At 35.9% G+C, this 142846-nt stretch overlaps 12 protein-coding genes and 2 non-coding genes across 20 annotated transcripts; 4 read left to right on the top strand and 10 right to left on the bottom strand.

The window, feature by feature from the left end:
• Positions 1–12655: 12655 nt before the first annotated feature.
• On the bottom strand, positions 12656–19531 carry LOC147537066 (protein MLN51 homolog). The gene is made up of 12 exons (XM_086644141.1): positions 18259–19531; positions 17475–17607; positions 17152–17354; positions 16299–17062; positions 15597–15711; positions 14753–14875; positions 14278–14330; positions 14133–14178; positions 13971–14042; positions 13701–13780; positions 13100–13187; positions 12656–13002 (listed from the first exon to the last, which is right to left on the bottom strand). The coding sequence occupies exons 1-9, from the start codon at positions 18798–18800 to the stop codon at positions 14015–14017; spliced, it is 2007 nt and encodes a 668-aa protein (XP_086500267.1). The 5' UTR covers positions 18801–19531; the 3' UTR covers positions 12656–13002; positions 13100–13187; positions 13701–13780; positions 13971–14014.
• An 8939-nt stretch (positions 19532–28470) lies between these two features.
• On the bottom strand, positions 28471–31696 carry LOC147537065 (leucine-rich repeat extensin-like protein 5). Its single transcript, XM_086644132.1, has one exon. The coding sequence runs from the start codon at positions 31192–31194 to the stop codon at positions 28876–28878; it is 2319 nt and encodes a 772-aa protein (XP_086500258.1). The 5' UTR covers positions 31195–31696; the 3' UTR covers positions 28471–28875.
• A 9212-nt stretch (positions 31697–40908) lies between these two features.
• On the bottom strand, positions 40909–44724 carry LOC147537064 (structural molecules protein). 2 transcript variants are annotated; one of them, XM_086642541.1, is made up of 4 exons: positions 44031–44724; positions 42738–42964; positions 41846–41924; positions 40909–41384 (listed from the first exon to the last, which is right to left on the bottom strand). In XM_086642541.1, coding segments are annotated over exons 1-4 (531 nt in total). In that variant the 5' UTR covers positions 44255–44724; the 3' UTR covers positions 40909–41383. The 2 variants fall into 2 exon arrangements, with proteins under 2 accessions (XP_086498667.1, XP_086498668.1); XM_086642542.1 differs by lacking the exon at positions 41846–41924 and having other exon boundaries at positions 44031–44710.
• Positions 44725–45393: 669 nt separating this feature from the next.
• TRNAR-UCG (transfer RNA arginine (anticodon UCG)) lies at positions 45394–45467 on the top strand. The gene has a single exon. It is a non-coding gene; the product is annotated as a tRNA-Arg (tRNA).
• A 6452-nt stretch (positions 45468–51919) lies between these two features.
• LOC147537062 (FCS-Like Zinc finger 8-like) lies at positions 51920–54966 on the top strand. Of its 2 annotated transcripts, XM_086644133.1 has the most exons (3): positions 51920–52314; positions 52815–53854; positions 54501–54966. In XM_086644133.1, exons 2-3 carry the CDS (start codon positions 52869–52871, stop codon positions 54643–54645), a joined length of 1131 nt encoding a protein of 376 aa, XP_086500259.1. In that variant the 5' UTR covers positions 51920–52314; positions 52815–52868; the 3' UTR covers positions 54646–54966. The 2 variants fall into 2 exon arrangements, with proteins under 2 accessions (XP_086500259.1, XP_086500260.1); XM_086644134.1 differs by lacking the exon at positions 51920–52314 and having other exon boundaries at positions 52784–53854.
• Positions 54967–58527: 3561 nt separating this feature from the next.
• On the bottom strand, positions 58528–63005 carry LOC147537061 (cell division control protein 2 homolog). 3 transcript variants are annotated; one of them, XM_086644135.1, is made up of 9 exons: positions 62786–63005; positions 61640–61682; positions 61368–61552; positions 60952–61072; positions 60144–60317; positions 59859–60022; positions 59691–59778; positions 59553–59606; positions 58528–58892 (listed from the first exon to the last, which is right to left on the bottom strand). In XM_086644135.1, exons 2-9 carry the CDS (start codon positions 61646–61648, stop codon positions 58809–58811), a joined length of 879 nt encoding a protein of 292 aa, XP_086500261.1. In that variant the 5' UTR covers positions 61649–61682; positions 62786–63005; the 3' UTR covers positions 58528–58808. The 3 variants fall into 3 exon arrangements, with proteins under 3 accessions (XP_086500261.1, XP_086500262.1, XP_086500263.1); XM_086644136.1 differs by having other exon boundaries at positions 62833–62999; XM_086644137.1 differs by having other exon boundaries at positions 62829–62988.
• A 697-nt stretch (positions 63006–63702) lies between these two features.
• Positions 63703–66172, top strand: LOC147537060 (polyamine-modulated factor 1-binding protein). The gene is made up of 4 exons (XM_086644139.1): positions 63703–63890; positions 64663–64714; positions 65177–65333; positions 65969–66172. The coding sequence occupies exons 1-3, from the start codon at positions 63791–63793 to the stop codon at positions 65328–65330; spliced, it is 306 nt and encodes a 101-aa protein (XP_086500265.1). The 5' UTR covers positions 63703–63790; the 3' UTR covers positions 65331–65333; positions 65969–66172.
• Positions 66173–66698: 526 nt separating this feature from the next.
• Positions 66699–71638, bottom strand: LOC147537059 (heat shock 70 kDa protein 14-like). 2 transcript variants are annotated; one of them, XM_086644131.1, is made up of 10 exons: positions 71510–71638; positions 69958–71177; positions 69483–69710; positions 69292–69387; positions 69008–69196; positions 68460–68654; positions 68228–68374; positions 67982–68131; positions 67761–67891; positions 66699–67308 (listed from the first exon to the last, which is right to left on the bottom strand). In XM_086644131.1, the coding sequence occupies exons 2-10, from the start codon at positions 71125–71127 to the stop codon at positions 67113–67115; spliced, it is 2502 nt and encodes an 833-aa protein (XP_086500257.1). In that variant the 5' UTR covers positions 71128–71177; positions 71510–71638; the 3' UTR covers positions 66699–67112. The 2 variants fall into 2 exon arrangements, with proteins under 2 accessions (XP_086500257.1, XP_086500256.1); XM_086644130.1 differs by having other exon boundaries at positions 71576–71638.
• Positions 71639–72851: 1213 nt separating this feature from the next.
• LOC147537058 (transcription repressor OFP14-like) lies at positions 72852–73844 on the bottom strand. Its single transcript, XM_086644183.1, has one exon. The coding sequence runs from the start codon at positions 73683–73685 to the stop codon at positions 72852–72854; it is 834 nt and encodes a 277-aa protein (XP_086500309.1). The 5' UTR covers positions 73686–73844.
• An 879-nt stretch (positions 73845–74723) lies between these two features.
• On the top strand, positions 74724–74807 carry TRNAL-CAA (transfer RNA leucine (anticodon CAA)). The gene has a single exon. It is a non-coding gene; the product is annotated as a tRNA-Leu (tRNA).
• A 4475-nt stretch (positions 74808–79282) lies between these two features.
• LOC147537056 (uncharacterized) lies at positions 79283–81948 on the bottom strand. Its single transcript, XM_086644138.1, has 3 exons — positions 81137–81948; positions 80582–80657; positions 79283–79500 (listed from the first exon to the last, which is right to left on the bottom strand). The coding sequence occupies exons 1-2, from the start codon at positions 81740–81742 to the stop codon at positions 80583–80585; spliced, it is 681 nt and encodes a 226-aa protein (XP_086500264.1). The 5' UTR covers positions 81743–81948; the 3' UTR covers positions 79283–79500; position 80582.
• Positions 81949–87689: 5741 nt separating this feature from the next.
• On the bottom strand, positions 87690–92340 carry LOC147537055 (protein ALTERED PHOSPHATE STARVATION RESPONSE 1-like). The gene is made up of 4 exons (XM_086644129.1): positions 90856–92340; positions 90307–90482; positions 89392–89615; positions 87690–88688 (listed from the first exon to the last, which is right to left on the bottom strand). Exons 1-4 carry the CDS (start codon positions 91973–91975, stop codon positions 87881–87883), a joined length of 2328 nt encoding a protein of 775 aa, XP_086500255.1. The 5' UTR covers positions 91976–92340; the 3' UTR covers positions 87690–87880.
• A 1116-nt stretch (positions 92341–93456) lies between these two features.
• Positions 93457–98095, bottom strand: LOC147537054 (uncharacterized). 2 transcript variants are annotated; one of them, XM_086644706.1, is made up of 7 exons: positions 97806–98095; positions 97558–97690; positions 96195–96298; positions 95506–95650; positions 95260–95400; positions 94058–95113; positions 93457–93903 (listed from the first exon to the last, which is right to left on the bottom strand). In XM_086644706.1, the coding sequence occupies exons 1-6, from the start codon at positions 97844–97846 to the stop codon at positions 94067–94069; spliced, it is 1611 nt and encodes a 536-aa protein (XP_086500832.1). In that variant the 5' UTR covers positions 97847–98095; the 3' UTR covers positions 93457–93903; positions 94058–94066. The 2 variants fall into 2 exon arrangements, with proteins under 2 accessions (XP_086500832.1, XP_086500831.1); XM_086644705.1 differs by having other exon boundaries at positions 93457–95113.
• Positions 98096–109624: 11529 nt separating this feature from the next.
• LOC147537053 (uncharacterized) lies at positions 109625–110600 on the bottom strand. The gene is made up of 2 exons (XM_086642729.1): positions 109849–110600; positions 109625–109790 (listed from the first exon to the last, which is right to left on the bottom strand). Exons 1-2 carry the CDS (start codon positions 110598–110600, stop codon positions 109625–109627), a joined length of 918 nt encoding a protein of 305 aa, XP_086498855.1.
• Positions 110601–142846: the final 32246 nt, after the last annotated feature.

The raw sequence follows: 142846 nt of genomic DNA, 5'->3' as shown, positions 1-142846 counted from the left end.
ACCAATCTAGATGCAACCGTGATACACATCCCGACACGAAATTCGGCGGAGTGACGTGTCGGGCTGTGATCTAGAGAGAGAAAGTGAAGGTTTCGGCCGGGTTTCGTGTCGGGATGAGAATCATTTTCCATCTAGATGAGTCCTAAGGGATTTTAGAGAACAAATAAAAATCAAAAAATTTTACAGCTGAAAAAATCAACTTGAATTTTTTTTTTTTTTTTTATGTCAGTTTCTCCTATTTCTTCTTCTCCTCCTCTTTCCTTTCTTCCAGAGAAAAACTCATTCATCTCATCTTTTTCCTTCTTCATCAGTTCTCTTACTTATCTTCCCCAAATCTCCAACACCTACTAACTTTATTTTTCTAAAATCAACAACAAAATTAAAGAGATAAAGAGGAAAAAAACATTCTAAAACTCTAGAAATCATCAAACCAAATATCTTGAAAGTCTTAATACATCTTCCATGGGATGTCGAAAGCAAGTTTTTTCATCCATTAACCCTCTCCAAGATAAACACATTCTAAATCCTAGAAATCAGTTAATTTTAAACTCTAAAACATATTCACTAGGGTTGTTCATCGGTTGGATAACCGAATTTTTCGGCCTATCCAAAGGCCGAACCGAAACTTTCGGTTAATGAAAAATGTTGGCCGAGCCAAACCGGGAGTGGTTCGGTTCGGTTATCCAACCGAACCCTATATGAGCGGTTTGGTTCGGTTGGATAACCGAACCACCTGCTATACTTCTTTTATATACAATTCTCATTTTCCGACCTGCTGCGATTTCTCATTTTCGGACTTACTTGGAGTCTTGGATATGGTTGATATGTTAACACTTTGATGTTTTGATGGAACTAACATTACTATTCAATCTCCACCACTCATCATTTTTCATTCCCATTATATATTATTATATTTAACTATTTATATACATATAATATGTAAAAGATATAAAACAATGGGTTGGTTCGGTTTGGCCGGTTATCCGCCAAGAAAATCCATAGGCCGAACCAATCCAGTCGGTTTTGATTATGTAGTATCCGAGCCAATCCGGCCAGCTCTTGGATCGGTTACCGAACCGCCGAAATGGGTTTGGATCGGTTTGGTTTGGTCGGTTCGGATAATTTATGTGCACCCCTAATATTCACTTCCAAACATATTAGGTTTGTTCTCCATGTTTCTAGGGTTTAGTGATTAAAAGAAAACAAAGTTTTGGAAAATAAGATGAAGAAAAGAAGAAACACTTGAAAGGAGTTTAGGATTTAGCACCCTAGAAAGATTTTGCTTAAGTTTATAAAAGTTCTTTCTACAATCGGTTATGAGATCTTCTAAAAATTTAGTTTTGTTTAACTCTAAAACTAGAAGTCTTATCGCAACAAATAGATATTAAAAAAAAATAATCAATCTTAGTTGATCAATTTCGTAGAGAATTTCTGTTTTCCATAAATTTTTCTTTATTCTCCAAAGTCGCGCCCTTTTTTTTTCTTAAAGAGAAAGCAAAGTGAAATCTTCTTATCCATAATATTGATCTTCGAAAACATAAGTGAAGATTTTTTGTTGGTTTTCTTTTTACCAAATTTTATGTAATGTATCTTCTATAAGTTTTTAAGTTAGAAATTTTTAGTAACTGCACAGACTAAAGGGAGTGAGACTAACCTGATCTCTTTATACAAAAATAGGTCACAACCTTGGGGTATCTAAGAAAGTTTTCGAGAATAAAAACTTAGTCAATCAAGATTAATTTATAAGACATCTTTATTTTTAGCCCAAAAATTTATTTGATGTATTTTGACTCCTAATCTTTACCTTTCCTCCACCACCACAACTAGCGACCACCATCATATCTAGCCACAGACCACCAACCACCTTTTTTCTCTTGCTCTCTTTCTTTTTCTCTCCTCCCTCAAACTCTCTCTCTCTCTATCTTTGTCTGTCTCTCTCTCTGTTTCTCATTGTTTTAGAGAATGCAAATGCTCCCTTCGCCGATATTGTGAGAGAGAAAAAAAAAGAACAGGAGAGATAGATAATGAGCATGAGAGAAAAAGATAGAGAGAGAATATGCAAGAGAGAGCGAGAGAGATGGAGGAAGAAGGAGAGAAGACAGAGGGAGAGAAATAGGTGACTATGGAGGTTAGGAGTGATGGTAGTCGAACATGGGAGATGAAGATTAGGGGGCAAACGAAAATATTTTGTTTTCAAAATGAAGTTGCCCCTAGGTCAAATCTAATTGACCAAAATCCTTATTTCTAGAAAACTTTTGTGGAGTGCCCAAAAGTCACCGCCGATAAATATTGTTCGATAATTTTTAGAAGCTAATTTCAAGTAATTATCACGAAGTTTGTGTGTGAGTATTAGGGGGCAATGGATAGGGACATTTATGAACATTCTGTGGATTTTAAGATATTTTAGAACAATTAGTCCATAAAATAAAAATAAAAAAATATTTGTAGACATTAAGTCCATAAATAAAATGTCTACTGGACATTCAATTCACGAACGAAATATCTTGTGGATGTGACAAGATATTGAGTTCATAAACAAAATATGCAGTGAACATTTTATTATTATAATTATAATTATTATTACTATTTAAATTATATAATATTATTAATGTATTTCTCCATTAATATTGGTAGATTATTATCTTCTATATGAAATATTTCTCCGTCAATATACTCCCTCCGTCCCATATTGAATGACCTAATTTCTATTTGGGTTGTCCCATTTTAGTGTCCTGTTTCTAAAAATAATGAAAAGAACTTTTCGCTCCTTCCAACAATACCCATTACTATAAATTTAATGACAAATTTTTTTAAAAGTATTCATTGGAAATTACAAAAGTTAATGAGGTTACAATTGGAAAAACCATGTTATTTTTTAAAGTCAAACTCCAATTAATGATGTTCCCTTAAAAAATTGGGTTTTCAAAATAGGTCATTCTTTTTGGGACTGAGGGAGTAATATAATATCATTCAAACTTGTCCCAATGTGGACAATCTAAAAGGAATATGAGTAACATTTGTTATTACTAAAGAATATGATATTTTATATATTTACATAGAAATGAATAAAAGGTACTAACAACATTTAAATTGTTGCCACGCACTTCAACTTACAGTTGTCAACAATCTTTAGTTAGAGTGGTAAGAGGTATAATCTTTCACTTAGTGGTCAAAGGTTCGAGACACGCTGACCAATTCAAAAATAACTTAGAGTTGAGACCAACTGGGCCTACAAATATAAATATAGTGTCAAAATTTACATAAAAATGAATAAACCTCCAGATCATTATACATATTTATAAACCTAAAATACTTAATAATGTGAAACGATATATACTCTTGTTGTATAAAATAAAGCAAATTACCAGAAATTTGATTCACATAATTTACACTAATTAAGATGATATTACATGGTTCAAATCTTTCAAAAAATTGTCCCATGTGTGTCTTTATCCTATTTGCCTTCGGGTTATAAATGTTGATGTAAAATCCCCCACCCACCCTAAAATAGTTTAAATCAAAAGTAATAATCATTCATAATAAAAACAAATTAAAGAAACAACATTCATTGGATGTATTTTCTTTTGGGAGATTAATTTGTAGGTGTACTTAAATTTCAATGTTGATTGAGACTAGTATCCGTAGAGCAACTCTAGGATTACATGTAAGGTTGACCTAATACAATGCATGTAATCCATTTTTGTTTGTAGATTGGAGTTGTACATCAAAAGTCATGGCCGATAAAGTTGTTTTTAAGCCCCCATTACTTTTCACATTTGATATTAGTCTACCCTTTGTGAAAATCCTATGGATAATGCGGATTGCTATGTCCAATACCAACAAAAGTGTGTAAAAGATTTTCTCATTGTACTCAGAATAGTTATGGGTTTCCACTGTTGTTATCTTTTCTTTTATGGTATGGCTATTATCTTTTTTTTTTTTTTGTTGAAGAGTATGGCTATTATCCAAAAACAAATAAAATGTAGAATATTTTTGTTATTGTAGTTTATGCTCTAAGTAACTAAGAAGATTTGATGGAAAAACCTTGTTCTAGCTAAAGTGTCAAAAGAAGCAAAGATATTTTTTATTTGAAATTTGTAAGCCACTCAATCTATAATTTATAAAAGGTTTAAACCTCCTTCAATGTGTGGCTCTTGTAGGAGGATTGGGGAAGGTTTTTGGTATAGGAAGAGCACTATTTAGTAAAGGCAGTGCGTTAGACAGGTCAATTTATGTATTTGCTCTTCCTTTACCAAATTAGTTTAAGGAGGGCGTTATAAGGGTCATTTAATAAATAGTGTTAAAACAGAAGGACTTAGATAAAAATTAATAATAAATCTAATATTTTATTCACTTGTAGTTTCTCTCACATAAACAACCAAAACCCTAATATCATCACTACTATCAACATCACCGTTAGTATTAAGAAACTTGCAAAGTTTACCATCACTATAGTCTTATTTCGAGCTTTTAATGATGCCTCAAGATTTCATGAATGAGGAACCACCGTCAATGAAGAAGGAGGCAACCTACATCAAGAAAGAAGATTCCTTTGACTAACCATCGACTCAAACGAAGACATCGACTTAAACGAAGATATCGACTTAAACAAAGACATTTATAATGAAGATAATATGTCTCAGTAAAGAAATATTGTTTTCTTGTCTTCCTCTATGGTTAAACAAACGTTTTAGGGTTATAGGTCGTTTTTTTTCGTAAAGTATTTTCGGTTGGATCGACTGAAAAAGACAACAAATTTCAGTAGGGTCGGTTGGAAAAGACAACAAATTTTGGTTGTAATGGCTGAAAAAAATGACAAATTTCGGTTGGGTCGATTGAAAAAGATAACAAATTTCGGCCAGTCCCGCTGAAAATAGTAATAAATTTCGGCTGAGATGGCTGAAATTATTCTGTTGTTTCAACCGCTCTGGCCAAATTCTTTTAAACTTTTCAGTTGGTATTCATAAATTTTTATTTATGTTAAGCGAAATTTCTTTTATGTAAATGTCGCTTGTATATTTTTCGAGTTACATCCTTGTTTGTATTCTTCATTGCAATATTGATACTTGAAATCTTTAAAAGTTAATTTAATTAGTGTTAAAACTCTAAAAATCTATGGAGAAATCAATCAATAACAAAAATTACAAACTCTCTATGGAGATAAGTGTTGTGTTAGTCATCTAGGGTTTAGGTTTCTATCTCTATATCTCTTTTTTATAGAATCAAACAGATTTAGGGCTTTTCTCCTTTTCAGGATGTTTATCTCTCTTTATTTTGATCAAAGTTTTTAGGTTGAACAAGATTCTCTCTTTTCTCTAGAAGGTTTTGGTCGAATAGGAGGATACTCTTTCTCTCTCGAAAGTTTTTGGTCGAACAGGAGGATACTCTCTTTTGATCCAAAATAGTTTGATGGGAGGGACCAAAGTATAAATTTGAGATATTTTTTAAGAAAATTTTAGCCCTCCCTATTCTAAAAAGAGTGCTCTCCCTATCTAATGCACTGCCTTTGCTAAAAAATGCTCTTCCTATACCAAAATTCCTTTTTTAACCCTTGAAATTTATTTTGTTTCCTTTTTTCGTAAATTAGTTATTTTATTTCTAACAAGGAAAGGATTATTGTGTTTTAAATAGGTAACTTTATTTCTGCGAATGACTATATTTTAAATTTTGAGAAGGGCTTCTAGACAATATCCTTTATTTTAAATTAGGATATTGTCTAGAAGCCCTTCTCAAAATTTAAAATATAGTCATTCGCAGAAATAAAGTTACCTATTTAAAACACAATAATCCTTTCCTTGTTAGAAATAAAATAATTAATTTAAGAAAAAAAGAAACAAAATAAATTTCAAGGGTTAAAAATAGAAATTAAAATCTCTCTCTCTCAATACAATAATAACTAATTTAAGAGAAAATAAACAAAAAAAATAATACAAAAAAATAATAACTAATAAAAATCTCTCTCTCTCAATAAAATATAACAATAAATTTTGTAACATTTGATTGATACAAGTGTCCGTGCCCTAGGACACGGGATATACCCTAGTTTCATTGAATCAACAATCACATAATCAAACTTAATCATTCAGAATCTCAGATAAATCAAGAAATTATGACTTACCTTAATTTCGCGGAATCCTACGTCGTGTCAAATAGCTTCTTTTTTTATGAAATGTATCAAATAGCTAATAGTGCATGCTCACACGGTCTCCAGTCACTTGCCAGAAGACATGTGCAAGAGCAATGGGAAATAAATACATCAATGCAATTTTTCTGTTTTTTTTTTACGAAAATCTACTTTCTACGATTTTTTTATTTTTCCATCGTTTTAGGTGGTTTGGCAACACTAAAATAAGTTACTATTTTACTTATTGAAGTAAAAAAATAGAAAAGTTAATTTGGTAGTGAAATAATATCGACTTTTTTTAAGTCGAAAATTAGTTTTTTTTTTCTTAAGTTAATTTTTTTAACTTTTGACTTCAAGTTGAAGTCATTTTCTGGAGAGGGAACGACCGAAATTTCGCGCGCACGGGAGAGGGAAAGTTGCGTTTTTTGAGGAAACAACAAAAATCACCCCAAACCCTAGGTTATTTTTCAGCAGATTTCCTCTCCTCTTCTTCTTCTTCATTACTTCAATCATCTTCATTACTTCAATCATCTTCAGATCTTCAAAACATTGCAGGTTATTTTTAAGATCATCTTCAGATCTTCAAAACATTGCAGGTTATTTTTCAGATCATCTTCAGATCTTCAAAACATTGCAGGTTATTTTTCAACATTGCAGGTTATTTTTCAGAAGAAGTAGTAGTAGTAGTAGTAGTAGTAGTAGTAGTAGGAAAGAGGGCAGCATCACCAGATTATTCTTTTTCCCTTCATTCTTTTGGTAGTACTTTGGTGTTGGTAGATGTACTTGTATACTGGTATTGGTGATGGTAATGAAGATTACTTAAATGATTTTTTCTTTTTTTATTTCATATTGATAAAAACTAATTTTGTCGATTTACTTTAGATGACTTCCAACCATCATACATTACCTCCTTATGAATCAACAATTGCAACTGGTGCCTCTTGGTCTCAATTTAACGAGACGTATTTTATCGATCTGATGGCCGATAAAGTAACTGCTAATGGTGAAAATAGAGTGATAGAAACATTCTTAAAGAATGAATGGTCGGACATTATGAAGAAGTATTACCAAAGGTTTGGACTGAAGCAAGACAAAAAGGCATTTAAAAATAAGATGAATTGTTTGAAGGAATGATACAAAGACCATAAGAAACTTGTTGACAGAATTACTGGATTGGGTTGAGATTCGGTATCGTGTACTGTCAATGCAACAAGTGAATGGTGGGACAACTATGAAGGTAAATTTAATTTTTCATAGACTATAACCGTTTCTTTATCATAAAGTATCATATATATCATTTGAAACCACTTTTTTATATATAACAGACGCATCCACGGGCGGGTAGATTTCGGAGACATGGTTATTCTAACGTAAACGGATTTTTAGCGCCTTACAAGAGAGAGAGATATCATCTTAACGATTACAGAGGAAGTAGTAGAGCACCGTGTTCTGGTAGAGAGCAGGTCAACTATGCGCATTCATCATTGCGCAATGAGATTGAAAGATGCTTTGGAGTATTGAAAGCTCGATTCCCAATTTTAAAGATGATGTCACGGTTTCGTCTTCGAAAGCAGAGGAACAGCGTAGCAACGTGTGCACTAAATAATTTTATAAGAAAACATGCGTTGAACGACGATATGTTCAGGATTTATAAAAGTGAGAACTTTATTGTTTCTGAAGAAAGTGGGGAAAACGAAGCTCAAAATTGATTTGAAGGTCGGCGGCCGGAAAATTGGACGTCCAGCGACCTTCGCCGCTGAAGATGATGAGGTAGCGAGAAGATGAGGTGGCAGAGAGAGGTGATGATATGGAGAAGAGAGAGTGGTGGCTAGTTAACGGTGTTATAACGGTAACTCAAAAGGGTGTCATCTGGGTAATTTTGATAAAGTAAGGAGCTAGGCAGGAAGCTGGTCACAAAGTTGGGGCCTATTTGGGAAATAACCCTTACTTCAAAACTATAGAGGTTGTCATCTTGGCACGGAGGTGGAACAAGCGCGCAGAAGGTTTTAACCCACTTAATATATCCGAAAATAAAGTCATCTTGTCCTAACAAATTTTACTGGTGTTCGGAAGCATTTCTAATCTCTCGGAGAGTTTAGGGAATTGTTGTACTCATGAACTTTTCTCGATAACTTATATGTTGATTATTTTTCACTCTGAAATATACACATATTTTTTCTTTGTTTCTCAATATGTATTAATGTAAAAAAGTAAATTTTTATTTACTGCTATATCTCATTATATGGAATTTTAATTTTGTTATATAAATACTTCTCGAAATTCACATGATTGAATATTCAATTAAATCATCATGACTGTTCATTGTAGCCGAGAACTGTGTTTTTAAAAGGGGAATTTGGCCAAAACTCCCTAAGAAATTATGACTTTGGTTAAAAAGGATTCATCAAAGTTTTTTAGGCTTCACCTCCCTGATGGCAATTATGTAATTTTCAATTTCAGTAAAAAGACCAACCTAACCCTAGTCTAAGAAAATACCTTGCAAACACCTTGCACTGTCTTGCAAACACCTTGCACTGCCTTGCAAAGCCTTGCAAACACCTTACATGGTTTTTGCAAACACCTTGGATAGCCTTGCAAACAAATTGCAGAGCCTTACGAACACCTTGCAGAGCCTTGCAAAAACTTTGCAGAGCCTTGCGAACACCTTGCATGACTTTTGCAAATACCTTGCACAACCTTGCGAACACCTTGCAGAGCCTTGCAAAACTTTGCAAATACCTTGCAGAGCCTTGCAAACACCTTGCAGTCCCATGCAAATGGTTTGCAAATTAGTTTTTGAATTGATTTAACATGAAATTTGTTACAAATTATTATATTTTGTCTAATAGAATGTTGTATCGAAAAACTAGCTAAAACCCCTACAAATTCATAATAGTCATTTTATAAGCTCTAGCACCATCATTTTACATTTCTTCGAAAAACTTCCAAAGCTTTCATGAAATTCTCAATTTGAACATAAAGACCAATTATGATTGTCCAAGAAAAAATATTTCTCATAGGCATTTCATCTAACAACTTTATAGCTATTTCAACCAATCTAAGTCTTGTATAACCAACTAACGTTGCATTCCAAGCAACAACATCTCTTTCAAGCATTTTATCAAACACATTGCTTGCATCAACTATACTTTCACAACTTCCATATAAATCCAACAAATAAGTTTGAACATAAACATCAGAACTAACAAATTGTCATCCATCATTCATAACTCAATGAAAAAAAGCAATGAAGAAGTTGAATTATACCTTGAAACACTATCAATTTCTCCTTCCATTGAAAGTATATAAAACTTTCTCTCTCTAGAATTTAGGGGGGGTAGTGGATCGAGACTTTCACAGACTTTCATAGACAAATTGTCCCGTAGACATTTCAAGACATTTCGGATGACTTATTATAGACAACATGTGTTCATAGACATTTTCAAGACATTGAGAGTTTGTAGACAAAATGTCTTTATAGACATTTCAAGACATTTGATCCATAAACAAAATGTCCTGGGGACATTTTAAGATCTTGAGTCCATTGACAAAATGTGTAATGCATATTATATTTGTGCTAATCAAAAATATATTTTTCGACTTTTGTAGACATCTGTGAATATTTGTGGACATTGATGGATATTTGGTAGACATTTATTATTTTAATATTATTATTGTTTAATCATATGAAATAATATATTTATACTAACATTTCAAAAATATATTTTTCGACCTTCGTAGACATCTGTGAATATTTGTAGACATTGATGGACATTTGGTAGATATTTATTATTTTAATATTATTATTATTGTTTAATCACATGAAATAATATGTTTATACTAACATTTCAAAAATATATTTTTCGATTTTCGTAGACATCTGTGAATATTTGTGGACATTGATGGACATTTGGTAGACATTTATTATTTTAATATTATTATATTGTTTAATCACATGAAATAATATGTTTATACTAACATTTCAAAAATATATTTTTCGACTTTCGTAGACATCTGTGAATATTTGTGGACATTGATGGACATTTGATAGATATTTATTATTTTAATATTATTATTATATTGTTTAATCACATGAAATAATATGTTTATACTAACATTTCAAAAATATATTTTTCGACTTTCCTAGACATCTGTGAATATTTGTGGACATTGATGGACATTTGGTAGACATTTATTATTTTAATATTATTATTATTGGTTAATCACATGATGGACTTCAAATGTCTCTTGTTTTTTGAAAGACATTTTGGCTTCCAAATTTGTCCCAAATCCTTCACAAATCCATCAAACTATGAAGTCCACCAAAGTATGAGACATTTTGGAAGACAAATCGAATGCCTCGGACTTTCATAGACTCTCAAATGTCTGGATTTGAATGCATCAGACTTTCGTAGACTCTCAAATGTCTGGATTTGAATGCCTCAGACTTTCGTGGACTCTTAAATGTCTGGATTTGAATGTCTCGGACTTTCACGGACTCTCAAATGTCCGCGAAAGTCCCAATCCAATACCCCCCCCTAAATTAAATCAAACCCCTTAAAAGCCTCTTCAAACAACAAGCAAATAGATTAAATCACCAAAATCTAAAAACGTCAACCTATCTTATAGCCAAAATCGATTCAAACCCCAGAAATTTTAATCGGCGTCGACAATCCAATTCGGTTCGGTCATGAGAAAAATTCAAATTCTTGATTTATTAGTTGGATTATTACTAGGTATTTATAATTGAATGAAGGGTATTTTTGACTCTTAAAAAGTTGGTGCCTTTAAAAATGTCCTTCAAGCCTATTCTTATAACTTACTTGGGGCCTAGGTAGTTAAAAAGATGGGTTGTCTTTTTAACAAAAAAATACTAGAAATTGGGCCTTCGGCCCAATTTCCTGTTTTTAAAACATAATTATATTATAAATGAATTAGTTACCCAAATAGTACGTCCTTGCATATTTTCTTGCATAATACTTTTCTGTATGATGGTTTTCAAAGTATTAAACAGTGTTGTATTTTTATAAATTATATGTGTCAACTTTTTTCATATTATTTTGTGAGGGCTTCCGATTAAGATCTCGCACCGGACGTCTAAAATCTCAGGCACACCACTGACATCAAATACAATAAGAGAGGTGGCTTCACCAGAAAACACGACCTATTGCCAATAACAATTCCCGACGTTTATTATGGGCACCCTTGGAAGTGACTACTGTGCTGGTAGTTCAGCATTTTGTACCTAGGTGAACCACCACCTTATTCTCTTCACCTAAGATGGTGCCAACAGTACTAAAATCCGTCGGCAGTAAAAATCTCTACTGACGGAATTTTGGTTTCCGTGGTGCGCAATGGAAAGAAAAATAGCGAAATGTTTTTGAGGCATACACCCTGTTATTCTAATGTCGTCTGCGCATGTCCTATAGTGCCCTAGTCTGGGTCTCCCCAGTGTCATATAGTACCTTAGTAATAGTAATACTAGTAAATGTCTCTCTCGGATATTACTCTCTATGAACTTTCCTTTTTTACTATGGGAGTCATTGTATTCAATTCTATTTCTACTCTTCATATATCATTTGTTTCAACATTTACAAATTTCTTAAGTCAAATAAAAAAATTTTCAGAAAAGTGGCCCGATCCCTAAGTCCGTCACTCTCGACCTAGACACAGTGCTTAACTCATTTTAGGATCTCCAGAAGTACAATTCACATCCTCGAACAGATGGACAGACTGAAGTCGGAAATAGATTTCATAGTAATATATATAGTTATTAGCACTTGTAGTGAAAAATCGAAACGATGGGTTATGCTCAGCCTGAAATGAAGTTTCGTTTTTTTTTTTTTTGGTATATAGTTTACGATCTACGTTAGACATGACATGGCATCGATACATTATCAAGGTGTGATAAGCACGATAACCACCTAAGTTAAACTACGAACGAAAGGGGCCTAAAGCCCAACACACTAAAGAGGCCTAAAGCTCGATGACCCTATTATCTATGCCTTTAATAACTCAAATTCAATAATCGTGGATTTCACTTCTAATAATTGAACCGAGACCTCCAGAATTCTGGAGTTTATGTCAACACTATCACGTAACCTAGTGTCGACACAGAGCTTCCGTTATTGACTTCCAGTACTTTCAAATTCATACGCATTCAAGGGTGGCGTTGTCTACCCTAAGTCCCTAACTGAAAACCAGGAACTAGTTCCTCTAAAATGGAGAAGACATAGAAGCGCAGTGAATGAGAAATAGACAACCCACTAATAATCGATATGGGAAGTTGCATACTTTTCTATTCTCGCCCCATTTGCTTTTAAGAAGCATTTTGCTAAAATGTAAACATCATAAAATTATAAAGTCTATTTCTCTTGTGGATTCCCAATATAACGCCAACAACCCTTTCATTTCTGGTGGATTCATTAATACATTCGTTCCGCGACATGCCTTCACAATTTGGTAAGCTTTAAGGTGAATTCCCTCACTAGAAAAAAAGGTCATGTGAAGGCCCGACAGGTAAATTATCTATTGCCACACCAATCGATATCTATATTATATAGAAAAGAGAACAATAATCTTGGGGGTTTATACACTCTCCATTCGAAATAACCAAACAAATACCTACTCTGTTCATCAGAGATTCATGAAAACAACTGAAAGTGAACCAAAAAAAAAAAGAACAAGAAAACGAGCCAACCAACCAACCCACCCGGGGTGAAATGATCAAAAAGAGAGCCATAATCAACAAACCACAAGCCTGAAGAGAAGATTAACATTTCACCATCTAATTCTTTCCATTTTCTTTGTCAATATAGAAGCCAACTTCCACTTCTTATAAACTTCACATAAAGAGAACCAACAAGCCAAAGAAAACCCTGAAAAACAATATAATGGAAGTAAGGTTTAAGTCGTCAGACACGATGGATTTTACAAAAATTGGCAAGGGTTAAGCTTATTTTTGGCAATTTTAACCTTAGATCTGAGAAGAAACTACCACCCATCAAACTGCAACCAACTTCTCACATCAACTGCAGCAAGAACAGGCTTTTCTTATATGTACCTGCAAGATTACAACACATTCATAAAGACAAAATAAGCAAAACAATATATATTACTAAGTTTAGAAACAAAATAAGGAACTTCAGAACTTTCAAACCAATGGAGTCGGACAACTGGAAATATGACAAGGTTTACAAATATCTGGACTACTGAGTTTGACCCAGAAGCTGATGGGACAACTTCTATCCCCATAATTCTATTTACCATTTTTTCGCAAATCCCGTTAGATTAAAATCGAAGATGCATACCGTGCCAATAATACATTGAGTGAGATTCTGAATCAAACTCAAAGGGATTGTACCACTCCTCATATAAAGAATACTGAGCCAACTTGGCCAAGTGACTTTTGGCTCGAATACCGAACTCAACTGAACTGCAAATTCTTTTAGCTCTGAACAGATTTGACTCAGAAAAGCTATAACAGATTGTTTTAATCAAATCTGGACCTTGTACCCTAGAAATTAAATTTAAGGGTGTGAATAGCAACAAGAGTTTAGGAAAACCAAAGCTTTACCTAGAATATTTGGGGAACTAAGACGCCCAAAGTGCTCCAAAACAAGAGCTGGAGTCACAGAGGGCCACCACAAGAAAGACCTGCACCATTAATTACAGACTCCCCGTTAGGTAACCATTAGAAATTAATCATGGGTCTACAATTGATCATCAGAAATTATACAATATTATATTACAAACTAGAGGTGACCGATTGAAAATCAATTAACTTAGGTTAAACAAATGGCACCCAACGACGAAAAGACGTCTAATTTAGAAGTAGAAAAACGACCTTCTAGATGCTTATTGAAATACACGAAAACCCGTCCATGTACTTCACTGGCCAAAGTTCATCTCTGAATATCTGCAAAATAATAAAAGAGCTGATCACTCAAAAAGAAAATGGACAAGGAGGGGGGATACCTAACTGAGATAAGAAAGATTTAAAACTTGCCTGCGAGGTTTGTTTTGTCGCTGCGCAAATTCCTCATTCGAGACCTCTGTGGAAAAGAAAATTAGTTAATTTACACTCTCAAACAAGAATAAGTTCACGTTTAGCTTCAAAGATATTTATCCAGAATTGAGAGGACAAGCTTTACCAGCTCTCTGTGGAGGATTCCAGGCACCAGTAGATTCGTTTGGACTTGCATCACTGTAACATAAGAAGCAATCGATAAGAATCTTTATGTAATATCAAACTAATACAATCAACAAAAACCATGCAACTCAGTACAGCAGAATCAGGTTGAATTTTTTTTCCGTCAATAGAAATTCGAAAAAAGTGTAAGTAACACTTTCTGAAGCAATTGCATAGCTAGTGATATTATGAAATGCACTCCACTATGCTTCGGGTACATTTAAGCTAGACAACTCCTACGAAATTCAATTAATAACGCCCTCATGGTGAATTAAGGACGCCATGTTAGGCTTCTAATTGAGTTCTGAAGTCGCCATAAACTTCCTAAACCAGATCAATATAAATAAAAATGTTGAAATGAAGAGTCCAAAGAACGAAAATGTGAATTTGATTTAAGCCGTTGTTAGAAATCAATTGAAGAGGAGGAAGAAACTCACTTAGAGACACCCAGTGGAGATGTTTGTTCTGATTGACGCCCATAATAACCACTTTCAACAGCTAAGTAGGGCGAACAATACGGTGCCCCAAGTGCTCCATTACCACCAGGTAAGACTGGTACCCTGAGGATAACAAAGCTGTAACCATTAGTAACCTTTAAAGTCCTTCCAAAAATACGAAAAGAAAAACGAGGATCTAAGGGAGTTCAAGAACAATCGCCATAAGAAACAAGGATAATAAAAACAAAGTAATACATCTTTTGACAAAATTGAATGTTCTATAAACAGCGAGTCACCAACCATTGGGAGCAAACATTTATCACCACTACTGAAGTACGTTTATACAGGAAATAGTTACTTTCTTTCTTACTCTCAACAAGTATTAGGCATCAATGGCCATTCGTCCTATCACAGTGAACATCAGTTACACCTCTTCAGATTATTGGTGTTGCTAATAGATATTAATGGAAGGATGATAGAAGATACTAGAGATTGTGAAACTACGTATACACAACATTCTACGAGTATCTTTCAGTTAGCATGCAAAGTTCAGAGTTTCAGACTAACAAGAAGAATTAAACCGAAGAGAATATACCCAAGATGTTGACTATTATTTGTTACCCTTTCCATCTACAGTCCCGTTCTGCATTTTATCTCATTTATTTACTAACAAAAAAATTCAAAACAGATGCCCCACTCCCATGACTTCAGTTCCATCTAATCCCTTAAGGTACACAATTTGCATTATATGATGAAATGAAGCTATTATATACTTCAAATTTAAAAGCCTTAAAGAAAAAAGAAATAGTAGAGAAGAATTCACAGAGAAATGGGATTGAATTACCAAGTCATTTCAGAACTCCCAAAACCAAGTTGTGGTGGGGCAACATATCCAGGAAGTGCCATACCAACAGTTGGAACTCCAATACCACCAGGATGCTGTCCTCCAAATTGCATAACTGCAGATCAATTATAAAAGTTCGGTTCGAATAATTACATTAACAAAAAAATATTGAAAGAATACTACCTCAAGAACATGCAGTGAAAATGATGTGTAAAACAGTGAAAACTAATCATCATTTAAATTTTACAACCTACATGTCTATGTTAGTTCCTGGTAATGTTAGAAAAGCATTTTTCCAACTCGATGTGGTTTACTTTGACAATGCGAGGCGGAGCCTTGAGGCAGTAAAGAGGCATAACTTCAATTTTATATACTTTAATGTCGTAATAGTGTTTTATTCTACTAATAATATATCTTCTTGAATTTTTTTCTAGTACTACAACATATTAGTTTTTCAATAGTAAAGTTGAAGGATATGAATGCTTTTCGTCACCTATACCCTTTTCAGTACAGACTACAGAGTACGTCTACAAGTTAAGAAAAGAGAAGAAAGACGACATAACCAAGGCGTAAGTTCAGATGCAGTAAATCTATATTTTGCCTCAAGGCGTGCGCATGGATGTGCATCTTATGCGCCTTTTAAGCATTGGTTGCGGGAAATTCGGAAAGGATAAAAAAAGCGTGATCAGAGAGAAGTTTTACCTGGCAAGAGTGCTGGAGTGCCTGGAAAATTTTGATCACCATGAGCAGCTCCCATACTGCCAGCGGATCCAATAACATGGGCCCCTCTATACGAACCCCTACCGCCACCATGGACGTTTTCTTTTTCTTTTCCCACCACAGAAGGCCTGGATTTACTAGACCCTGGGGGAGATTGGGCTTCTCCATATTCAGAAGAATTTCTGGAAGATCCTTTTGGTATAAAAGAAGATTGAGAACCACCAGTTGTACCCTGTTGCTGAGTAGAGACTCTTACAGGCTGAGATGGGCTAACAGACTTTTGCTGAAAGGCAGGGAGCTGTGACCGGGAAGAACCTCTATTGACTTGGTTATGGGAAGAAATAGGCTGATAGTTAAGCTTTTCTGTGAAATCTGTGCCCCTACCCTTAGCCCTGGGATGCAGAGATTGAGGTGAATTGACTGGTGATGACCCTGAAGACTGCAGCTGGAGACTGGTTAACTTCCCAACAACTGGATGTATGGACTTGTCAGTGTACTGCCTGTCCTGTACAAGAGGGAGGTTCCTATTAGAAATTCCAGCCTGCACATCATTCCTCTGTGTTACCAGGATATCTTGATTTGAAGAACCAGACGGATAAAATGGAGGAGATGCAGAGCTCAAGCTTGACATGGTAACATGTTTTCTGGATGGAGCAAGATCAGATTTCACATTTGAGGGGCGTGTGTGACTGGGTACTCTCCCTGAACTATTATTATTCAAAATTGTCTCATGAGACTTTCCAGATCTGAAGGTCCAACAACCAAGAGATAATTAGAAGAGTACATACAAAAGGCAAGACATAAATATCTCTTCAAGTTATAAATGTTTACTTACAGTTTATCCTGATTTGGTGAAGCTTCACTCTTATTCCTCATAATAGATTCGTATCTTCTAGGACCTCTCCCTCTTACGGTCTTCACAACATGGTTTTGACTGTTATTGTCATCGTAAGTTCGAGACCTATCTCCTCTTACATATCCACGATCTGTACCCCGTTTCTTACCGCGGCCTCTGTAATGACCTCTACCCCTTTCTTGCTGGTGACATAAAAGAGTATTAATAGATTATCTAGTCTAAACACCGAAGATAAATAACAACCCTTAAGAAATTTTATGTTTACCCAAAAGAATACCAGTAGCTGCATTGACTGCATTTACCTTTTCAAAATGTCTTGGCTCGATATTCAACTCTTCAAACTTATCATGGCCCCACTTTCTGTTATCTTTAGATTCCCACAATTTCTTTCCACCACCACCACCACCACCGCCGCCGCCGCCACCAGGAGGGCGCCTAAACGAAGTTCAAATATTTATTCAAGGCTAAGTTAGTAAAAGACAGTCTTAAAGAAATAAACAGAGGTGAGATAACAACTCCAACACTGTAGCCATTTAAAAATAGAATCATAGTGTTTCGTTAGCGATGAGACACTAGACAACCTAAAATACAGCTAACTGCACATATCTTGATTTTCCTCTCTTGGTAACATTGAAACTGCAAAAAACTGCCTAAACCCATTTGATAATCATGTCTTTCAATTAGTAAATTCCATGGGGCAACAAAGAAATCATTGTGACATTACAAAACATATTAAAGTGTCTTTCCTATAAAAACTAAAGCAGGTACAATTGAAACGAATAAAACTAGGAGCAACAAACTCTTCACTCAAATTTTCAGGGCAAGAGCTCATACCCCGAAGATGGAATAGTAACGTTATTGTGACAATTAGCAGTGTGTAGTAATTAATGAAGTTGGTTTGACAAAGCGAAAGAAGATATTTTGGTGAAAGGAGGCGACTAAATCTGATTGATTTCTTTAGGTGGTTCATGAGCACAAAGGTACAATCTTTATCAAATTATCCTGATCATAACTTGTGTTCTTGATGAAAAAGTTTGAATGTGTACTAAAAATGTCAATAAAAGAATACATATAAAAATTTGATACCTATTTCGACCACCACCATTTCCTCTGAAACGATCATCATGCATGTAAAAAGCACCACCAGTTGGAACAGAAAATGGTTCGTTCTCCTTTTTCTCCCCTTCCCCTTCTGCCCTATTTTCATCAGGAATCTCCGATGTCTCTTCTTCATCCAATCGATGTCCATCACCACCAGTTTCCAATTGATCAGTCTTAACCTCAATCTCATCCCTATGAATATGACCTCTTTCTCTCTCTTCATAGTCGTCTCCATCACTTCCATCGTATTCTTCTTCCTCTTCCAACTGAACTTCTTCTTCCTCGTCTTCTTCATCATCATAACCAGGCGCACCACCTTGACCATCAGATTCAACGTCAGAATCAATTCCAACAGCCAGATCCACTCTCGACACCGTTTCTCTCTCATCACGATCTCCTTCTTCATCATCACTTGCTTCCTTCCTCCTCATCGTCAATGACAACGGTGCCTCTTCTGGATCACTTTCATACTCCGCTTCCTCTTCATCTCCTCCTGTAATCTCCATAGTTTTTTCCTCCAAAACCATTATCAATTTCTCAAAATCAAACCCCTTCAAAAGCACACAACTTTCTCCAAAATCTCAATTATAGACAAATAGAAACCCTAATTTTCCTAACTATGAACAAAAGCTTGATCTTTTTTCTTCTTCAATCTCTCGATTTATCCGATTTGATAAAACCCTAGTTTTTCAACCAGAGAAAAGAAGGAGATAGGGATTTTAAAGAGAGAGAGAGAGAGAGAGAGAGAGAGAAAAGACCGAGTTGGTCACTGACTCAATTTCGCAGAAAGGTTTATATACAAAAATCTTTCACTTCAATCTGGAGGCGGTTGAAAAAATTACAGCAGCGTCAAACACAATTTGAGACCCTTGGATGAAAACTTGGAGATGATTACGGGTTGATCTCGAGAAAGAGTAACGAGTTGTACGGAAGTTGGCTATTGAGGACGTACCGAAGTAGTTAATGGGAAGTTAGATGAATGTTTGGTTGATTATTTGGTGTTATCATGACGTATCCTAGATAGAACAACGGAACAACCCAATAATTCAGAGAATCCTGGCCGATAAGATTTAGTGCCGAAATATATTATCGGGTTGATCTAACGAGTCGAAAAACTTCAAACGACTAGGGTGTTTGATAAGAAAAACGTTGGTGAAGTAACATACTACGGCGGCACCTATGTCAATCTTGGGTCGCAAATAGGATTTCCACGGATTTGGTAGCTAATCTGTTAGAGTTCGAAGCACGATGATCATTCAAAAATAAAAAAAAATTATTGCACTATTTTGTCAAGGAAAAATATGACTTTAACATTAGTCATAACAGTTTTGCATCTAAATCGGATGGCCTTCTCCGTCCCTCGTCTCTTCATTTTATACTATCATTGACCCAATTGATCTGTTATAAGTCAGTTGTCATGTTAACTGTACGGACAACTTAACATCTACGAATATAGTTTTTTTTTTTTTTTTTTTGAAGTCGACTACGATCTACGTATGTCGTTACATTTGGCACTTGATACATCATAGATGTGATAAGCTCGATAACCGCCACTCAAACACTAACAGAACCAGGCCTATAGCCCAACAAGACATGGCCTAAAGCCCAACAACATTATTTACACCCTAATAACCCCAATTCAAATAACCAAAGATTCCACCTTCTCTGGGATTCGAACTTGGGACCTCCAGGGATTTCTGGAGTTTATGTCAACACCTTGGAACCACTTGGGCTACCAACTGTTGACTTCTACGAGTATAGTTGCATAAGGCAATCATGGAAAATGATCACGGAGAGAGACGTTCATGCTGAACAAATTTGACAAGAAGGTTTATCGAATATACGCTTAAGGGCAGAGCTTTGGATGACATGTGTGGGACCACAGATATTTCCTATTTGTCAAGCATCAGATGTGTGTGGGTCAAGCCCATCAGTAAAGTTTGTGGGCTTGGTTGGTACATAACCCACTAGTTGTGGATTTAAGGGGCACTCCTAGGAAGGGAATTTGGCGTGTACTTGTAATGTGGTTAAGGCGACACAATTGATCACACTTCTTTTACACTGTAAACACAATGACTTTTCTCTCTTGATATGTATGTCTTCTGAGGCACATGATCCCCGACTAATGAAAATTCGATGGTTGTTGCTCCACGATATTTTTCACCTGTTCCCGCCATGTTTCCACTTCTTCATGTTGAATTTATGCATTTTATTTGGTCAACGACTGTATGCACAAGTTTCTCTTTGAAGTTAATTCATTGATTTGAAGATAATGATAACAATGACTAAGGTAAGCTATTTATAACTTATTGTTGCCTTTACAACTTAGTCGCCTAACAGGTGTTGCCTAGTCGAGAACCGTAAGAGCATCTCCAATGCAACACTCTAATTTTAAAACTTAGAGTGTCACATGAGATTTTTTTTTGGAATTTATCTTTAAAATTCATCTCCAAATGCAAAACTCAACATGAATCTAAAATGACGTGGTAAGATTTATTTTATAGATCCTCAAGAGGACACTATATTATAGTGTCTTCTTGAGGGTTTCTAAGTGACACATAAATAAATCAATTAATTTTATGGTTAAAATGTGAACTCTAGATCATTTAGAGATTCAATTTTCGCACTTGACACCTAGGACTTTTAGATATTTTTCTTGAGTCTTGCACTAGAGATACTCTAATGCAACACTCAATCTTAGAAATTCTAAATGCAACATAAAAAATTTAGAGTTGTTCTTTAATTAATACTCTCTCCAATACAAATCTCAAGTTTGATTTCTAAGGTGACATGGTAGTAGTGAAATATATGTCTCTCAAAAGGACACGTTATTTCTAGAGTGCCCTATATAGATATCTCTAATTGTCCAACACATCATTTTTGAAATTTTAACAAACTGAAATCAAGTCTTCTGATATCTTTAAAATAACTAAATATTTCTTTATAAATATTATCCATGTCAAATAACTAAACAATTATTTTTAAAGATTTGCATCAAACACAAAAATTAGGAATGAGAATCTCAATTTAAACTTAGCGAATAAGAGTGACAAAGATTTTTTTGTTTTACACTGGAGATGCTCTAATAACTTTATTATGGGCTTCTCTGGTATTTTAAGGGCATTAAGCACATCAATGTGTGGTTTAGACAGAAAACAACATCAAAAGCAAGAGAGAGGTTTTTCTCTCCTGGTCTGATTGTCCGCGGCAAAAGAAACCCCTCAGCCTGACCTTCTCTTTGTCTCTCTAAATCTCTTGCTCCTTGAATCAATCTCTCACTCTCAAGATCTCTCACACGTACATATACACTAGCTCTATCTTTCTTACTCTCGATATCTTGATTTTCTCTCTCGACCTCTATCTCCCTCTCCTAACGAGTCTCTTCCTCTCACTTTGTCTTTCTCTGTTCGACACTTGTTCATGTTCTCCTCGTCGCCTTTTTCTCGGGTTGACAAAAACATAGATCAAAACCATTAGATGAAGTCATTTTTTTTTTGTTGACAATGGATCAAGTCATTGAGTAGTTCTGGTATAATCCATAAACATATTTGAACTATTAAGAAATTCTATAGGCGCCCATAATTAAAAAACCACTAGTTTTCTTATATCTTAGTCGGATATTGACATAGCTTTACTTTTTTTTTGTTGTTGAAAAGACATACCTTTACCTTTTTTTTTGTTGAAACTAGACATACCTTTACTTGGAGAAAGTATTTGTATTTGCCCCCGACATTAAATGAAAATGCAAATGAAGCAAACACCAGAAGTCACTAAATTAACAATTAGCCTAGTCACTTATAACTCTGACAAACTTGATGCAAAAGATAATGAAATGCCTTGTTAATTTGTAACTCGTCAAATCCCATTAGTATACCAAAAATAATGTGAATCTTAATCTACTCTTGAAATTTGTTTGGTTTTTCTTAAATTTTCAAACTTTACATATACTCGACCAGTCGAGTTTGCGGATTAATTTTTTCTTCGGGAACAATAAATCAGTTGTTTCTCTAACTGGTCATTTAGAAGATGATGACCGGATAGTTATTCGTGATGTAGCTCATCTTTTTGAGTTTTTTGTGCGATAGAACTTATACTATTTATAGATTGAAAATCTAATTAACAAACGTTTGAATTTTACTTTTCTTCTTTTTAAAAAATATTGACCTGACATTTGCACAAATATACGATGATTAAGAAGATCAACTACCTCTTGTACATCCCTTGATGGGAAAATACACAACATGAACGTGAATTTAGTTTGTTGGGACCATTCGTGGCATTCATACAAAAAAAAAGTATGGGTATTGTTGGGTGTCATTTACAAGCAACTCTCATTTAAATTATGAAGTAATTGAGGGAAAAAGTTATTGTGGATGGGACAAGTAGATGGTGTTTTCTCTTTCAACAAAAAAAAACGTAGATGGTGTTTTCTTGTGGAAAAACTTCATAATTATTAAACTTTTATGGAAAAGTAATATAAAGAAGAAAGTAACCCCTTTACACAACAAGGCTTTGGGGTCCTGTAATTGAAATTCCAATGGGACCAAATCTAAATATAAAAAAAATGAATCCATAAACCATAAATCCCAAGTACTCTGATCAACCCAAACTTTACTGAATTTTACTTTTCTTACTTCCGTGCTGTTTGTTTCTTCTTTTTTTTCAGATCTGAAATCTGAATTGGTTGCCAATTCAGATTTCAGATGTTTGTTTTATTATTTACTAAAATCTAAAATTTTGTCTGAATGACTTAGAGGTCTGAATTGGCTGAATAAAAGCCCATTATTTTTAGACTTTAAAACAAGTCTGAAAGGTAAGCCTAATGTCTGAATTATGTTTAGTGACATTTTTAATCCTGTGATTTAAAAAATTCATCCCCAATTTTAAGAATTTCACCACCGGCTAAATCCACCACCACCACTGGCTAAATCCACCACCACCAAGATCAAAACCACCACGAAAACCACCACCACCAAAATCAAAACCACCACACCACCACCACCACCAAAAGCAAAACAACCAGACCACTAAAAGGAAAACAACCGGACCACCATCACCACCATCACCACCACCGGCAAAACAACCACTTCCGAAAGCAAAACAACCACCTTCAAAAGTAAACACAACCACCTCCAAAAGCGAAGCAACCGGACCACCGCCACAAGACCAGACTACTCCACCACCAACAACAGACTACACCAGCGCCACCATTAAAGACTAGACAACACCTCCACCAGCGCCACCATTAAAGACTAGACAACACCTCCATGAAAACCAGTCAACCCGCGACCACCACAAACACCCACGACCACCACAAACACCCACGACCACCACAAACACCCATGACCACCACCAAAGACCAGTGAAATAGTAGGTCTTTCGTTAAGTAGAGAGAGATCGGTGACGGCCTTCTGTTAGATAGAGAGAGAAATCGATGAGGGTCTTCGATGAGAGAGAGAGGACTCCGGCGACTGTGAGGGAGAGGAAGTGGGAGAGGGAGATCTGCTCTCTCTCTCTGATGTAGAACGCAGCGGAATTAAAAGAAGATAATAAAAGTAAACGAAGAACAATAAAAGAACGAATAAATAACTCGAAATAACTATAAACTTAATTAAACTCAATTGATTTTTCTCTTCAACATCAAATTAAAAGACAGATTGGACTTCCTTTTATAGGATAACATACTTTCCTAGATAGACTAGAACTAGACTTTCCTAAATAATTAAAAGACTGCAACTTCCTAAATAGATAGACTCAAATCTGGACCTTTCCAATTATTGGAAATACTAAAACAGTATAATTTCCTAAACCTAGATTCTTTATGAATCATACTAAATTTGGGACTTCCTAAACTAATCAATATGGCCGGTTGGCCTACGTGGCCGTTAGGTCCACGATAAAAGTGTCCACGCCGGGTGCCCCTGCATCAGCTTCCCCTTCTCCCACGAGGTTCGTCCCGAACCGTTTCGACGAAGAAAACAATTTAATGCTCCCGCATACGATGAGATATGCCATGATGATCCATAATTCCCTTTTCGAACGACTGTTACATTGAGTGTGAAAGACACCAATATGCAAGAAATCACCAACCTGATTCTCATATTGCAATGAGACTCTCCAAACTACCTTAAGTGAATTAACAACATTGATCTCGCCATCTTCCCACGGTAGACTCAACCACTTGATAAGTTTCAAGAACATGTGGAGGAATTTGAACAAGTGTGAAGTCAGAATAATTGTAGCTAATTTCCAAGATTCCTCGGCAAGAGCTAAAGTAGAAGCATAACCAACTCCCAAAAAGTTATCGATATTGAAACACGTAGCGTCGATATGACACTCAAAAACGGTCTTCCCACGTTCATCTTCGTGAAGCTTATATACCGTAACTCGGTAATTACGTAGAAATTTAGTTACTTTCTGAACTAACATAGCCCCATAAATAATATTGTTGGCCGATGTAGTTATTTTTGTAGAAGGTATCGTAGCAAAAATACATATCTCAATGATCTTTCTGAGGTGTTCCGTTTCGACCTCCCTTCCTTCGTTCTTTAATTTAATGGAGACAAATTCCTTCTCTGACCTCAAACCCACACGCTCATCATTCATCATAACACCAACCCTCAAAGTCGAAATAAATTGATTAATCTGTTTTGGTGTCTTCAAATAAGTCAACAATTGTTGTACACATCTTGGTCCATGAGTGTCACAAAAATTACCAATAAGTTCAGATTGATCTCTAGTAACAAAGTGAAGAATTGCAGTAATCTTTTCTTCCTCACAAACAGCTAAAAGTTCTTGAACAAGATAATTCTCGGATTGATATGCCATTAGTTGAGCTACATGAACTTTCAATTTGAAGATAGTCAAATTGATTTCTTCCTCTGTTCCTTCTTTAAGTTTATTTTGTAATATTTTACACCCCTGTTGATCTTTTGCTAGGGTATACAATTGACCTCTCATCCGCAACATTGTTTTTGAGTGAAAACGATGAAAATGTCGATCGGGAGTTGAGGTTTTAAAAGAACTCCTCTCAAGTGATCTTCTGAATCGATTCTCCGATCGCAATTGATGATTAGTAGTCTCTTCGATGATTGGCCTAGGTAAGCATTGTTTGTGGAGATGGTGATAGCAATGTGGATTAAGCAATGGGCATTGATCATTACTGGGTGGAGGAATACATTCTTGATTGACCACCTTTGGTGATTGGGTTTCAAGATACCCTTGATCAAAAAAATCAATAGCAACAGGTAATTGAGGATGAGTAGATGGTAACACTTGATTATGCTGATTTGGGTAGAAAGAACGAAATTGGAATTGAGTTGGCGACGAAAGACGCAAACGACTAAAGGAATCCTTGTTAGAACCCAGCTTAATGAAAATTTCATTGTTTTCTTTCTTTATTGGAAGTTGCTGCATTGATTTCAACTCCTTATCAAGATCAACTTTCCTCTCCTCTGACTTCATTACAACTAAGGCTTGACGAATCTCCTCGGCTACTTTCTCGTACTCTTCCAATGTCATCTCCTTGTCCTCGGGTTCCTTCTCCATTGATGGAAAAAGATAACGATTCACCATTGTTAAAGGGATGGAAGATGAGCGTTCAATGTCGGACTGAAGTTGTTTAACAGTTTGATGACCATCTTCTAGGTTTTGTGTTGGAGCTAGGTTTTTGGTTGACGGTTGGAAGGAAGACAGCGGTGAGGTTGGTTCAGAGATGGTTATATGAGGAGGTGGTTGGGCTTTAGTATCCTCGAGTTCAACGTGTGGACCTTCTTCAGCTCGATAATCATCTTCTTTATCTTCATGTTCTTCTTCTTTAACTTCAACTTCTTCGTGAGCATCTTCTTCAACTTCTTCATACTCTTTTTTTTCTTTTTCCTGAAGAAAAGATATAATCGGCGAGGAAGATGGTTGACGTATTATTGTTTTGACGTCGTTACCCATATGTAGTATCTTATCCAAATCTGACTTTTGCGATAAAACCGTTTCTGAAAAAGATGGTTGTGGTGGCGGTGGTGAGTAGTAAAGAAAAGATGATGGTGTTGGAAAGTAATAAGATGGAGGTGATGGTATATAACACACTGGTGGTGGTGTTGACGGTTGGTATTAACAAGTAGACGGTTGTGGTGCATAATTAGAGTATGGAGGTGGTGGTGGTTGAGGTGGAGTGGTTGTTGTCAGATAATAAGAAGATGGATTTTCTCGTACAGTTTCTCCCGGATTCCAATGATAATCGTACGAATCTCTATTCTCATACAAACATGATGCGCATAAGCATCCATTCGTTATTCCTTGATGATTATCATCTGATTGATTATAATTTGATTGATTATAATCTGATTGAGGAACAGAATATGATTGATACTGATTTAACTCGTCTGGAAAAAAATTTCTAGAATCATTCACCCAAAACTTTGGTGGCTCTGAATACCACATGATGTAGAACGCAGCGGAATTAAAAGAAGATAATAAAAGTAAACGAAGAACAATAAAAGAACGAATAAATAACTCGAAATAACTATAAACTTAATTAAACTCAATTGATTTTTCTCTTCAACATCAAATTAAAAGACAGACTGGACTTCCTTTTATAGGATAACATACTTTCCTAGATAGACTAGAACTAGACTTTCCTAAATAATTAAAAGACTGCAACTTCCTAAATAGATAGACTCAAATCTGGACCTTTCCAATTATTGGAAATACTAAAACAGTATAATTTCCTAAACCTAGATTCTTTATGAATCATACTAAATTTGGGACTTCCTAAACTAATCAATATGGCCGGTTGGCCTACGTGGCCGTTAGGTCCACGATAAAAGTGTCCACGCCGGGTGCCCCTGCATCACTCTCTCTCAAAATCAAAACAGCTTGGAGAGAAACCCTAATTTTAGGGTTTTTATACCCCTCTTCTTATTTTACCAAGACCTTGGGACAAACTGACATTTTATTAATTTATCAGGGATATAAAAGTCTAAGTCTTATTCAGATCTAACAATTCAGATTTGAAAAACAAACATCTAATTCGTATTCAGATTCATTCATTTTCAGATTCAGCCATTTCAGTTCAGCAAATTCAGATTCAGCCATTTCAGTTCAGCAAATTCAGATTCAGCCATTTCAGATTCAGACACAAATGAAAAACAAACAGCACCTTCATTTAAGGCTTTTGGAAACTTGTTTGTCAACTGCCAAAAGCAAATAAGGTGGATTCCACTAACTTGTGTTTGGGGTCGATTTTTTAAAATTCAATATTAGAGACCAAAATCAAATATCAAGCGGAGGGGATTGAACCTTCAACAAAAAAAAAAAAGTGGAGGGGATTGAAAAAATTTTGGATTTAAACTTGAACGCCCTCCAAATAATACGGTGAGATTGAGACATAAGCCACTTGATTTCAGTCATTTTTTTTAGGGAAATGATAAAGTTACAAAAGATTTTGACAAAAAAAGGTTCCCAGCTGATGTGGCGGGTGTGGTTTCAAACTTTGACCAAATCTAGGCCGTTGAGAGATGAAAATCACAACCGCCACATCAGCTGGGAATTTTTTTTGTCAAAATCTTTTGTGATTCTAGCATCTCTCTTTTTTTTATGATAAGGTAAGTATATAACACATGATATACATGACTGATCGAGACGAATATTTCAATTTATCTCTCAAATAATAAGTCGTGATTGTCCGATTAAACCGCATTAAATTATCGCGTGAATATTTCAATTTATCTCTCAAAGACTCACCTAATCGTGAAATTTAACATTTCTATTTCCAATATTGTAGGGGGAGATTTAACGGTATATGTCAAACTTCGAATAGATAAAAAAATTGTCGAAGTGGGAATGGGTAATCTCTATCAAAGGGAGCTTCAAATCTATTGATTTTTTTCGGTGGGTATGCTCAGACGACGTTTTCTTTTCTTTTTTTGCAAAAACAAAGCTCTTAATTGAGAGGATTCACGATGTCGGATATTGTTAATAAATCTTTTCCAAGTCTAGTATTGAGTTAGTTTTTTTTTTTTTTTTTGACAGAGTATTGAGTTAGTGGGTAAATTTTCTCCATCCAAGAGACACTAGGTCACATACAGTGACATAGTTTATTCAAAGCTAATTTGACAAAGAAAATTTGCCAAGACTTGTTTATGTAGCAAATTAAAGTGGGATGATACTAATGCTAAAGATGAATATAATAAAAATGAAAAATTAAATAAACCAAGTATTATTAGGAAAAAAATTGATAAAAAGAAGAAAATACAATTAATAATAATAAACCCTCAGAGCAGAATACAAGTAGTAGTACTAGTGGCTGAAGTAGCAGCAAGAACACTGCTAACTGCAGCATCAACAATCTTATCTCTTATACATACATTGTTTTCTCTGCAAACTAATACTCTCTTCCTGCCTCTCTAGTTCTCAACCAATTCATTGGAGAGATTTTTTTTTCCTCTGCTTCTTGCCTTTCACTCCTCTTCTACTTTATCTTGTTGCCTTCCCACACCCAACAACGAGAATCGTGGAAGGGAAGATTGAAATGTGATAAAATATTAACTGGTACAAGTTTGCTACTTTCTAATGAAGGGAAGGGAAAGAGGAGAATTCTCAAAAGAATCAATAATACGGAGGTGGTGGAGGGGAGGAGTATGAAATCCCAACAACTGGTGGCAATGGGCCCTCGTACACTGGGCCAGGTGGTGGTGGTGGAGAATGATGAAGAACTTGTGGTGGTGGTGGTGGTGGTGGTGAAGTGACAATTGGAGTCAGTGTGGGTGGTGGAGGATAATACTCTTCACGTGGTGGTGGTGGTGGTGGTGGTTCTATACATGGAGGTGGTGGCGGTGGAGGTGAATTGGGTGGAGGTGGGGGAGAAGAAAGATATATTGGTGATGGAGGAGGTGGTGATGAATAGAGATAAACAGGTGGTGGTGGGGAATGGTGAGGTGGTGGCGGGGAGCTGTAGTAGTAAGGACTAGGAGGTGGTGGGGGCGAGAACATCAAATGTGGAGGTGGTGAGTTAGGGGGAGGAGGCGGTGGTGATGGTTTGACACAATAAACTGGCGGTGGAGGTGATGCAGTTCCCGAAGGCGGTGAATTAACTGGTGGAGGTGAGTAACCTAGTGGTGGTGGTGGTGGTGAAGGAGATGGTGGGGGTGGCGATAGAACTGGTGGGGGAGGGGAAAGTGGCAGCGGGGGTGGCGAAGAGTAAACCTGAGGAGGTGAGTAAGCACCAGATGGAGGAGAATTAACAGGGGGTGGTTGTGAAGGTGGTGAGTAACTACCAGACGGGGGTGAAGGCACAACTACAGATGGAGGTGAAGGAACGGGTGATGGTTGTGATGGAGGTGAAGGGACGGGCGATGGTTGTGACGGAGGTGAAGGAACCACTACCGGTGGAGGTGAAGGAACCACTACTGGTGGAGGTGAATGCTCAGGAGATGGTTGTGATGGAGGAGAAGGAACTACCCCAGACGGAGGTGAAGGAACGGGTGATGGTTGTGACGGAGGCGACGGGAAAACCCCGGACGGAGGTGAAGGAACGGGTGATGGTTGTGACGGAGGCGATGGGAAAACCCCAGACGGAGGTGAAGGAACGGGCGATGGTTGTGACGGAGGCAAAGGAACAACAGATGGGGGTGAAGGAACAACCACGCCAGGAGGTGAAGGAATAGCAACAGATGGAGGTGAAACAACCGGCGATGGAGGATTAACTCTACCACAACCAAACGAACCACAATCTACACGCCTAGATAAGAAAGACTTACACTGAGTAGCACCTCTCTGTGCTGGCCGTCCCGGCAAACAATTCCTCCTATCTTCAAAATCACCAACCTTCAAACAAGCCGGTGGCTCGCCACTAAAGAAATTATACGAAAACGTAAAATTCTGCAAACTTGGAATCAAACAAATACTCTCTGGTATTTTCCCAGACAACATATTATGTGCCACATTCAATTGCTCTAAACTCACCATTCCTCCTATCGAATTCGGTAAATTCCCCATAAACTGATTAAAACTCACATCAAACACAGTCACATTCTTCAATAATCCAATCTCAGATGGTAAACAAGCCCTAAACCCATTATTCATTATAATAATCTCATTCAAATCACTCATATTTCCAATACTAGCAGGTAAACAACCATGAAACTTGTTATTAGCAAGAACTATAACAGAAACTGGTGAATTTCCAAGATTTTTTGGAATTTCAAATGCGAATCGATTATCATTTATGAAAATAGCATCAAGATCTTTATCAAATAGTTCTTTTGGTATAGAACCTTCAAATTCATTAAACCTTAGATCTAAAAATTTTAATGAAGGTAAATGAAGAACTACCTCAGGAAATCTTCCAGCAAATCTGTTATTACTCAGATCTAACTCAAATAATAACTTGAGTTTGTTGAATTTGTGAGGAACAGTACCACAGAATCGATTAGAGTTGATATGAAACAATGCTAGATCAGTAAGTAACCCTAGTTCTTCAGGAAGGTAACCAGCTATATCACCATGATTAAGATCAATACCAGCTACAACTCTAATAGATGGATTATCAAGTGATGAAGTACAGAAAACACCTGTATAACTACAAACATCAGATCCAACCCAGTTAAGAGTAAGATTTAATGGATCTGAAATAATAGCTTGTTTCCAAGCTTGTAATGCTATATAAGCATTTTTAAGTCTAGGGTTTTCAAAAACAAGTGAAGGATCAACTGTGATTTTTTCTTCAGTATCATCAAATTCATCTCTGTAGTATAGAAGTTGTCTTTGTCTAATGTATTTTACTTCAGAATCTGTTAGATCTCCATTTCTTGATATAATGAGTTCTTTATCTTCTACTTCTTGTCCAGATGATGATGATGAAGTTGAAGTTATTGAAGAAATGAGAAAGGAAGTAGCCAATAAGACAAGAAGATACTTCCTCTTCATCTCAGGTTTAACATTGATGTCTTTATCTCAATAAGAAGAAGAAGAAGTCTCACTAAAACCCACTGGTTCCAATGAGCTTTGATGAAGAAGATGAGAGTGTAGAAGTTTAGAGAGAGAGAGAGAGAAAGTCTTCTCTGTTGAGTTTGAGAAATAGAGAGAGAATGCTAGCTAGTAGGAAGAGAAATGGAGGTGGGTTCCTTGATTACTTCTAGGGATGATATTAATTTGAGAGAGAGAAAATAGGGTGTGTGTAAGAAAATTAATTCAAAGACAGCTAAATCACAGCTCTAAGCCCATATTCATTTCTTTCCTGCATTTTATAGCTTTATTATAGAGAACCTTCTTCCTTTTCTTTTGCATTTGTGTACATTGTATGATGTATTTCCTATCTAAAATGGCCAACAACTGGCAAAGAAATTGTTTTTCTCAATAATTCAAATCTTAGCCGTTATCGATAGTTACTATTCGCTTTGGGCTTCGGATGTCTTTCCAAATCAAACGAGACTATTCCGTCCGACTCATTCACTCTCAATAATATAAGATAATTAACTATAATATTCTTTAGATTGTTAATTTCTACATTATGAGAGAGATTAGGATTTTACTTACTCCTAACTCATTCCACAATTCACTTAACATTCTTATTACATATTTGCTTAGTAATTGTAGTGCTAAAATTAATTCTCATTTTTATCGAATAACTTGTGCTACTCAGTTGACCTTGTAAAAATTCTTTCACACTAAATTACAATTCCCATTTTTCTAGTTACATTTACGAATTGGCTGAAATTTCATATTTTTATGATTATATGTCTAATTGCTTATTCAAAGTCAAATTGTATGTCACAATCTTAGCAAATAACCCTAAATGAACCAAAATTCAAACATATTAATAGATGATTATAGAGGAAAATATCCATCCATGAATTGTTGAAGAGGACATCCATGCAATTCATGCACGGTGTACCCATCATAGATCATACAGATACTAGTGAGTAATTTTGTGGTTGTAATTAGCAAGTAAGTAGGTCCTACTAATTATAGAAAGTAGGTCCCACAATTGGCGAACAGGCAACAACCAATAAAAAGGAAAATTAAAATAGTGTGGGCTCCACTCGTTGTATTATAGGAGGGAGAATTCCAAGTAGAGAGAGAGAGTAAAGGACTGGAGACACGTGAGTAGGGCCCTTTAAGCGGTGCACCGCGTGACCGCGTCCCAGTCACCTACTACTTTCACCTGTTATGGTAGGTCTATGGATACGTCAGGACACGTCAGTTTCCAGTTGTCTAATCAATGAAAATCTGTGTGGCCAGTCATACATTCCGATTTTGTTGGCTGAGATGTGTTAGCATTAAGGCAAATTTCGAGTCGGTCTCACAAAACCAGAATATGTCATTGTGTGTATCTCGTCAAGCTCTTAAGTTTAAAGTCAAGAATCAGTCAAATTCAATTTCGAATGAATGAGATACTCAAGTTCGAAGTTTGCACCGAATTTTTTTTTTAAAATCAGCGGACTTTTTACAATGCCACAATGGGGGCCAATTATCAAAACATCACACTCAATTTAGGGATCATTTTGCTAAAAAAAAGATGCTAAGATCTGATGTTCCACGTTTTTTTCACCCAAGAAGATCTGATGGTGGGCTTTCTTTGGTCGAGCGCACATCGGGAACCTTCAAGAGCGTTCTGATTGCATCCCTCCAATGCCCAGAGATCATCCATCTTCAAGAGACTTCTGGTATCTCCTCTAGAACGATCTAAAGACGTTCTTTTTGCGCATTTTTTTTTCTAAATTAACTATCCAAATCAGTGTCGACACTTGTAATATCCCAAACGTCACATCCAGTCTCAACAATCGCAAATATATGTCCCAAGGCCAGCGCTTTGGGGAAAGCTAAATAGTTTCCGGGTGTGAAGACTTGGTCAAAAATTGTTCAATTTTTTTTAACAATTTTATTTAGGGGGAAAGCAAAATAGCTTCTCCACTTCAGCTCTCTCTCTCTCCACCTCACTTCTCTCCCTCCACCTCATCTTCTCTCTCCACCTCATCTTCTCTCTCTTCTCCGATCGGTCGCCAGCCGGGAAATTTTCCGGCCGGCGACCATCAAAAAAAAAAATGATCGGTCTGTTCTTCAACAGACCGGAACTCCGGCGAAGGGAAACCCCTTCGCCGGAGTTTCTAGAGAGAGAGAGAGTAAGTGAATTTTTTTTTTTCATGGTCGCCGCCCGGAAAATTTTCCGGCCGGCGACCTACCGGAGAAGAGAGAGAGAAGATGAGGTGGAGAGAGAAGATGAGGTGGAGAGAGAAGATGAGGTGGAGGGAGGTGAGGGGGAGAGTTTTTTATTTTGAACCATATTCCCCATAAAATATGTTTCTCCGGAAACTTTTCAAAATTTTACATATTCCCTTTAAAATTTCGCACCCCGAAAACTATTTAGCTTTCCCCAAAGCGCTGGCCATGTCCCAATTGCAAATATACGTGTCTCTTTGCACCCGCCTATTCAAAACCTATAAATAAGACCGAAATAAACGCCCACATTCATTTTGTTTTCTTCACTGCATTCAACACTAAAGCTTTATATTCTTGTGTTTTTTTTATTGAACTATTTTTTGTGTTGTTAAGAATATCATCTTTATGGATAAAGTCATGAACGTTCTAGCATATCTAGGATAGCATCTCATTGGGAATGTGAAAAAGTTAGTTTTCATTTAGTTTATCTTTCTCTTCTAAGTACATTAAGCATTTCATGTGTCTGGAAATATGTCTTGATTAAGATGAAATCAAGAGCATGGAATCGAAAGCTATAATGAAGAGTTTTCTGATGTATCTATAATCTAGAATCAAAAACATTATATTGAATCTAGATTTTGGAATCTGGAGTGTTATATTGTGTCTAGAAGACAAAATCGAGTTATCTCGAAGCAAAGCTAGAACTTAGGATTATCTAGAAATCAAGTCAGGAATCAAGAAAGTTAAGTAAAAAAAGTTGAAGAGTTCATATATCTTATGAAGGTTTGTTCAATTTCAGAACTACAAATTACCATCAGAACCTTGAAAGAAAGTTGTTGGATCATGTGAGACATACACCCAACTGTTAGTACTATTATAAGGTTGTAAAATGTCTCAAGGAAAGATACTTTATTATCGCCTCGACGTAACCCACTTTACGTCTATCTCAGTACATACCGAATGAAGGTTTACTGTTGAGCAGTAATGTTGTCAACCTTTCTAATAATTACAGAATGTGTTATTCCGGTCTGAGTACAACCAGAAACTCTATGGCCAAACAAATAGAGTGACAACTAAAATTTAGTCATACTATTTTGTTTAAACTACGAAAAAACTTTGTTTTAATAAATAAGCCGCATCGAGTTAAATTTCAATCGAACCACGCAAACAACAAGATGTAACAAGAATTCCTAAGAATTTTGAACATTAGATCTGTAAATAATGGTCAAATAAATGAGGGTAGGAGAAAAAAAATAAAGAGTCATTACCCGATTGGCCCCCTAGTGTGACCAACTTTGGGCGTGATCCTCCTAAGTTTGCATAAATGTGGAGACATCCCCTTCTATGTTTCTTGATCTATGGACGAAAAAGTCAAATTTAAACATTCCAATATTGCCCTTTTTTTCCTTGGTCCCATCTATTTATCTTTCTTTTTCATCTTCACCATCTTCTTATTCTATTTTTCTCTCTAAAATGACCTTCATCAATGTTTGTAATTTTCTATTTTTATATTGTGTCTCCCTTTTATCTATTTCTGCTCAAAGAGACCTGTCTGTCATCTTCATGACCAGATCTGTTTGTGGGTGTCCTACAAGCAGATTTATTAATCTTCACAAATAGATTTTTTCAATCTACATCGTGTTCTAGGTCAATAGCAGTATTGGGCTTTCATTTGGACAAGTTTTTGTATGTATTCATGCCGTATCCACGAATCAACCTCTTGGAAACTAAATAGTTGTATATAAGAAAAAGTTAAGGTTAGAGAGAGAAAGTCAACCTTCATAGGTCGTCTCGTTCTGCTATCGTTTTTTGTGCGTTTAGATCTACTTCGGATTTACTTTACAAAAACCCTAGAATTGACTTTGATTAAGCCAAATCTGATAGTACTCATCGATATATCTTGGCAAAAACAATTGAAATCTGAAGATACAGATCTTTGTTCAACGGATTCCGTAAATCAACTTGATCACAAGCCACCCCAAATAATTCTCATTTATGCTTAAAATTTTCTATAGCAGATTATGTGGTTGATGTTTTCTGGCCACCGAAGAACTCCTTGGATTTAATAATTGTAGTAGCTGTCACAACGTATTCTTGATATGAGTTGTTCAGAGCGTCAATTGTGTTATCCATTACTGATATGAAATTAGGGTAGCAAAGATAACTACTCGTTCTGATGGTATGAAATGGAAATTTTGAATGATAAAAATATGCGGAAAACAATTTGAGAGGTGAACTTAAAGATGGTTGTATTACCCGACTAGAAGAAATTGTAGATTATCTAAGCTTAAAACTCAAAACTTGCAGGTTCTGAGTTCGGAAAGTTTGAATTGTCAGTATTGTTAGCTTTCTGGGGCTTAAAAGGGAGGAAAGAACAAAAATGAGAAGTCGCAAAAATTTCGACCAAATCATTTTTTTGTGAGAACCTCCATTAATGAGGTCTTCTTATAGAGAGATAAGGAAAGGAAGATGAAGATAAAAAAGTTAAAAGAGAAAAATATAAGAAACTAAGACAGATAAATACGGAAAATGATAAAAGGATAGAATCAAAAAGTTAAATCTTCCCTTTTAGTCAATGCATCAAAAAATACAAAAAAAAAGAGTCATCTCAACATTCATGCAAACTTAAGGGGCCACACACGAAACTGATTACACTTTCAGGAGTCAATCTAGAAATAACACATATAAGTGTGGAAATGAAAGGGGGAAAGAAAGAGAAGTAAAGAGCCTGGATTTATGGGACAGTTGAGTGTTACTTTCACCATGGGCATTCATTCCTGACCATGAACCATCAATGTTGGTGGGTGGGTATTCATTTATTCCACCATCACCCCTACTTGCACCATTTTACCTACCTGCATTTTCATCTTCTGCTCCATGTTAACTTTGATCTCTCTCTTTCTCTCTCTTGTTAGTGTCGGTGCTTGATTTTCCACCATGTTTTACCTGTGGCCACTTCAATCATACTACTAACTACTAAGTATTTCTTACATATAAATATCCCCTTGCACTCTTATAATTTTTAACAGCCACCATTATTTTTCTCTTTCTTGAGTGTATAACGAAAGCGTGTCCCCGGTCACACAATATGACCTGTTTTATGTTTTTCCTCTTTAATTACAATAAGATAACATTATTAAAGAATAGTACATGTCCTTCAACAAAAAAAAAATAGTACATGTTATTATTCGTAGATTCAGATTGTGTTGAGTGTTGTTTGTCTTTGCTGTAAATTGGTTCTCGTCCATTCAGTTATAACAATAATAAAACTTCAACAACCAGGAAATCCTGAAGAACTGTCATTTCCAATTACAATGGGATGTATTTATTGTAAGATAGATGGTCATCGAGATGTGACAAAATGTTTTAAGGATCCCGCAAATTCTAACGAGTTGAAGCTAGAGACATAGCTCGGCTCGAGTTAGCGTAGATGTAGTATGCCACACTAGTGATCGAGCTCGGACTCAACAAGTGTAATTGTCTGCAATGGACCTATTGGAGTGCATGCTAAAAATATTATCACAAAAAACTTATTCTTTTCATAACGGTGATGAAATGGCCCCTAACTGTTAATATGTTGTCTGCACCCATATATTTTTCTTATAAGTATAGACGTAAACTCCAAAATAGGGAAAATAGCGAAAGTAGAGTAATACGTAATATCAAACATTTTTCTTCTCATATCTGCAAGTCCTAGCATAAGCTTCATCTCAGTCGCTTTTTAGACCACAAATATTAGACTGTATTAGAAAATCTTGTCACACCTTATTTGTTTGTCTTTCATCTTGTTTACTCTTGCATTATCAATGATTTATATGTTATCCACTTGTCATATATAGCACGGAACCAATTATATAAACAAGGGACTCAACTCAAAAGTCTCGGCACCACGAGGCAGCCCCGTTCTCCAAGATGGGTTGAAAGTCTACATATGTCTACGCCCGTCTATACAACTGACGACATCGGTCTAAAATCTTCACCTCTTCTTCTTTAAAAATGAAACAAATCGTAGTAGTTACACTTGCAAAATAAAAAACTTCTATCTACAAAATAACATTAATCAACATGTAGACCTGCCCACCATATGCTCTCGAATAAAAAAAAAAAAAAACGCAAGAGGTTTCACTAATTGCACTACCGTACATTTCCTATTAACCCCACAAATCACTAACATACAAACCAAGATTGTAAACTATTCATTTGGAGCAAAATCAAAATACCAAGATCGAGTTGAATAGCTTGAGAACTGCGATGGAGCAAGGAAGACACAGGTTGTTGGGTAATTTAGGCGATAAAGAATCATCGTTAATGGGAATTCAGAACAAATTGGGGTGTCAAAATTGTAGACAAATTATACTATATATTTGGAAGTACTTTTGCTATTTGAAAAAATGATGGTCCTTTTATGCTAAGTTATAAGAAAAAAGTATGATTAATCATTGTCAATTTTATTTAATTAAATTCAATTAAGTACTAGGTAAAGCAAATAGAAGTCCAACACTTTTTAGTGGTTTCTCAAAGTAAACTCAAATGTACTAGAAAAAGGTACAATTAATTGATTTCAAATGTCAAGCATTTTAGCTAATGAAAATCACTGCATGTGGTGTTAAGACTTCTTTTTAAAGGGAGCACCACAACTTATAGCTTGTGCCGGCTGAATTTAAGCCTTAATCCGTGTCAAAAGTAGGGGTGGGAAAAAGATCCGGAAGACCGCTACTCGACCCGTTCGACCGAGATAAAAAGTATCTATGGACACCCGATGGTCATAACGGTCAGTGTCCGACCGCCCCGAAAGAATTGGCGAACGGTTACGGTCAAAATTCTATGTCGAAGGATCGACCGCTAACCGACCGGTACGAGTGACCGAATAGGTTGACCGACTAAATTGTCCTCATTTTTAGAAGTTGATCGTTGAATTTTATAGACATATGAATATATGATGGTCATTGGCTATAGTCATATAGTCCTCTGGAAGACCAAACATTAGTGCACGGCTTAATTATATCTTGTCAAATGATGATCAACTGTGTTTTTTCTTTTTTATATTTACTTTTGATTTCTTGGCTAAACATCTTCATTTGTAAGTAATTTTGTTTGTGGTAATAAAAATAAAGTTCTGAATTAAGTAAATTTATTGGAAAGTCCGGAACGAGACCGTCCGGTGTCCGACTGGCACGGTAAAATAAACGGTCTTGGACGGTCAATGGACAAAGAATTCTTGAGAGTGACCGTCCGAGTCCGCCCGAGTAAATAGGTGGTCACCAACAATTTATGTCCGAGTCGACCGGTTCGATGAAGTTAGAGTCCGGTACCGACCGGTCCGGACCGATTCCCACCCCTAGTCAAAAGTAAAGGTTTAGTTCTCTTTTGTCCTAAACTAGGTTTTCTTTTTCGAGGGGTTGGGCCATTGGTCCAAAAAGGGGGCTAAAATGAAAATCCCACCCAAAGTTACCTAAAAATGAAAGGGAAGTCCAATGTGTCAGTTTGGAGGGTCAAAATTACGTAAAGGGCCCTTAGAAAATAAAGTATTTACCGTTCATGCCATCGAAAATTCTCGGGAAACGATTTTTTTTTCGGGAAATTATTTTATTTACTAGAAATTTTTTCTGTACTAGACATTTTTGCTGGGCGGGAATTTGAAATTCCGTAAAAAAATTTGAAAATTTGGGCGGGAATTTGAAATTTCGTTTGAAAAATTCAAAACTTCGAAAAAAAAATTTTGTGACCGGGAAATTATTTTATTTACTGGAATTTTTTTTCTGTACTAGACACTTTTGCTGGGCGGGAATTTAAAAAAATTTGCCTGGGAATTTGAAATTTCGTTTGAAAATTTGAAAATTTCGAAAATTTCAAAATTTCGAAAAAAAGATTTCGTTTTAAAATTTCAAAAAAAAATTGAAAATTGGAATTTTTTTTGTACGGGAATTTATTTTATTTACCGGGAAGAGATGGTTTGCTGGGCGGGAATTTGAAATTTCTTTTCAAAATTTCAAAAAATTTTGAAACTTTGAATTTTTCGTGTACTGGTAAATTATTTTATTTACCAGACATTTTTTTTTCCAGGAAAACGTCAGCACGTCCCGTCCAAGGGCAAGAGGGGAATAAAAAAAAAACTGACATTTGGACCTGCAACTAATTTTTGGGCAAGAGTGGATTTTTTTTGGGTTTACCCCCCAGATTTTGGACTGTTGACTCAAAAATCCTTCTTTTTCATAAATCATGGTAGGTTTTGATACTTCATTATAAATTTATCACATACTAAAGAAGAATTTGGGCTGGTTGTCGGCATGCTCAATATATGCTTAGTTCGCCTAAATTTTTTTTCACTTGAAGACATACACATTTATGTACAAATTACTATCTGCTTATTACCATCGCTTTGTCTGTCTCCAATTTTTGCAAGTCTTAGGTGCAATTATCTCCCTTTTGAATAAGAGATGGATAAGACTCCGCTGTCGACTTTGTGTTAGCACAATTCGAAAGGCGGACCTTGATAAATTAGTGTGTATTTCGAGTTCAAAGCTATCGTGCACGAGAATAGCTTTCAAATTGGAGTAATTTTTTTTTTGCTTTTAGATCTAGTTGATGGAAAGAAAGCTACTTCTACTTCTGAGAGCCCTAGATTTACTTCGGATAGCCCTAAATTTTAAGTATTATTCGAGTATTCGGTGTCTTTATCAGTATAGGATTTTGAATCTCTTTCGTTTATCTCAAACATACGACTTCTATTAGAAAAATAAATGTTATGCTTAAGTGCAAAATTACGAAAATCCGACCAAATAGTGAGAGGGAAAGAAGAGACCCGACCAAAAAGGTAGTAGGGGGACGAATCTGTCACCTCAAAATGATCCATTATATAACTCACAGTCCAAAATCACAAGTCCAAACAAACCACTTAAATTTAAACAAATGAGAAACTGGCCCCAATAAACATTTCTTTCACCAAAAACAAAAGGCATAAATTATTATATGGAAGATATGAGTTAGGCCATCTGCCCTAAAATCATGACCAACCATAGAATCAAGCCATAGATTCTGTATTACTATTTGAATTATTGAACATGGGTTTCTATTATTATTTTATTTAATTATCACTAATTCAAGAACCATGTTATTGTTTGTTTCAATACTACTTAAAGAATCGACCGACTAGATTGTCTCAATAAGTCAAAATAATTTCTAGGTTATTTTGTTCTCTTAAGTTTTTTTTTCAAAGTGATTTTGTTCTCTTAATTTGTTTAACTCTTGTTGAATAGAAAAGTATAAATAGTTAATTTCCGTACTACTTAATGCATACCAATTTTTATAATTCATGTATACGAATTTATTGTACATTAAATTTTCATTTAATTTAGTTTCTTTTAGAGATGTGTCTTCTCAACTTTCTAACTTTACACCGATTAGAGGACAAAAACAAACATCGATACATTGATTTACATGTTGAACAAGATTATAGGTAGAAGAAAATTCACAACCAACAACTATAAAACGTGAATTATATCTCTTTCAAAACATTAATAGACTAATACAAAGAATTAATCTCGTATCAACTAAATATGTCTAGGTAAGGAAATAAACTCAACAAGAAAGACAACAGAGTACACTTGAAGGCATACAAAAAAGAAAAAGTATACTCGAAGCCCAACAACACATTATACGACTCTTATTTCTTCGTCTTCAAATGATGAAATCGAAATAGATTTTCTGTCCTTCCATCTTCAAATCTCTCATCTAACTTCTGTGGTTGTTTTGTTCTTTCCCAAGAATGGTATAGAAAACTAGAACTTAAAATCTGACAAATGAATACTTGAGAAATTCAATGACCATGTATTCTGCACTGGATACTACAAATTTTGGCGAAAAAAGTCTTCGAATTGATGACGAAGCTATTATCAGCATAGTTAACAAAATTTAAAATTCTACCAGAACCTGCTGAGTTTCATTAGTCAGTCCAATATCTGCAAGAAAGGAACCTAAAATGAGTTTCCAAGTATAAATATACTTGGACAATCTAAAGGTATTTGCAAACTATTAGATTATTTAGCTACATAACTTAACAAAATCGTAAATGAATTCCGAATCCATGATATTTGAGTTGCAGAAAGCTAAGAACAGGTGAGAGTAGTCTCGCATGGGCAAAGGAAATTCTCACAAGTCGTAACCAAGAACATGATATTTAGGTCCTCTTAGCTCAATTGTCAATTGTCAATTGGTTTTGAGTTATATGTCTAGAAACTTAACATGGTACCAGAGCTAGACCCGCACATGTTCCAATTTCCTTTGTTCTTATTTCTGCTGCAGCAACATCTCATTGCTACTTGGTTTTCAGGTAGATGTCCACAAACATGGTTCTCCAATATTCAGGTTAAATTAGGTATGTATTAGACAGTCAACATATAAAGGGGAATATAACACTTACTAAAAGTCTAAAACTGAAGCATCAGCAAGCGGTAATTGCTCATTGTTGCTCGAACTGCTAATCCTGCTACCATTTTGATCTAAGAAGAAGAATAAGAAGCAGCTAATAAGAACTTGCTTAGGGATTTGTTACTTTTTATCTTATTATTTGTTTATTTATATTTATTCTAACCAAGCACATCGACCAACATATTTATGTTATGATACAAAAAAAGGTCGGGATTAATCCCCGACTACTCCTCAGCCCCCATCTTGCCGACTCGACCAGGGGCCAAAACCCTAGTCCCGTGGAATTCCGACTATATCCCCGACTCGGTCCGACTAGGACCGAGTCGACTAGTCGGGCCAGTCGGGATTATTTAGCTTACCTTTTTCTTTTCTTTTGCTCAAATCGACAGAGGTGGTTTAGGATTTGCTCATTCGGCTTCTTCACCCTTCCTCCCCCCTCCAAACATCATTCTAACTAGATTGAAGTAATTTTGAAGTTTTCTTCCTCTCCAAACAAGATTCCAAGTTTTCCTCTATCTTCTCAATTCTTTATTGCTACTCTATCTTTCTAGAACCCAGATTCTGCTATTTTTCTCTAAAAATTAAAATAAATGTTAGTTTTTAGTGTTTTATACTTCATTAATGTTGTAGACTTGTAGATATTGTTGATAATCAGATGGGTGCTTCTTAGGGATAATTTGTTAGTGTTTATACTTCATTAAGCCTAAATACTTATATTTATACCTATATATAATTATATATACAAAATAGACTATACATTAATATTGGCATATTTCCTTATAGTGGCATGTGATAGGAATACTTATATCGGGCTATTCACAATATTTGATTAAGATAATAATGAAATTAAGCAGGTTTTACTGTATAATCTAGGAGATGCTTACTTGAACGAAATCGTGAAATGGGAATTTCTCGTAGCTCACGCCGTATACACAGATATTCACCAAGTAAAGCCATCAACGCAAGACCAGTACCATTTACGATCCACCATGTAAACGAAGATGGCCAGCCTCCATATAAGAGGCATATAAAGAGGTGGATTATGTAGAGGGTCACTGAAAAATCTAAGCACTTCTTAGCCCTCTCTACCAAATTAAGCATGTAAGAAGCCCTGCCCAAACAGGAAAATGACAGTTAGGAAGAACAAAAAATGTTCATGATACCAACTATCAACCTAATTTACGAACAAACCCATAAGGTAACAAATATCACTCAGCAAATTCATGATTCATTAGAAATATAAAATATTTGTGCACCCATTGTAACCAAATGGTTATCAACAACAAGTTACTTCTTCCTTTGAAACAAATGTAAAAAATTTCGGCTACGGAAATGGGACAAGATAACCGTATATTTCTAATCCATTCCACTTGGTTAAAATCACATGTTACTTGAGTAATGAATTCCAACAGAATGGCGAGGAAATTAATCATGTTTTAAAAACTAAAAATTCTAAGCAGAACATCCTTGTGGTGTTGTTATGATGGCATTGATGAGTCCATGAAATCTTTTACCAAAAACAATAGGGAGCTTCAATTATGGAAATGACTTACTAAGTTACTAGTATAAGCTACTATATCTTATATTCATATATCCTACAAAACAAAATGTTCATTCGATTTTTTCCGTTTGATAACTACAAAATAAAAGGATTAACGTATAATCAAATCACTCAACTAATAGTAATACACTATCAATACATATTTCTGAGACGATAAAAACAGAAAACGAAGTCATGTTTCATTGGTTTAAAACAAGAGGTAAAACAATTCTAACTCCCGGTGTAAGAAATGTTCAATTACATGAAAGCCTCCATAAGCTTTTTCCCTAGCCTTAGAGATGAACTACATCAAGAGATAATTCACAGGAGATCAACAAAGTGAGTATGCACCATAGTTCACTCAAACATTAAAGAAAAGTAAAAGAATGGACATAATTTTATTGTGTAATTAGCATACCTTGCTATGTCGAACACTCAAAGGTTACGTGAATTTCTAAACTTTACAACCTTGGAGCACATCATAACAATAGAAAATCAAATATTCTAAACAAAAAATCCATTCTACTTATAGCTTGAACACAATCAACCAATCTATCTTAAACATTGTAGATATCGAAACAAAAACTGCATAATAATAGACAATATGAACAAGAGAATGGGTTTATTTATCTCTTACCCTGCAAGTGAGCTGAGAAGAAATGCAGCAATAACACACCACCCGGTAACCGTGGAAGCAGTAAGAGTCGAGTAATCAAAGAAATATACAAGACTCATTCTTGATACCCGAGTTCCAACGAAAATCGACATGAATATCCCAAGTGTAAGATAATATAAACATTGAAGACAAACAATCTGAGATACAATTAGCCAAGGATCCCATACCACAGTCCCATAGAACATGATTGATTCACAATTCTAAATCTTCAACTGCCCACAATTAACCCCTAAATCTTCTCAAATCCAATACTTAAAACTTCAAATATGAACCCAATACCTAGAAATTTTAAGAGAATATGGTCGAAATTTTTGCTCCCTATTGAAGAATCTCCAAAAAAAAATTTAACAATTATTGATCTCAATTCCAATTTTTCGGTTTCTCCAAGTGCTCAAACTGCTATAATCCCAATAAAATACCCACTTAATTCATTTAATTTCAGATTTGAAATCTAATAAAATTTAGATCCCAAAATTAGGTTTTAACTGAACAATCCACCTTAACTTTGGCAAAAAAAGAATTACCTGATTTGATGAAATTCCAATTCATCTACCCAAGCTATGATTTGAAAACCTTATTCTAGGTTTACAAGTTGGTAAGAGAGAGAGAGAGAGAGTTTTGGAGTTCTGAAGGCAACAAACAACGATCTGAAAGTGGCGTTCGCTTTTAGCATGCCAATTGCTATACGCACTCACCATTTTTATTGTATACACTCACATTGAAGGTATTTCTTCAAAGGAGTTGTGAGTGCATATGAGAAAATTGATGAGTGTATTTTAACATTTTCCCATCAAAATTTTATTTATAGTGGTGCCTTTAAAACTCTTCTTCTATTTCATGTAGAACTTATTAGTACTCATTTATTTAGCTCGGGTCTCCTACAAGGCTACAACATCCATTAATGAAAAGTTTGAAGGGCTTTTTATGCTAAAGAGAAATTTTTGTCGACGAAGACAGTGTTAACTATGGAAATGAGTCTTCTAAGAGTGTGAGCGACACGGGCTTGGGGGGCATTCGTTCATCAAGTACAAAATCACATTCGTTTATTGAAAACGTTTGGAAGATACGACAAACAAATCTAGACATGTAATCCCACGTTCGGTAGAGGAAGAAGGAAGTTATTCCTCGAGGGAAGTAGAGAAGTGTACTCCATAAAAGTACCATGAAGCTACACTTTTTGGCATAATTTTAGTTAATGGGTATTGGGTCACCACTTCCATAGGTATACAATTGTAATCAAACAATGAAAAGAAATACAGTAGCATATTTCCTTATAGAAGTAACCAATCAACATATAGAATCTATTCTGGTTGCAACCACAGAAGGCCGCATAGCGCAGTGGATTAGCGCGTTTGACTTCGGATCAAAAGGTCGTGGGTTCGACTCCCACTGTGGTCATTTATTTTGTAATTTTGGAACCAACACTTCAACATTAACTATTGGGGCATGAGCAACTTTGTGAACTCCCTCCATATAGTGAAAGATTTAGTTATGTTTTCTGTTACTTGGAAATGAACTAAATATATTATAACAATGTTATTTTTATTTTGAGAAATCGAGTCGTTACAAAACATTGATGCATCTAGTATTTGGAATTATCCGTTGACCATTTCCGGATGGTTTATGTAGTTGGTTTCTCATACCACTCGTGGTTCCGCTATTGTCCAAACTACCAATGAGCAGTTCAGAGATACTTAACAAACTATAAATATAATTTGTTTTTCATATAAAGCAACACATTTATCTACCCTTTTCGAGAAATAGATGTTGTTATCCTTGATAACCTGATCTGAAGCACTGTCAAACTAATCAAAGATGAAAGTGAATTATAGGAGATAAGTTGCTATGGCTCAACTGTGGAGATCGGGAAACACGGATTTTGAGAAGTGTTCACAACCTTTTCTTTTTTTTTGTTGAAAGGAAGTCTTCACAACCTTAGGATAATAGATAGTCTGAGACTTACCATTTAATCTTAGATAAAATTGTGGTGTACTACATATAATATAATATAGTACAATATATTATATGATATATTATTATGTTTATATAATCAAACATCATTAGTTTGTTTTCATTTTCACTGCTCCTACAAAAGCATCTACTTTTTTTGTTGAAATACAAAAGCATCTACTTATTCAAGGCCGTGGCTGAGAATTTAGGAGCCCTGTGCGAAATTTGAATATGGACCTTTCGTGTAATAAAATTTACAAAAAAAGATAAACATAAATGCAAGATAATTTATCAGTCAGTAAATGAAAACCATAGATGGACATGGTCAGCCTAAAATGGTAAAAATAAATAAAATTTTTTGTAGAAGATATACAGTTTAGATATCTATTTGTTAAAAAAACTTCAAAAGTTGAAAGAAACGAATCCAATATAAAAATGGTTAAGAAACAGTGTAACATAGCATAAACAAAGATTGATTTAACCACTGTGCACTCAATCTCATAGGGAGCCAAAATCAAAAGAAAATCTAAAAACGCCACATATAGTTGTTTTTTTTTTTCTCAGAAATCGACTACAGTAGTCGGTACAAAGACATTGATACATCATGAAGATGTGATAAACATGATAACCACTTAAGTTAAACTTATAATGAAAGAGGCCTAAACCCCAACAACATGAAAGAGGTCTAAAGCCCGACAAACTTATCACATTATTTTATACCTTTAATAACTCAAGTTCAATAACCATGGATTCCACACGTCCCTAACCAGTTGAGCTGCTCCATGTTCTATGTCATTACTAACGTGATTAATTTTATTAACTAAATCCAGGCTTCTGTATGGAGTAGGCCCCTTGACGTGGTGGGCCCAATGCGGGCGCCCAGCCCACACTGGGTCAAACACGGGCCTGCACTTATCACACCAAATTGGTCATTTTTAGAAATTCACGACCATAACAAACAACTCAATGTTTCGTTTGAGTTGAAAATGGAACAAATCGATTTGGACCGGTCGATTTGGTCCATTTTTGCACACTCGAGAAAAAAAAAATTGTATAGTTGGAGATGGAAAACTACTCTCTGTTCCCTAAATAAGAAAATTAAATGTATTTTTTGTTTGTGGAAGAGAGAAATTTTCTTTTACTCGTTGTAGAAATATTTTTTTGGTAAAACAATATCGTTTTAACATATATGCTTCAAGTGGGTTATATATGTGTTAATGTAAGAGTTAGTTTAGATGGCTCTCTCTATGTCGCTCTAGTCTAGTTTCAAGTGGTTTATATATGTTTCGTAAAAAAAATTCAATATGTATACAAACACGCATTTTGCGCAACCCTCTATCAATCTATCTATCTCGGTATGCTCCGATTTATGTGCAAGTTCAATTTATCGGGTATCGTCTCTTACAGCTAATTGCAAGTTCAATACTTAAAACTTTTGTTATATCAATTAAAGAAGTTGATTTAAATAACAAAAACAGATTCAATGGTGCATGTATGAATGCTTTATTTCTACAAAAAATGAACTTAACTTTTTTTTTATCAATCATTCTAAAGAAAGCCTAATTAATAAGGCCTACGCCTAAAATCCCCTTTTAAGGTCATAGATTCCTAGTCCTCACTAGTATGAATATAAAAACCCCATGTCCTGTATATATATTCCCATGTACCCTTACTTGGAGACACTAATGTTTTGTTTAAAATATTATTTTATTTAATAAAGTAATAATCTTTTAATATTGAGAAGAATAACTACAATTTTCTAACATCATTTTCATAATAAGCTTATTGTAAAAGAGAAAACCATTCCATGACATTTTGTAAATGACATAGAGGTTGTTCGTCAAAAAAAAAAACTGTTATAGAACCATTGAAAGTAAAATTTCTCATTCACACAAATATTCTACTAAACTCAACTTAAGAAGCACAAATCAAACACTTCATTAAATTTGTGATTTTATCGGAGTTGGTTGGTTTGTTAGAGATTTCAAATTAAGATGGTGATTTCTTAAGTTTGATCTAATGTGATTCTAGGTCAGACTGAAATCGAATTGGATTTCAAGTTTTTTGGTTGTATAGGTGGTGATGTCATACTCGTTTAGCTAATTTAGCTACTGTGGAGATTTTTTTTGCACAGTATATGCTAGCGTGTTTCTATACGCGCTCCACTCTTTGCTCTACGTGCATTAGTCATTGACTCCAGGCCAATCTAATTTGACCGAAATACTTTATAGGTATCCTTCCTGCGGGGTGTTCAGTACAAACGGGTACAAATTCGAGAGTATTCAGAATTTTTCAGATCTGAAAAGTTCCATTACTATCTATAAATCTCTTAAAAAACACTCTATGTCGACTCATAATTGGTTAATAACATTGTTTAGAATATAACCACTTTGAAAACTTATCAAACACTAAATTAAGAGACAAAATCATATCAAATACTATCAATTTTTAACAAGACATGAAGATCTTTTGAAGCTCTTTAATTTCTTTCTTTATTGAAAGAACTATAGATAATATCCTTCAAAAAATATGAAAATATTTGAGGATTTTATAGAGATTATATGAAAAAAAAAAATGTAATAAAGTTGAAGAAGACAGGAATTTAGTGTTCGAGGCGCCTACAAATAAAATAGGTGAAAAGATTGAGCACCTGTCGATTGAAGGGCCTATTAGTAAACAAAAGGGGCACATATAGAATCACCCAGGGAAGGTGTGACGTGGTTCATCACACGTGTAATGGCTCACACGCACCAAAACGTGAACGAAAAACACCTAAAACGAGGAAGAAGTTTAAGGACTTTTTAAACCGTTCGATTGTCAGGAATCTAATTCTGAGTCGCTGATTTCGAGGAAACGTCGCCCGAGATTGAAACACGTGTAATGTACTTTTCTGACGCAAGAAATCATTAAAGGCCGAGTCAGCGGAAAACGACAAAGAGTACTGTACACAAAAGGATAAAAAAGAAAAAGGGTGAGGAATGATAATCTCGGGTTAAGTTAACTCTCATAAGGTTAAAGTTAACTTCCACAAGGGTAAAAAGGAAAAGGGTTAATTTTATTTTGGCCCCCTAAAGATGACCAACTCACCAAAATGGCCCCCTAACACATGACCAGCTTCTAACTTGGTTCCCTTTTTCATTTTTCCGTCATTTATTATGTCCGTCGTTAATGACTTGGATTTTCTTACCTATAATACCCTGCCCGTATCTTTATGGTAGCTGAAATATTTGTGGTCCCAAGAGTCGTTATGATTTTTTAAATCAATTTTTTGTCAGTTTTTAAAATTGGGGGGTTTCTCTCTCTGCCTTCATATCAGCTCGGCTTTATCTTCATTTCCTTCAAACCAATAAGAAAAAAGAATGAAATGTACTCATAATTAGAACTGAAAAGTGAGATTTTACTAATCTTTGTTTTGGGGCATTTGAATTATAATTATGGCCGAATCCAATCCATAGTGATGCTTTATTACACTGCCTTTGTATGAGATAATTCATAGACCATACATATTGGAATCATATCTCTTTGTTACGAGGTTGTTAATTAAGTTGGTTTTGGTGTAGATTGCTTGAAAGCAACATTGAAAGCTATTCTGCAACGCCTCCTCTGGTGCTCCAAGATAAGTTCATTAGCAAACCAATCTAGTTTCTCATGATTTGGTTTTTTCTCCAACCATTTCCCACTAAAGAATACTGATTTATGAAAAGAATGTGAAGGAAAAAATTTTGTTTTGGAAAGTTAACTCCTTTCTACTCTTGTATTTTGCTCACCTATTTGTTTGTGTTATTTCAGTCTTTGTTGATGTGTTTCTTTTCTCTTTCATTGTCAATTTAGTTATAAAATCTAACTTGATATCAGACATTTGAATGGTTGGAAATAACTATTGTACTCTTTTATAATCTCCCATTGTTTGACCCATATTCTTTCGTAAGAATCCTATATTAAGGTTTCTGGTTGTTTTAATGGAGATTTTTGGAGGTTTTATTGTAAGTGGTTGAAGGGAAGGAAAGAAGATAAAGATGAGTTGATGTGACTTTTGAAAATTGAAAAATAACTTGATCTGACAATCATAATTACTCTTAGGATTTTTAGCCTGACATTAAAGATATGGGTAGATGCGGGCAAGGGTAAATGTGGCAAGAAAATGCCAGCTCATTAACGTCTAACGGAGCAAAGGACGGAAAAGTTAAAAAAAAGCCAAATTAGAAGCTAGTCATCTTTAGGGGGTCAAAATGAAATTAACCCAAAAGGAAAATAATGAGGGATAATTTATTCTTAAAAATTTATGGAGTAATAGTTTTTTGGGTCTAAATAGCAAAATAATTTTTTTTTTCTGACGAAAGACATACCAAAATAATGAATCGGACAATTATAGATATCTGAAGAGGACATTCTACCAATAAAATATTTTCTAGAAATATTACATTTTGAGCATCTTTAGTGCAACAACCAATTTTAAAAACTCCGAATGCAACATTATTTTTTTTTCTTGAAAACTCTCTACAGTGCAAACTCATAAATATTCAATCTAAACAAATACAAATCATACTTTCATATATCTCCATTTAACTAATTATTGTTTTATCTATGTCAAATTGTAAATAAAAGAGCTTTTAAAATTTGTATTGCAAACGCAAAAGTAGTATGCACACTGAGAATTTCAAGTGAGAGATTACATATGACCGATAAGATTTATTTTTGAGCTTTACATTAGAGGTGATCTTAACTACTACTGCTACTACATTATCTTAGAGATCCGTTTCATTAAAGAAAATATTTAAAGAAAAATTCTAAAATTCCTGTATAGCTCAAAGATCGAGTATTGCGTTGGAGATACTCATAGTGTCTTTTTGAAGATCTTGAAGTGTCCAAGTCACAAAACTTTAATTTTAAACCAATAAGAAATCTTCTTTCATAACAATTTTTTCTGTATTAAATTCAGGACTGACATAGCATTATTCTGAATATCTACGTTGAAGACAAAAAGGAAGTATAAAGATTTCTATCTGGGCACATTAAAGCAAAATATCTACTGGAATTTGAGACTTAGATTTTTATTGAGTCTCCAATCGGAGATGTTTTGACAGTGAAAATATCAAAACATTTTTTTTTGTCGAAATAACAAGATCCAAACTTTGGTCTCCACACAAGAAAAGATATACATAGTATTGCAGTATGATCCAATCAAAATTGACTCCACATACAATTGAATGTGTGGCAAGTAATTAAAGTACATGAAATAAGTAAGAAATTAAGTAACGATTACATGATCAAATCTAACCTATAAAACGTTTTTAATTTTATGATCTTCATCCACTAAAATTTGGGATGTTTAAAGAACAGAGACAAAGAAAAACACAAATAAGTAGGGAGAGATCTTGTCACAATGAATTTTTCGTCACAATTACTGTGCCACATGCTCAGCAGATACAACAGACGTCATGACGACTAAAGTTCGTCAAAATCTTTTCTTTAAAATTTTAGTCTCGTCAGTAAATAGTGAGGTGTACCCGAGCCTAAACTTAGGCGAGGGGCCATCTCAATTAGTGGACATCTTTTTATTAGAGAGGTTCATTAATGGAGCAAAAGATTTCCAAAGATTTTCACATCATATTTATTTCAATTAAAGTCCCTATACATATTTTGAAAATCATGGTTAAAAGAAGAAAATTTACCCCACTAGAAAACTACTCCACATAAAGACAGTACTTAACCATGGTTAAAGAAAACCGTACAAAAGTTTTTATTTGAACCCCACAAGTCAGCTTTGTCTTCTTTTGCTGACTTTATCAGTAATAGAACAGATAAAAACTCTTATTAATAAGGGAAAAAATTCCAAATCAACTCCTCATTTGACCTCCTTCTTTACCACCTAAGTCAATCAACCGTTGATTTTTTGTATTACTTTACAAATGAACGGCTCGATGAACAAGTTCATCAAGTATTCGGTCAAGTAAGGAGTACTAAAACTTTCACCACTGAAATCAGTAAATGCCCTCTTTAACGCTTCATAATTGTGTACAGTTCGTATAAAATACGTATTTCATCATTAAGAGAGAGAAAGAGTAGAGAGAGAGAGAGAGAAGAGTGAGGAGTATATGAGAAGCCTACTGGGGTTTGCTGATTTTGATGTGAAGAGAAGGAAAGAAGGGGAACAAATTCTAGAGAGAGAAAGAGAGAGAGATGAGTGCAGTAGAAGTTTGATACACTAGTCAACAATATTTGTACTGCATTTGGGTCTTCTTCAACCTCAACCTCAACCCTCATCATCTGTGAAGTTTTCAGAGAAGAAAATCAGGCAAGTTTTCCATTTTCATTTCTTATTTTGGTTAATGATGTAGACCCATTCGATCGATCATACCCTTTTTCTGTAATCTTGGGTAATTTTTCTAAATTGTTTTCTGATTATAGATGGGTTTTTGATTTCATCTCTGTTTTGATTTTTTTTATCTATGATCATTCATGAATGGGTATTTGTTGTGTTTGGGTTCGTCAATTTGAGGCTAAATGGGTTGATTAGCTTTTGATATAGTTGATCTTTACATGCATGCTTTCTTTTGATTCAAGTAATTTTGGATTTGATCTTCTGATTCTCCTATTTCTTTGCATTTTATAACTGATCTTCAAGTTTATATGTGTTTTTCCATTTTCTGTTTGATCCAATGCTTGATGATGAATCTAAGGAAGTTTTTATAATTTGGGTATTTTAGAATCTGATGTTATTTGATCAAATCAGTCATTTCTCATTGTCAATTTAGGTTCTAAGTATTGATTTTTGTTTGTTTTGATATAATGCAGAAAAGGGTTTTTGGTTTATCCAGAGGGTAGGTAGTTCATCATTCTGAGGAGGTAATGGAGAGGAAGAGAAATAGATCATTTGAACAAGATCAAAGCAAGGATCACTTGATGTCTGATTCTCTACAAAACCCTAGTTTTCAATCTGAATTAGGGCATAAAAAGAGTTCCTTTTTCACTATCCCTGGTTTGTTCATAGGGTTTAATGTCAAAGGTGTTTCTGATTCTGACTCAGTTAGAAGCCCTACTTCACCTCTAGATTACAAAACTTTCTCAAATTTAGGCAACCCCATTAGGTCTCCTAGATCAAACCTAGATGGGTCTCAAAAGAGTTGGAATTGCAGTAAAGTAGGACTCGGAATTGTAGATTCTCTCAACGATGAAATGAAACCAACCGAGAAAATTCTAGGGTCACCGAAGAGTAAAAATATAATATTCGGATCACGGATGGGGATTAACATCCCTTCTTCCCCTAGCTGTCTAAATGGTCGAATTGATTCTTCGACCTATAATTCGATCGAAACTAAGTCATTGCCTAAGGATTATGCAATTGATCCTCTTTTTCAGATCAATTCTCCTGAACTCCATTTGAAGGGGTCTGGTAATTCACTTGGTAGTGGAGAAATCCAATTGAAACCCAAGAATTTTGCTAGAAACCGGTCTTGTTTATCTGATTCTGGTAAGCCTGTGTCGGATTTCAACAATTTATTAGGTATGAAACCGAGTTCGCTTCCAATGTCATTTGGTTCTGTTAATGGAATCAAAGGTCCTGTTTCGGCAAGTGATATTGAACTTTCTGAAGATTATACTTGTGTAATTTCTCATGGTCCAAACCCAAAAACTACTCATATTTTTGGTGACTGCATTTTGGAATGTCACAATAATGAGTTAGACAATTGTATTAAGGAGGTTGAGAATAAGATTGAAGCACCGCCGATCAATGAAAGCTCGGGCGATTCCCTTCAAAATCCATATGAAGATTTTTTGAGTTTCTGTTACCTGTGCAAGAAGAATTTAGAAGGGAAAGACATCTACATTTACAGGTATATTTAAATATCTTCGAGTATCCATGCTAGTCATATTACACTGTTACACAAATTGTTTCTTTTTATTGTTGTTTGGCAATGTTTTATGTTGAAAACAATTACAACAATGGGTTTTGACATCATAGACCTAGATTAGATGAGATTCTCAGGGACAAGTATATTTCCCGAATCCTATGCCCGGCCGTAGCTCCAATCTGGACCGAAAGACCTCTGTGTCGAGTTAGTACCTACTTGAAATGTGCAGAAGAGATGAGGAAGTGATCTGTCTGATTGCTAGCCACATAGTAATCATGCCCGTGGATTCGGGCGTAAAAGCATTGCCGAAATCTAATTGTGATTTGTCTGATTGCTAGAGACATGGTAATCAGGACCAAGTTGGGCATAATATCATTATCGAATTATCAGAGTGGTTTATGCGCGAGACTGCGGAGACGTCATAATGCTCATGTTCATTGCCTTAGCCAAAATACTTAGGAAGACCTTCCGGACCTGGCTTATAAAGTAGCATATTATCTTTGCATAAACGCCTTTTGCCTAATGGCTAAATAGGGCAATGTGTCTGGTACTGAGATAGTCGTAAAATCAGACTTGATATGTTCTGAAAGCTATTTTCTACAGGAGTTGATTTTTTTTTCTATTGCAGAGGAGAGAAAGCATTTTGCAGCAGCAATTGCCGCTCTGAGGCGATTTTGGTTGAGGAAGAAATGGGAAACCCCGAAAATAATCCCACCAATAACTCTACCCGACCTATATGCATTGAGGAAGTCTTCCTTCCTCTTACAACCTAAGAGCATTGGAGTTAGCTTATTCGAACCAGCAAACTCGATTCCGTGATTGATGAAATGCATTGTGAAGGTAAGCGTTCAAGATCGTCTGTTTCACAAAGTGCTGTAGTATGTGAATCTTTTAGCAGCCATGGATGATCATTATGTACATTGTTCTGTTTACTTGTTATGGTTTCAGCCTTCATGGTATCTAGAGGAACTAACTTGTGCTGGTTATCCGCTTTTTTAGTCATTTTTGTTTTCCTCCATAAATTCAAACTTTTGCTATGAATCTAGACTTCTGTTATACTACTTGAGTTCATCAATATTATCTGTTCCTAGTTATAATTGTGGTTTTCTCGCAATTATCTTTCGCTTTTGTTTATGTTAAGTGATGAATAGGTTTACTATGAGAATAGTCCCACATGGGAGAAGAGGTATCTAGCAACCAAATCTATAATGTCTAGGTACTCTCCATTCATTGCCAATTGGTTTTGAGTTGGATGACCACAAACTTAACATTTACCTTCATTTCCGTGACGCAGTGAATTATAACTTGTAAGATAACCTGATAGATAACCTTTTAGTTTCTTCCAGTTTACCTTCGTTTTTAGTCGTACTATTCTTGTTTTCATTTAGTCTAATGTGAAAAAACCTCTCTCAAGGTCTTAATCGACTCTGGTTAGGTTTTAAAATATTTGTTTTTTATTCTTACTTGTGATATTAGACTACTTTGAATGTATGGTTAGATTTGTTTGTAAAGTTTAAAAATAGTAAAAAGCAAGCACCTGTCCTAAAATCTCGATCTCTCTCATAGTGAATCTAATGATATACTGGAGTTTGGCCCCAATGAACTTTTAAACCCATTTTGAAATTATAAAGAAGAAAACTTAAAAGGACTATTTGAACTTGGACCTAATTAGGGTTTTTTTTTTCCTTCCAAATTGAATTCTGTCAAAAGGTATAAGAAAAACAACAGTGTTTGCATCAAAATTAGGATACTTTTACTAGGTGCACCCGCTATCAGTGTTATAGGCGCCTCCCTCAAGCCAAGTTTGGTAGGGAGTTTGTGAGGGAAGTAGGCGCCTATAACACTTATGGAAGGCCCTTACAAAACAGTGAGCCAAAAATGAAGTTGGTTAGAACCTAAAAGGACAAAAAAGAGATAAGTATTTTTGACAAAATTAGTATGTCTTAAGGCATACGTTAGCAGTTAAAGGGAATAAACTCAATTACAAATTAGTATTGAGTTGTAATGTTTTTGACAAAAAGACCCTCCCAAATTGGTATATATTTTTGACAAAAGACCCTCCCAACAAACATGATTAAAAAAGAGTTTTTGATAGAACTTCTTCAATTCCAATTGTACTAGTCTGTATATATCTGTAATGTTTTTTTAACATAGACGACTCTTGAGTTGGTAGATTCAAAAGACCCTACCAACAAACATGATTAAAAAAGAGTTTTTGATAGAACTTCTTCAATTCCAATTGTAATAGTCGGTATATCTGTAATGTTTTTTAACATAGACGACAAGAGTCGTTGGATTGATACATCATTAAGATATAACACAAAGATATATCAAGATTCATAAATTGAATAAGCACTATCTCAGTATGAAATCGTGTTGGAAGTAAATGTGTCGCCCAAAACAAGTATATGGTAATGTGATTCCTAATAATTTTTATATCTTATTTTATTATTTGATTTAGTCAGGAATACGATTAGTAAGAATTATTTTGTCTATAGGCTATTTACTCTATAATTTTATTCTCACATGCTAAACATGCCTTAGTAGTTTTGACAAAATTAGTAAATTCAAGAGGTAGTTCAATTACTAATTATCGAAATGAGTAAACTCAGTTACCAATTAATGTCGAGGGAAAAGATAAAACAACCCGAAAAGAACAAGAAAGAAATCCTTTTGTTGTCACAATTCTTCTTTCAGATAACCATAAACATTCAAGCGAAATACTTCATCTGCTATCTTTTGGTGCAGTGGTTGGACACCTCCTGTCCTCCTCTTAAGTCTGCAAGGTCCTGGAAGCTCGGCGGAAACACGTTGTCATCAATATTTTTCCACCTAATTTATAGGAATAGATGAGTTTTCATGTCCTTTAGGATGGCCTTAACGGTCTTTAATGCTCATTTAAGGTAGAGACTTTGGGGCATAAAAGACAATCAAGATTGACTTAAGGTACATATTTATTTTTTGGCCCAAGAATTTACCTAGTCGTCTCTTGCCTCTTTTAGAGCATCTCCAATGCAGAACTCAAAAAAAAAACTCAAATTGTCCTATGTGTCAAGGCTCAATTGAGTTTCTCTTTCCTAGATGTCAATGTTGAGATCCTCAAGTAAAAAGACATCTCCAATGCAACACTCTAAAAACTTAAAAATAACTTAGGTGTCATTTCCTAATGGTTAGATTTGCTTTTAATACCGAGTGTTAATTGAGATCCTTAAAAGATATCTCCAATATTGAGTTTCTTGTTGAGATATCTCAACATTAAATGATGCCACGTCATTTTGAGATCTAAATTGACTGTTGCATTGGAGACTCAAAAAATCCCAAGTCGCACTTTTAGATTTTCAACTTGAGTGTTGCGTTGGAGATGCTCTTAATCTTCATCTTCACCTCACCTTGACTCCACAACTTCCGACCGACGTAATTACCATCATTTTTATTTTTCATATATCTTTCTTCTATGGTCATTTTCATTTTTCATCTCTGTTCTTCTGCCTTCATTTTCCCTACTCTTTTCTTCAACAAAAGAACTCAGTTTTGGGGCAATTCAAATCACTTTCCAGCAATCATTTATGATCAAGATCAATGGGAACCACACCCTCTGTAAGAAATGTGACAAGATTAGAAAAAGTTCACATATCTGCACTTATCAATAATAGGATTCCGTCGTGTCCTACGGTTGCAACAGATCTCTCTTGGCTAACACCTTAGATACTATAATTAACAACTTCAATAATTTTAGAGAAGAGAGAGTTGCAAAGAAGAGAGGGAGAGAGAGAGAGAGAGAGAGAGAAATTTAATCCTATGTTTGTTAATTTAGGCAAGTGATTTATGTAATGAAGGGATATTGTAACTGATTAGTGGAGAGATTCTAACCCACTAATTTAGTGGGAAAATTTGTTGGAGAAACCGTGAGAAATTAAAGTAGAATGAGAAGAAAGTGGCGCAGTAGTTATTTTAAGATATCCTAACTGATTTTGGTATTCAAAAATTTAATAACACTATTACCCTTCCCGTTTGAGTCTATTTACATAAAGAGAATTTTATATCGACCGAATGTGATCTCTACCAAACTCTCAACAAAAATGAATGACCTGTTTTAATATATAGGACTACAAATGATTCACCAATTGGAGGGCTTGCGATAAGTGAGAAGAAAAAGAAGAAGAAGAGAGAGAGAGAGAAGAGAAAGAGAAAAAAATGGTGGTGACTTGGGCGGTTGAGGTGAAGATGGAGGTTTATATATTTCATTCTCACCCGTAATTGTAATCATTATAATTACTTTAATCTCCCTATATACGTTCTTCAAATTTTGTTAGCTCAAGTAAGCCATATCTTCACATGTAAAGAACAATTTTTTTTCATCTTAAAGTAATTTGGAGTTTCTAAATCTATCTATCCATATAAAGTGTCGCATAAATATCATCTTGCCGAAAACACTGGTCATACCTAGTTAGTATAAAAAAGACCGCTTAATAAATTTTTAGGTTAAAAAATAAATATGCCCAAAGTCAATCTTGTTGATTAAGTCTTTATGCCCAGGATACTATTTTTTATTCCCCAAAGCTACGGACTTATCTAATTCATGATGTACTCCATATTATTTTCACGATGTATGAAAGCCATATAAATGTAATGACTCTTGAAATCCAATGTAATGTAAAAAAAAAGGGAAATGCTTCATCCAATTCAAGCATGACCAAATTCTGAGTTGAGATTTTCTCTGAAACATGAAAGAAAATCAAAGGCATCATCCATATATACAAGTCTCAAGATGGCAGATAGATATAGTCTCTCATATTGCCAAGAAGGAAAAAAAATCGCACACAAAAAGAACATAAAAAAATCCTCACACAAATCAAACATTAGTTTTTAATTCTAGAATAACATATTTTGCCGAAATACAAATGGACGAAAGAAAGAGGCAAAAAGAGGCATCATATCAGAGTACGACATCCTTGAAGTACTCGTGCTGAAGTCCACTTCGAGCTGTGACCCTTTTACTTGGGTCCAAACATAGCATTTTCTGGAGGAATGAGAGGAGTTAGATACCGGTACTACTATGAACCAGAAGACTGCAGTTTATATTCCTAAACAAGTAAAGAGATTTGTTTATGCTGTTTTTACCTAACATGCGAAAAAACTAAACCTGCCTGTAGGTTATATTCCTAAACAAGTAAAGAGATTTGTTTATGATGTTTTTACCTAACATGCGAAAAAACTAAACCTGCCTGTAGGTTAGACAAGGATATATTTAAGAGCTGGTTTTTATGCCAGAATGAGTTCTTCAAGCAGATACTCGATCGTCCATGTGAAAGAATTTTACAATATTCAACAATCTACTACTTGGGATCCTTTACTATATGTTGGTTGAAATTTTACGATATTCGACAATCTACACTCTGCTTTATGATAGTGAAACAATTATTAGGTCCTCGAATCATATCCATGTATGTAGCGTATGAAGTGGTCGAAACGGGCTTTAACTTTTCGATGTATTTTTACTTCATTTTTTGTTTTATAACCCGAAATGGGCGGGTAATTTGCTCTGAGGCTTGGTATATATTGCACTGTTCTTATTAGTGAAACATTCGGTCAGTTAAAGATGACAGAAATGTGCATCTTGTTGCTCGACTAGAAATGTCCGATAAAAAGTTCTATGATTGTTTCTAAATTCAAAACTTACCGAAAGAAGATCAATCCCAGATGGTTCAAGGTTGGGCACAACGGCTGCCAGGTCCTGCAATAAAAAATAGAAAGAACATCCAGTCTCGTGATAAAGGGCATTACGAGAACGTAAAGAAAAGTGAAGAAAATAGATTACCTTGGTAGGCCACTTGGGAAAAGCAGATTTAAAATCAGGTAATGATGTAACTCCAGGCCAAATTTCTTCATTTGGAGTGCCCGTGATTCTATAACAAAGATGTAAAAATGTAAGTGCTAGAGTAAGAAAGTGATGTTAATATAACAGTAATTGTTAGTGACATCAAACCTGAAAATTTTGAACAACTCATCGATCTCTGAGTCTCCTGGGAAAAGTGGCTTCTGATTTACCATCTCAGAAAATATACAACCCACTGACCAAATATCAACTGGAGTAGAATAATGGCGAGATCCGAGAAGAATTTCTGGTGCTCTATACCACAATGTTACCACCTGGAGGAAGATATAGATATAACTTGAAGATATTAGAAATCATTGAAGAGAGAATGCAGCCAAAAATTCAAGAAGCGTGACTAAAAGAAGCAGAAACCTAGAAGAGTGTATATTGTTGTACCTCGTGAGTGAATGTCCTGACTGGAATTCCAAATGCCCTAGCTAATCCAAAGTCAGCTAGCTTTAGTGAATTGGTTCGACGGTCTATTAGTAAATTCTGTGGTTTCAAGTCTCGGTGGAGAACTCTATGAGAGTGGCAGTAAGAGATACCACGTAGTATCTGGTACAGAAATCTCTGCAATAAGAAGGAATGAGCTCTTCAATTAAACAAGGGACTAATAGCATATTAGCAGCAATTCATGAATCATGACCATTATCTTCAGTGGCGAGAAAATGAGATAAAACTAATGTCAACAATTAGATATAAGAAACTACAAAAAGTATTCTAACCAAGTTAACCATGTCGGGGATAAAATTACAATGGCTTGAAAACTATCACGGGAACGACTAAAATTCTTATGGCTGCACAAAGTTGTGTATTAATCATCCCAAGTCTGTCATAAGCTTCAGAACGTATAATCCCACTCAAGTTATTAATCTCATAAAATGTTAGTTGTAGTAGAATCTTAAAGTCAAAGAACAGATTAAAACATATTAACTATTGTGATAACTAAGAAGTATCCGGACCACCAAATAAGATATTCCAAGGCAAAAGTGTATATGGAAAAATAATAGTTATGCCAATTGGAACACTAGCTAGAATTACGCATTCCAAAGTTTTATTGTGTAGATAAAAGGCTTTATATTTCCTTTATCTCCATATGTCCTACAATATCGCTTCCGAACACCTATTCAGCTTTAGAGTTATAAGGTTAACCTTCAAAAGCAAAAGCAATAGAATTCATATATGGAGGAAAGATTTCACCAACCTTTACTAAACGTGGATCCTTAGCAAGGTCAGGGCAAGAATCCATGTGCTTCTTCAAATCCAAGTCCAGATACTCAAAAACAAGATATAAGCGTTTCTCACTGTGCACTACATCCCGCAACCTGTTTGTTCACAAAAATCATCAGCTATTACGCTTTTCAAAGACTTCAATGTGTACCTAACATATCATGGGTACTTCAGATTTAGGAACCACCTCCAATTTCACTACCAAGTACCAAGAAATAAAGCTTCCAAAATATATAATTAGACCATCAAGTCCACCCGTGACCGAAAACTAATGATGAAAATGACGTAGCAAGTTCTGTTTTGATATTGTCTAGAGTTAAGTTAATTGCCAGAGTTTCATGTTGATCAACAAAGATGGGTATTGGCGGTGGCAGGAATTGTCGAAGGTACCTGACTATATTGTCATGCTGCATCTCCTTTAAGAGAGAAATTTCTCTGATTGCCGTGCTTGGAACTCCTTCATCTTCCTGCTCCAGCCGGATCTTTTTAAGAGCTATAGTTTCATCTGTCATTTTATCTCGAGCTTTATACACCACACCATAAGTTCCTTCTCCAATCTTCTCAACCTTCTCATACTGCCCAATCCAACACATTACAATTCCATAAGGAGAACATGAAATGGGATATGAATGTCAAACCTAGAGGAAATAGCAAGAAGGTACCTGATCCATATGATCGAGCTTAAGAACCTTTGAAGTGGAGAATCTGAGAATTAAGAATAGAGAGATCGAGAAGAGACGTCAGGAATGTACTCAAGAAAGTATGAAAAAAATAGAACGGCAAACAACAAATCTAACAACAATAGGAAACTCAGCTATTAGTCAATGAAGAATTGGACACTAGTACATTAGTTTGCGGTATAAACTATAAAGCATGAAAGCAGCTCTTCTACACAATTCCAACAAGCAGTACTTGATCACCAAAACTTAAAAAAATGGAACCATGTTGATTTTAAGGGAGAACATATGGTATTCTCATTCTTTCACGAAAGGAAAATGAAGACGGCACAGTACCAGAGGTGTTTCTCGGAAAAATAGTCCAATTCTTCTTAAAGTTTCTGCAGCATATTTTATTGTTGACCACATTGGGCAATGCCGCAATAGAGATGGGCGCTAATGAAACCCATGCTGGTTATGTATCAACTATACAACTGAAGTTATCGAATTCGGGTATGGATTGAAGTAAAAGATGTGAATACGAGAAAAGGGTATGAAATATAGGATTTCTAACAAGTAAATACTTGGTCGGATCGCATGTCAATTACTATTATGCCTTTGATAGACAGACCGACTAAGCATCGAAACACTGAGCCAAGTATGACAATGAACTCCTTCAACAACAAAAAGTCCCATAATCTTCACAATCAAAACCTAATTCTACAAAATATTACCTCAATCCACAACCAAAACACTGATTCCTGATGCTTCAAAACATTAATAACAACATAAATACCCATTTAATTTAGGAAAAAACAGAAGAAAATTCCATAACAAAACATGAAATCTAATCAAAACTATCTTATAAATAGATCTCCACAGAAAACAAACACAATCATTCATTTAACACAATCATAACTCACAATGTCACTAATAAAACCTCATCTACCATATGAAGAAAAAGAAAACCTAATCAACACTGATTATAAATGAGAAACTATATATATAATCACTTAAAAGATCGGATGATTCGGATCTACATGTTCTTCTTAACTATGATTGATCAAAGAAGTAATACTAATTGTTCATAGAATCAGTAAAGCACAACAATATACAATCAAAATCAATCAAATATAAGAACAACGAATCGACCTGAGAAGAAATACTCTTTACTTAGTTTCTCTCTCTAACTTACTTACACAAATAGTTGTTCTCTCTCTCTCTCTCTCTCTCTCTCTAACTCTGCCGATCGTCAGTTCAGTTTCATTCCTCTCTTGGACTTGAAAGTCCAATGTCGAATGAGAGATAAGGAAAAAGAGTTCTTATACTTCCACAAATCTATCTCGATGATCTATATTTTCTTCTCAATCCTAGCCGTTCAAATTTTCCTTCCTTTACTTTGACTTCATTTGACCGTACGAGTCGTAAAGCTAAGGTTATGCTGATTTTTTTTCCTCAATGCTTGAACTTGGTTCGTCTGAATCTGGATCATCTGACTCAAAAGATACCAATCAACCAAAATCATCTTTTTAGACGAGTCAGACATCGCAAGACTGACAAGAATAATTATTCTGAAATCTTACTTGAGTAAATTCAGGACCAAAAAGTAAGACTTAGATTTAACTTCAAACAAAAACTACTATAGTAATCTCTAAGACTATCAATTTCTCATTGTCTATAACAAACTATCTGAATCTGCACTGTCTATGTTTCACTTGTGTAGTCAGTGACGCAGTAGTCACATCTGATTATATTAGAAAACGAGCACTTAAGTTAGACTATTTTGCGTTTGACTTAAATAAAAAAAAAAAGGAATTCGGATTAACAATTGAGACTAGTGGGATCAAACCAACCATAAACTAGTTAAACACAAAGAGTAAGATCAAAACAAACATTCTCAAATCAATTTGAGTCAGCCATCGTAGACACGAGTCAGATCTGAATTAAACAAATGCAAACAAACACCACCTAAAAATGTAGGGATTGCTATAATGCGCGGTTAGTGTTATAACTACTTATCCTTAACCACTTATTTTCCCTCCAAAATTAAGATTTCTATATAAATCGGAACTCTCTTTTTTTTTTCTTTTTTGTTGAAAAGAAGGAACTCTCTTCGTTCTCACTCCATTTCTCTGTCAATCTATTTCTCGATTCGCCATGGAACCTTCGAAATCTCTAGTCGCCGTGTCTTCTCCATCTGAAACCCTAGAAATTCCACATGCTGAAGCTGATTCTCAACTCGCAAGTCTCGTCTACGGTAATAACGCCTTCTCACTAGAAAATTGTATTTCTGTTCTTCGTGAAGTTTCTTTCTGATCTATGCTGTTTCATTTGGTGATTTGGTTTAAGATCCGATTTATCATGTTGAATTTTGTTAGATCGATCTTGTTTGAGATATCACTGTGTAGTTTTGTTCTTTTTGAGAAATTTCGCTAGATAAATTCTTCAAGATTGATTGAAGCTTGTAAAATTCGATCTAATACACCGAAATATGTTTAAGTGAAAATCTGCTTCCAGTTATCTTAGAATATCACTTGATATCATCAGATCTGTTGATTTGAGACAGATGATTGTTCAAATATTCAGATGTTTGAGATCCTCTTCCAGAAATGGTAGTTCTTCCGTTAGTTGATGAAATTTCAAATGTTTTTCCTAATTGTCTTAATCTGACGTCTTCAAATCTGACTCAATTGAGCCAAAACCAGTGATTTCGAGGAGTCAGACTAAAGCAAACATTCTGAATCTGGCTCGAGGTGATCTGATTTAGAGGAAAGAAAAGATACACTACCAAACTAGTTATCAGTTCATTGAATGATGATTCTATAAGTCTGATCAGTGGTTTGATGTCTGCCAAAAAATCTTGTGAAAGAAACTAAAAGTTAGAAATGTTTTTGTATTGGAACTTCGTCTATGAATTATTTCGTGATAGTAGGCTATGATAGATTGATTGATGATTCTGATATATTCTATTCTCAATCTACTATTACTCAACCTGACATTTTCATTTTCTTATGCTCTGATGTGTGCAGATGTCTCACAACAGGTTCAATTAGCAATGGAGAATATGCTTAAGATGACAAAGTGAGTAGATTTTCAGTTTAAGAACAAAAATCCTGCGATTCGCATCGATCGAATTAGTATCTCTTTACCCTTTCTCTTCTTGTCGTTGTTTTTGTACTTACTAGCCTTTATATAAGAAGCAATTAGGTTTTTTAAGAAGCTTGATCATCCTTTTCGAAAAAAGAAAAAATGGTCTAACTCCCATGTCAAATTCTGCAAGTAATCATCAACATTCAATGTTCCATAACATCAGAAATCTTTCTTTTAACCTATTTCTAGTGATGGTTTCAGTTGATTGTTCTTTTGCACTTCAAATACTTATAATCCTAGAATGTGTTTCGAGTTTATTAATTATGTCAACATTGATTGGAGTTCGCCAGTGCTTACTTTGTTTCCTGCTACTTTATCGAATTATCAGTTGACGTTCTTTGTTATTATCCTACTTATTAGAGATATCTCACATTTATGAGAAACTTAAAACAGTGAAATAGATCAAAGCTCCATTGGAATAATGGAAGATATTGAGAAATGCAAGGAATCTGTCTCTGAGAAGAAGAAAATCTTAGAGGAAGAGAAGGAACGTTTCCAGAAAGCTGCGTATACCGTTCTAGATATGCTCAACAGAGACATCAACTAAGCTGTAAGATCTATTACCTTTTTATCTTCCGGTCTCAATGCAATGTGTTTCAAAGAATACATATCAATAAATCGTATTCTTGTTCTTGTCAACTTCAAGTTTATGCTATACGTATTACGATCAATTTTTAATGTTATACTAATACTGGACACTTGAATTAAGCAAATAGAGAAATACTATAACACGTAAATAAATATATATTCTTCGTTCCACAAGAAAAATAAGTGTTAGGTGGTTTTTATCTCTCAAAAAACACAAACTCTTCAACTTTTGATCCATATGCCATAAGAGTTTCGTTCCACCTTTTCTGAAGCTTTAGCATTCATGTATATGACAGAACTGTTAGATTGTTGATGGTAAGACCATAAAAATACCACTGTGAATATCTTCTTTTGGGTACTATGGTTGCTCAAAAAGTAAATATATAAGTGACCTAATGACTAAGTTAAAATGATATGCGAGTGTTAGCCATTTTCGTTCACCATTTCTGGAACCACTTACTAGTGCCGAATATCGACACTGTGATACCAAATGAATAGAACAATCTGAATCTTGTTTAGCGATACACTATATGCTTATAATGTATCTTGTTAAATAATTTACTTCTTTAGATTATCTTGTTCGTGGCATACTTTCAGGAACTGTTGCAGAACTTGTCACTGGAAGGCTTCCATCTTTCCTCTGCTGCATCATCAAGGTCTGATCAATCGATTCATAACATTCTGATGCTATAAATGGAACAATCTGAACCTTGATAGCTTATTTTGTTTCGTAATTGAATGATGAGGATGATAATTAGACATTGAAGATCAATAATAGTGTTGCTATTCTTTCTCTCCCAATCGATTATGTTTCATCTCTATGCCAGCTTTTCTGCTTTGATGGTTATTCCTTCATGTATCAAATGTGTTACTCTTAGACATTGATTGGAACACGGATGAAAAAGAAGTTACCAAATAACAACCGGTAAAATATGATTCCTGGTTGTTGCAATACTATATTGTTTAGTCAAGTTAAGAGTGAGGTTAGTACAGACAGATTGTCTCTGGATTTATTTTAAGAGGATTCAAAGAGGAAGGGTAGCAAAGCCACTCCCAACTTTGGTCTCGGATTTAGTAAGTATCACATTAGGAAGAAAGAATACCATTTTGAATATTTTCCGCGTACCAACCACCATCTTAGGTTTTTGATGCTTAACAATTGCATACTATTTCCGAAAGCCAAATATAACCCTATCTTAAACCTTTAAGGTTATTATCATTTTGGGTTAAAATGGTTAGAAATTATAGTTTGTTTCTCAATAGCTTGTCCTCTATAAAGATACAAATAAGAAAAGAAAATTTATGTAAAAACGGAGTGACTCTTCACTAAACAAGCACACTAAAATGTTTTTCATCTGAAAAAATGGAAATCTTTTTGACAATAAACACACCAAAACCCTTGCCCTATGAAGAAGGCAATCAGCGTCAATGACAAATAATAATGAACGATAAGTAATTAAACAGTCTAATACTAGTCTTTGTCTCTCTCTCAAACCCCTCCTTAAAATTGGATTCCAGAGATACTGCAAACAAATATGAAAATTTGGCAGACCCAAACCCTAGCTAAAGGTGGTTTGTTTACACATTTAAACACATCATTACTAACACCAAATTCAGTCCCTTTAACCCCGTTACGATATTAGGGTTCCGTGATATCTGATAAGACCAACGCGCAGAATGCTCGGAGTAAGACATAATAATATAGTGAATTTTAAGAAGAAAACACACTGTTCAAGTTTGATTATGCAGGAGCTGAACCAGCTTCAGGTTTGTCACTGTCCATTGGCTCAGCTGCTTCTGGTTCACCATCTGCATATTCAGCGTTGTTCTGAGCACCTTCAGGTTGGGTGTCTGCAGCTTGGGGTGGGGTTGATGGTGTCTCTGCTGGAGTCTGGGGTTTGGCTGGCTTTGGTTTCGTCATCACTGGCCTGCAAAACCTGTTTCAACCATATTTTATCTTTCAGTGTTCTCTTCTCTCATCATTATTATATACGTGGGGAATGCTATATAATCATTTAGAATTCGACTCAGAGTCTTATGGTGTTTCTTTTCTCATTGTCTGAATCTAACACATCAGAATCCGAATTGTCTGACCCAAAACACAAATGAGACATTAAGACAATTCAGACAAATACGAACATTCTGAAATCTGACACGAGTGAATTCAGACCTCAAGTCAGACATCAGATTTGACATTGAAAAAACAAACACCATCTTGCCAAATTCAATTTCATTGAAGAGACAATTTGTACTTCAAAATTTAAATCATTGGGATTTTCAAAATGAAAGTTTGTGGTAGAAAAGATACAACATCGACTTCTAAGTCAAACTCCGAATGAGAGAGACTTCTAGGAAAGAAGCATTAATGTTAAGAAAGCTCGATATATACCTGTCAAGCGTCTCAGCTTTTCTTTTCACATCAGCTGTCAACAAAACTGGATTGGCATGCTTAGGCAGAGATTCCTGCTGTTGCATTTTCTCTCTCAACCATGCTTCTGCTTCCACGCATTCTTTTACAACCTACCAGACAGAAGACAAGTAATACTTTAGACACTAAACTAGCAAAACAAAATTGATAATTGAAGATGACAAGCCCATTAACTAAAATACCTTCTCCTTCTCAGCTATGTCAATATGATCAAACTTGGGATCATTCGACATGGCTGCCTCTTTGTAACTTTTGATGCAGTAGGCAAGTTGCTCAATGGAAGGTCTCCTCTCAGTATACTCCTTGTATCGCAATTCAACAGGATCACCTTGCTGTAATTTTATCCCACATGAAACTTGTCAGATACAAGTATCGGAAAGAAAATGAGCAACCCAAAGAGACAAATTAAAGGGAAGAAGATGCATTACCTTTTTGAGCTCCTCAAGTTTAGCAACATAGACGCCCTTAGTTTCGTCTTCACCGTCTTCATATAACCAGTCTTCCACAATTTGAAGTTTCGAAATTAGTTCTTCCTTCTCTGACTCCATTACGAATTCATGGTATTTGTCGTTAAGCTACATATTTTGAAAGGAAATTGTTAGGTCAAGGTCAAGAGTGAAAATATTGTAGACAATGCTTTAAGAAAGATAAAAATTTCACCTTGTTCCTCATGTCGTAAACATATGCCTCGACGGCATTTTTCTTGTCTTTTGTTTCTTCCATAACTCGGTCTTGTAAAGCCATTTCAAATTCCTTCTCTACAGCTTTTTGTACATCGAGTGTCGCCATACCACCATAAACTAGCTCAGCAACTGGGATATTTGTTTTCTTTACCTTCTTTTTCGGAGCATCAACCTTCACGGAAAACCAAGATGTTTATGTCAAACCAAAAATAACATGGTCAGTTCCTCAGAGAATCTCACCGGATTCAAAATCAGCAATTCTATTTGGCCCGGTCTGATTGGTATTCTGTGTGGCTCTTGTTTACTTGTTAATGCTTTTCTATTTATCCTTTCTACATACCGAAAGGATGCATACGCATCCTGGCCCTTGGATAAAACGATTGGAATAGGTTGGCCACAATATCTATTTTGGTTCAAACTAGGGTCTATATTATACGGAAGAGAAAACACGTAACTGCGAAAGAAAAAAAAAGGCAAATTCAAGGAGCAGTTTACACTTGTGTTGTACAAGAAACTTTTTTTTACCTTAGCATCAGTTTCCATCTCCACGGTTTCAGAAGCACCATTTTCAGCACCAGATGCGTCAGATGTACCTTTAGCATCTTGCATATTTACATCAGTTTCCCCAGGAGCACCGTCTTGAGAAGCGGAATCAGTTTCCATCTTGGTAGTTTCCTTCACAACTTGAACATCTACTTCTTGTTCTTCCAAAAGCTGAGTAAACGAGAAAATGGAAACTCTCTCGTTAAAAATAAACAAATGAAACATGTTTCCCACAGGTAAAGTCAACAAGTATCTCGTGCACTTACAGTTGCTGATTCAATGGAGACAATTCCGTGGAGATTTAAACGAACTTTAATCTTAAGCTTTGCACGTTCACCAGTTTTCGATTGGAAAGGACCGATCTATCAAATTGTTACAAGAGAAAACTGTTAAAACACAAATTTCTCTTAATTGTCGAATGTACAACAGTACAAGCACCATTTTTCAAATATGTTACCGTATAAGTGCTGATTCTGGCTGGTGCTTGCAACTCACTGACATCAGCGTAATTGATATCAACAGTGAAAGTTCCTGATCTAAAGAACGTCAAGGCCTTGATACTTGGTAATGGATTTCCCTTGGGGAAGACAACGGTACTCTGTTGATGATCTGAGCCTGCAGTCTCAGAATCAGGGGATGAACCCTTCCATGATAGAGCAATTGGAAAGGGGAAGCTCTCATTGACCTTCAATCAAAAAAAGTATTAATTATTAGACAAGTTCATCATTTGATATGTATATATATAACTATATAAGAAGAAATAATCACAAAAAAGCAAAAAACAAATAGAAGTGCGTAAACACTCATCAACATGTAACTATTTGTTTCCATATTCTACAAAAAAAATCTCTTCGAAATAAAATTTTGGCGTAAGATGATTGACTCTTGGGAAATTTGAGCTTCTGCTAAATAGAGATGTGACAATTCAATACCTGGAATTCCCGCACTTTGAATGTAGGACTAAGAATTGCACATTGAAGAGCAGCACCTCGAGCAACACACTCACTGGCATTCATAGTCCGCCTTGGTTCCTTACCGAAGAACTCCGTAAGTATCCTAATGATAGCTGGTACACGAGAGCCAGAACCAACAACCTCAACAGAATGAATATTTTCAACAGTAAGTCCAGCTTCTGCGAGGGCCTTTTCTAAGGGTTTCTTCACTCGTTCCAAAATCGGGATACTTATCTGCTCAAACTCATCTCTCTTAATGAAACCCCTAACGTCTTTTTCCTCCATTAAACACTCAATATTCATAGGTGCCTCGGGATTTGCACTCAACATCTTTTTCAACTTCTCACAAGCAGCTCGAAGCCTTATACATGCTCTGGCATTTTGCAAAACATCGATTTTGTACTCTTCCTTGAACTTGACGACGAAGTGTTGGAACAAAGCTTCGTCAAAGTCCCGCCCACCGAGTGACCGATCAAAAGCATGAGCCAAGACTTTAAGCTGGCCCTTTTTGTACCCGGCTATACAAACTTGCATACTAGCATGACCAATATCAACGAAAGCAACATTTAGTTGGTCATTCTCGGGTAAATCAGTCTTATAAATTCCATAAGCCAAAGCAGTTGCAGTTGTTTCATGAAAGAGCCGAAGAGGATGCAAACCCGCAATTGTTGCAGCATCAACAACTGCTCTTCTTTGAAGATCGGTGAAATAAACGGGTATTCCGATACAACAATCAACAACAGCTGCATTCAAATTTTTCTCTGCTATACCTTTAAGATCTGAAAATACCATCCCGAGAACTTGGGTTGGGGTAAAAGATCTGGCTTCTCCCAAATACCGAACAATTATCAAAGGAAACCCATCAGGACCTTCGGTGACCGAAAAGGGCAATGCTTTTAGATCTCGTTGCAATTCAGGATCAGAGAAAGGACGGCCAATCAATCGCTTAATCTGAGAAATCGAGTTCTTAGGGTTCATCATAGTTGTAGCAGCACCAGCTGTTCCAATAAATCTTTGCTTATCACCAAAGCAAACAATTGCAGGGGTTTCTCGTTTCGATTCGTCATTGAGGACAACATCAATCCCTCTTTGTCGAGCAACAGCAACAATGCCACTCTCATTACCGAAATCTAAACCAACCACACTCATCTTTGCTTGAGAAAAAAAACCCTAAATTTCCTCAGAAAAACGATATATCTCTGCAAACAAAACGATTAAATCAGAAAATCAAAATCCTCCCTAACTCATTGTATCAATAAAATCTCACAAACTAAATGCAAAGAGCAATAATCCATGAATCTGAAGTTTTTGAACTATTAAAAACTCGTTTGACTATAGTGACTCAAAATCAAATCGTTTCTAACACATAAACTACCTGAATCGATCTAAAAACCATAAATATACGAACCTAAGGTCTAGGGTTTCGAAGATATAAACTATTTTGTACTGAAAAACGTTGAGAATGAACAAGATCTACGAACTAAACTAACATTAAGATCTAACAATATTAATGAGGAAACAGATCGATTACCTTTATTAGATTTATAGTTCTATAAGAAGAAATCGATGAAGAAAGAAAAAATTAGGGTTTTCGTACCTTTGCGATAGAAGCAAAGAGAGATTTTTGCTTTATGCGCAGAGACCGAATATTTTTCAGATCGAATGGAAGGAGAGGAGTAGACGAGTCAGAAGTAATCCCTAGTATAGTACATCTGCCCTTGTGTTGGGCCTTGATATTTCGGCAACTCCTATGGGAATCCTCAATATTGTACTCCATTTAACAAGTTCTTAAACTTGTGGACTTGCCTTTTTTTTTTTTTTTTTTTTTTTTGAGAAATCGACTGATGTGTACATTAGTCGTTACAAGGCATTGATACATCATGAAGATGTGATGAGCACGATAAATACTTAATTTAAAACGTCATGAAAGAGGCTTAAAGCCCGACAACATGAAAGAGGCCTAAAGCCCGACAACAATAAAGAGGCTTAAAGTCTGACAAATTTATTATATTATTTACATATATATTGCCTAAATTGAATGAGATAAATCTTGATGGCAAACTGCTTCCGCCGAGATTTGATCTCACAACCTCATGGGCTTAAGAGGGGTGTCCAACCGCTACACCAAAAGATAATGGACCTTTTTTTCCTTTTTTTTTTATTGAAAGGATTTGTGTATAATGTAATGATAGAAATAAAGATTTTTTTATTTCTTGGGAAATGTATAATTTGTATGTGTGTCTCGAATCTAAACCCTAAGTTGGTAACAACTCCAGGCAAGGTCATTGACATATACACAGAGAATGTAAAACTTGATGTATGAATAGTGTCTTTCATGAATCAACACATCTCTAAAATATTTTCACTATCTTTATTTTTGTTGCAAAAGATCTTTACTATTGGAGATGAAATTTCTCTTCTTGATAATTTTGTAGGTTATGATGTTTATTTCACGATTAAATCAGCTTAGGCTCGATTCTTCTTCTGTAACGTTCCAGAAGAGAAGTTGTCTTTATTTTGTCTTACATAAGAATCGACTCAAATAACAAAGAATGAAGTTCATGTCTATGTTTTAACGCGCTTATTATTCTATTTTAGTATGTTATTTATTTTAGAGGGATGGTTATTTTGTTTTGTTATTCCTTAGCTTTATTTGTTTTCCACGGGTTTCCATGTTTTTGTGAGGGATGGTTTTTAAACACATCAGATATTTTGTGTGAACAACCATAACATTTAATATGTCAAACATTGAACAACAAACACAAACAAAACATTCATTATCTCATAAAACTAATGGTGTCATCTATTCTAGCTCCACCATTCATGGTGCTTCACTAAAGAAATTTGATTACCAAAATCTCAGATTACCACTTTCATTTTGGTGTTCTTTCTCTTTGCTCTTTACTCGTAATTCTATAAGATTTTGTTGAAGTTTCACTCGAATTTTCACCTAAACTAACACGTAGATCCCAAAATGCACATAGAATGTGCTTATATGATTTTTTCTCGTTCAAATTCAGGTAACAAAGTAGTAATTCCATCATAAAATCCCTATCGACTCTTTGGTTTTGATTCATTCTAGCTTCTACAAATTCTTTCATGGAAATTCGAAAATCTTCTTTCGGATTCGGCGAATTCATTAGAACCGCTATGCTATTCCCAGGTAGATTAACATGTCTTGTTTCTCCCTCTGTATCAATTGTAGATTCACTAGGAGTTTGAGTAGGAGTTGGATTAGAAGTAGAACCAATTTCATCAAAGGTGGAACCAATACTAGATCGTGTTCCTTCTATTAATGAACTCGAAGAACCGGGTGAACCAGAGAACCGACTTGATACACGAGTACGCCTATTTGATTGTGGGTCTACAAGGGTGGGCGAACCAGATACAAATCTGTCTGTGTTATTTTCACACTTATTTTTGTTCTTGTTTTTCTTTCTGCTTTTCTGGTTGTTGACATGATTTTCATCTTCTTCGTTACAATAGAGTGAATTGAAATTTTCAAATAAGAAACGATCTATGTCAGATAATGTTGCAGCGTCATCTGAACACGTCTCAGTATTGGGTTTCTCGAGTGCGAAAGAAAGCGTTTTGGGGTGTTTGCATCCTGATCGAATCCAATCTTTAGAAGAATTCAAGAGGGTTGGATTTGGTTTTTTGAGCTTTGAGAGGTAAATATGAATGGATTTAGGAAGTTTTTTAGGCATTTTGGTGTGTATTTGATATTTGATGGGTTTGAGTGAAGAATGTCTAGAGGAGAGAAAGAATTTTTTATAGTAGTTTTTAAATATAGTGGGAGTTATAAGTAATAAATAGAGTTAAATCTTGTAATAATGCTACTAAGACCGACCCGAATAGCAGGTAAAATAGGACTAAATCGCAGTAAACTCTATTTTAAGTTGTTTTTTTTTGTATCTCGATGACACATAGGTGTGGTTATATAGCCTGAGGATTTATTTCACAGAAGCTCATTAGGTTTTCGAGTTTGTTGGTAGTTTTGCTATTGTTTATTTTAACGTAACTCCAAGACTTTTAGACGTTTCTGAAATTAAACGAGACAGATAAAAGTTTTGATAGTATTTTGTGGTTTTAAGAATGAAAGTGTTTGAATGCATTTGAAGATTTAAAGATGTTTTTAATGGTGGCTTTTATGAGATGGTAGTAACCCTTAAAATGTTATAATACACCAAACTTTTGTTCCTGTGATGTGTCTAAAGATGGGCATAAAAGGTAATCTTATGTTCGTAACAAAAGTTATGGTTTCCGACTTAAGAAGATCCTCAAGGCCATCATATATGGCTTAATTGCCAGGATATTTACTTTTACCTCTATCTTATTCTCAAGTTCAATAATCACGAATTTTTATTTATATGGAAATCGAATTTGAGACTTCCAGATTACAAAACGGGATGGATATAGAAGCTAATCACCAAGCGGTGGTGGACATGGATCACGGTAGTTGTAGTCTTAAATAACTTAGAATAATGTTCAGAACTTGAAAATAAGATTTAGGTGACGTGTGATCAAAATAGTCATAGCCGAGGTTATCTAGGTGGATCAATGAGCCTTTCCATAAACAAATCCATATATACAATATACCTATAGGATTTTTGGGAAGCACTTGGAATAAACAACTTTTGGGAAAATAAAGCTGGAAACAACAATGGTAACTACTAGGGTATGAGGAGAAAAAAAAAACAGATAAAAAGTATAATAATAAAGATTTGGAAAATTAAGAGCAAACTGTCAGGATGGCCGAGTGGTCTAAGGCGCCAGACTCAAGTTCTGGTCTTCGTGAGAGGGCGTGGGTTCAAATCCCACTTCTGACATTCTTTATTTTTGTGACACCCAAGTACCAACTTGAACATCATTTCACTCTGGGACGTTAAGCATCTATAAGCATCCTGTATTCAAGCTAGACAGGGTCTACCAATTTAATATCCAGCAGACGGACACGGATAAGAGGGCCTATTACCGTCTACATCCGTTCCTCCATCCATGAATCTGTTCGTTGAACTAGCTAATATACCAGTCCGTTTGTCCGTCTAACTAAGATGCCCATTTTATGGGTCTGTGTATCCATTCAGATATCCTAATAAGTTAGAGTCGTTAATTAGATCTATTAGAAGTAATGGTAGTTTATACCATCCCATTTGATCATGTTATAGATATATCAGCCTATATTTCATTCCAAACGAATGCTTTTTTGTTTGAGAAATCAACTACGATCTATGTTAGTCGTTACAAGGCGTTGATACATCATTAAGATGTGATAAGCACGATAACCGCCTAAGCGAAACCAATATTAAAAAAGCCTAAAATCCAACAACCAAACAACAAAGAGTCTAAAGCCCAACAATATCTATTTTATTTAGTGCTTAGTGCCTAAATAACAAGGGATAAATCTTGGTGATAAACTGCTTCCACCAAAGCTCGAACCCAAGACTTCGTGGGGTTAAGAAGGATGTCCTACCACTACACCAAAGGGCAGTGGACGGCTGGTTTCTCATACTCTTCAAATTTCACGAAAACTATTTATTTTTGTGTATCTTCAGTTCTGTAAAACCTTCAAAACTTCAATGGAAAAACACCTAAATCTTCGTCGTTCTTCTCTCGTTTATCTGAAATTTCAAAGAAACACAAACACTCAAATACCCACCAAACTAGATCGAATCCCCTCTCTCTAGGAAAATCTATTTTTTTGTATTTTCTAACTTCATCTTATTACGTGCTTTTCTTTATTTGTGACTTATTTTCTGTTGGGTGCCTCTATAGGCGCCTCCCCTAATTGCTGTAGGGGCCTCCCTCTGTTGGCGCCTCCCCTATCGTACCAAAAGGCTCCTCCCGCACCTCTTCTTATTTTCTTTTTTCATACTTTTCTTTCTCTTTCTACTTCCAGAAATGGGCGATCCATCTAAAATGCTTATTGTTTTTGAAAGAAAGATCAAACAAATTTGAGATTAGTGGTTTGAATAGATCAGAATAAGTGATTGATCTATCATTTGAAGAGATCAAATATTAATTAGTGATATTTCAAATGCTAAAACCCTAGAACCAGGTATCGAAATAATTGATGCTATGATAATTCTTAGAAGTGCTTCTTGGATTTGTCTCTGTTCATTACTACACACACTAAATTGATGCTAAAACCCTCCGTATGGGAGGCGCCAACAGAGGGAGGCCCCTACAGCAATTAGGGGAGGCGCCTATAGAGGCACCCTTTTCTGTTTTTTTCCTGTTGAAATCTTCTTCTCTTTTATCGTTCGGAACTAACGTGACTGATCACTGAAATTCTAATCACCCTAATAACAATAATTTATTTCTAATTATTCTCTAACTTCACTTGATATGTGTTCTTTTTTGTTTTTCACTTATTTTTTGTTGATTTGTTGTTATCTTCTTTTCTTCTATTTGCCGGAACCACCATCTTCCCTCACTGAAATTCGAACCACCCTAAATTTATGTTATATTTTTTTATACCTTCAAATTAATTTGTTTCTTCTTTGTTTTGACTTATATTTTGTTATCTGTCATATTCATCTTCTTTTCTTCTATCTCCCAGAACCAGCATCATCTCTTACTCTGAGTTGAAAAATGGACGTGAACGAGTTTTTCGTTTTGTTTGATTTTTTGGACGGTCACGTGTAAGATGTGCTCCTTACCAATCGAAGTAGAAGAACAGTTGGTCGCGGACTGTGTGTCCAGTCCAGTTTCACCCCTAGTTCGTTTTAACAAAAAAAAAACATATGGCTTTAATTTAATTTGTTTTAGGCCACCCTCTACTCAATAGGAGGCTATGATCCGGACATGTTCTGAGAATTCTCCTTGTACATAAATTTTGATGATATCCTTTAAATTGGATTCTCATATGGAAGTGAAAATTTCAGTCGGTATGTGGAACGGATAACAATGAAAACTGTCGTTTTCTCAAAGTAAGAAAAAGTGGAAATAAGAGAATCATAGAAGTTTAACGGAATGACTAGGAGCACCATCAGCAGACGTTCCAAAGTTTTGTCACCTTTTCCTTTTCCCAACATCATCTTCTCCTTTACAAAATCAATCTACTTCCAACTCTAGATTTATTAACTTCCGGGCCTCTAAAGATCTTATAACTTTTAAGTGTTCTGGCACATAAATATTCAAAATCTTAAAGGTTCAGAAACTTTAAAGTTTGAAACTTTTAAAAGTAAAGGACATTAAAATCATTGATCATTAAGTTCGGAAACCTTTTTATTGAAACTTTGAAAATCCAGAATTTTTTGTTAAAATCAAACTTATATTATTTCAAATCTAAACACATACACTTAATCGACTCGCGTAAAAAGACACATTGCACTTTGTTTTCCACGTAGGTAGGATTGTTTTACAATATTTATTAATGGTGGTACTGTCTCTCGTTTTTTTTAATTATTTTATTTTTCAATTAAAAAGGTAGGAAAAAAAGAAATAAAAAGGAATAACACTCATGAATAAGGGGAGGGAACAAATGAAAAAAGGGCGTGTAATTGAAATTTCGTCAGCAACTTGGACTACTGGTTTGACATGTGTGTTCATTTGGATGACTACTTGCCTCCTCCTTCAATTCTTACATATATCTCTCTCTAAAATTGGCCTTGTTCTTCTCATCCAAATACCAAAGCTATAAAGCAAAGCAATCCCTTTTTTGGGTATCAATCTAAAGCTTCCTTTCCTTCTTCCCCTTCCTTTCTTTTCTTCTTTAAATCCTCATTAGATCATTCTCTTTCGGTTCTCAATAAGCTTCTTTACAACAACTATAAACAGAAACAGAGAGAGACAGAGAGAGAATATTAATTAAGAGTTAGAGAGAGAGAGAAAGATGTGTCACCCAGGTATACCTTCGATTAGATATAATGATTATGAATCAAACAGAGAAGGTAGAAGAGTTTTTATGTTGCAGGTGAGGATGGTGGTTGCAGCCATAAATAGTAATGGTAATGGTACCGGAGGTGGTGGTGGTGGGTCAGTGATAAATAGGCAGCAGTGTTTGTGTTCACCAACAAAACATCCAAGGTCGTTTAGGTGTAGATATCATCAGAGTCAGTATGAATGGGGTGGTGGTGGTTCTACTTCTGCTGCTAGAAAACTACCCAAACTTTCTTCTTCTTCTGGTTCAAGATAATATTGGTAATGATCTTAAGTTAGATGTTTGGGTTCTTTCTTCATGTTATTATTAAGAATGAATCATAGCTTAAGTTATTTGTTCCTCCTCTGTTTTCAGAATTACAACTTAAAGATGAAGAGTCTCTCTCTCTCTCTCTCTCTCTCTCTCTCTCTCTCTCTCTCTCTCTAGCTTCTCTGTGATGACAGTAGTATATTTGAATGTTTGGTTAGGCTAAAGAGGTTTCCCACACCCACAGGCCACAGTTAGTGGTTAAAAAAAGCTATCAACCCGCCCACTGAAAAGTGAAAAGAAACTTGTAAGGAATGGAATCTACTTTATATTTCCATTCACTATGGTTAAGGTATTGAATGAGTCAGATCCTACGACTCAGATTTAATTTACCCACATTGCTTTCTCCTTTTTCTTGTATTCCGGACAATGAAGAAAAGAATCAACTATATGGAGTGAGTATAATTATATACTAGTAGTATGTTACTTTTGGAGTCACAAATTTAAAACACCCAAAATGAAAAGAGTACTCAAGATGGAGGTGACATCCCACAAAAGACCATTAGTTTAGATGGCGGGAGCGGTACTTAAACTTTATATGAAGTGAAGGGGAGCGGTACTTAAACTTTATATGAAGTGAAGGTTGTAGGTTCGAAATATTGACCATAATTTCGTTCTAAATTTTGTCAACAACCCTTGGTTGGAGTGGTAAGAGTTATAGTCTTCCATCCTACAGGTCAAGGGTTCGAGACACGCTGAACAATTCAAAAAAAAAAAGACATCCCACAAAAGAGAAAGGAAAAGATGAGAAGCATCTGTTTTAATGTGTCTGGATCTGACTCATTTTAATTTGATTCAATTAAATCAGACTTTGTCCCTCTGAGTTAGTCATTTGACTCATTTCAATGATATTTCTAAAGGCAATAGAAAATAAGCATTCTGAGACAAAGTTGTCAGATTCAGAGATTTTGACGTAATTGCTAATTCAAAGTCAGGTCTGGATAGTTCTTTTACCTGAGAGAGTCAGCATGTCACATATTAAGTCAACATCTTTTATGGACTTAACATTCTTCAAGAAACTAAAGAATGATAATCATGCAATCTCTTCATAGAACTTGAAATGATAATCATGCAATCTCTTCGTAGAACTTGTAATCACACTCGTCAAACCCATACACCAAACTTGCTATAATATCATTAGCTCAGTTGCATTGTACCGTAAATATACATCTCTAAATTCATATGAACAATCCATACAAACATTACGAACCTACAATATCATACAAAGTATGGGAAATAGTTGAATCGAAGTTTATTTGCTTCTGCCCCGAGGTTGCTTGCTAATCAGACAACAATCACCTTGCATTCCTTTCGAATCCGTATTACAGTCACTGAGCATGCAAATAATAGTTCGTATATTAGAAACGCGAACCTCACATTCTTGATCCATATAAAACAACAGTGACATCTAAATATAACAACAGAACACAGGCAAACAATATTCTCTGCCAAATCGAAATTAGTGTGTGATATCTGAATTGTTCCGTCATTGGAGCACAACTCGTTTACCGGTCTAGTGAATAAGTTAATGGAATTGCTAATAAGTAAGAAATACTTGATTCATTGATATCGTGAACTCTACATATAGAGCTAACAAAGGAGAGATTAGGGAGAGCCTACCTATACGAGACTATACGATCCTTACATGTCTCTTACTCCAATTAAAAGTAACTGAATCAACTGCAAATTGCTGGTTCACTAAGAACATTCACAAGAAATATGTGGAACTAGCTTCGCCTTGGCCAACTTGGGATTAAACATGTCGGACTAGCCTGTCCTTGGCCGACTGGGGTTGAACATGCTGGACTAGCCTGGCCTTGACCGATTAGGGGTTGAACATATTGGACTAACCTGGCCTTGTCCTTGGCCGACTAGGATTTAACACGTAGGACTAGCCTGGCCTTGGCTACTCGAGGTTGAACTAGCCTGGCCTTGTCCAACTTGAGGTTGAACTAGCCTGGTCTAGGCCAAATCGGGTTTGAACATATTAGACTAGCCTGGGCTTGCCCAACTTGATTTTGAACATGTTAGACTAGCCTCGGGCTTGAACTGGCCTGGCCTTGGCAACTCGGACTTGAACACAATCAAGTAAGGCTATAGCCTCGGACAGATGGCTGTTCTCTGCTCTTTAGAGTCTTCATTTTTTCTGTAAATGTCTTGTTCATTTTCGACATATTCAATCTTATATTAAGAACAATATCATTCATAATTGTCTTTCGCAGTGAATGCCTCAAGCGAGTAAGGCTATATAGCCTCATTTTTCACCTTGAAAATCTTTACAGCCTCACTTTAATCAGTATGCATAAAAAGTATTCTTAAATGTTTATTGGCTTATGGCCTAGATGAACTGAAAGTCTTTATTCATATCAAGAACAAACTACAAAGAAGAAGAAGAAAGAAGAGTAATCTTACATCAATTAGGGTAGCAATTTTGACGAACAACTGTTTGGTTATTGGTATTCACAAACACCTCGCATGAAACTTGTGCCTGGTAAAGATCGAAAAACATAAATCAAACACCTTGTGAATGAATAACACTAAAAAACTTTGCATTCAATACAACCAAAGAAATTAAGTAGAAATTTCTGGGGAAGTCACAAAATCCATCACCTGGAACATTTCCAGGCTCATTTAAAAGTTAAAATTCATGCTCTTTCGGTAGCGTTTGGTTTTCTCTAAGTCAGATCTGAAATCTTACTTGAAGTCTGAATTGTCTCGAGTCAGATTTTAGAGTGTTTGTTTGTTTTTTCTGACTCGTGACGTCCGACTCATCTTATGATCTGAGACTGAATGACTGCTTTTAGGCTAATTTTGGGTTCATTTGAATCAGACAGCTAAACGAGTTAGACGAGTCAGATTCAGACACTTTGAAGGAACAACCTTTAGTTTCTAATCTTTTGATCAACAACTTTATATGGATGCCAAATCAAACAGAAAATTGAAAAATTGAGTTTAATTATTAGTTACCTTAATTGGAACTTTGAAGAAGAAAAGCCCAAGTTTTCCCTTAATTTCAGTAACAGTATCAAAAGGAATTGAACCCTTAGCCAAATCTTCCAACAAGTAAAAGATATCATGAAGAAATTCAGTTCCATCTAATTGAAGAGTAGCATCAACATAAGAAGACCTCCATGGTTTCAAATGTCCTTTCTTTGTTTTCACAAACCCTAATTGTCTTCCCCTGTATCCAATTGAAACAATAATGGGTTTATAATCAAGAGAGTAAATATCTTTATTGAAGACTTTGACAGTGAGATCCATTGAGATGTCAAGAGAGATAGAAGGGGATCTGTGGATTTGGGCATGATTAAGTTGAAGAGAGACGATTTTTAGGGTAGGATTTGAAGGCCAGAGGAAGAAGATGATGAGAGAGAGAATTATGAGGGAGAAGAAGCAGAGGAAGCAACGGAGGATTGATTTGGAGAAGCGACGGCGTGGGCGGAGAGGGACGAGGATGTAGTATTGGTCTTCGTGGTGGTGCTGGTAGTACGGGTGGTGGTCGGGATTTGAATTAGGGTTTGGTTGGGAAGGTACGGGTGAATAATAGGCTACTGGTTGACCTATCGCCGCCATTTCTGGTGGTTGTTCGCGGCGGCGATTATCGTGGTTGTGGTAGACTCGGTGCAGGGATTTTGTAACACGACGATCGATGAGTGGTCAAGCGGGTTAAGTAAAGTATTTGCTACACCGAGAGGGACTAACCGATTTTTTTCTTATTGGTTAATTCTAATCCGGTCACCAATTTGGGATCAATTGGAAATTTTAACTACTATTTGTCTAGAGTTTTGATTTAGATCCAAAAAGTGTGATTCCGTTAGTCAAACTAAACAATCAATCATTTCTTTTCCGTAATCAATTATTTCAAAAGTAATTTTATTTTTTCTTTTATTCTTCTCTATGAACTCCAAACTCGTAGTCGTAGCCGAGAACGACCGGACCATTATTAGTTTCGTAATATTATATTAATATATACATGTATAGCTTTTTCTTCGTCTCATCTTGTGATATTCTCTTTCAACCACCACCTTCACAACCGCCCGACCATCATTACCCGCCACTACCACCATCAACTTTTCTCGCTTTTTCATCTCTCTCTCTCTATCTCAAGTGTCAACTAGAAGCTTTAGCAAAGATAAAAGAAATGTAAATAAACAATAGATTTTGATTGAATTTGTGATATGATGACTCACTTAGGTGAAAGAACGATTCATATCAAATTCAAAATTAGATTCTTTTGTCTTTTAGTGAAGGTGAGTCTCAAGTCACAGTTCAACAAAAAAGAGTCTCAAGTCACAAATTAGGTTAAAATCTTTATGCACATAGCACACTCCCGTTCTGGTAAATCTTTGAGAGAGAGGGAAAGAGAAATTTTTCTTGATGATTACAGTGATCGGACGGTTGGAAGTGGTGGTGGAAGGATAAATAAGAAGGAAGAAGAAAAAGAAAAATATTACATGTATATGTATAATTCTTACGTGAAGAGTCTCCAGGCGGTTGGTCATTGTTGGCGACTGATTTCAGTAGAGAAAGAAATTAAAAACAGGAGATTACTTTCGAAATGAAAAGTAAAAATTGGAAAAAGATGTTGACTATTGAGTCTGACTAACATAATCATAGTTTTGTAAGTTATGTTAGAACCTCAACATGTATTGGTTTTAGTTTATTTCTTCGACACGTCCAATTAGAATAATTGACCCTAGTTCTTACTAGTTTTGAAGATCTTCCATTTATTTGACTTCCCCATCTTCCCTCTTATTGGCAAGAGAACAACATTGTGAAATCAAACTAAGAAACTCCATAGTATACCTTTTGGCCATACTTTTTGTGACGCTTTCGATTACATATGTCCTTCGTGGGAAACTTTTCGATAGTTTTGGTTACGTTTTTGCAATCACTTATAATTTGTACCCTGCCATGATGTTTATCTTTTAATTTTGACGATCTAGGAATATTTTCATGGACAGTTTATGTCGACTAATTAGTGACAGTTGTACATTTAGGTTTAAGAGTATGATATGTTAAAGGGCTTACGATTCCAACATTCTACTATATCCACAAAATCCACACTCTTACTTACTAACCGAAACTTTGAATGTATAGATCTTCTAATTAAAATATTAATAGTTCTTTTTTCCTTTTGTAGTGTCAGTGTGCCACGAATCCATGACCTACAAGATAGAAGACTAAACTTCCTGCCGCTCTTAATCAACATAAATTGATTTATAATTTCAATGGTGGAAGTTATAACTTTGTAGAGGCCAACACAATTGCTTCAAGTCAGTGTCATCTCGGTCTAAATGAGTCCCACTAAATTTGTGGGTTGGGTAGCTCCACTATATTTGTTTTATGTTCTTATTTCTTAACTGATAAACAAAGAACAAATGTAATTGAAACTAAAATCTATATAACACCCAAATAAACTTTTGATATAGTATCTGCATGTTGTCGCAAGTTATTCCATGTTCTAAATAGTCTATTATATTGTGAGTCATAGTAAAACAAGTTATTCCATGTTGAGTTTGGTGATTGTTGAGTTGACCCACTTTTCTAGATCCACGTTTTGTTACCACGCGTCAAGAAAGTATGTGTAAATTTGTGCAAAATTTTAATCTGACGGAGCTTAAATAAAAAGTTGAAGTTAAGAAAGAAGTCTTTTTTTTTGTGATAGATGTAAATTGGTTCTTCATAGTTTCGCAATATTTTCTTTAATTGTCATGAGTTCCAAAAGAAAAAACGCGTTAAAAAGCACTTAAAAAAACCATATTTGTTTATGGGAAGTGTTTATTGACTCACTAAGTAAGAGTTGGTGTCTTCATCAAAAAAAAAAAGTAAGAGTTGGTGACTTTCAACAAAAAAAAATAGGGTAAGAGTTAGTGAAGTAACAATTACATATGGAATATAAATTCTAACATTAAGATGAGATATAGAAAGAGTTATTTTTAAAATGGTCCCCTAGTTTATGACCAACTCCCTTCGTAGTACCCTAGTTTATTGAAAATACCCAAATGACCCCCTTTCCGCAGTTAATGTCCATTGACCGTTAAAGTCAGATTTTTTCTTCCTAAGCTGCCCATCTTTTATTTTTTTTTCTCTCTAAAAACTCTTTGTGGGTTCATATCTTCTCCAAATTGTTTCCCTCTATGAAAATTTTCTCTTTCTCATCAACCCAAATGTTCATCATCAAAACACTTTCTCTTTCTCTCTCATCAAAACACCTTAGTAGTTTGTTTTGTAGAGAGATAATGAAGTGTAAGGAGAATCCCAAAATCATCATCAACATTCATCATCAGATAAAGAGAATCCCAAAATCATCAAATTTCATCATCATCATCAGAAATTCATCATCAACAAAAAAATTAGGGATTGGATCAAAATCATCATCAAATAAAGGGAATCCCAAAATCAACATCAACATTCATCATCAGATAAAGAGAATCCCAAAATCATAAGCACCATCATCAGATTTCGTCATCATCATCAGATTTCATCAGCATCATCAGAAATTCATCATAAAAAAAGGAATTGAATCCAAAAATCATCAATAACATCAGATAAATGATCACAATCATCAACATTAAAAAAATTAATAAAATCAAGACAAAGTTCAAGTGATCGAACCTAGAATAAAATCCAACAACAAAGCTACTGGAACACAAATCTAAACAAAGTTCAAGTAATCAACATCAATAAGTTAAGATTTAAGATCATCAATAGCCATTATAAAATTTTGATAGTGAACCTGTCTATAATGACTTCAATTCAAGCAAATTTAAACCAATAATGAATCAGACATAGATCTTTGAAGACGAGATTAATTCAAACATAATTAGAAGATCCCAAAACCAGTCTACGAAGATGGAGATGAAGGTCGTGGTTATGCAGAAAAGATATCTAGAGAGAGAGAGAGAGAAAACGAAAAGAAGATTTGAGAAATCTAGAAGAGAACAAACTTGATATACAGGTAAACTGATGAGAGAGAAACTAGTGAGACAAAGAAAGTAAAGTGAGAAATAATTGTGGGTGAGAGTTTTTAGAGAAAGAGAAAAAAATTTAAATATGTCAGAGAATTAAAAGAGGGGTAATGCTGGGAGAAAAATATGAAGTTAACGGACGTTTAATGTTAACGGCGAAAAGAGAGTCATCTGAGTATAAATTAGGAGACTACACGAAAAACTGGTCATAAACTAGGAGGCTATTTGAGAAATAACCCATATAAAAATGATGTGATGTTTTAAAGTGACACATCATTTGTGATCTATTACAATAAAAATAGCATCCCTTCTTCTTTTGGTTCCATTTAAAACTCTCTCTATGATCTAGATGTCCCCATTCGCAGGAAGAAAGTGTATGGATAAGTGGTGAAAATTATGGACCAATCAAGAGCCATGGGATGACTGATTATTAGTCACTCTTTTGACCAATTTTATGCAATTTTCTACCATCACTCCCTCCCAAATCTTTTTCTTACTAATTATTTTAACATATCCTAAACTATCCCTGCTTGGAGAGAGAACAATAGAGATAAATGTCTATCAAAACATCATGATAACTTGGATAAAAAATTATAAAATACCCGAAAAGTAGATCAAAACCTAAGAGGTCGGAATCGGACACATACCACCGGATTTGGCCCCCTTGTTTATAGTTATGTGAAATTCAGCCGTCCACTTCAGATTTTAGCCCAAACTTTTTAAAACATCTCAAAAGAGGAAGATGAATCCCATGTTATTTTCTATGTAGTAGTATGCAAAAAACAATGATACCTCAAACAAAAAAAAAAAGAATTTGGTGCATCAAAAACAGAATTATATGTAATTCAAAGCTTCCCAAGTACATGAAATACACACACAACCATATAAATATATATTCAAAGCAGTTTATGTAGATTCAACAGACTTAGGAGAAGTACTGGAAGCTGCTGATCTATTAGCCGGCATGGATTGGGATCGTTTCATCTTCCAAGATGAAGATTGAGAACGATGAAATCGACATCGAAATGAACCTTGATGAGTAGTAGGAGAGCATAAACAATGACCACCCTTTGGTGAGTTTGTTGTTGCAGCAGAAGGTTCCCCGTTATCATCGCCGGCTTTCGGTGAAGAAACAACATTGATGGTAACTTGAGAGGTCATCTTATGTGATCTCTGTATTGAAAACCCTAGCTAGCTAAGTAAAGAAGAAGAAGGAAATGGTAAGTTCTTTACAAGAAGACCTTGATGATGAGAAGACATTATATAGAGGGAGAATTCATTTTGTTCACCAAATATCAAGGGTATGTTTGGTAAGACTAATTTGTAAAAGAACTACGTGTGAAGGATATAATTGTTCATATGAAATTGATTATTCTATGCTTTGTCATCCACTATAAAAAAGGGGAAATTTCAAAATAGAAATATGGTACATGTACGATCAAAATGGTATAGTGAATTCAGTTCAGACCCCATACCTCTTGTACGTGGTGTGTTGCCACCATATCTTTCTAGGTTAAGTGTCATGGATTCGTCAATTGATGAATCAAAATATGAAAATCTCACGTCTCTCAAGAGAGTAAATCTAGTCTGCTGGTGCAAACTCAAGCTTAGTAAGTGTCGCAGTCTAGTGAAATACGTAATCAGATAATAAAATTTGGTTGTACAAATAAATTTTATGGATGAATTTCTAATTCCCTCCCAAAGTTCATAGTATAACCAAACATACCCTAGAGTTCTTCTTTTTGAAGTTAGGAGATGTTGATGAGATCAAGTAGGGCAAACTGCAGAGTTTTGATTGCTGATTTTGGATGGGTTTTTTAGTGGGGTCCATGAAATTTAGATTTTATCTAAGAAAGGGTGTGGTGTAATGTCAGATCTGACTTGGATGAATACTTTTGAAAAAATTGAGATGATAAAATAACAGCACAAAAAATCAGTGGAGGAAAAAGACATGACCCTCCCACCTTAAATTTCAGATCTTATGAAGAATACTACATCATCAATCAAATATATCTATATTCAAGTCTACATCTTACTAGAAACCTAATAAGTTGTAGCATTATCATGTAATATTAGGGCAAAAAATGGAATACCCTCAATAATTGAGTCTTTCACGAGAATCTACCACGTGTTCATTAGTAGTCGAAAAGTAAAATAATCGAAAATTCAAGTAATGTTAGTTTAAGATATGTGTGTTCTTCTTTTATGATTTTGGGCAAGCATTGTCCTATTCTAATATCTACCTTTCAATTATCTCATCTATCCATACCATCACTAACACCCATATGGACATTATCCCTTTCTTACCATGTCTTTTCTTGTCTTACTATAGATGTCAATTCTTTTTTTTTTAAACTAATGGAGATCTACAACATAATTTTGTTCTATATCTCACTTAAAAGACGAGAAATACGTTAAGATATAAATTCTTTCTGTTTCTAAATGAGAAACTGAAACAAATCAACACGACAAGTGAATCTGTGGTTCAATACTTGTTGGAAGTAGAAAGAGTTTCTGACTTAACACATGTCATGTTCAAAAACACATAATTTTGCCAAATTTCAACCTTTTTCTTGGTCACAACTTAGTTTCTTACACCATAGTTACACTTGCACATATTGTACCTAACTTCACCCTCTTTACACTTCACTCTGTTTGTTCTATTACAAATAAAAACTGCAAAAGAGAGCAGATTAATAAGATCATAATATCATACAAACTGCACAAAAAAGAGCAATTCTCAAGCAGGATTTTTTCCTACTTTTTTGTTTTTCGAATTCGAGATAGCTTGCAAGTTCTTATACATATCAGAACAAGAAAGAGCAAAATCAGTCATGGCACGGAACAACTCGGGCAAATGAGTCTTCAAACTCGTCGATGACTTCTCTCTCCCTTGCTTACAATGCTTCTGATAATCTTCAATTTCTTCATCCAATCTCTTCTTCAAACTATCTACTAAGAATTTCCTCTCTGAAACTGGATCATTTTGAATTTGATCTTCAATCCCATCTGGGTTTAACTCATCTGGTATTCTTTTTTGCATATATTTATTGTACCAATCATCGAAAGCTCGACTCTTCTTCAAATACTCTTTTTTTGTTTCTTCACATTTCTCTTTTAGTTTCATTTCTTCTTCTTGATGAATTTTCATGGTGTTAACAACTCCTGCAAAACTGGATATTGCAGTTCCTGCTAATTCAGCCGGAAGATTTTCGAGGTTTTCGTGCCATGCCTGCAGGAGGAACTGGATTGGGGGTTGAATCACTCTTGGTGGAGATGATAGTTTCTCCTTTAAGGTGGTTTCGATTGGAATGAGGTTCAGTTTTAACCAGCTGCTTAGTGCTTGAATGTAGTCCTTTTGATGTGATACTAGTTTTTCGAACTGTAAATTCCACTCTTGGACGACTCTCCATAATTGGATTGTTCGTTCATGAAGTTGTTCACTTGTTTGATTTGTTGTTTGGGATATATCGACGTATCTGAGATCTGCAACAACCTTAAGCTGCTTGTCGTGTTGCTCGTGCATTTTATCCCACATGTCTATCATGCTGCAGGGGTAAAACAAAGTTATATATTATGTCAAGCTTAGATTTCATGGCAGATCGGCAAGAAGGGTGATCTAGGTAAGACTCAACGAACAGTAGAAAATGAATGCCATTAAATGAGAGAAGAATAACGAAAGGTAGACTGAAGTTCTGTGCGATATATATACTAAACCTACAAATCATGGTCAAGATTTAATAAACCTTGATTGTGCCTATTGGGCTTCTACTCAAGCATGGGCTCGCCCGAGCTATTGGGTGGCTTCCATTGCCTGAGCCTGGTCCATTAAATCTAGCCAGACGGGGCTCTACCCGCCATCGGGCAACCACGGGCTCGTTTTCGACTCGGCTAAACAGAACGGGTATCAGACTCTCAAGTATTTTCCCACCCCTATGCAGCCGTTTTATGAATCTTTAGTTAGCCTATATACTCTCCAATAAAATTCACCAAAGTTCAAGTAGTTTCAATGATCCATGATCCTCTATATTACTTAATGTCCCATATGGGTGAGAAATCGGGCAACATTTTTGTCGAGTTTATCAAGGAAAATCTCACTGACTAGGCAAATAATATTCATATAGAGAAATACTCATTGAACTATTTCATGAAAACCATATTTTAGCATGATTAGAACTAGCTATGTCATTTAAAAACAAACTTTCTACTTTCTGGAAAATTGATTTGGTACAAACAAACTCGGTAACTCACCCGTCAACGAGGGAAGTGAGCTTAGGATATAATTGTTTATCACGCAAGCGATTTATTTCTGAAACTGTAGAATCCATGGACTGCATATCAACTATGTATCTTGTATGAAGATGACTGACAGCAGCTTTTGCTTTCTCCAAAGATTCGGCACTCGATCCGCGCTTCTTTTGTTTATTCAGCAAACCAACCTTTCTTTGATATTCAAATTTCATAATCTCACCTGCCTGTTCAAATTGAAGCGAAAATTCAAAACAGAACAAGACTTTTTAGATTTATGACATGGAGTTCGTACCATAGATTCATAGTTAACTTCTAGTCAGAATTTGTTAAGTTTGTGGTCTTCCCACTCAAAACCAATTGGCAATGAGTGGAGAGGACCTACACATTATATTCTCGGTTAAGAGATCACCCTTTTCCCACATGGGACTATTCTCACACGCCCCCTCACGTGTGGCGTTCTTTGAGCTTAACATGTCTTCTTTTTCTTTTCGGGTGACATGGAGCACGTGTGGCTATTAAACCATCACGGTCTAGCTCTAATACCAAGTTAAGTTTGTGGTCATCCAGCTCAAAACCAATTGGCAATGGAGATGACCTAGACATTATATTCTTGGTTAGGATATCACCTTTTCCTCATATGGGACTATTATCACAGAATTGTACTCATATATTAGGATGGGTATAGCGAAACATTGTCGAATTAAAGATGACTCTAACAACATATATGAAATGTTAGATTGAGTTAGTATAATATAGAGTCAAATTCTCAAGTTCTTCAGTGACAATGTTTGGAAGTTGAAATGCGTTCCACCCGGGATTAATATGGTCTTAATAGGTTTATTGAGTTCAAATTTCATCCTACACCCTAAACCTGAAACCCTAAACAATATGGATAACTATAATGAATTAACATACCTTGACTTCATCGTAAAGTTTCTTCTCCCACGCAAGCAACTTATCTAAAATAGTAGCATGAGTTTCGAATTCATCTGAATCAAAATCATCTTTTCCATATTCAGAATTTGGTATACCTCTGAAAGATCTATTCCATGTGATAACACGCATTACCCTTGCCGAATGGTCAATGTGACCTATAAAAGACAGTCCGATTAATCAATTATCAATTACTATCAATTATCAATATCAAAACTAGTAGTATGTCTATTCCAAACTAGAATAAATTCAACAAAAATTAAGGAATCAACTCAATTACTAATAAACAGAGAAAGGTCACATGTTTGTTCATCTTGTTACTATTTGGCATATAACCGAATATAACAACTCGAATGTCATCAATATCCATGATTTATCTTCGTAACGAAATCAATGTAGATCTATCTCTAACATCAAGCAACAACTTTTATGTTTTTCGTTTTTCCCCCAAGGATCTAACAAATAGCAATCATAAGGTCGAAAATAGTAAACATATAATGAAAATTTGGAATCAATAAACAATGGGTATACCTCGATTATCTGCAAAATTAGAGTGATAATGCAAACGAGTAGCTTCAAGCATCTTAGATACTTCATGAGCACTTTCCGAAGCTTTAAGAAAATGATCATCTAAATCATTTAAAACCTGCAACAAACTAACATTTGATCCCCCCTTTCCTTGTCTCTTCTTAAGAGAAGCATAATTTACATCAACATCAACCTGTTTGGGTTTCTTCACCGGCTCGGGCGTTGTTTCTTCGGGTTCCGCCGCCTTTTCCGGCTTTTGATGGTCAACTTCATTGTTATCGTTACTAGTACTACTCCGGCCACCACCACCATTATCATGAACACCCTTCTCTGATCTTTGAAACCCATTAACATTATAACCACCACTACCACCACCACTACCACCACCACCATTTTCATGAAACCCATTCTCTGATTTTTGAAACCCATTAACATTATAACCACCACTATAACTTTCATCATTATCAGAGGGTCTAATTTCATCATTTTCACTTAAATTAGGAGGCATATCCATTGAGAAAAAGTAATCCCAATTCATAACCTTTGAATCAGGTGGAGGAGGAGGTACTGGATTACCTGGTGGAGTATGAGGTGGTGATGGAGTAAGTGGTGGTGGTGGTGCCTCCTGTTCAGCATGTCCACTACCCACACCTTGACTAGCTCCACCATGTTCATGATCATGATGGTCATGATCATGATCATCATCTTCCTCATCTTCTTCATCTTCATTTTCTTCTTCAATAGTGTCGGTGGGTTTTAGGTTTGATTTTGGGAGTGAAAATTCAGGCATAGTAACTGCTCGTTTGAGAGGTGGAATTGGGAATTGAGGAGGCAGAGGAGGTGGTGGTGGTGGTTGAAGATTTTCATAAGTGGGTTGTTGAGAGTTGGGTGGTGGTGGTGGTGGTGGTGGTGGGTGGTGGTGGAGAGATGGCCGGAGATCAGAAATTTCACTCTGAGCATAATCACTAAGAGCAGCTCCAGTATTCTTTAGAGCCATTGAATAAGAAGAATGTGCAGCTGCAAATGCATTTCTACTAGAAACTGCTTCTTTCATGAACTGTTTTCGATCTTTACATCTTGTTACTGCTTCTTCATTCTCAATCTTAGATTGGGTACAACCCATTTCTCAATTTTTCAATTTGGAAATAATCAACAAACCCTTGATTCATCAAAATTTCACAAGCTAATGAGAATTGGGGTTTTGGGTTTCTTCAAAGTAAGAAAGAAGCTTTAAACCCACGCATTGAAAAATTAAAAATGTAGAGAATTAGAGAATTATAGAGAGAGAAAGTAGAGTAGTGTACAAGTAGATGATTGTGATTCTCTAAGGGAGAAGTTGTCCTTCCACATTCAAAAATTGCTTTAACCACTTTATTTACTTTTAAAGCAAACAGTTTTACATTCATAGGATCCACCACCACCACCACCCTAAGTCTCTTATCCATCTTTGAGCATGATTTTAGGAACCTTGTCCAATTGATTGATTTCAAATTGATGTTCCTTAGGTGGTAGTTATAAGAGTTAAGGGTTGAGGTGTAACTAAGGTGTAAGCATAGCTTTAGAGTAGTGTAATTAGTCAATGACAAAGGCAGTTAGTCAATGGTTGTTATTACACCCTTTTCTAACCATTGTAACACAAGGGTGATGGGATGCCCGACCAGTCTCTTCGCTGAATCCGTGGGCAATCTAGATTTAGAGAGAGAGTTTTTCACTTTCTCTCTCTAAATCTGTGCAGACCACGTCACCCCAGGGGATTCAATCGGGAGACTGACCATGCTTACCATCATTTTTTAAAAGAAATGTGTTTATTTCACTTCATCAACAATGATCGTTTACCAAAACTGTCTGTGGGAGAGAAAGAGGATTTCCCACTATATAATGTGAACATCAAACAAATATTAGCTTTTGAGGTCGATGAAAGAGGCCAATTGAGCTAAAGATTGATTGTGGGGTGTTTTACAAAAGAAGGAATCCGAAGATGGGAGACATTATATGACCCAAAGCAACCTAGAAAAGCAATACTGATTTTACACAAGAAGACAAGGACAACCCTTAAAGAAAATAACATTATGGAAATGAAAATGATAGGTGGGTAATGTTAGATTGGATATTTATATATGCAAACATCATTAAATAAGTTAGTTGTCCCAATTTTGTTTTATTTATGACTTTAGTTTTCAGGGCTATGGATTTGACCATTATGAGGGGGGTTAGTTGTGAACTTGTGATACAGGGGAGGCTTGATTGGAGAAAAAAAAATTTTAGATGTTGTTAGTTTTCTCAATTTAAAGTATGAAATTGTTATGATCAACTCTAATCAGATTTCAAAAATTTATTTTTTTGCCTGAGTCGTTTGAAAGACTCAATCAAAATGTTACAACCTAGATTGTCACAAGTAGTCTGAGGCGTTTGAACGGAAAAATGTGGAGGACATCCAAAAGTAAGACGAATATTATAAAAAGTAAAGCACATGAGAAGAAGGAAAATTGTCACCATTGTGTATGTGATCAACAACTAAAATATTAGCATGTGAGTCTTATTGTTAGTTCCAACAATAGTAGCTAAACAAATATCTAACTATTATTAGGCATAAAGATTGCAACAAGAAAAAAAAAGGTATAAAGAGCTTTTATTCAAATTTGCTTTCATATACCTCAATAAACAAAACAACATAACATATATTCTAAATTCTCAAATTTGCTTTCATATACCTCAATATGATAATCACCTTTTTTCAATATTTGTCGTTGTATCTCTTATGTATGAAAATAGACTATTACAAGTATATATTTCGAAAAAATTATAGGCAAGTAAATTAAACGTAAAGAATGTGAAAAGATTAACGAGTTAAGTACAAATTCTTAATTTTCAATCACAATTTGGAAAGAAGATACTGACGTTAAGCGTTCCCGTTGGTAGCTGCTCAAGCTGACTCGTGGGTATGTTAATATGTTTGTTTCTTCCTTCTTCCGCATATCTGAAAATGACTCGTTTGAGTCTGACTCCTAGTCTGGATTTTGTCCTCCCACTTTGGGAATAGAATATGAGAAACTGAATAGTTTCACAATAGTTGTAGGTCAGACCTTCTCAGCTAATCAGATTCGACATGAGAAATCGAAGAAAGAAAACAGAAAGAAATAATCTAAACTCTGACTTGGGTCTGCGTCATATTTAAGACCTGAAATTTTAGAAAAACAATTGGTACCTATACATGTTATCCTCTGCGCTGCAAAGAGGCAATCCGAGCAGCTAAATCGTCGTATTCTGGTAGCTTAGGATGGATGAAAGCTAGATCAGTAGGTTGAAGAGAAACGGCACGAGCATGTGTTGTTTGTTGTCCTGCTGTTCTTGATGTAGGAGTTACTGGTTCAGGAGGCATTGATACTGCTCTATAAGGACGATTAACTGAGTCTGAGTTCGATAAGATGGCATTTCTACTTTCATATCGTTCGTCTCCATCTTGACTCGATAGAGTTGTCTTCGAATATAAACCTGTTTTGACCTTACTGGGCTCATATTTAGATGGTTTATTACTATAATGTTTCATTGTCTTCTCCTCTTCCTCTCCTTTCCTGCTACTTGAACGACTAGTCGAAACTTCATCGTTTTCAGTAGAGGTGGGGTTTTCATTACCTGGTGGCTGTTTCAATGGTCTTCTTCTTACTGATGTTGGCTTTGGTTTCTGTTTTCTTTCATTAACCAAATTGTCCTTGTTCTCACCCCGAAAATCGTTATTCATCCTCTCTGATCTGTCATTAAGTTCTCTTTTATTCACTGGTGGATCTTCTCGGGGTTTCTCCGGCATAGACGTTACATTTGGAGTTCCATATTGTCTCAAATAAGGCGGAGGGGCCAAATTGCCAGGCATCGATGTCTTGCTTTTAATGAATTTCGCATCCTTATCGTCACTGAATTCTCTTCTCTCACCTCTGCTAAGAACTTCATTATGGGATACAAACCCATTATCGATGAATTCTCTCCTTCCTTGAATCGGAATTTCCACATCATTGTGGAGTTCTTCACGTTTTCTAGGGGACAAGTAATTGTGACTCTCCCTTTTCACGACAGCTTTCTCCACAGCTACATTTTGTGGTTTGTAGTCTTCAACATTGGGTTCTCGTCTTCCACGAGATGAGGTATCTTCCTTCTCTCTTTTTAGGATGATTCCCGGGCTGCTATTCTGTGATTTTAACCAATCATTATGTGCTTTATTTCCATCTTTCTGGCGATCATCGAACGATCCTTGTCTGTTACGTCGATCCTGTCAAAAGGGCGAGAATATTTTGCAGAAAATAAGTATGGATGTTTTGGATGTAAAAGTACATAAAGATGCACTAGAGAATTCCTTTTTTTATGTACTCATTCAAAAACAAACTTGGAAAGAGAAGGAATTCAAGATCAGCCAACCTGTGCAGATTCAGGGGGATTAGACTTGCTCCTTTCTAGATTCCTCGAGTCCCATTTTACAGAGTATTCTCTAGCAATGTCTTGCATTAGCTGTAGCTTCATTTCTTTTGAAGGAGTGCTTGGTGCTAACTTATCAGTAAACTATTCGAGAAAAATCAGGTTGCTTATCATTCAGAAGTTTAAGGATTTGAATTATTTCATAGATAGAAAAGAAGCTTTAATTCAGAGTGGACAAAAGATAAACACCTGTTGGCTCACAAATGGTTCGAGAGAATTTCCGTATTTCTCTGTAAACATTTGCCTGAGGTCACGTAATTCAAGCAAATCAGCGAATCTAGCTGCTGCAAATATTAGAGATGCGACAGCCTCTCTGCATTCTTGGGGACATTCACTGTGCGAAACATAAGTGACTTGTGAGCAACAAGTTATCCGATATTGATTTTAGTTGTTCCATGTGAAAAAAGAACATATATATATATACACACACACACACGTAGGAGCACAAGGAAGCTATGTAGAGAGTACATCATGAAAGAGCTTTATATATATGACGCGTCCATACAAAGTGAAACGTCAATCAAACCTTAACTTTATTGATTTCGCCCGCCATATATCTCTAATTGCACTTATAGGCAAAGAATATAGTTGCAATGAAGGGCATTTAATGACGGTGTAACTTTGAACCCTGGTTGGAATTTTATCATGCCATGAAACCCGAATTGGACACAGTACGTGTACTCAATATATTGTGTTAATGGATATATTATAATGTTCGAAGGCACCATTAAAGTTTAGAAAAATGAAGATGATATTAGCAAAGGGTCCTCAATTAATAGTCGTATAACACATACGGAGGTTTCTAGAGTACAATAAATAAACTAGAGAATTCATTGTTAAGTTCCTAGCAAGGAAACTTATGTTTATGGCAAGATTACCTTTGCTTTTGCATGACCTTGAGATGCTGGGGGATGCAAGAACAAAATTGTTCTACCATATCATAACAGGATGAAAGTTTTAGCTCAACCAGAAGTCCTTCCGCCTGTTTCACCAAGAAGCACAAAAGAAAATAAAATCTTCAGAAGTGCTACTCAACCATCAACCGACTTACTAATACAACTAAGACGACCTTAAGAAGACAACAAAATCTCTTTCGGAACTCATCCTAGTCACCTTTAGCTTTGACATTATTCTATCACAAATTACTTTGATCTACAGCGTGTGTGATCTACCACAAAACCATTCAAGTATCATCAGTTTATGCTACTAGCATCCTGTACAAACATCATACCTTGGGCATCGATTTATTGGCCCGACATTATGATAAGAGATACGAAAGTGCCTTCTTGCATAAACTTAAGCGTGTTTACCCAAGATTCAGAAACAGAGAGGTTTATCGACGGGCTTGATCAAGACGTTACATATACAAATCGTATGACTTGCATAAACAATTAATCACACATTATCTATCTTACTAAAATTGAATTAAGAAAATTGCAAAAATTTATGACCATGAGCTAACTAATAAGAGTGGCACTGAGATCTCTTAGATTCATTAACTTCTATGAAAACCTTCGGCTTTTGATGATAATTTACCTCGGTGATCTCTCGCAAAAACAGTTTCAGACTCCAAGTGCATAATACCAAACTTATTACATTGTAGATTCTAATGAACCCCTCCTCCAAACTTGAGTACAAAAATAGTTCAAAGAGAACAAAAGGAAAATCAGAAACAGAAAAAGTAAAAAAATTGAGATTCTGATAATCAGAGTGCTAGAAGAGGCTACAAGTCAAGCCTCCTTTAGACCTACACGAAATCAACCGTCTCCATTTCCAGGTCAATTCCTTTTCTCTCTCTTGATATACTTTTCACTCCAAATGGACGGTACATTCCTACAATTAAGTCTGGGGTAGGTCTACTGTTGTAGTCTCTTCTATCATTTTTCTTAAGACACGTATTGTATATGATGAGTACAAAGGTGCATGCATATCCTAGGCACATAAAACCATAAATGGAGTTGGGTTAGAAAGAGAGAGAGGTAAGAGATTCATGTATTATTTAGGGTAAAACAAGCATGCAATTGCATAGAACTAATTCTTCCTAAAATGTACCAAATAAAACAAATATTTCCCAAGAAGAGGATTAAAATCCATAAATAAAAACACCATTTAATTCATATATTAAATAAAACAATCGATTCAATTCAATAAAAACTCATCTAATCCAGATTATTAATCAAAAATCAAACCAGAAAACTAAAGGATCAGACGAAAAAAGGAAGAAAGATTGGAGTTTATTACCCTGCCGTAGGCATTACTATCAAGATTATTAGCAAGAAGATCTGCTATATCCTTCTTCAAGAACTTCAGCATTGCATTTCTTTTCCTTCTTATTACATCGATTCTTGATTTAAGAAGCTTAATCGAAGATTTACTGCCAAAATTCAAAATATTCCGCCATTAAAACACAAACTCACATTCTCAATTAATGAATCAATAAAATCGAATTCCAGAGAGAGAGAGAGAGAAAGAAGGAATTTGATTAGAACCATTTAGCTGAAAAACCTCGCCCTAATAATCCATCAAACATCTTCTTCTTCTTGTTTGGAGAGAGGTTTTAGAGAGAGAGAGAGAAATACAAAATTTTAGAGAGAGAAAATTCTTGTTTGGAGAAGAAGAAGCTTGTAAGAGAAAAAAAAAACAGAAAATTTTCAGAAATGGTCTTGGCCGCGTTGGACTATTTCTTCGTCCATGACTTTTTCTTCACCTTAAGACTTTATTTGACACCCCGTTTACCTTATAAACGATAAGAAAATTTCGGTTGACAATTCTATTTGTCAAGGAAGTCAAACTACGTGACCTCCACCACCTTTCATCAAATCTTATTAAAATATTTAGAAACTAGTTGCACTTTGACTCTTTGAGCAAAATTGTTGTGTTTTGTGATCAGTGCTTCATTATTCACATCAAATGAATCCCAAATCACATAAAAATTCTGTTAAAAGTCTGTATAGTTTTTCTTATTTCTTTATCATTACTCGTTATTTTTGTTTCCACCATCTTTGATCTAAAAATGATTTTATGTCCGAAGAAAAGAGTAAAATCTGGCCCAAAATTTGAGGAGGATGATTAAATTTTTTCATTAATTTCTCTCTCTTCTTTCTTGGTCGAAGGAATTCCAATTATTTTTTGTGTCTGGATCAATAACATACTTTTGGACTCGGACATGGTGGCCTATATCTCTGATTTCGTCATTGCTACACTCATAGATCACTCTTCTACTAATATTTCAGTCTCCATCATGGGTACCACATAATATATTGCCCCAGGTATGTATTCCATTTGCTATTTTATCTTAGATTTTTAACTCTATAACGTATTCCATTGCGACTAATTTTGGTTTGGAGTAATTTTGTCAGGAACCTTTCCACTGGAAAAGAGGATTACCTAGTTCATTCTGTATGATTTCAAGAAACCTCTGTATGGATTTTGTATCCTCATGTTTGAAGTGGGTAATCCGTTTATATGGAACTTGATGGTGAATATATAATGTGAGGTGTTCGGTTGTACAAGGATTGATCTTAAAATATGTTGTTTGAGAAGAGAAAATTTGTCTCCTATGTGACACTATGCTCATCCTAATTCCCAACTCCACCTGGTGCCACTAGGATCTTTACTCAGACCTTTGTAGTTGGTTTTGTGAGTAGGCTTTTGAGTAGTCCAAGTCCGACCGATTTCAGAGACTAACCACCCCATTTCATCCTGTCTCTGTTAGTCTATGCAGGGGCGTGGGAAAGGGGGTGCAATCAGTGCCTTCGCACCGGGCCTCTCTCCATATAAGGGCCCCATATTAGTAATGTTAAGCTATTAGTTATTTAGAAAATGTCGTATGATGAAAACAATAAGCTGTGGTAGCCTAGTTGGTTTGTAACCTGCCTATGTGCATAAGAGGCACGAGTTCGAGTTTGTCCCTCTACAATGCAATATGTTATTTTTCAAATGTAAAAAAAGACTTTTAATACTAAAGGCGCCCAACCCAATATAAGGCCTATGTTGTGTTTTTTTTAGCATGGACCCATGTTCTTATGTTTTAGATATTCTAAAAGCATCACTTCTTCTCTTTGTTTCTTTATATTATTCACTCTCTTTGCGTATATGTTTTTCATTTCTTTAATCTCTTTACTTTTGTCTCTATTTCTGTTTGATCCTCTATTTGTTTTTTCTTTATCATCCTAATAATTTCTTGTGCAAAAAATATAGGTTTTACGTGTTGTATTGGATTTTCCAGATCATACTTAATTTCTTATTTTATTTTTTGTTGAAAGAACTTATATTCATATTAGTATTATGTAATCATTGCATACATTCAGGGGCGGCCCAGGCCCAAAGCAGCCAAATCAGTTGCTTTGGGCCCCGAGGGCCTCTTACTTCTAAGTTTAATAGGGTTGTCCGACTCAAATAGATAAAATTAGAACTAGACCTCTGATGAAAAACAACTTATAGCTCAGTTGGTTGTAACTTAGTTTGGGTGGTGATAGGCAGAGGATCGAAAACGCCTTCAAGCCAGATGAAGTTTTGTATTTTACTTTTCCTTTTGTACCTAAAAGGGCCCCCATTTTTTAATTGGCTTTGGGCCTCAAATCCACTTGGGCCGGCCCTGCATACAGTAATACTTTTACATAATATATTTTTGTCATGATAATATTTTATTCGGTCAAACAATTTAGATATTTTATTAATTTGTCGGGTACAAATAATTTTCAATTTTCGCAATATACGAAGGGACCCGGTTAAAACTTCACATCGGGCCCTCAAAATCTCAGCCACGCCACTGAGTCTATGGAACTCCATTTTATATCAATCATCTTTCTCAAATGGCGCATTTCATAGTAAAACTGATTAATTTCCATTAAGAAAGCCATTAGGTGGGAGATGAACCATTTCTTAACTCTATCCTTCTGTCTTTTTTATTAAAAACGGATTCTTTATCATCATTTAATCGTCTATATGTTCTTGTATTTCGATCATAACAATAAAATGTTTAATGCTTAGAACTTAGCAAACTTGTCATGACTTGTTACTTTTACACACAGAGAGTGCATTTGCAACTATAAAAAAAAGCCCGAATTAGACGTATACAGTTATGGAGTGGTTTTGCTTGAACTAGCAACTAGAAAGAAGGCACTGGATACTTCTTTTCCAGAGGGTATGGACATTGTGAGGTGGGTGAACTCTACTTGGACTTTGAGGCCAATATTAACAGCATCCTCTATCCAAGCATCTTAGACGAAATGTTGGGTTCTTCGATCTTGCCTTCTTCAGTACTTGATAAAGTGTTTGAAGTATTCTTGATAGCTTTACGATGTAGTCTGAACTGAACCAAATGAAAGTCCGACAACGAGAGAAGTTGTGAGGAAGCTAGCCGACGCTGAAGGCAAGAGTCACAAATGAAGAGATTCTATTGATTATCAATCATGCCTTGTGATAGTCCCACATCGCTCGCGAGAGTGTCCAGCTTAGGCTATAGGTGTACGATGGCGCTTAGTAAGTACCGAGGTTTTTTTGGGGGGGACTCCTGGAGTCCCGGCCAAGAACAAAACTTCCTATCACCTGTGCGTGGTGGTGGACAAAGTGAGGACAATATTGGCAACTGCTAAGGCCTGCGGCGTCAGATTTGACATCAGAGTCGAGGCCGGCTCTTCACTGAGGGTGGGGGAGTTGTGATAGTCCCACATCGCTCACGAGAGTGTCCAGGGCCTGGGATATAGGTGTACGCTGACGCTTAGTAAGTATTGAGGTCTTTTGGGACTCCTAGAGTCCTGGCCATGAACAAAACCTCCTATTACCTGTGCATGGTGGTGGACAAAGGAAAGACAATATCAGCAACTGCTAAGTCCTGGGCCGTCACATGCATCAAGTTTCCAGTCAGAAGGATTTGGCTTTATCAAGTTTTGTTTAGCGAATTTTGTAACTTCAAGATGCAGGATCCCATCGACACCTTGCAAAATTGGAACTTTAGTTAATTTTGAGTTCATCAATTATATTGTGTACAATACTGAAACTCATTTGGATTAGGCCTTCAAATACTTTCTTCCTTTTGCGGTTTTTTTATTTTTTTGTAAATGCATGTCTTGGTTAAATCATGTCTTTGGGTGGCAACTTAAGAGGGTTGGAATGTTAGTTAAAGATATATTAATAAAAGATTTTGGTGAATGCTTGATACTTCATTTGTTTTTTTAGTAGGCATACCAAAATGCTTGATACTTCATTTGTGTTTTAACAGGCATAAACAGGTTCTGGTGGCGTAGTCATCGCCTCGAGTGAATATCAAAAAAATAGGATAAGTGATATAAGACGGATCGAGATGAAGAGATCCGACGATGAAGATGCGTCCAAGTAAAAAGATACGTGTTATACGTGTGTAACACGTATACGTACGTGACGGATCGAGAAGACGAGATCCGACGATCAAGAAGAATTCAGAATATTTCAAGATATATGAAGATATGTGAAGATATATGAAGATCCATAATATTTACTTTCTTATATTCAGATTATCTCTTGTAACTATCTAATGGTAATATTAGATAGATTTTATATTATTTTCTAATTTAGTTAGGAGAAACTAGGAAATCCTAAACACTAAGTTATTTATAAATAGGAGAGGGTTCTAGGGATCAAACCATCGAGTTATGTCTGACCAATGTAACCGATCAACCTCACAATTGTATGTGGTGATTATTAATAAAGAAATTATTCTACGTGGATGTAGGTCATAATTATCCGACCGAACCACGTTAAATTATCGTGGCACTATTTAAATTTATATCTCCGATTATCACATAATCGTGAATTTAACATATTATGTAGTGGTACTCATATATTGGTTATGTAAACATTACATAGTTTTAATTATTGTAATCTATTTGTGTAATAGTTATAGACTAAAGAGTTTTAACATCTTAAAGATTGCCTCTTAAAGGCCCTCGCTAAAGTTCATGAAAGGGCTTACTTTGTTTTCTTTTATAGGACGTATACTTATACCCTCAGTCACACTATTCACTCTACAATTTTCGTTATCTTATAATTTATTTATTATCTCCATGATGCCTAATTAAATCATCATGCCTAAGAACTTGAACTTATCTCTTGTACGTTTGTTGGCTTCTAAACACCTTCACCTAATTTCATAAAAAAAAACACCTTCACCTAGGTAACTTATTCATTTCTTTCCCAATTTCTATAATCTTTCTCTTTCTAAACATTTCCAATTTCTCTCTCTAACTCATTGTACTAAAACATGAAAACCAGAAGCTTTAATTCTGCTCTTATCATCTAAACCAACTGCAAACAATAGCAACTACCAAGTTCTAAAGTAGTAGACTAGAAAGAACATATTCTTTGATGATATCAACTACTAAGACATCCTTCGGTAGTGGTGGCCAACGAGTCGTGTCGGCCCAGAAACGGACCAACACAACCCGTTTATAAGGCAACACTACACAACACGGAACGTCGCGTGCCTTGCCGTGACGACCTGTCACGGGTCAATTGGATCGTGTCCGGTCTAGGATTTTAAGCTCCCAAATTCGTCAACCACGACACGTTAGGAATGGAAACACGACCCGCCACGACTCGTGGCTTTCCTAACCCAGCACGTCACGCTAACCCGTTAGAAACGGGTACTTAATTTACAAAATACTATTGCTATTTTGTTGAAAGTAGTTATTAGTTAATAAAATTAATAGTTAATAAAATTATTAAGTAATAAAATAAACATAGATTCTAAAGTTTAAACATAGATCAAAACGTTTGACTTGAAAATTATTTAGTGCTTCTTTTGGTTATGTTTGGCAGCAGCTGGCCCATTAGCCACGCCCCAGCACAACAACGGCCGGAACCGCCACGGGAACGGCATGCCAACAGCTGGGCCGTTGCCATGGGGCGTTTCTGTGCCCAGACTTTGTGGTCTGGGAACGACACGACACAAAGTCATGCATGGCGTGTCTAACGTGCCACGACTATCAAACGGGTCGTGCCGTGGCGGCACGACCCGTTGGCCACCACGGTGAAGGAGTTGAAGGAGATGCCCTTCGACCAAGATGACAATGCGACCAAGATGGCAATGCGAGCAATATGTCAGCTAGGACAATTGATGAAGAAGATCATAAAGTCCGATTGATTTAGGGGTCGTAGTGTTTAGCTAGAAACCAACTACGATCGTCGAATTACGAAGTAATTCGCGGCTAACTTCGATCAGATCCTACATCGGGTTACACATACGAATGGGTATTTAATCGGATGATATGACTGGTGGGAGTGTGATATAACATTGGGAATGTCCCATAAACATATATCACAGGCCTAAATAGAATTTGGGCAAAAGATAGCAAAAAGGCTCGAAATAAGGGTTTTGGGCCTAGGCCGGTTCGGGTACTTCTGAAACTTGGATTGGGCTGAATTTTTGAGAGTGAGTTGCTGACATACCCAGTAGTACGCATGCAAAATTTCGTGGTGTTTGGACACCTCCTCCTTAGGGAATTGAGAAAATATCATTAATTGCTATTTTCGACTATTTCCCTAAATCTTATTCTAAAGGGTGTTTTAGGAAACCTTTGAGGAGGTGTATTCTCATTAGGGTTCTATATAAACACTCTTAGGGAAGAGAATAAGGTGTGGAATTTCTCTCTAAGTTTTCTTACTCTACCACATCAAGTAGAGAGGAGAAAGTGAGCTAATTCCCAAGCTATCTTCTAGTCAAGCAAGAAGAAGGTCTTCTTATTATCAAACCACCATTGCAGTGCTAGCGAGCTTTCAAGGAGGGAGATTAAATACACCGTTTGGTGTCCCAAGTAGAGGAGCTACGTTTGAAGCTCTTGGTCTTCTTTAATCTATTCAACTAGCTCGAGGGAAATATCGATTAAGGTAATCTACTATCTTCCTATTAGTTAATTACTAGTTTTGCATGATGATCTTGGGGATACTAGTGTTAGACATTAGATGTTGTTATCCGCTATAAACACTAGTATAAGGGTATAATACCCAACACACGGCACGCCCCGTTGGCCACCACGACACTACCCGTTGAACATCACTATCCTTCAGTCCATATGACTGATGTTTGAGATGTTCATGTCTGGAAATTCCACATTCAAATTCTTCACCCATGTTCATTTATTCAGACAACTGTTTGACATTTTCAGGTATTCATTAGTAAAGTTATATAGGTGAGTTAGAGAGAAAAACAAAATACACACATGAAACATTAACACATGGCACGTAGCACATAACACATTAGAATTATGCCAATTAATGTCAAATAATAAAAATGGTTTTCGGATAGACCTAAGTTAAAGAACGTTGTAGTGTAAGAGTCTTGGAGAGAATAAGAGAGAAGAAGTACAACAACTATTGCATTAAAGAGAAAGAGATAGAAAGTAGAGATTGGACAAAAGTTAGAGAGAGAGAAAACAATACTGCATATTCCCTTCTTGTTACTCAGTATAACTTTTCTAGTTTAGAAGGTGACCATAAAAACAATGTAATCACTTTAAATCTGTCTGGGTATGGTGTTTCTAGTAAATTAGTTCCTAAAATTGGTAGGCTTAGATTCATCCAACTTATTGATCTTAGCTCTAATAATCTCTCTAGGGAGATTCCAAATGAGTTGAGGAACTGTACTAATCTTGAATATTTGGATTTCTCTAAAAATGGGTTTATAGGTAAGTTACCAGATAACTTGAAAACCCTAGGGAAGCTGTATTACTTATCAATGTTCAGTAATTTATTGAGTGGAGAAATACCCAAATCTTTATTTGAGATGCCAAATTTGACAATTGTGTATCTACATGTGAAACAAAACATGGGTTACGTCTTGAAGAACCTGCTCAGTCTATCACTAGTGATGTTGGGTTAAAATGTGGAGACCAAAACTAATTTTGTAACGATAACATAGTCCTACATTGTAAACTCTTTGAGATGAAAGAGATACAAAGCTTTATTTATAAGAGACGTAGTCTTTCCATAAGAATACATGTAAGTGTGTAGCCTAAATGATAGATTAATTGACTATAACTACCTATATACGATTAAAATGTCTAAGTAAGTCGAAAATATCAATTTGTCGGGCTTATTGGCCGAACTAGGATACAATACCGGTTAGAGCCTTTTGTCCATGCCCGTCCGACTAAACTTCGCAGTCCGGACGGGTAGTGTCCTTCTCGAACACCGGACGTCCACGAACACATCTGGCTCAGACAATTTGAAGGCAGATCCTGGCTCGCGGTCCTTTTTCCCGCCCCTACTTTTAAGTTTAGAGAGAGACAAATTTTGGAACAAAGAACGAAAGAACATTATTGTTGTTAACTCTTACACATATTAGTCCTTTATCTCTAGCTTTCTATTACTGATATAGACCAATTTGTATACTTTATTTCTTCGAATAGATGCATGTCTTTGATTAAAAAAACCAGTTACAAGCGGGCAACTATTATTCGGCTTTCTCTCCCTAACCGATTTTTTGTTCCTTCACAACCTTTCTGATTGATCTTTTCTCTCAATTTTAACTACCCAAATTCTTAATTACATCCCAATCTCAACCTTTTTGATTTCTTCTACTTTGTTCAACAGGTGAGTTCATCATCTCTTTCTATTTCTCGACAACTCATTCTCTCTAGTCATTGTACTAAAACATGAAAACCAGTAGCTACCTTTAATTCTGCTCCCTTACCATCTAAACCAACTGCAACAGGTAATTACCAAGTTCTAAAGTAGTAGACTAGAAAGAATATATGCTTGAGGATATCAGCTACTAAGACTTCCTTCTTTTCTCATGATTGATGTTTGAGATGTTCATATCTTGAAAGCCCACATAAAAATTCTCCACCCAAGTTCATTTATTCCCATACTTATAGTTCACATTTTCAGCTCAAAAATATCAAAATTTGTACTATAAATCTTCCAAATTCATCTCAGTTTCAACTCCTTCAACAACAAAAGTTCAACCAAATTTTGCACTATAAATCTTCCAAATTCAACTCAGCTTCAACAACAGAAGTCCAACCAAAATCAGCCATGTCTGAAACTTAAGTATTTCACATTTTCAACTCAAAAATATCAAAATTTGTTCTAAAACATGAAAACCAGGAGCTTTAATTCTGCTCCCTTACCATCTAAACCAACTGCACACAACAGTGACTACCAAGTTCTAAAGTAGTAGACTAGAAAGAACATATGCTTAATGATATCGACAACTAAAACTTCCTTTTGTCCTTATGATTGATGTTTGAGATGTTCACATCTAGAAAGTCCACATACAAATTCTTCACCCAGGTTCATTTGGTCTGAAAAAAAAGTGTTTGACATTTTTAGGTATTCATTAGTTGAATTATATAGGTGAGTTAGAGAGAGAAACAACTACACACATGACACATTAACACATGACACATAACACATTAACACATAGCACATTAACACATAACACATAACACATTAACACATAGCACATTACAATTAGGTCAATTGATGTCAAATATAAAAAATGGTTTTAGGATTGACCTAAGAAGAAAAAGTGTGGTAAAGACCAGAAAAAGAACAAGAAATGATGAGGTGTCAAGTCGAACTCTAAGATCCAGAAGCCGAAGGGTCTATGCTATGTCTATGGGAAACCAGGACATAAAGCGTACCAATGCAACCAGAGAAAGGACCAGAACTCAAACCCTGTTGGTGACTGAATGTAGTTGAGTCTGAAGAAAGCATTGTTGCAATAACTGAGACCAGTTTGGTGGACTGCAGGCATGAATGGGTGCTGGATACAGGAGCTTCCAGGCACATGGACGGTAGATTCCTACAATTAAGTCTGGGGTAGGTCTACTGTTGTAGTCTCTTCTATCATTTTTCTTAAGACACGTAATGTATATGATGAGTACAAAGGTGCATGCATATCCTAGGCACATAAAACCATAAATGGAGTTGGGTTAGAAAGAGAGAGAGGTAAGAGATTCATGGATTCTTTAGGGTAAAACAAGCATGCATAGAACTAATGCTTCCTAAAATGTACCAAAAAAACAATGACAAATATTTCCCAAGAAGCAGATTAAAATCCATAAGAACGCTTGTCAATCTCAATTAATGGGAAGCAATAAGAAAAGATGTTGTAAGTTCTACATCCTACGGTTGTCTTTTTTCTTTTACATTCTCTAAGATTTCAAGTGACTTTAGTGACATTTAAACATAATACTCTTGTGAGTTCAACTTATGATAGACACAAAGTAATCTTATTGTACTTCCATACACAGTTAGATGAGAGGCTGCGATCTGGATGTGCCCTTACTAAATGACTGATTAGTTCCGAGAAATTAAACACTCAAATCAAACTTGTCTACACTAACGTTTCAGAGTGAAGTTTTAAATTGTATTCTTGTAGTATACCCCCCTTTTCTTGGACAAAGGTTTCATATAAGATTACAGAAGTAGTTCTTGAATTAATTTATTTAGTCGTTGCTTAAGTTTTACGGAAACATTGCTTCATCTTCTCTCATTTTATTCCTGTACTTCTCTTTGGTAGTTGGTAAACATTTATTTTTGAAACTTAGAGGTGAAACATTTTCTATGAATGTTAACTGAAAGTTGACTACTTTTTTGCTCTTTAAGGTTCTAAAAGAAGGTCTATGCTGGGACATGCACTATTACTATGAAGGGATTCTCCTTGGGAATGGTTAGTATGCTTCTAATTTAAGAACTAATTTTTCAGTTAATTACCTTTGATGTCGTCATTCCTCTAGGAATAACATTCAATATTGATATTGTCTTAATACAAACTTTTGATATGGTGCACAAGCTTGAAGCTTCATTTGGCTTATACTTCTTAGGGAGAAGCCGAAAGACAAAGAATAAGAATGAACAACAATATGTCGCACATACAGAGTGAATACGATCATAATTTTTTTGTATTAGATCTCCCATTTTTAAGGCCTCGCTTTACCGGGCCGGCTAAACTACCACACAACAACTCCCTTAGGGTTTCAACAAAAAAAAAGAACTCCATTAGGGCAAATCATGTCAGAGTGTATATATATATATATCATAGTTTAGTGTTTTTTTACCTTCCAGAAAGAGAGAGAGAGAGGGAGGGAGAGAGAGAGAGAGAAAGTCAATGAAAGTGCAAGAAAGAGAGAGCTGGTGAGAGAAACGGGTGAGAGGGATAGAGGAGAGAGAAAGACACTAACAAAGTTGATTGACTAACGGGTAAGAGATAAAGATTAGGAGGCAAATTTTAATCAAGTAATTTTGCAAACCAAAAAAATCGGTGCGTCCTCTAAGTCAAAGTTGATTGACTAAGTCTTTATGCTCTAAGGATTTTTCTTTATGCCTCGAAGCTCCCACTATAAGATAATGGTTAAGAGTACTCCACACTTTGGTGCAACGGTTGGACACCCCCTCTTAAGTCCATGATGTCGTGGGATCGAGTCTCGATGGAAGCAGTTTGCCATCAAGATTTATTCCATGTAATTTAGGCAACATATAGAGTAAATATTATAATAAATTTGTTGGGCTTTAGGCCTCTTTCATGTTGTCGGGCTTTAGGCCTCTTTTCGTTATGGTTTAAATTGGGCGGTTATCGTGCACATCACATCTTCATGATGTATGAATGCCTTGTAACGACTAACATAGATCGTAGTCGATTTCTCAAAAAAAAATAATGGTTAAGAAGAAAAACGAACAAAGAAGGATGAAACGAGAAAATATCCACATTTACATGGAATGATTGAAACGAAATACTTAAAACGAGAGATAAACGGATGGCTTAAGCGCCAACGCCATAAACAAAAAACATCATTATTAGACCTAAGACTAGAAGAAACGGAATAACAAATGCTTGGATCCGTGCGATAAAAATAGAGTCCATCAATGAGATCACCAAGTCCAATCGTCTTGTACGTGATAGGGTCCTGAAAGACACAAAATCAAGAACTTTCAAGTGACTTAGTAATGACAGAGATTGAAATGAGATTAATCCTAAAATCTGGAATATGCAATACGTCATGAAGAGTAAAAGAAGTATTGAAAAATATGGAACCAATATGTCGAACCGGAATACGTGACCCATCAGGTAACTTTACAAAATAATTGGGTAGAGCAATGGTAAAGGTGGAAAACCGAGAGAGAGAGAGAGCATCATATGTGTTTTGCTGCCCCTGAGTCAATGACCCACGGTGGAGAGTTAGAACATATACCTGTTAAGTGAACCGAGGGATCCATCGTGTTGGCAATGGGTACAGAGGTGCCTGCAGCATTTCGTTCCTGTTGGCCCAAAAGAGTTAAGTCCCTGATATTGTTGTTGGGTTAAAGAGGTTGCTGCTGGAAGCACTCATGTGTTGTCAGTGGGTGCCGATAGCGAGGCAGCAAGGGTAGAAGATCTTGGACATGAACGAGCTTGTGAACCATTATTTGGTGGATAGCCATGTAATTGGTAACAAGTAGCTTTGACATGTCCATGAACTTTGCAATACTCACAATATGAGCTTTGCCTTCTTCTGTCGTGGACGATTAACATGGTCTGGCCGAGAGTGGTCTGGTCGAGAGTAGTCTGACCGAGAGTGGTCAGAGTGATGAACAACCAAAGCTGCATCCTCGGATCCCACATTAGCAGTAGCCATGATACTTTGTTGCACCTCTTCTTGTTTAACAAGAGAATGGATGCGTAGAATCGATGGAAACAGATCCATTAGTAGGATTTTGCTTCGGATCGCAGGAAAGCAGTCATGAAGACCTTGAAGGAACTCCATGGCACGCTCTTGGTTGACACGATCAATGAGGGATTTTTCGTGACCACATATGCAAGGGTCAACGACCATGAGCGATTGAAGCTCGTCTTGAAGCGACTTAAGGTTGGTAAAATAAGAAGAAACGCCCAAACCTTCTTGTTTGAGAGTGGATATTGCTCGTTTCAATTGGTAAACCTTTGGAGCATTTGTTTGAAAATACCTATCGTGAAGGTTACACCAAATGTCGGCTGCATTGTCGTCATATAGAATCGAAGGTCGGATATCGGGTGCAACTGAGTTGAGAATCCAACTCCCAACAAGGTCATTGCACCTCTCCCAAGAATGAAGTTCAGCTGGATTAGATGGTTTCGAAATCGAACCATCAACGAAACCAAGTTTGTTCTTGGCTCGAAGAGCCATTTTCATAGCTTTAGCCCAAGAAGAATAGTTATCCCCTGACAGTAGAGGGGTGATGAGGACTGTGGTAGGAGAGTCCGAATGGTGGACATCAAACAGTGAAGAAGTAAGTGGTGGAGGGGTAGGAGTGTAGTCGGATGAACTGTCAATTGGTTCAACCATGAAAACATAGATCAAAATGATAATGATATTGATTGAAAAAAAAAATGTAAAACAAGGCTCTTATACCAAGTGAAGAGTATGAACTCTTAATGATGTGAAGAGCTAGAAGACTAGCCAAATGAAGAAGATGAGTGTAAGTAGATAGAACCGAGAGATGTGAATGAGAATGAATTCTCTGTATCTATTTCATTGAGTATATTGAGGTATTTATAAGTATATGGTGAGGGTTATCAACTAAATGGATATACATACAATCATAACAACTTGACTAATTCAAATGAGATCTTCATGATCTTCTTGGTGGGAAGCAATCCCAAAAATCTGGCAAGGCTCGGGTCTTCTAGCTGGGTCTCGTGTGTGGGACTTGGGTCGTGTATGTTGATCATTGAGTGACCCTTAATAGTAAATGAATGAAACTTTAAAGAAGAGTCATCTTTCACTAAAGGTCAGGGCTTAGGCGGTTAACTAGTCAAAGTTAGGAACAGTATGTGAAATAACTCAATAAAAATTTGTTATTTTAGTTGATATGGGATTCCGTCTCGGACTCAAATAAAGTAATTGTTTCTTTGTGGAATAACTTAAATAAGAAATTCCTATTCAACAAAGAAAGAAAGAAAAGAAAGCCCTGATCCTCATCCTCGATTTATCTCTCTGTTCTCTTTTCGATCTCTCATCCCCGGCTCTACCCTAGAAGCTGATAGATAATTAATAATGGCGGAATCACTGCAAGGATACTCACCGGAGTTTATGGTTGGTAAGTATGTACAAGCCGTAAAACGAACTGAAGGTATGGTGGATAAAGTAATAGAATTTACTAGATCTATTGCAAAGAATCCTCAAACCTTAACTAATGAAGTCCGGGCTACTTATTTTAAGATGTTGGATGAGATTGGGGATTCTACAGTCGTAGTAGATCACGTTAGCCGTATGACGGTGTCATGTTTGAAGCATTCTCCACCCCTAAACAAAGAACTGCTTCTTAAACTTCTTAAACCAGGCAGTGATGCTAAGCGAAATTTAGAAATTAAAATCGACATATTGTTTGAAGTTCGCAAAGTTCTACATCAAAAAGTGCACGAATACAATGCCAGAATACGACAGCAACGACTGGAAGATAATGAGCTCTCCCGAAACACAAACCCACACTTTCTGGTTAGGGTTTGGAATTTTTTCTTCCCCTGCTTCCTTCGATTTCGGGGTCTCCTTCACCCAATGAACTTTTTAGCACTTTTATTAGGTTTGGTATTAATGTTTATTTCTTTTACTACGGTATGATTTTTTTTTCTTAATATGTATCTCTTGTGAATGATACAAATAATAATGAGTAATTTTTTATTTGGTCAATGAAGTCTTTAAATTTTGATAGTATCCTGTACTAATGTATCACTAGGTAGGTTGTTTTGTGATTTTGGTTCATAAAAGAATTAGGGTTCTTAGGCTTGGCTTGATCTTAAGTTCACAAAAGGCTAGTGAAGGCTAGGAAGGTCCCATCCATTAACATTCTGTCAAAACTATTCATATGTCTTATAATTTGAGGTGGTCCCAACCCTATTTCAGAATGACTTCAACATATGATGAACATCATATATTCGTGCCAACCGTTGTTCCTATGTAGAACGACAACGATTTTGGTCAAAATCCGAAGAAAATTCTAAATATAGTTCTTGCACAAGAAAACCTAGAGCCTGGTTTTCAATACCATAAATTTGCCCATGCAACTGAAGGATACTCTGGTAGTGATTTGAAGGTACCTTCCTACACACTTGGTGTATTTTTATGAGTAATTTTGCGAAAGTTAAGATTCTGTGCTTGGATTTAGTTATTTTTTTTTCGTTTTTGCAGAATTTATGTATAGCTGCTGCATAAAAGCCAATGCAAGAACTCTTGGTAGAGGAAAGAAGGTATATGGTATTATTGAGTTTTTCATTAGATGTAGTGCTATCTGCCATTCTCTATCTCATTTTCTTGTTTCTCCTCGCGAATTTCTTCTCAAAGTAGTGTGTCTGGTACAGATCTTTTAATGGAAAATTCCAGACCCCCTTGGTTACCATTTATTATCTAACACTTCAGATATCATCTCACAATATGAGTTGATCTCTGTGTTCAATAACCTGAAGGTGGTCTCGTAAATGTCATTTAGCTGGGTTGGCCCTTTAGTTTATTTGTGTACAATTTTGGTAATGTGCTGCCCAAGTGCTAACGATAATATCTTCTGCCATCAAATCTTAATATACTAGAGCTTATTTATCAATGAAAAATTGTTCTATCTTGTTAACTATCTTCATACCAGTACGGATATGACAGTCCAAAAAGGCTAGAATTCTCAAAATTACATCAGCATGAGGATACATGGTTCTAGTTCTACGGCTAACAAGTTCTCTAGTATTTAATCGTTACTTGCCTTTTTTGTTTCTCAGGGGGACAATGATAAATTAGACCGAACTGTCATATTTAATATTGAAGGTAGACTTTCTACGATCGTCTCTTTTCTCGAACATTTGAACGAACTGTGAGCATGTCGAATAATTATCTATTGGTTCTATTAACCACGAAACCACTTAATACTACGTATCAGCTCTACATGACCAACTAGACATTTTCGTTGTTGAGTCGTTCTGTCCGTAATGGACAGTCTAAATATCAATTGAGGAGGAAGCCTTTAGCACTATACCTGTTCTTGCCAATATATTAAGTACTTGCATATTCAATACCATGAAATTCTGTCTAATATGTTGTGGTTGGGTTAGGTGGGTGCTTTGCTTATGATGCTACTAGCATAACCAAGTTACGAAAATGGAATGATCAATACAGTGAAGGCAGATGTAGGAAACGATCATCAATTGGTATTGTAGACTAACATTTATGTCTAATTTCAAGACAGGTTATGGAGGAGAGATTATAGAAAAAAAAATAAAAAATGTTATAATTAAAAGTCGCGGAAGCTATCGAACCTATCCTAGAAATTGATCCGATTATGAAGATTAATCGAAAAGCTAAGTCAAAATCAAATATGCGAACAGAATTTAACGAGGTTCGGCTTTAAAGCCTACGTCCTCGGGCGAACAAGAAATCTTTATTGAAGGATAGATGAAGACGACTAACACAATCCGCAAGTTCGTCCCAAGATGGTACCGTATAGTAATAACCCTCTATACTAAATCTTCGACGACCGAGAAATTTAACACCGCTCAAAAACTATGAAAAATTTCTCTCACTCTTGCTCTCTCTCTAGCTCTCTAAAGAAGAGTTGTTGTTTGTGTTGGTGTTATTGATACAAGCATCAAACCCCTTATTTATATATAATAGCCACCGACTCCAATTGAACCCAATTTGGAAACCAATTAGGAAACCAATTTGGCAACCAATTTGGAAAGGCTTAACCGACTCCACAAAACCGCCAATTGAGACAACCGTCTTTCTCAATTTGGAAACCGCCTCCAAGGGAATTGAAACTGCCTCCAAGGGAATTCAAACTACCTCTCACAATTCTCCACCTCGTACACAATTTGATACTCTTCAAATTTTGGACGAACACCAGGATACTCCTTGTAAGATATATCTGCTTCTTATAACTTCATCCGACTGCACCATATGACCATGGTTGCCTACGTACCCTTTTACAGGATCAAGCCTACCGTAGTTCTACCAACCCTTCACATAAAGTTTACCTTGTCGCCATTACGCCCTTTCGGGCAACTTAACACGAGTCGATTTGTAGCAATTCCAGGCAATGCTGAAACTTGCTACACGTCACCACTTTAGTCAACATGTCCGCGGGATTTTCATCTGTGTGTACCTTCATGAGAGAAACATCACCTTCCTCTATGACATCTCGTACAAAGTGATACCTGACATCGATATGCTTAGTACGAGCATGATGGACCTGATTCTTCGCCAAATGGATCGCACTTTGACTATCACACCATACCTCTACGCACTCCTGCTTAATCCCTAGATCATCCAGAAGACCCCACAACCACAATGCTTCCTTCACACCCTCGGCCATAGCCATATACTCGGCCTCCGTAGTAGATAACGCAACTGTAGATTGTAACATCGATCGCCAACTAACTGGAGCACCATGTACCCTAAATACATAACCAGTAGTAGATCGTCTTCTATCTAGATCGCCAGCATAATCTGAGTCAACATAACCGCTTACCTGACATGTGTCTCCACCAAAGCACAAACCCGTATCAGTAGTACCCTTCAAGTACCTCAAGACCCACTTCACAGCTTCCCAATGTGTCTTCCCCGGATTTGCCATAAACTTACTAACCACACTGACCGCCTGTGAAATATCCGGACGAGTACACACCATAGCGTACATCAAACTGCCAACTGCACTAGCATACGGTACACGATCCATATGATCCTTCTCCACCGTAGTAGTGGGAGATTGTTTTCCCGAGAGCCTGAAGTGTGGTGCCAAAGGTGTTGACACCGCCTTCGCATTCTGCATCCCGAATCGAGAAACTACTCGTTCGATGTAACCTTTCTGATTCAAGTACAGTTTCTTACTTGACCGCTCTCTCTTAATCTCCATTCCCAATATCTTCTTTGCAGCGCCCATGTCTTTCATCTCAAACTCTTGACTGAGTTGAGATTTCAACTTATTTATCTCCACCATGCTTCGAGAAGCAATAAGCATGTCATCCACATACAAAAGGAGATAAATAAAGTCACCTTCGCGAAGCTTTTTGATGTATACACAACAATCATAGTCACTTCTGCGAAAACCATGCTTTAGCATGAAAAAATCAAATCGTTTGTACCATTGGCGAGGGGATTGTTTCAATCCGTAAAGAGATTTCCTCAAACGACATACTTGATTTTCTTTGCCCTCAACCTTGTATCCCTCAGGTTGAGCCATATAAATTTCTTCTTCCAAATCACCGTGCAAGAAGGCAGTTTTAACATCGAGTTGTTCCAGCTCAAGATCACTATGAGCAACAATACTCAATAGCACTCGAATAGAAGTATGTTTCACGACTGGTGAGAAAATCTCATTGTAGTCGACCCCTTCTTTCTGTGCATAACCCTTGGCCACTAGTCTTGCCTTATACCTTGTACCCTTGATTTTGGAAGAATTCTCTTTCTTCTTGTACACCCATTTACAACCAATAACAGACTTACCTTCGGGCAATGGGACAACCTCCCATGTCTTGTTCTTGTGGAGAGACTCCATCTCTTCTTGCATAGCAACCAACCAACTCTCTCTTTCCTCCGCGGTAATAGCTTGTTTGAAGGTGACCGGCTCGTCGTCTTCCACCGAGAGTGCATATTCAACAAGATTTGCCTGCCCATAATGCCTAAGAGGTTTGTCTGACCCTAACCTCTGTACCGGCTTATATAACCGTTTCGGCCTAGTGTGTACCGAAACATCCTGCTGTTGTTGTTGTAAAACTTGTGTACCTTCCCCTTGAACCTCCTCATGACCGGGTTCATCAATTTTCTCATCCTGAGTATTATCCTGATGCTCCACCTGATTATGATTCCTAGAAACCCGTTGGTCTTCGGCTTCTACTTCCACTACTTGAGCTTTAGTAGACCCAACATCACCACAACTAGGCACCGTAGCTTTCGCCATAGCTACAATAGATGACTCATCAAACACCACATCTCTGCTGATTACAAACTTCTTGTCTTCCGTACACCATAACCGATAACCCTTGACTCCTGTAGCATATCCTAAGAAAATTGCCTTCTTTGCTCTATTGTCAAGTTTGTTACCTTTAACATGGTAATAGGCCGTACAACCGAAAACCTTAAGTCTCCCGTAATCTGCATGTTCACCTGACCACACCTCGTAAGGTATGCCGCCATCTAAAGAAGAATGTGGAGATCTGTTCACAATATAACAAGCTGTAGCAACAGATTCTGCCCACCATTCTACACCTAATCCCGAATTGGAGCGCATACATCTAGCCTTCTCAAGTAGTGTACGGTTCAATCTCTCTGCGACTCCATTCTGTTGAGGTGTGTTTACTACTGTCCAGTGCCTCACAATGCCTTCCTGATTACAAAACTCCTTGAATGCCCCATCCGTGTACTCGGTCCCATTATCCGACCTTAACGTCTTCAGCTTTCGACCAGTTTTGTTCTCAACCATTGCTTTCCACACCATGAATGTGTTGAATACCTCATTCTTATGCTTCAGAAAATAAAGCCAGACAAATCTCGAATGATCATCAACGAATGTAACAAAATACCTGGAACCACCCTTGGAAGGTAACTTTGCCGGTCCCCAGACATCGGTATGTACGTAGTCTAATACCTCTTTGCTCCTGTGCTTGCTTGTAGAGAACGTCACCCTGTGTGCCTTCCCGAACACACAATGCTCACAAAACTCCATGCAAGGCTTCTTCATGTCCTTCAACAAGCCTTTCCCGCACATCAGAGATAGACCCTTTTCTGACATATGCCCAAGGCGCATATGCCAAAGCCTCGTACTAGCCGTTGGATCCCTTCCACTGATTCCTACCGCTACATCTCCAGTAATTGTTGTCCCCAAAAGTTTGTATAAATTACCGTAACGAGTACCTCTCATTACCACCAAAGAACCCTTAACGACTCTTATGGAGCCATTCTCTATAATTATCTTACAGCCGTTCCGCTCCAACACACCAAGGGAAATTAGATTTTTCCGCAAATCGGGTATGTGTCTTACGTCCGTCAATGTTCTCACCACTCCATCGTGCATCTTGATCCGTATTGTTCCGAGTCCCACAGTTTTACATATACTATCATCACCCAGTATAACTGTACCACCATCTATACTCCTATAGGTAGTAAACATCTCCCTATTTGGGCACATATGGTGTGACGCCCCTGAATCAAGCATCCACTTATCGAAGATCTTCTCAGACACCTCTGTGACCGAGAAACATTCGTCCGCCTCTTCTGACACATATCCCGCCTCTTGCATCTCTTGTTTCTCCTTGTAGCCTTCGTTCTTTTGCTTCAACTTTCTCTTTGGACAAGCCGCTTTAAAGTGGCCAAGCTCACCACAACTAAAGCACGTTTTCTTGAAAGAGCCTCTAGATTTGGATCTAGATTTCCCGCCCTTTCCCTTTCCCCTTTCATTACTCCTCCCCCTCGTTACAAATAACCCTTGTGCTTGTTCTTTGTCTACTCCACCCGACGCCATACTGCTAGTAGCAACCTTACGAAGGTCATCCGCTAATAGCGAATTTCTCGTCTCTTCCATGGTTAGACTATCACCAACAAGCATCAAAGTTTGAACAAGGTTCTCATAGGATTTAGGTAATGAAAGTAACAATATGAGGGCTTGGTCCTCATCCTCAACCTTAACATCAATATCCTTCAAATCTGAGATAATCCTGTCAAACCTATTCACATATTCCTGAATAGAAGAACCCTCTTCCATTCTACATGTGAATAATTTGGATTTTAAGTAGACCCGATTCGTTAAAGTTTTCGTCATGAAACTGCTTTCTAATTTTAACCACACACCCGCCGCCGTTGTTTCTTCGTCTACTAGGAACGCCACGTCCCTCTCAAGACACAACATAATGGTAGCCCGTGCTTCGAGATCTAACTCCTCCCAATCCTCATCTGACATATCTCCTGGTTTCTTTCCCGTCAACGTCTTGTGTAATTTCTGCGAGATTAACAGATTCTTCATCTGCATCCGCCAATAAGAAAAATCGTTTTTCCCATTGAACTTCTCTATCTCATATTTCCCTGCTTTGACCGTACCACTTCTCGATCCCATCTTCTCTTCGTTCAATCTCAACAAGGCTCTGGTACCAATTGTTATAACTGAAAGTCGCGGAAGCTATCGAACCTATCCTAGAAATTGATCCGATTATGAAGATTAATCGAAAAGCTAAGTCAAAATCAAATATGCGAACAGAATTTAACGAGGTTCGGCTTTAAAGCCTACGTCCTCGGGCGAACAAGAAATCTTTATTGAAGGATAGATGAAGACGACTAACACAATCCGCAAGTTCGTCCCAAGATGGTACCGTATAGTAATAACCCTCTATACTAAATCTTCGACGACCGAGAAATTTAACACCGCTCAAAAACTATGAAAAATTTCTCTCACTCTTGCTCTCTCTCTAGCTCTCTAAAGAAGAGTTGTTGTTTGTGTTGGTGTTATTGATACAAGCATCAAACCCCTTATTTATATATAATAGCCACCGACTCCAATTGAACCCAATTTGGAAACCAATTAGGAAACCAATTTGGCAACCAATTTGGAAAGGCTTAACCGACTCCACAAAACCGCCAATTGAGACAACCGTCTTTCTCAATTTGGAAACCGCCTCCAAGGGAATTGAAACTGCCTCCAAGGGAATTCAAACTACCTCTCACAAAAAAATTGGTTCAAAAGTATTTGAACCTTTATTAATGAAGGTATATGGAAGGAAGAAGATGAAGAAAGACCTTAATGATGAAGAATAAAGACAAACAAAGAAGTCCGAGAGTGAAAACAAATAAGGGTGTTTATGTAAACATAAGAAACGATAATTGTATTAAAGTTAGGGGCTAGGCAATAAGCTAGTCATATATTACGGACTATATGCAGAAAAACCCAATAATTTATATTTGTTGACCTGTGATTCCTTCTAGGGTTCAAATTACATGTTTCCTTCTTCAGGCTGTAGCAAAAATCCCTTGAAGCACTAACCATGAAGCTGATAATCAACGGCGGAATCACTGCAACTTCAAGGATACTTGGCGGAATTCATGTTCGGTAAAAACAAGCCGAATTACAAACTCAAAGTATGATAGAGAGCTTATTTACAGAGAATCTTGATACCTAAACTAAAGAAACCTTCACTAAAGAATGCGGCACCCCCACTTATTCTGAGATGTTGCATGAGATTAGGATTCCTTAATTACCCAAGATCACATAGGCTGTACAGCGTGGTCTTGAAGCACATTCATACTCCAAACCTAAATAAACCTCCGAAAGCGGATTCCTTTAGACAGCAATAAGAAATCCAGAACAAGAGAGAAGGCCAACAGAGATAGTGGAAGAAGAAAAGGAAGAGTACTAACATGCAAACCGAGTACTATGAGCATGTGTTGAGTGTTAATCTGGGAAGAATTTTTTTGTAAGAACACTTCGTACGAATAGACATCCCTAGTTGGTTCAGTCACACACCGCCGGGTACACCACCTAGTTAGGGATCAAGTCAGCTCAAAACCTAGGGTTGGACTCACATACTTCTTTTACTACATATCCATCTAAAATAAGAAATAATTAATCCGATAAATTGTTTCTCTTCTTATCTCTTGATTTATATGACTGAAAGGTTACATAATAATAAAGCAAGAGATTACATAAATGAGGAAATGCAAAAATAATTGTCGAAGAAAGCAATGTTCTGTAACTTTTCACGATACAACAAAAGAGAACGAATACCCATTTTTTGTGCAACTTTTTACTGCACAAGATACCCATTTGTTCTTTTACTGCATTATGTATAAAGAACTGCATTAAACAGTGATTCCATCTCTCTGCAAGTTGTGTTCTTCCAACGTGTTGGAGCCGTGGAGAAGATGAAGATGGTGAAACATTTTGGATGTTTTATAAGTCATCCACAGTATTTGGATAATTGGATTGCAGGTTAGAACGGCCTCTCCTACTGTAAGTAAGATCTTGCTGTCTTGCCCAATCATGTCAACTAAATTCGATAAATGAAGCTTGCCTGTCGCTGCTGGTCCGGGATTTGCAAGAACAAGCTGTAAAAAAATATTCACTATAAATATTTGACGAACACGAAATAGGAAAAATTTGTATGCATAGATGGGCAACTTGTGTCTACTTCTACAACCCTCTTATATGAGAAGGCTGTTCAGAAATTTGAAAGTGACCTGCCTAAAAATGATATTACTCTGGCCGCTAATATTGAATGTCTTGCTTTTTTAAGCTCTTAAATAAATCATTACTGCACGAATGCCTACAGCAAACATAAATAGTTGGGAAGAATCATACAGAACAAAAACTGAAAATATATAAAAGAACTTCGAACTTAGTTAGCTTTACTTGGGTCACATCTCAACTGTGAAGAACTCCATTCTTGGAAGATCTTTTGCTTAAAATTCTTCTTCATCAGTCAACCACCTCAAGACCCTACAACAATATTTTTTTTAAATGCCATTCCTTCTATTAAATCATAAGTTTTCATAAGTTTCAAGTGATATCCAAATCGATTTGAGATGCAAATAGGGATAAAAGGATTCAAGAAAGAATACATTTCCTTAATATAGTTAATAGTTGGAGTTCGAAAAATAAATTTCCGAGTATACCCTCACAATCAAAACGCTTGGCACCTTTGTCGCATCTGAATGTTGCTCTATGTTCCTGTAAACTGTTGTTCTCGAGATTTTCCCGAGCACTGCTGTTCTTGGTCTTGTTACATGTAGGAGTATTTTGGAGAATGATATCCTTGTTAGAAAATTAAATTCTAATTAAATGCGGAAGTTACATACCTTCAGCCATTGTTGATTAAGTGATAAACTGAAAACCTAAAGATAATCACAGAATACTGAAGTTCTTCTTGTTGGTTTTGGGGTTTACGGGTTCGATTCTTGACAACGAATAATATGACACTATAAGATTGTATAAATATAAAAACGAAAAACTTATCTTGTTTGATCGAGGCGAGTGGTCACTCTTTCCTTAAGACAATCATGTCCCCCGCATTGGTGCTAACGGTTCTATAGACATTTGTCTCCCAAGATACAACAATCGCGTCGTATAGAAAGAAGCACTACAATTCTATACGCTCCATCGAACTTTCCAGTTACTATGCTCTCATTGACGACTCTAGACTACTCATTTTTGTCTTCACAATATACTAAAGGCTGTCCAAAACTTATATTGAAAAACAAACCAAATTAGAGTATTTATAGAGTTACTCATGACTCTACAAGAGACCTCTCTATTTGGTTGTGACCATCCATAAAACTTGTATCTTTTCACAAGTATATATGGAATATAATTTTACTCACACAAAAACTTATTTATAGAATAAATAATTTCCAACAATCCCCCACATGAGTGAAATTACCAACAAAAGACAGACGACATACAAAGATATGACAGACAGACAGACAAACATACATATGAGAGCATAACAGGAGGTACCATGCATCGGGAAAGATAGCTTTTGGCTTTGAATCTTCCGTAGTGAATAGATACCGGGTTTACAAGGACCTTAGTGAACTATGTCTTGAACTGAGTCCTATGAACTGTAAACCGATGCAGTAGCTATCACACATGACACTCCTTATAACTTTCCGTTCTCGGTTGTGTTCATTTCGGCCTTGAACATTCTCGGATTTCATGAGCGCTTTAGAGAAGTCTGCCATTACGACCTTCTCACAGAACCGGCACCAGTTCACACTCATATAGGTGATATCCTATTAAAGGTATCTTGTTATACCCTATTTAGAGAAAAAAAAAATTCTAAAACTATAAGAATCATTAAAAGATAATTTTATCCTTACTCATTACAGGCAACACTGGTTCATCCTCGGAATGGGTAAAAGATAAATCTATTTCAGTGTTATTGGCGAGTCAGTATATAACTTCAGTTTCCCATTGAACCTAGATCTTGGGATCTCCAGTCAACTAGGTTGGGTTTCCGTTATGACTTTACTCATTTACTTTAGGCAATACTCCCATTCCCCTTGATGACAATTGCTCCTTTCACACACCTATACTATATAGTTGAATCGAAATAGGTTGTCATTTATATGTGCATTTATTTCAAATCCTCAAGAGAGCAATTGTTTAATGGTAATTTTACCATCTCGTTTTCAAATATCTTCTAGAAATTGAGTTTTCTCATGTTCTCAGTTCCATTTGAAATACATATTTGCTTTGAGACTCTTGACAAACGAATTTCTTTAATTGTTTGTAATCTGTAACTCATCAAGATATATATCTTATACACCATGTCATAAGCTTCGGTGTATATACATATGATTTTTTTATTTTCTATGGAACGATGAGATGTGAATTCTCAATAGGGTGTTCTCAAACATCACGTAAAACATCGCTAACTACAACTTCCGTTTGATATTAGGTCGGCCGCCCTAATCCCAAATCGTTACGTTTTACATTTTGAGTGGTTCTGACTTTAATCTATCTAAAAGCTCTTCCTCTTAATTGTATCACTTGAAACATTCTAGATGTTTGAGCACATACAAACTCCTTTGTTCTACATCCCCATTGTATTGATATTATTTAAATAAAATAACTTACGAATGCAACTTTTATGGATTAAAACACCTCACATTAAATACGAAAATTACTATGACATAGCATAGGCTTACCCGTTTCTCCATTGGAAATTCCCCTACATTTTCTGGGATGCCCAGTGACTTATCTTATATAGGAATTTTAGGCGGACATAAGTGTCCTTATAGAAACTTTTTACCTTCATAAATCCCCCACATTTCATGGCTACATATTGTCATGAAACTAAATTTCTTGCCAAATTTCGATGAAGAAATTGGGCTAAAAGATGATGACACTCATAATATCATATAGAGGAGATAACTTAACAACCATTTTCCAGTAGAGAGGTTCTAACCTTCTCATTATACATATAGCGAAAGAAACTCGCTCAATCCTTGATAGAGTCGAATCATACCGGACTATTTCGGACAAATAAACCAAATTGCAATGTATATATTTACCATTCAAATAGGTATTTTATTTCTTTCTTGTATGCACTAGGAACACTAGTGATGAACAAGGCTAATGCAACTGCGAATGGAATCCACACCCAACTTCACGTAAACTGTGATATGTCTCCCGTGGATATACAACACTATGCATCCTTGTTTTTCATAGAAGAAAATTGCATGTTTTTGTATAACAGGTTGATCATCATTGTTCATAAGGGAGTCGGTAGTCACCCTCATTTTGTCGCTGCAAATAGTTGTAGCAGATCCCATAATCTCAAGGCAAGACGACGAACAACTGCTTTACCATTCATCATCTTTTTCATGGCGAAGGCAAGGCTCCAATTGGCACTGGCAACTCTTCAGGCACTAATAGGCCTGTTTTTTGTTTTGTTTTTTTTTTTTAAATGATAATTGCAACCCCATTGAGTTTCATCTGCAATGGAGTTTCATTATCTTCTCCTTCACTGAGAGTAGCCATCAACTTACCTCATTGAGTTTTCATGCTGACGCATAGAAACATGAGACGGATGTCTTGAAGGGTTGCCCAAACAAAACCCAGAAGCTTCGAAGTTGGCAGTCAGTGAACTTGGTGATACCATAAGGTACCATAAGGTTCATGTCGGTGATTTGACGAATCCGCATCACCAGTAAGCGTGTTGGCAGTTGATGTATTCACTAGGTAAAGTAATATCATAAATAAATTGAAGTGCAGCATTAGAAACCAAACTGCAACTCTTAACTTTCCCTAATTGGTTTTAGGCATAGCCTCGGCCTCAAAACATTTGGAGAGGTTGGCAGTGAACCGAAGTCTCCTCTTAGGGTTCTTCTCAAATTCATAAACATTTCTCCATCATTGAAGTGCCTCTTCAGATGAATTCTTTGCAAATATTCCTCCAAAGTTTTCATTCAAATAACTCTGCATTTCTTTATTCTTCTTCTTACTAAATAAACCTTGAGGTAACTTCGTGAAACATCTTCGAATTATTCTCGTTGTTACATGAGTAATTCCTTTCATTTTTATTCTGTTTCAACTCCTTCCTGGAAAGAGTTGTATGGAATTACAGAAGACCACACTAGCAAAGCATTAATTCGTACTGAATTTTATCTTCTTTCCCTAACTCTTTCGGATTCATGAGATTTTTCAAAAGGAAGTAGATGGAGAGAAAGAAGTAGTGCTGTAGAGAGAGTCAGAGACTGAGTATATGTTGGAACGTATACTGATATACAACCCCCACAATCTTGCAGTTTTCCCAGATGAATTGGTGTTATGATTTCTCCACACATTTAAGTTCATATCTCAAATAACATCTTTCATCCATATCACTTATACTGTGTTCTCCTTACTATTATAATGATTCTTCCCAGACTTATTTTTGAGAAACTAATTAATTAGTCCAAGGGAAGTGATGATTGGGTGCAGATGTCTAGCTTCTCCTTTACAGCTTCTTGAATTCCAACTGATGTATCTTTCCATCCATACTACACCCCTTCTAATAATTAAACCTATTCTTGTTATTTGAGCATCGTTTCAATGACAACCACCAATCCATTGTGCATCACTGTATGCTTTATGTGATTCATCATTCATATGTTCGGGACAAGCATATGATAACAACTCATGTAAACCATCAATGAGTTTATAAAAAAAAATCAATTTAAACATTTACCAAAAGCAAAGATGACTTGAATAAGTCATGCATTTAAACATAACAAAACAACATCACAACTTCACTTTTCATGGTGGTGGAAGCCAACCAATGAAGATGATGGTAGTAGGACAAACACATGTACATCAGAATCACTATTGTCTTCTCAACATGAACTATAAAGCTTTCAACAAAAACAAACATGAAGAATAAAGACCTAGTATAATTTATCTCGTTGATGATGTGTGTGGTTCATGTAGACCTTTCTGGAACAAGGTCCATGTAACTTGGACACACATCAGGCTTCTACTCGGTTCACCAAGATTAACAGGTGACTTTCAGCATAAAATTTAAAAAACCAGTAGGCAAACTAAAAGTAATACGACATGGGGAATAGTCAAGAATTGAAACCAAAACCGAGCGATGATTGTCTTAAGATTGTTGGTTTTGGGGTTTACGGGTTCGATTCTTGACAACGAATAATATGACACTATAAGATTGTATAAATATAAAAACGAAAAACTTATCTTGTTTGATCGAGGCGAGTGGTCACTCTTTCCTTAAGACAATCATGTCCCCGCATTGGTGCTAACGGTTCTATAGACATTTGTCTCCCAAGATACAACGATCGCGTCGTATAGAAAGAAGCACTACAATTCTATACGCTCCATCGAACTTTCCAGTTACTATGCTCTCATTGACGACTCTAGACTCATTTTTGTCTTCACAATATACTAAAGGCTGTCCAAAACTTATATTGAAAAACAAACCAAATTAGAGTATTTATAGAGTTACTCATGACTCTACAAGAGACCTCTCTATTTGGTTGTGACCATCCATAAAACTTGTATCTTTTCACAAGTATATATGGAATATAATTTTACTCACACAAAAACTTATTTATAGAATAAATAATTTCCAACACTTCTAACCCCAATCCTCTCCGTAAGTTTGTTGTTGTGTTTTGATGGAGAGACACAAGCATTAATATAGGAGGGGTTAGGGACCTTCAGTTATGAAACTACTCCCACTTCTTTTCCATCGAAGAAGGGGGTAGTGGGTTGGTTATTGTAACCAACTTTATCTCCCAAATATTCCTAATAAGTAATACCCACGTAAGCAAGCATTTACTGAATTCAAATCAGTAAATTGGTCAAAGCCAAGATAGAGGGAAATTAGGAATGTGGGCCACCCTTAGTCTCTAACAAGAGACGTGTCCAACAATCCTGACATGTTCTTTCAAATAGTTTGTCTTAGTGGGTGGGTGTAAATTCTGTTGGTTGGACTGGAAAAATGAATAAACTTTTGGGTTTGTAGTCCACAAAACAACACCTAAACCCATATTTAGTCCACAATAATATTTTTATAAGTTTTTAAGTCAAAATAATAATTATAATGAAAATCCAATGTAAATGTTCCCATCTTCATACAAAATACAAATCCCTATGATATATATTTTTTCCTAATAGCCTTTATAACCTTCTATATAGAGAGGTCCAACCCCCTTTCAAAACCAATCCCAAAGAAAATCTTTCCATTTTTCTGGCTCGTTTTCTCTCCTCTTTCAACCGATTATCCGTCCACTATCTGTCTCTAAATTTTTTTTTTTCTCAAAATAGAAACCCTAAACTGAAAAGAAAGAAAAATCTTGTTCAAGACCTTCATCTTCTTCGCATCGTCTCGGTTTTCATCAAAAGATCTTGGCCAAAACTATTTACAGAGCTACTTTGGTTCTTTAGAAAGCCCAAAAGTTGGGATCTTTTAACTTTATCTGTAAATAAGGCTTTCCTATTTACAGAGCACAAAAGGACTAAAATCAAAATTTAGTAAGGATCGAACTGAAAAATATATATATTGATTATAGAGTATTTTTCTCCTTCATTCCTAAACCCCACCACCAACATCTTCCACCATCCCAACAATCACCAACAGAACTATGAATAATCTACTAGAAACACTAGTAACGGAAGAAACTAACAATGAGGAAGGTACATTAATGGAATAGCTTGGTTGTCAAGAAGCATCATTAATGAAAGAGTTTGATATAGAAGAACTCAACTACAACTCTTCATTGGACTCATATAACAACATTGTAAGTGAAGACATAACTTTAGAGGTAATATAAACTAATTTGTGGTGATTACTTCGAAAAAGAACTTAATTTTGTCCTAACTTTTATGAACGACCCAAATTTTCGGTGAAATAATGATTAGAACGATGAGCATTTTCGGTGACGTTTTTACCCAAAAAAATCGGTGAAAAACAACAAAAACTATAAGAAAAACATGGCAACAAAAAAAAAGATGAATTTTCAGCAGGAACCACCGAATTTAAATCAAAATTTTCGTCCAGAACCAACAAAAAATATGGCAACAAAATCTCATCTTCTTCTATGACAAGATTTCTTTGAAAACTACCAAAAAAAGCCCAAGAGAAATCTACTTCCATGAGTATATATGATTCAAGATAAATCTAGAACAAGATTTCTTTGAAAACTACCTAAAGAAGCCTCGAAACCCTAACACATCAAGGTAAAAGTTGAAAGAATAGCTTTAAGAACTTTTGGAGGGAAGAGATTAAGGGTTTTAGATGGAGGGAAGGACTTATGTATAAAATAGGGGTCTTATTCTAAATACCTAATAAGTTGTGATAAAGTCAAACTCTTTGTAAATAGTAAAAAGTGTATCTACAAATAGACAACTCTCTAAATAGCTCTTAGTAGCTCTGTAAATAGCAGCGACCAAGATCTTTAGCTGAGCTCCCTACCTTTCTTGTCTATAATTTTCAAGGGTATACCATCACAGTTTTCATCACCTTCTTCAGTTTTCAGGTAACTTAACAGAACCTTGTTATGCTTTTGTCCTCTTATTCATCACAGTGTTGTTATAAAGGCCAGGCCGTCCCGGGTTGGGCCCTGGACCGACCCGTTCCGTACAGGCCCGACCTAGGTCGTACGGCTAACGGGCCAGCCTAGCCCGGGTCTATTTTCGGTCCCGGGCTAAGCCTATAGTTTTAGCCTGCCGGGCAAAACCGGCCCGGCCCGGGAAGAACTGGGGTTTCGGCTCGACCCATCTCAACGGTCAGATTTCAATATTTTTAATTTATAAACCAATTTTTTTAAAGCAAGTAAAAAAATGGCTTGTTGGGTTTTTATCATTTCTACCTCCCAACTAGTCGTTTTCTAGTTGTGGGTAGGGGTGGGACAACGGTCCGGAGGCCCGATACCCGCTTGGGTCCGCCCGGGTCCGTTAGGTACCGCGGGTACCCGATACCCGTGACGGGAAAAGCCCTGCCCGCCAGTCGGGTAGTTAGCAGGCGGGAAATGGTCATATTCCTTTGACCGGGTGACCGGACCGATTAACCCGTCCGATTAAAGACCGATGGTTAATACCGATAGGCCCGCCTATTAAGTACCGAAATAACAACCTACCCGACCGATAGGCCCGTCATATCTCTTTGTAACTAATATACTAATATCTCACTTTTCCCTTTTGTTAATTTAAATACCCCCAATATTGTAATGTTACTTTTTTTTTGTTGAAAGTATTATAGTCTTACATGTAAATTGTAAGTGACCAAGTCTAAGTCTAAGTGGTATTTAAGAGTATAAAAATAGTTAATGAAATCTAATTTTAACTTTTCATTTAGGTATTATTTAATTGTAAATTAGGTGGTTTGGCCCGATACCGTCCGACCGATACCGGTGAGTCCCGACCGGTCACTCGGTCACAAGCGGGATTTGGTCAATAGAAATGTTGATTTTAACCGGACCGGACCGACCGAGTAAATAGGCGAACATTGATTTTGAGTGCCCGACCGAGACCGACCGATGAAGTTAAGGCCCGCGGTCGTCCCGACCGGACCGATTCCCACCCCTAGTTGTGGGTGGGGGTAAGTGTCATTTTACTTCCCCCCTCTTTTGTTATAAATATATCTTCTTTACTCAATTTCCATCCAAAACTATCTCATCTTCTCTACTTAACTTCATCTTCAAGCTCTAAAAATTTCCATCTTTATTATTTTACCTCTCATTCTTTACAAACTACAAAGATTCAAGATTTCAAATTTTCAAGTATTGGTTTATAAATTAAAGAAGACTATTATTCAAGAGCCAAATTAATGATCAATTATTGAAGACTTCAATTAATTATTTTAGTAATCAATTATTCAAGACTTCAATTAAGTGTATCAAGTGAGTAATTTACTTCCTTATCAACCTATTTGAGTTTTTTACGTATAATTTCTTTTCTCCTACCCTCTCATTTTTATTTTAGTTATGGATAACTATGATATTGGTAGTCCCTCCGGACATGATAATGTTCAAATGTCCGGTGAAGAACCAACTATAGTTGCTAATACCCCCGGAACTCAACAATCTGAAAGAAAATTGAAATCCGATGTATGGAATTATTTTACGATTGAAGAAAGAACCGTATAAGGGGTTAAAAGTATGAGGGCGTTTTGCATGTTTTGCAAAAGCGACTATGTCAGAGACCCTTCGAAAATGTCGTCTACTTTAAAACGACATTTACAAACTTGTAAATCTAAGCATGAAGGGGGTGCTCCAATTTCAAAAGATGAGAATTTTAATTTTATTGAATTTTTTTTCGATACTCTTACTTACACTGATAGTTCAAATAGTAGATGGCAAAATTACTCGGAAATGTGTAAAGCTAGGGGTCTAAAACCCAAAAAATTTATGGGGGATGAACCCACTCGTTGGAATGCAACATATCTAATGTTAGAATGGTACAGTTGTTACGAAGATGTAATTATTGACTTTGTTGGATTTAAAAATCAATTTGGTTTGAATATTTTTTATTTTAAAACATGTGATTTATTTTTAAATGTTCAACAGGTTTTTTAAAAAAATCTACCACTATATTATCCGGTACCACAAACGTAGTATTAAGAGAACTATATGATATGACCGAAACTCTTGTTAATTGTAGACATTATCAAATTTATGATAATGCAATTAGTAAAATGAAGCTAAAATTCAAAAAATTGTTATGTAAGAGAAACGTCAAAAATATGTATCATTTATGAAAAACAACAATATGTATTATTTATGAAAAACAACAGTGAAACATAAGGTAAAGTATGTATAATGTTTAATAAAATCATCGTGTGTTCGATAAAAACAGAACTTTAGTTTGAATAAGACGACTACTGTTATGTGAAATAATACGTGTTTTGTGTAATAAATAACACATAATATTTGGTAAAGTTATTATAATCTAAAATCTGTTACAATCGAATTGTACGGATACCTTCATCAGGTTCAAAAATTGGTACAGAACCTTCATCTGGTTACAACAGAGGTTTTAACAAATCAAAATAAAAAACCTAAAAGTATGAACATTAACAAAAGAGATAGATACAATGATATCATAATCGAAGATAAAAAAAATGTAAACACGGATTTAACAAGGATGACAACAGGTAGTGAATTTTAGAGAAAGAAAAATTATAATGATGAAGATGTTTAAAGATGACACAGATAAATGAAAGTTCAACACGAAGTATATGAAGTCGATTATAATGAAAATCATGGATATGTTTAAAGATGATGATGAAGAACATTGAAAGAAAGATGAATCTTGATACGTTAACCATAACAATCAGTTGTTGTTCTCATGAATACGAACTTGGTTATTTGATGAAGGAATTATAAATAAATGATGCTGGATTGAGCTGGTGAAATAGACTGGAAGAAGAGTTCGAGCTTCAAAAATGGAGAATGAATAATGGTCTCTGAATCATAAAAGAGTTTCGGTTTTGGAAAGAGAAAAAAAGGTTAGGATTTCGGTTTTAGAGAGAGAGAATAAATAGTTTCTGTTATGGGGCAGATTGGAGAGAGAAAGTGAGAGATAAAAAGAGAAGGGTTATTTCCCAAATGGCCCCCAACTTTGTGACCAGCTTCCTGTTTGGCCCCCTACTTTAGCAAATATTCCCGTATGGCCCCCTTTTTCCGTTATCTTTAACTGTCCGTTACTCTCTCTCCTCCATCTCATTTTCTCTCACCTCTCTCTCTAGAATTTTTTTCCTCACCCTCTCGTTCTCTCTAAAACTCCGGCGAAGGGGTTTCCCTTCGCCGGAGCTAGGTCTGTTCGTGAACAGAATAATCCCTTCGCCGGAGTTTGAGAGAGAGAGAGGGTGAGGAAATATTTTTTTTTCTAGAGAGAGAGAGAAAGAGAGAAAAAAAGAAGTTTTTTTTTTTAGTTTGAAGGTCGCCGGCCGGAATTTTGGCCGGCCGACGACCTCTGCCGGAGAAGGTGATGAGGTGGCGTAACAGATGATGTGGCGTGAGTTGGCAGAGAGAGAAAACATGATGGAGGAGAGAGAGTGACGGTGTTATAACGGAAGGGGGCCATATGGGTATTTCTCGTAAAGTAGGGGGCCAGGCGGGAAGCTGGTCACAAAGTTGAGGGCCATTAAGGAAATAACCGAAAAAAGAAATAGAATTTTTGGGGTTTATATTCAAAAGAAGGTATTGTCTTATATAGAAGGTCATTATTGGTATTATAATTTAATAGGAAACCTAAAGATATGTGTATTCTACATAGATGGACCCAAATAAACTAGATTTACATTTATATTAATAATTTGGTTTAATATTCGATATTAGGATTAGGGTGGACTAAAAGTGTCTTTAGAGGTAGTTTTTTAGACCTTAAACCCAAATTATTTCTACAATCCTTCTCTTTCTAAACATCTACAATTTCTCTCTCTTACCTTTTAAAATCCACACTTTCTTTTCTTTCGTTTTCTGTATATGCTCTATTTATTCTCTTTCTAAAATAACTTATTTTCGTTACCTAAATTAGTAATTCACTTTCTATAGATTTAGAACAGAGACTACTTATTCGGTATAAATTTTTTCATTTCAATCTTTAATAGTCTTCCACTAACTATGTTCTCTATAAAATATATTAATCAATACTTATTATTCGACTAATTTAAACTGTTTTTAATAAATTAATTATTACCATCAATTAAGAGATGATATTTAACTTAATTCAGTTTATTGTTCATTCATAGTTTTTTTTCGACATAAATTTTTAACATACTCGGCAGTTTTTCTTTACAAGTGAAAGAGAGGCAAAATGCAGTGGTCTCTCTACCTGTAAGGCTTGAGGCTACCTACTAACCCCAAACCTAGAACCCTTTAAGTGATAAGGCACGTGGATAGAGTTTAACTTGCGGCCAATTTGAAATAAAAATTGTGCATCTCAAATTAATCTTGCCAATTTAGACTTCTTAAGACTTAGGTTGCCATTTGTAACCATGACCCATTTTTAGGTACGGGATTAATTTTTTTTTTTGTTAACATCCGTTTACCCACTTTGTGACACGACAGTTTGTGGAATTCTCTAACTAATTGAGGTGCCTCTAATTAAATCGATAGACCCTTATTCATAAGGGACTCGACCTCATTTCTAAGTCCAATGAGCTCTACTACATGAAGAAGCTCTTGGTCAAGACTTGGGTGCAAGGACGGAGTCAGGATTTGAAATCACACCCACCTAGTCTAAAATTTCTGTAAAATAAATGGTAGAAAATAAGACTCTGTTGCAAAAAATATTGTTTGGAAGACGCAATTTTGAATGTACTTACAATTAGTTAACTATGTTAATCAACGAACATGTACTCTAATGTTTTTCTTCAAAGGCCAGACGATAATTTAGAAAGCTGAAACAATTACTAACTCGAAGAATAATGGGTTTCTTTTATCAACGATAAGAATAATGGATTTCTTAACGATGATTTAAATGGCAGAGATTGTGACTAACGTAATTTTGTCATCCTTATGATTCTCTGGTAATAGTACAACTTTATTTCATAAGAGGCATATAGTTTTAGTTAAGGCGTTAGGCGTAAAATAATCAACGTAGCGAGAACAAATAAAGCCAAACTCTACGATAAAAAGAAAATTGAAAGTGCACATAATTAATCTCCATACATCAATCTCTCCACAAGATTTACTACGATTTTTTATTACTTTTGATAGATCTTAGTAAATCTTACATATGTAAATATGTTTGAATAACTAGTAATTATATTCGTTTTAAATTAAAGAAGAAAAAACCCCCAAAAGATTAAGTAAAAGTAGAAAGGGACATGTCCTTGTAAAGATGTTGAAACTGTGAGGATAAAAAAAAAGTAATAAAGTGCTCTGAGGGGGACTTGGAGCATGGACCTCGGGTAGAGGATCATAATTCGGAACTCCTGCTGAGTGTAGTTGTTGAGAAAAAATCTTGTTAGTGGGCAGGGGCGGATCCATGGGGGTGCGAGGGGGTGCGGCCGCACCCCGTGGATCCTCCTGAAAAAGAAATTTAGTAGTAGTAGACTTTTTTTTAATATGTATTTAAGTATATGTGAATATATAATTCCTGATGCAATAAGGTGACACTAGAAATCCTTGGCTTAGTGGTTGAAGTGTGGTTAAGTTGATGGGGGGATTGTGAGGATTTGGGTTCAAATCCTTTAGCAAGCATTTAAAGTTTTTTTTTTCACATTTATGTGTCTAAACCTATATACTATATCTAATTGTGTTTATAGATGTCATCAAGTAGTAATTGGTTCAATGGTGAAGGCTTTAAATTTGGGGTGAGTGGGAGGGTTAGGTACTGGGTTTGAGTCTTGTCGAACTATTTTTAAGTTTTAATATTTCAAGTTTCCACTATCCTAAATTCCTATAAGGGTCCGTTAGAGGGAAAATCTAATAAAAAAAATGGATTTTCGTTTGATTGGCCATTTATATGTAAAAATCGAGTTTGAGGGAAAATCTAGTAAAAAAGATGAATTTTTCGTTTCATTGGACATTTGTATGTAAAAATCGAGTTCGTACGAGAAGAAAAGGTGTGAAATAGTCCAATTTTTTTGCCACCTTTTAGATGGTAAATTGAAAACACAAATCTTGGAAAACTTACATTGAAGCTTGCTAAAATCGCTTAGAATCGATGGAATTGCTTGAAAATTGACGAAATCGATTGAATATCGACGAAATTGCTTGAAGATTTCGATCAAATCGCTTGAAAATTTACGAAATTGCTTGAAGATTGATGAAACCAGGAAGCAAATTGAACTCTCTCACTCTCTGTATTTGCCTAATCTGTTAAAAGCTTTATCTAAATCTGTTAGAATTGGAAGAATCCCTAATTCATGACCCTAAAATAGAAACAATACAGAGAGAGAACAAGAGAGGGAACTTGGAATGAGATGAAATTGGCAATGAGTCGATTATGAAAATATTTCAAAACATGAACTCTCTGATGTCAATTGCATTTGTAATCGTTGAAGTATTAATATAATTAATGAATATAAATATTTTGTTAATTACTCTGTTTGCAAAAAAAAATAAAAATATTTAAGTATATAGATCCGCACCCCCTAGGTGAAAATCCTGGATCCGTCCCTGCTAGTGGGTAGTTAATTTTTGTCAGTAAACTGACAAATTTATGTTATAATCCCCCCTTTTGGTTTTTATTTGGTATGGAGCAAACCTGTGAAAAAAAAAGTATTTTTTTTGTCACGAAGAAACTCATCTTTGGTGTTGATGATGAATAGAAAGCAAACCAAAGAGTAGAGAAATGACTGAAGGGTACATCTTGTAAATGATAGAACTTGAAAGATAAAGAAATATGATTATGATTGTTGCTGTTTGTCGAGTATGGAATATGGCTATTTAGATGTTCATCATTTGGAGCATACCTATATCTACATTTTGAAGCAGAATGGCCCCATTTTCGACATATACCACAAGGTATAGTTGAGAAATCAAATTCAGATGCCTAAAGACCAGGCTGATATGATTTTGGTATTGAACTATGATGATTATTCATGAATGATTGATTAGTTGAATAAGAAGTTTGATTTTGTGGATAATTACCTCTTTGAAGTGATGAGTATCGATTTGGTAATCTTGTCTGTTGATTAGAATACCTGATTTGTTCCTTCTTAGCATAATAGGCAGTATTAGCTTCATCTCCATCTTGTAATTCCAGCCATTGTTCATGATGAAGGAGTTTTGTTCGTAGATCTGCAAATGATTGTGTTGAATCTTTATTATGCATAATAATCACAAACTGATTATACTCTTTGCCGAGACCTTGAAGAACTATTCGACATAGTTCTTTGTCTGATATTTTTTCATTCACAGCCTTTAAAGCATCAGATAGAGATTTAATTCGACGAAGATAATCATTTATAGATGAATCTCCTTTCCTAATATGTTGAATTTGATGTCTCAAAGTTGTAATTCTCGACTCATGTTCTTCAACAAAACAAGACGAAAGGAAATTCCAAATCTCATAAGCAGTATCTAAACCAATAACATCAGCAGAAATGGATCGACTGAAGGTTGATTTTAGACATGATTTAACATAGCTATCGGTCTTACGCCACAACAAAAATTCTGGATTAGGTGTTTATCTTCCTCCTTCAATCACAGTTGGAGATGGAGCTCTGATAGAACTATCAACATAGCCAAACAGATCTGCTCCGATTAGGATTGTCTCGAATTGATCTTTCCAGATCAAATAATTCGAGCTATCAAGTTTTTCAGATACGTAATTTGATAGATGTGAGATTGACGAACCTGAATTCGATGAAACAAGAGGTATGGAAGATGATGATGAATAAGCCATGATCAAATTTTAGAGAGAGAAAGTTTAGTAAAAGAGAGAACGAATCGGAGAAGATGATCGGAGAAGATGATGATTAGTTTGATTCCCGCTCTGATACCATGAAAGATAAAGAAATATGAAATTCTCATTAAACCTTGAGTTTATACATGATCTAGTATTTATAGGTACTGACTAAAAGAGAGAAACTCTCAAAACAGAAAATACCAATTAGTAACAACTTCTAACTACTTCTTAACAACTTTTAAACTCTAACTTTTCTTAACTGTTTTCATAACAGATTTATCTAAAGGCAGCCACCACTTCAACTTAACACCATCATTTGCTTTTTAGTTTGTAGTTAACACCCACAATACACCATTACTCTTCATACTCTAACATCCCCCCTCAAGTTCAGGGACCGAGAGAGACATGAGCTTGGTTCAAAGATAGATAAACTGAGCTGGGAGAAGACCCTTAGTGAACAAATCAGCAGGTTGATCTTCAGTAGCCAAATAGTTGATTACCACAGTGCCATTTGCAACTAAGTCCCTCAAGAAATGATAATCAACTTCTATGTGTTTCGTGCGAGCATGAAACACAGGATTAGAAGCAATTGCTTTAGCCCCCACATTATCACAATAGAGCACAAAAGGAAGATTAGGAGCAATGTGAATTTCCTTTAGCAGATAAGAGATCCAAAGGAGCTCTACCACAGTGAAAGAAAGAGCCTTGTATTCTGCCTCAGTAGAAGAACGAGCCACAGTTGGCTGTTTCTTGGAGCTCCAGGGGACAAGAGAGTTACCTAAGAGAATGCAAAAACCAGTGGTACTTCTCCTAGTGTCAGGGCAGCCGGCCCAATCTGAATCCGAGAATGCTACTAACTTAGTAGTGTCTCCTTTAGTAATAGTAACACCACAGTCCACAGTTCCTTTCAAGTATCTCAAAATCTTTTTAAGAAGAAGAAAGTGAGAATCACAAGGTTGTTGCATGAATTGGGCAGCATAATTGACTTCAAAACAAATGTCTGGTCTGGTTGTTACCAAATATTGTAAACCTCCTACTAAAGTTCTGTAAGTTGTAGGATCAGTCATAGGAGTACCATCCAACTTAGATAACCTGTTTCCTGAAGAGACAGGTGTTGGACTTGCTTTACAATCCAAAAGATCAGCCTTCTTTAGTAACTCAAGAACATATTTCTTCTGAGTAAGCAAAATAGCTGATGAAGAAGTATCATAAGTCACCTCAATTCCAAGAAAATAATGTAAAGTACCCAAATGCTTCATAGCAAATTCTTTGCTGAGATTTTGGATTAGTTGATGTAAGAGGGATTGAGAACTCCCTGTAAGAATAATATCATCCACATACAATAGAAGTACTATGATGTGGGAGGAGATCTTATGGAAAAACATGGAATGATCATGAGAGCTCCTGACAAAACCCAAAGAGAGAAGATAATTTCCAAACTTATTGAACCAAGCTCTTGGAGCTTGTTTCAAACCATAGAGGCTCTTGTGCAAAAGACATACATGATTTGGTTTGTCTTGATCAACAAAACCCTGAGGTTGTTTCATGTAGACTGTTTCCTCTAAAATACCATGAAGGAAAGCATTTGAGACATCAAGCTGATGTGTATACCATGAATTGGAAACAGCAAGATTCAACACAGTTCTAATTGTGGTTGCCTTCACCACAGGGCTAAAGGTTTCAGTATAATCTAAACCCTCATGTTGGTGGAAGCCCTTAACAACTAACCTTGTCTTATATCTCTCTATCTGGCCATCTGATCTGTATTTGATCTTAAATACCCACTTACATCCTAACACATTCATGTGTTCTTCAACAGGGACAAGAGACCAGGTTTGATTATGTTTAAGAGCCAAAAATTCATCATTCATAGCTTTACACCATTCTGGGTGTTGACTGGCTTGTTTGAAGGTAGTGGGTTCTGGATTTTCATTTAGAACAGATAAAAATGAAGTATGAAGAGGATGTCTAATAGTAAAATGGGTAACATGATCAGGTATGTATCTTGGTTTGGTAATTCCATTTCTTAATCTAGTTGTCATACCATGAACTGGTTGAATGACATGTTGATTTTGGGAATGAAAGGTACTGGCAGCTGTCTCCTCATGAGTAGAAGTAGAAGGAATTACAGATGGTAAGGGAAATTCAAGGACTTGTAAGGGAGTTGTAAGAGGAGACTTGAGATTTTCAGATGGTTGAACAATTGTCTTGAAAGGGAACTCATTTTCAGAGAATACCACATTCCTAGACATGTATATTTTCCCAGTGACTAAGTCTAGACACTTGTATCCTTTAAAAGATAAGTTGTAGCCAAGAAACACACATTGACTAGCTTTAGGACTTAGCTTATCTACCCTATATGCTTCTAAATGGGGGTAACATGCACAACCAAATACTTTGAATAAGGAGTAATCAGGTAGCTTATCAAATAATACCTCAAATGGTGATTTGCTCCCCAGAACTTTGGTAGGAAGTCGATTTATGATATATATAGCAGTAGAATAGGCTTCAAACCAAAAAATTTTAGGAGCATTAGCTTGAAAGAGAAGAGTGTTACCTATCTCAGTAAGATGTCTGTTCTTCCTTTCAGCACGACCATTTTGCTGAGGAGTGTAGGGACATGAGCATCTGAAGGTTATTCCACATTGATCAAGATAAGCCTTGAAATCTCCTTTGGCCAATTCTGGTGCACCATCACTTTGAAATTGTTTGATAGTTGTAGAGAAAAGGTTTTCACTTAGCTGCTTAAACTTCTTGAAACAATAAAGACTATCTGACCTCAACTTTAGAGGAAATAGCCAAACATGTCGACTGAAATCATCTAAGAAGAGAATGTAGTATCTATATCCTTCTTTAGAAGTCACTGGAGAAGGTCCCCATATGTCACAATGTATGAGAGACAAGGGTGAAGATGTATAAGATTCAGAGTGAGCAAATGGTAAAGACTTGCTTTTAGCCAATTTGCAATAGTGACAAGACCCATCAGAATCCTTTAGATCAATATGAATAAGCTTGTTCCTTTGTAGAAGATGAAGGATGAAGTCTGAAGGATGGCCAAGTCTTTGATGCCATACAGAAGAAGGAGCAACTAGCACAGAGGTGAAAGCCTCTATTGAAGAAGGTTGTTGTACCTTGAACTTTATAGGGTAGAGGTTATTGACCATTGGACCTTCATTGAGTACCTTCTCAGACCACAAATCTCTCACTTTATAACCCCAAGGAGAAAATTGAACTATGCACTGATTATCTTTAGTGAACTGAGATATAGATAATAAATTTCTCTGAATATGAGGGACAAGAAGCACATTTTGCAAATGAAAGTTGTGAGAAGATGTATTCAAATTAGCATCACCTGTGCTCTTAATTGGAATGCACATCCCACTGCCTACCATTACTTTGTCATTGCCATTGTTATCCTTCTTATTGGACATAGTGGTAATATCATGGGTCATATGGCTAGACGCACCTGTATCTGCTAGCCAAATTGATTCAGTTGTACCAACTGATGAATGAGAAGAGTCCTCATGATCTGAGTGAACTAAAAAAGCCATATGAGCTTGTTCATGCTCAAATTCTTCTGCCATATTTCCAAAATTAGCTTCATAGATGTCCTCTTCAGTATTTGAAAATGGATTAAGATCAATTATATGATGAGATTGATCAGAACATGTTCCTTCTTCACATAGGTGAAGACCAGCAAAGTTGTGCTTTGTATGATTGTATTGATTTGTGTTGGTAATTGATTTCTTGAACTGATTTTGAGATTCATTGCTATGATTATAGTTGCTATTATGAATGTTACTATTATGAAAATTGTTGCTGTTATGAGGATTATTGCTATTATGAGGACTATTGCTATTATGAGGATTATTGCTATGTTTGGAAAATTGATTATGATTGTTGCTGTTTGTCGATTATGGAATATGGCTATTTAGATGTTCATCATTTGGAGCATACCTATATCTACATTTTGAAGTAGAATGGCCCCATTTTCGACATATACCACAAGGTATAGTTGAGAAATCAAATTCAGATGCCTTAAGACCAGGCTGATATGATTTTGGTATTGAACTATGATGATTATTCATGAATGATTGATTAGTTGAATAAGAAGTTTGATTTTGTGGATAATTACCTCTTTGAAGTGATGAGTATCGATTTGGTAATCTTGTCTGTTGATTAGAATACCTGATTTGTTCCTTCTTAGCATAATAGGCAGTATTAGCTTCATCTCCATCTTGTAATTCCAGCCATTGTTCATGATGAAGGAGTTTTGTTCGTAGATCTGCAAATGATTGTGTTGAATCTTTATTATGCATAATAATCACAAACTGATTATACTCTTTGCCGAGACCTTGAAGAACTATTCGACATAGTTCTTTGTCTGATATTTTTTCATTCACAGCCTTTAAAGCATCAGATAGAGATTTAATTCGACGAAGATAATCATTTATAGATGAATCTCCTTTCCTAATATGTTGAATTTGATGTCTCAAAGTTGTAATTCTCGACTCATGTTCTTCAACAAAACAAGACGAAAGGAAATTCCAAATCTCATAAGCAGTATCTAAACCAATAACATCAGCAGAAATGGATCGACTGAAGGTTGATTTTAGACATGATTTAACATAGCTATCGGTCTTACGCCACAACAAAAATTCTGGATTAGGTGTTTATCTTCCTCCTTCAATCACAGTTGGAGATGGAGCTCTGATAGAACTATCAACATAGCCAAACAGATCTGCTCCGATTAGGATTGTCTCGAATTGATCTTTCCAGATCAAATAATTCGAGCTATCAAGTTTTTCAGATACGTAATTTGATAGATGTGAGATTGACGAACCTGAATTCGATGAAACAAGAGGTATGGAAGATGATGATGAATAAGCCATGATCAAATTTTAGAGAGAGAAAGTTTAGTAAAAGAGAGAACGAATCGGAGAAGATGATCGGAGAAGATGATGATTAGTTTGATTCCCGCTCTGATACCATGAAAGATAAAGAAATATGAAATTCTCATTAAACCTTGAGTTTATACATGATCTAGTATTTATAGGTACTGACTAAAAGAGAGAAACTCTCAAAACAGAAAATACCAATTAGTAACAACTTCTAACTACTTCTTAACAACTTTTAAACTCTAACTTTTCTTAACTGTTTTCATAACAGATTTATCTAAAGGCAGCCACCACTTCAACTTAACACCATCATTTGCTTTTTAGTTTGTAGTTAACACCCACAATACACCATTACTCTTCATACTCTAACATCCCCCCTCAAGTTCAGGGACCGAGAGAGACATGAGCTTGGTTCAAAGATAGATAAACTGAGCTGGGAGAAGACCCTTAGTGAACAAATCAGCAGGTTGATCTTCAGTAGCCAAATAGTTGATTACCACAGTGCCATTTGCAACTAAGTCCCTCAAGAAATGATAATCAACTTCTATGTGTTTCGTGCGAGCATGAAACACAGGATTAGAAGCAATTGCTTTAGCCCCCACATTATCACAATAGAGCACAAAAGGAAGATTAGGAGCAATGTGAATTTCCTTTAGCAGATAAGAGATCCAAAGGAGCTCTACCACAGTGAAAGAAAGAGCCTTGTATTCTGCCTCAGTAGAAGAACGAGCCACAGTTGGCTGTTTCTTGGAGCTCCAGGGGACAAGAGAGTTACCTAAGAGAATGCAAAAACCAGTGGTACTTCTCCTAGTGTCAGGGCAGCCGGCCCAATCTGAATCCGAGAATGCTACTAACTTAGTAGTGTCTCCTTTAGTAATAGTAACACCACAGTCCACAGTTCCTTTCAAGTATCTCAAAATCTTTTTAAGAAGAAGAAAGTGAGAATCACAAGGTTGTTGCATGAATTGGGCAGCATAATTGACTTCAAAACAAATGTCTGGTCTGGTTGTTACCAAATATTGTAAACCTCCTACTAAAGTTCTGTAAGTTGTAGGATCAGTCATAGGAGTACCATCCAACTTAGATAACCTGTTTCCTGAAGAGACAGGTGTTGGACTTGCTTTACAATCCAAAAGATCAGCCTTCTTTAGTAACTCAAGAACATATTTCTTCTGAGTAAGCAAAATAGCTGATGAAGAAGTATCATAAGTCACCTCAATTCCAAGAAAATAATGTAAAGTACCCAAATGCTTCATAGCAAATTCTTTGCTGAGATTTTGGATTAGTTGATGTAAGAGGGATTGAGAACTCCCTGTAAGAATAATATCATCCACATACAATAGAAGTACTATGATGTGGGAGGAGATCTTATGGAAAAACATGGAATGATCATGAGAGCTCCTGACAAAACCCAAAGAGAGAAGATAATTTCCAAACTTATTGAACCAAGCTCTTGGAGCTTGTTTCAAACCATAGAGGCTCTTGTGCAAAAGACATACATGATTTGGTTTGTCTTGATCAACAAAACCCTGAGGTTGTTTCATGTAGACTGTTTCCTCTAAAATACCATGAAGGAAAGCATTTGAGACATCAAGCTGATGTGTATACCATGAATTGGAAACAGCAAGATTCAACACAGTTCTAATTGTGGTTGCCTTCACCACAGGGCTAAAGGTTTCAGTATAATCTAAACCCTCATGTTGGTGGAAGCCCTTAACAACTAACCTTGTCTTATATCTCTCTATCTGGCCATCTGATCTGTATTTGATCTTAAATACCCACTTACATCCTAACACATTCATGTGTTCTTCAACAGGGACAAGAGACCAGGTTTGATTATGTTTAAGAGCCAAAAATTCATCATTCATAGCTTTACACCATTCTGGGTGTTGACTGGCTTGTTTGAAGGTAGTGGGTTCTGGATTTTCATTTAGAACAGATAAAAATGAAGTATGAAGAGGATGTCTAATAGTAAAATGGGTAACATGATCAGGTATGTATCTTGGTTTGGTAATTCCATTTCTTAATCTAGTTGTCATACCATGAACTGGTTGAATGACATGTTGATTTTGGGAATGAAAGGTACTGGCAGCTGTCTCCTCATGAGTAGAAGTAGAAGGAATTACAGATGGTAAGGGAAATTCAAGGACTTGTAAGGGAGTTGTAAGAGGAGACTTGAGATTTTCAGATGGTTGAACAATTGTCTTGAAAGGGAACTCATTTTCAGAGAATACCACATTCCTAGACATGTATATTTTCCCAGTGACTAAGTCTAGACACTTGTATCCTTTAAAAGATAAGTTGTAGCCAAGAAACACACATTGACTAGCTTTAGGACTTAGCTTATCTACCCTATATGCTTCTAAATG

Source organism: Eschscholzia californica, unplaced genomic scaffold, assembly GCF_041429995.1.
Source record: "Eschscholzia californica isolate CP2 unplaced genomic scaffold, dmEscCali1.0.p SCAF_5, whole genome shotgun sequence".
NCBI lineage: Eukaryota > Viridiplantae > Streptophyta > Magnoliopsida > Ranunculales > Papaveraceae > Eschscholzia > Eschscholzia californica.
This window is presented reverse-complemented; position numbering and strand designations above follow the sequence as displayed.

What these genes read in the sequence shown, in the direction of transcription:
- LOC147537066 (XM_086644141.1), bottom strand. Translation starts at nt 18,800, where the DNA reads ATGGTTTTGGAGGAAAAAACTATGGAGATTACAGGAGGAGATGAAGAG. An exon ending in CACTCCAGCACTCTTGCCAG is followed by an intron (nt 15,712 to 16,298) that starts GTAAAACTTCTC and finishes ATTGATCTGCAG; the next exon opens with TTATGCAATTTGGAGGACAG. An exon ending in TCTCCACTGGGTGTCTCTAA is followed by an intron (nt 14,331 to 14,752) that starts GTGAGTTTCTTC and finishes CTTATGTTACAG; the next exon opens with TGATGCAAGTCCAAACGAAT.
- LOC147537065 (XM_086644132.1), bottom strand. Translation starts at nt 31,194, where the DNA reads ATGAAGAGGAAGTATCTTCTTGTCTTATTGGCTACTTCCTTTCTCATT.
- LOC147537064 (XM_086642541.1), bottom strand. Translation starts at nt 44,254, where the DNA reads ATGTTCTATGGGACTGTGGTATGGGATCCTTGGCTAATTGTATCTCAG. An exon ending in CTTCTCAGCTCACTTGCAGG is followed by an intron (nt 42,965 to 44,030) that starts GTAAGAGATAAA and finishes CTGTTTGGGCAG; the next exon opens with GGCTTCTTACATGCTTAATT. An exon ending in CATTTCACGATTTCGTTCAA is followed by an intron (nt 41,925 to 42,737) that starts GTAAGCATCTCC and finishes TCTTCTTCTTAG; the next exon opens with ATCAAAATGGTAGCAGGATT.
- LOC147537062 (XM_086644133.1), top strand. Translation starts at nt 52,869, where the DNA reads ATGGAGAGGAAGAGAAATAGATCATTTGAACAAGATCAAAGCAAGGAT. An exon ending in AAAGACATCTACATTTACAG is followed by an intron (nt 53,855 to 54,500) that starts GTATATTTAAAT and finishes TTTCTATTGCAG; the next exon opens with AGGAGAGAAAGCATTTTGCA.
- LOC147537061 (XM_086644135.1), bottom strand. An exon ending in AGGATCCACGTTTAGTAAAG is followed by an intron (nt 60,318 to 60,951) that starts GTTGGTGAAATC and finishes TTCTTATTGCAG; the next exon opens with AGATTTCTGTACCAGATACT. An exon ending in TTCCCAAGTGGCCTACCAAG is followed by an intron (nt 59,607 to 59,690) that starts GTAATCTATTTT and finishes TTTTTATTGCAG; the next exon opens with GACCTGGCAGCCGTTGTGCC.
- LOC147537060 (XM_086644139.1), top strand. Translation starts at nt 63,791, where the DNA reads ATGGAACCTTCGAAATCTCTAGTCGCCGTGTCTTCTCCATCTGAAACC. An exon ending in ACTCGCAAGTCTCGTCTACG is followed by an intron (nt 63,891 to 64,662) that starts GTAATAACGCCT and finishes TGATGTGTGCAG; the next exon opens with ATGTCTCACAACAGGTTCAA. An exon ending in AATATGCTTAAGATGACAAA is followed by an intron (nt 64,715 to 65,176) that starts GTGAGTAGATTT and finishes AACTTAAAACAG; the next exon opens with TGAAATAGATCAAAGCTCCA.
- LOC147537059 (XM_086644131.1), bottom strand. Translation starts at nt 71,127, where the DNA reads ATGAGTGTGGTTGGTTTAGATTTCGGTAATGAGAGTGGCATTGTTGCT. An exon ending in CCAGAATCAGCACTTATACG is followed by an intron (nt 69,388 to 69,482) that starts GTAACATATTTG and finishes ACAATTTGATAG; the next exon opens with ATCGGTCCTTTCCAATCGAA. An exon ending in TTTACGACATGAGGAACAAG is followed by an intron (nt 68,375 to 68,459) that starts GTGAAATTTTTA and finishes CAAAATATGTAG; the next exon opens with CTTAACGACAAATACCATGA.
- LOC147537058 (XM_086644183.1), bottom strand. Translation starts at nt 73,685, where the DNA reads ATGCCTAAAAAACTTCCTAAATCCATTCATATTTACCTCTCAAAGCTC.
- LOC147537056 (XM_086644138.1), bottom strand. Translation starts at nt 81,742, where the DNA reads ATGGCGGCGATAGGTCAACCAGTAGCCTATTATTCACCCGTACCTTCC. An exon ending in TCTTCAAAGTTCCAATTAAG is followed by an intron (nt 80,658 to 81,136) that starts GTAACTAATAAT and finishes GATCTTTACCAG; the next exon opens with GCACAAGTTTCATGCGAGGT.
- LOC147537055 (XM_086644129.1), bottom strand. Translation starts at nt 91,975, where the DNA reads ATGGGTTGTACCCAATCTAAGATTGAGAATGAAGAAGCAGTAACAAGA. An exon ending in TAATTTTGCAGATAATCGAG is followed by an intron (nt 90,483 to 90,855) that starts GTATACCCATTG and finishes TGTCTTTTATAG; the next exon opens with GTCACATTGACCATTCGGCA. An exon ending in AACTTTACGATGAAGTCAAG is followed by an intron (nt 89,616 to 90,306) that starts GTATGTTAATTC and finishes CAATTTGAACAG; the next exon opens with GCAGGTGAGATTATGAAATT.
- LOC147537054 (XM_086644705.1), bottom strand. Translation starts at nt 97,846, where the DNA reads ATGTTTGATGGATTATTAGGGCGAGGTTTTTCAGCTAAATG. An exon ending in AAGGTCATGCAAAAGCAAAG is followed by an intron (nt 95,651 to 96,194) that starts GTAATCTTGCCA and finishes TGTTTCGCACAG; the next exon opens with TGAATGTCCCCAAGAATGCA. An exon ending in AACCATTTGTGAGCCAACAG is followed by an intron (nt 95,401 to 95,505) that starts GTGTTTATCTTT and finishes TTTCTCGAATAG; the next exon opens with TTTACTGATAAGTTAGCACC.
- LOC147537053 (XM_086642729.1), bottom strand. Translation starts at nt 110,600, where the DNA reads ATGGTTGAACCAATTGACAGTTCATCCGACTACACTCCTACCCCTCCA. An exon ending in CATCACTCTGACCACTCTCG is followed by an intron (nt 109,791 to 109,848) that starts GTCAGACTACTC and finishes CGTCCACGACAG; the next exon opens with AAGAAGGCAAAGCTCATATT.